Source organism: Nelumbo nucifera, chromosome 4, assembly GCF_055504915.1.
Source record: "Nelumbo nucifera cultivar China Antique chromosome 4, China Antique-T2T, whole genome shotgun sequence".
Classification (NCBI taxonomy): Eukaryota; Viridiplantae; Streptophyta; class Magnoliopsida; order Proteales; family Nelumbonaceae; genus Nelumbo; species Nelumbo nucifera.
The window spans coordinates 79,649,242-79,783,142 of record NC_142652.1 but is presented as its reverse complement, the minus strand read 5'-3'; the positions used below and the strand labels follow the sequence as shown (position 1 = coordinate 79,783,142).

Below are 133,901 nucleotides of genomic sequence, written 5' to 3'. Positions count from 1 at the left end.
AACAGAAAAGGCCAACAGCAGATTCCAGTTTCAAAGGTTTTTGTGTGAACAAAAGAGGCTTTTGTGGGGGTGGAGTTAGGGTTGGATCTTCCGTGTGTGTCGGATGTGGTTGTTCGGGTTGGGCTTTCATCCTAGGGTTGCTATCTTGGTTTTCGATGTTTTCCTTTTTCTGGTTTGTAAAGGGTCTGCACTGTAGTTTGGGTTGGCTTTTGTTGGGGTTTGGGGTTTTTTCAATGGGTTTTCCAGTGTTTGTTGCTTACTCTCATCACCTTTCTTGTATATTCTTTTTATTTTATTTTCAAAAAAAAAATTCCATTTCCCATTTAGTGAGCTTGAATTGGACATAGAACGTGAAGACTGGTGCTATGGCATGAACAAACTGTACAGGTTCATACCCCAATTGTCATGGATTTTACTCATCTGTATAAAGAAAAGAGATGAGAGCAGGGAAGTTTTCCATATGAAGAGTTGTGGAAAGACAGCTTGACAAACAAGGCAAGCAAAAGAAGCAACTGTAACTATGATGCCTCCAAAAAATTGGCTTGAAACCTCACTCAAGGATGGAGTCACCACTCACCATGAACCTAAGGTGGTGAGCCCCAAAGGTTTCCTTTTGAATATCTTTCTTCGATAGTGGCCCCATTTAGCGCCCTAGACTGGAAAGAAAATAAATAAATGATATCAAAGAGGCATGAACGTGCCTGAAACAGAACCATTTACAATAGACAAATCAACAAACATCTGTTAGGTAAACTTAAAACAAAATTGTATTGAATCAAATCCATACCAAATGCTAGCAGTCCAATGACGTCCCCTGAACCAAATTTTCAGATTGGGACCCAATAATTGTGTTACTGGGTCCCCACCCCACCTCTTTTTGGTCCAATCCCTACTGGATGCATGTCCATAGCAAATCCATAGAATAGAGCGGAACAGGAGAAAAACAGAGATATCGAACCCTATAGCTTACCTCCTTAGAACGACTCTAGGACTTCTTGGGGGTTTACAAATTGATTCTTTCACCCAGAAGTGATGTTCTAACAAGTGCAATGATACGAACTAGAATAAGGAGTCCGCAGAAACAAGGACGTCTTCTGGTTCTTTCAATGGCATCATCGAAAAGCAAGGGAAAAAAGGTATATGAATAAAAGAGAATGGGGAAGGAATAGTGTGATTCAGGTAGCCTTCTCGTAGTGATTTTGATTAGAGCTAAGCAGATACTGAGAGGGCCTCCTCAAGCTGGAAGTCAGTAACAATTTCAAATACTGAAATTTTGGGGTTTTAATACCATGAAGGAGGAAGTCAGGAAGGATAAATACCGCTAACATGGTATATTCTCATGAAGCAAATTACATCATTTGTGAAGCCTTAAAGGATATTTCTATAATTTCATTGGTACTAATTGACTGCACTTGTAGCCCTTGCACACAACTTTGATCTTACGAATTACAAAAGTCTCACTCACTAATCTCTTTCTCTTGGCTCTTCCTTTCTTCTCTTATAATCTCACCGGCATTTCGAAGAAGTAATAAAAGAGAGAACAGAAAGACAATACTGCCATCTCTCTTCTTCGCTTTTTCCGCCATTATCAAATCTTGAGTGTTTCCAAACCCTAGGGACCTAAATTCTAGAGGAAACTGTGTAGTCTTTGATCTTGAAAGTTATTCAATCGGAGTTGTTACCTCTGATTAGACCTGTTCATGGGCCGGGCCGGGTTCGGGCTGGGCTTTTATTCTTCATTAATGAAAATATGTTAGGCCCAAGCTCAAGCCCGAGCCCGAGCCCGAAGTCCGACCTAATAAAAAAAATTAGAATTTTTCCCTATTCAATAATCAATATAAATTAGAAATTATTTACATTAAAAAAAAGAATATAAATTCAAAATTTATTTACATTAAAAAAAGAATATAAAGAAGGGAAAAAGGAAAGAGGTGAAAAAAAGAGGGGTATTCGACTAGGGTTTTTAGGTTTATTTATAGGCCAGGCCGGGCCAGGCTCGGGCCGGGCTATTTTGGTAAATCCTGAGCCCGGCTCGAATTTATTGCGGGCCGGCCTTTTTGGCCCGAGGTTAAGCCCGCAGGCCCATATACCTATTCAAGCCCATCCGGGGGCCGGGCCAGGCCACCCGGCCCATGAACAGGTCTACCTCTAATCAGCTTTATGCCTGCCTTTCTTAAATCCTTTGAATATTTGTTGATTCTGTAGTTCCCAATGATAATGTCTGGTTCGGGAGGTTTTACCTTCGCTCGTAATCATGGAGGGGACCGGTTTTATAATCTACCTCTAATGCGAAGGCATCAACAGCAGTTGTCGTAGCAACAACAGCTTCAGAGGCCAACGAAGCCAAAGGCACAGGTTGAGATTGAGAACAGAATGGAGTCTGATGACATCGTCGAAATGCTCATTTTTTAATAAGAAGAATAAAAGATGCATTAACATTAGTTGAAAGGGGTCTTGTGGGGGGATCTCATTTGTTTATTTATTTTTAATAAAAATCTTTTATATTAAGAGGAATAAAGATGCATAACATTAGTTGGGCTGCATCGAAAAGGGGGCGGGGGGGTTGGGAGGCGAAGCCCCACAGCCGAAGGGGTAGGGGAAACCACTTTCTTTCCCCTTATTTTTTCTTCCCTTTCCTTTCATTTTCTTTTCTTTCCTTTTCTCTTTCTTTTTCTTTCCCTTCCCTTTCTTTCTCTTTCCTTTCCTTTCTTTTTTTTTCTTGTTTTTCTGTCTTTTTATATAAGATGCGCATGAGGTGCATGAGTCATACGCCTCTAGCACGCCTCATGAAAAAAATACACCTCATGAAAAAAACACAAGAGGCATATGCTTCAGAGGTGTCAGCGCCTCTGGCATACGTCTCAAGGCGTTTTGGGAGCACCTCACCTGGAGGCATGCCTCCAGCATACACCTCCCACACCTTTTAAAACACTGGTTAAGATAACACCTAACCACACAAACATTAGAGCAAATCGAACGTTACAACTCAAAAAAAAAAAAGACAGAAAGAATCCCCCAACCAGGACATAATTTAATCTTCAGGTTCGAAAGCTTCATCTTGCCCAAACCCCATCTTCATACCACACCTCTCCACCTTCATCGACGATAGGCTTCTTGAGGCTCTCTTACTTCTTTCAAAAACTTTGAAAACCCTTCTGGAAAACTCTTCTTCTCCTAAGATAAATAGGCCTAAACTCTTTCCGATCATCACATCCTTTTCTGCCAAATTTTCAATTTCCAACCTCTTTCCTTTCTCCTCCACTCTGATAGTCAAAGAATCATCTTGCTTTCTTGATCCCCCATACACCTTTTCTGACACCTCCACCTCCCCCTCTAATGTTTGAGACTTAGTGCCCTCATTCTCATCAAGCTTCTTTTTTGAGCCTATGATCCTAGGCCATCGTTTCCTATAAACTTTCTTAAACTTGTTTGTAGGACCAGCGCCAATCAAATGTCCTTTAGTCTTGAAAAAAAAAATTGAAACATGAACAATTTGGAACTTGCCTGAATGTTTGCCCTTTTTTCCTCAATGCCAACCCCTCTTCATCCCTGTCCTTGTCCACCAGTCTCTTCCGACCTAGGTCCACTCCAAGTTTGCCAACTTGGATATCAATTCTTAGCAAATTATTGATAACATCAATAATGTCGCTCTCTTCTTCTTTACCCTTCTCCCCTGAATTGCAGGCCTTTTTTATCCTAACCTCACTTCCATCCCCTTCCTCCTTCCTCCTTGCTACTTTTTCCCTCTTAATTTTCCTTTATTTCCTTCCCCCTAGATTATGTTCTTTCCATCCTTTTCTCCCTCACATTGTCCCAAACTTTGACCTTAAGCCTCCCCCCCCCCTCCCCGCAACTATATGGTGTCAGCTACATGAATCCTGCTCTGCCATTCCGTTTTGTTCAGTGTCATATCAATTGTTAAATTATAAACCATTGAATTGTTTCTTACTACTTCAACCCATGTCCTTTTGGATCTGCCCTTAGCCTTCTAGTCCCTTCAATTTGTAACAGATGACTTCTTCTTACTTGTGCCATGGATGGTCTTCTCTGCATGTGACCAAACATCTTAATCTTCTTTCTTCATTTTATCACTTATTGAAGGTACTCCCGGGTTCCACCAAGTAAGTTCACTTTTGACCCTGTCATTTCTAGTTTTCTCATTCATCCATCTCAACTTTTGTATTTCTGTCATGCTAATTTTTTAAACATATTTCTTGATTACTCAATACTATCCCATACAACATTGTTGCCCTTAGAATCATTTTATACAATTTTTGTTTCACATAAGGTTCCAGATGCACCCCTTTGTTTTGCCCATCTTGCCCAATTCTATGGGCAACACGCACCTTGCCTTGCACCACAATCTCTAGGAACTGTTTTGCTTTAGCTTTTCTTCACACTTTCAAAACTTTGGGTTCATTTAGTCTTATATTGAAGAGGTCAATATCAGAAAATTTAACATTTAAGGATTAAAATGAATAACCAAAACTCAATCATAAATGCTATATAAAATTTCTGAAATGTAATTCAAGAGTGCAATCAAGAAATTGTTGAATATTCTAGATTCAAGAACTCACAATTACGAACGAGAGTTAACTTTCAATATTTGATAAATAAACCAGAGAAGTAATTCAAGAGTTAGTTTACTGGAAGTGTAATTCCTCAAAAACCTCAAACATATCCACACCTACCTAGTCTTCCATGTCATTACTCAATTCAACTGAACAAAGCTTTATCCAAACTATTTGGGATCAGCATCAACTACATGGCTCCTATTTTCAATTTCCACTTTATCAAGAGCCATGTGCTGTTTCTTTTTAAATTATGAGTTATTATATCTTTTTTAGTGATCATCCCTTTTGGCCTCCTGTCTCTTTAGATCCACCAAGATGCAATAAGTCACTTTTTTCTTATTGATGCACTGGGTAGTCTTGTATGCTCATGACTAAATCATATTATCTACATTCCGACATTATGTTACCTATTTGGGCTACCACTATGTATTTAGTAATGCACTCATTTGTAATTAGGGATGTCAGTGTGTTGGGTTAAGTGGTAAACCTACACAGACCTGACCCTATTGGTTAGGGTTGGGTTAGCCTTAATCAAGTTGCGGGTTGGATTGAGTTCAATACTCCCTCTTCATTTAGTCAGGTTGGGTTCGGGTGGGTGCTGCTTTGGGTTAGGCCCTATTTCTAATCACTTCATTTATATATTTACTAACCATCCATCTCAATATTTTCATATCTGCCATGCCCATTTTATTGACATGTTGGTCTTTGATTGTTTAACACTTTGCTTAAGGTAGGAATATTGTTAAATGCTAATTAGACCTTCAAAAAGAGGTCTAAAATGTTGATTTTGTTATCAAGTAACACTTGATATGAAAAATGGCATTCATTTGGTTCATTTTCTATTCATTAGTATCAAATAAGGTAGGGGATAAAAAATGAAATGCCACATAGAAGTGTCCTTAAGAATCTGTGGAGTTATGGATTCCCATGTGTATCCAACACTAACATGCTATACATTTAGGAGAGCCCATGTATAGTTTTCAAGGCACCAAGGCAAGCTAAACTATAGGGGAGTGCCTTGTTGCCTAGGCAATGGATTTTTTTTTTACATAGAAACCTTGAACCCTAGGGGAATTCCCTAGGTTCCATAGCAACCAATGACCATCTTTCATTAATAGTTATCTATAGACTTCATAAAAAAGTACAAGCTTCATATTAAAACATAGAAAATGAACTTATTTGTCAGAAGAAAAATAAGAAAGAAAAGGGTGGAAGGAGAAGAAGATGATGATTGGACTGAATTTTAAGCTCTACCTTGCTTATTGATTCAGATTTAGAAGTCTTTAAGGGGTACAAAATAGGTAGGCAATTAAATGAAGCAATTAGGCAACCATCCGTGAGTGTCTTGTCACCTAGGCATTGCCTTGACAACTATGAGTCCATGCAACCCCACTTGGTATAGGCCACTTACACACTACACCGGGTGCATTTCCACTTTACTATTCACTCTAATTATATGAGCAGTATGCTTTTCTATCGATTACTTTCTATGTATTATCTTCGTTTGTGGACTAGATACTGACCTAACCTTTGTCACTTTTTGCACAAAGTGGACACTCATAGACACAAATTCACGCATGTCTTTCCAAGATTTTACCATTGCACCAAGCAATGGCCCTTTTTTTTTGAAGAGTAAAGAGAAAGATTTCGTTATAAGGAAAGAAGATAAAGTACTCATGTGAAGGTGTCAAGATGACAACCAAATAGACAAATCTACATAATAAAACTCAACAATACAAATTGAAGTTAAAAGAAGATCCCAGGACCTCACCCAGTTACACCTATCTTCCTAAAGACCCCCGTATTCCACAAAATGACCAGACCCTCTGACATTCCCTCTCGATTTAACTCCATCCACTCTCCACTGACCACCCCCCACATTTCATCCTTCTTTTGTAGATCAAAACTTTTCATTTTTGCTTCCTATGACAAAATCATCTCTGGTTTGTGTTTTCTTATTAGATTTCTTACTACAGCTCTTCTTCCTTCCTTCTTACCCCTCACATTCTAACTTCACTACTCCATTCCTTCCCCCACCCCAAAAGAATAGTCCAAGGGAATTGCCCATTGTCATTTCCCTTTCTACTAGCTTATTAATTACTGTTTCTCCATTTAGAGGAACTTCATTATTTTCTTGTTCTTCGACTCCCCTCACCTCCACCTCTTCCTCCCCACCCCCTAAAATCCCTTCACCTACGTCTCCATCCTTGGCACCAACTTCCCTAGAGGATAACCCTGAAAATCCTCTTTTCATGCTATAAGCAAAGTTCTGCCACTGCCTCCTAACCCAATGTAGTGTTTTCTCTTCCAGCCACCTCCCCTCTCCTCCTCTTCTCCTACCCTCTTCCTTACCTCCACTCCTCTCTGCTCTATCAAGTCACCAAAAGATAATGGATCAAAAGGACTCACCTCTTTGTTGCCCTCCATCATGTCTCTTGGTCTATAATCTTAATTGTGCATTGATTCTGGTCCATATTTTGATGAATAAGCACAGGCTATATCCTAAATTTGCATCTTATATAAGTGAAAGTTACAATTTACAAATAGAAGCAAGTGAAACATTACAACTTAAATATGTAATGAAATTTAATTTGTAACAGAACATAAACATGCTTAGCAATAGAGTAATAAATTATAAAAGAACAACATATCATTTTACCTAGGAATTACCATAGTTGTCTACCTTGCCCTAAGTTGTGTAGGCATTAAGGATCTAATATAGTTGTCTACCTTGCCCTAAGCTAACCTATCACATTGTGTAGGCATTAAGGGTCTAATTTACTTAGGCTATTGCCTAGGTGATGCCTTTGTTGATGTCATTGATTAGAAAATGGGAAATGGGTAAATGTTTTAACTTTTAAGGGTTGACAGGAATAACTTCATGTAGCCAACCCCATAGAGTTAGGACAAGGCTATGATGAAGATGATGACATGGTTGGTGTCTTGCTTGTATAGGATATAAACTCAGTTTGGCTTTAATCCATATCAATGTTGTCAATATCATTAATATGGATGAATAACAATATGCTGATATGGGTTTTTAAAAAAAGTCTAAGGGTGCAAGTGTTTAAGGTATCATATCAAATTTATTTTTCATATTAAGATGATAAGGTTTGTTCTAAATTTTTGGACATTGGTATGTGGAAAAGTAGTTAATAATTCAGGAACATTGTTAGTAATGTTCTATTACTGCATGTTTGGGTTTCTTTTTTTTTCATTTTATAGCACTTTTTTTACAAGATCTTGAATGCATGTGGATATTATTTAACCTTACCATCCAAGATCTATGGTTATGCCCTTGCGAGAATTGATTCATGCGGATATTGTTTTGATTGTAATCATAGTTGTCAAAGCAACGCCTAGGCGACAAGGCACCCTTGGAGGCTCACCTCGCCCAGTCGCGTAGCAGTTTTGTATACTGTCTTACAAAATACTTTTATATTGTTACTTTTTTGAGATTATAATTATAAAATAGACATTATTAAACAAAATTATAAAATAGACATTATTAAACAAAAATATTCATTTTTTGTGTTTATAAACTATTTCTTTTTATTATTTTCTTATTTGTTAGGGTTTAATCAACACAAACATTGCTAACTGCTGTATTGAACCCTCAAAGACTTCAGAATTTGGACCAATAAGTAAGGGAAAAACTTAAAGTTTTGTCTAATCAACACATTTCTTCCTCCACTTCTTTTTCTTCTTCTTCTTCTTCTTCCACCTTTTCTTTTCTTCTTTTCCTATAACAAAAATAGGGGTTCAGTCCCTATATTTATTGAATTTTCTTTTCTTTCTTATTTTTCTTCTCATAAATATATTGATTTTCTTATGAAAATTATCGATAGTTATTAAGGAAAGATGGTTATGGAACCTAGGGAACTACCTAGGATATGTGTTTTTCACTTAAAAAAATCCATCGCCTAGGCGACAAGGCGCCCCTGTCACCTACCCTTGCCTTGGCACCTTGAAAACTATGATTGTAATAACCTAAATGGCAAAGCTTTGACAGCCCCAAAAACAACCAACTGGCACTCATAATGGTCCACCTTGGGCCAAATTGTGGTCTATTAGGGCCAACAAAACCCCAACCCTGGGGACTGAATTGGGCAAAAATGTAATCCAGCTCAACCTACATATGTATAAGTGAGCACAATTATGAGAATAGACCGCTATCTATCATATCTTGAAGCAGTAATTGCATAACTAGATCAGATATGTCTTCTCTAAATTCTAAGTGAGCACAATTATGAGAATAGACCGCTATCTATCATATCTTGAAGCAGTAATTGCATAACTAGATCAGACATGTCTTCTCTAAATTCTTACATGCACTTCACATATCAAGTAAATTCTTGGGCTGACTAGTAAAAAAATGGGTTTAAATCTTAGAGCGACCACATTGTGCAAATGAATGCAAAATGTTAGATACACATCCATTCTATCCTCTCAAGACCTGAGATAGCTGGGACCAACATTGGGTAATGACCTTTTACCTCTCATAGTCACGTTATAAATAGATGGAGATGGTGAAAATTTTGAACTTTAAATCTTGAAAGAAAAACATTTGTCTCACCTTTGGATTGGTAACATAGTTTTCTTAACCAAGGCAGTTCATATTGCTTACCCCTGTGGATAGCCCTTCAAGTTTCAGTGTCATTTTGAATTTTTGATATGAATTTGGCAAAAGAATTAATATTCATTTCATGGCAGAGGGTTTCTGTCTGAAAACTGCCACATTGTTTTTTTCTTTTTTAATAATTGAAAATTAATTTCATTAATCAAGAAGAATAAAGGTTTATAAACATCCTTTGGAGAGGCACAAGCTGCAATTGTTTTTGGGCAAGTACCAGGATTGGGATAAAACGGAAATGGCCAATGAAGAGATGAAGCTTTACAAGCAACCCTTCGATACATTTGTGTTGAAGCCCAACAATATTTACTAGGAGGAAAATAGGGATGATCGTTTAATAGGTCAACCAGTTTGGCCTTCAGGGTTAATTTGGTTAACTTTGGCTGTTTCCCTTGTGATTTGATCCTTGATTTCTTATTAGTTTTCTTTTTCTTAACTGCATCTTGCATCTCCATCGGCTTCACAGATTTCAGTTCTTGCATCCCGATTTCCAGAACTTGGAACATACAAAAGTTGTGATCTACTTCCTGCAAGTTGGATTTCTGTGGCATGGTATATGTTTCTACTCTCTACTATGTTACTTTAATTGATGTTGTAATGGTGGGTTTGCGTTAATTTCTTATTCATAGTTCATGTGAAATTCATGATGAATTGGAATCCGGTTCAGGTATCCAATATATAGAATACCCACAGGGCCAACGCTGCGTGATCTGGATGCTTGCTTTTTAACATATCATTCACTGTCAACACCCTTCAAAGGTATTCTCTCTCTCTCATTAGCCAGAACTTCTGTGAATAAGCTCTCGATCAATACCAACATTTGCGCTTGCTTGCTACAAGTTTAAAGGTTCAGTTTGGACTCCAAATGGACTCAATGAACGTCAGCAAGCAATTTCATTGTTGCAAGCAGCTGACAACTGGCTCCATCTCTTACAAGTTGATCATCCCGATTTTAATTTCTTTGTTTCCCACAATACTTACCGGAGATGAGAAGCAAGGTGTCACACTTGAGTGCGTCTCATGTAAGGAATGGCGAAAGAACTAGTACAAGTCTTGGAAGGAAGCTTGTTCAAGATGCAAAATGCCTGCAACAACTCCCGTACAGATTGTTGGTTGAGTCTTGTGCCATGTTGCTTCAGCAATCTTTCTTTAGAGAAATTATGGTTTTGGCTTCAACTAGAGTGGGAAGGAAAAGTGATGATGCTGATGCAACGTGACCTGAATTTTTAGTCGGCCAGTGCACAAGATGTTCAAGGCAAACTGTACTCTGGATGCTTTTTTTTTTTTTTTTCTGGCAGGGGGTGAGGGGGCTAGAGCAATAGCTGGACTTGACAGTTAAGGTGTTGATTTTGTGGCTGTTAAAACTTGAAACAATGTTTCATAATTTTGGATGGATGGATGATGAAAACTAAACTCTATGACTAGATATATATATATATATATATATATGGTTTTACGGGTTTTCAAGGTCGGTAATTATCCTATCGTAATGGGTCATTGATTAAAGTTATAATTATTTTTTAATGTATAGTGTGCATTTTGCTAAAATATTAAATACTCCTTATAGTTTGCAACCTATTTATTTAATCGACTTTGTATTAAGAACTATTTGTTTTGTCATATGAAAATAGTAACATGGCTATAAAGTTGGTGTATTAATAATGTCTAGAACACCCCTTATGGTTTAAGAGATTTACTTAAACTAATCGTATATTTTGCATTTTGCTAAAATACCCCTTATAGTTTGTAACTTATTTACTTAATTGACCTTTCATTAAGAATTATTTGTTTTGCCTAATGAAAATAGTAACATGATCACCTAAACTTGGTGAAAATTGTTTAAGGGCATGGACCCATGGTTGTTTATTCCAAAAGTGCCCCTAATATTTTTTGTATAGAAAACAAAATTGACTAAATAGAGAAAAATGGAGTGGTTGTCCGTGTTTTGCTAAGGGCAAAAAATGGTATTCTTATTTTTAGTTTCTTTTGATTAAATTTATTTGAATGGATGTTAGTGTTAAAATTGGCATTTTCCACTTTCATATAATGGAACGTCAATTAAGTAAATTGATTGCAAACTATAAAGGACATTTTAGTAAAACACAAACTATAGGGTAGGTTTTAGTAAATTTATGACCAGAATTCGAGATTGCCTTCTGAAGAAACTTTTGTCTTTTACGAAGAGAAATTGGTGTTTCAAGTTCTCGTCATATTTGTTGTTTTTGGGTAATACTGGAAAGGTACTATCAAAAGAGTGTCAAAACAGCAATGTAAATTTTAATTAATTATGATTTATAAATACCACTTTATTGATTACCACATTTTTTTGATGAATTGGGATTAGCTGAACCCGATGGCTATTTAGCGAGTTGTGGAACCAAAATGATAGTGTTCCATGCCACTAATAAATTCATAGGCCCCATTACAAGGTTTTCGAATAGTCGTTGACCCGAACAGTCGGACCGTTCGACCCGGGAACCGTCTAGGCAATTGGTTCTGTTTTACCCCAAACCCAGTTTTTGGTCAAAAATCGTTGAAAAAGTCAACAACTCGTTCACCTAGGCAATCAAACCGTCGACCCGTTCAACAATTTTTTACCTTTCTTATTGTTATTTTTTTAAATTTGTTTGTCAGAACGGGCCGCCTGTTCAAACCAGACAGTCGAACTGTCGACTCGAAAACCGGTGACCAGAACGGTTCCATTTCCGAGTCATATTTTAAAACATTGCCCCATTATGAAAAGTACAACTTCCATGTATTTTACTGGTGTGGAACACTATCATTGGTTCCACAGCCCGCTGAACATCCATCGCATTCAGCTAATCTTTGCTCTTTTATGATACTAGTTGATGGTTGATTGGTTATAAGATTTTTATGTATGGTGTTTTCTTTCAGGTATCGTAGCACCTATTTTGTTTTTGGCAAGGTTTTTAAAACTGGACCGGACAGGGAACCGTTCTGGGGACCGGTTTTGGGTCAAACGGTCTGACCACTGGTTAGAACGAATGGTCCATTCTAACAAAAACATAAAATAATAAAAAGTAAAAATGAAAAACAACTAAAAACCATTGTCTAGGCCGATGGTTCAACCGCCTGCGCTAGTGGTTCACTGACCAAATCAACAGTTTTTTGTCAAAAAGCGGTTTTGGAGTGAAACAAAACCGATCAAGTGACTAGTTCCTAGTTTTTTTATCCAACCATCCAGTTTGGTCCAATTTTGAAAACCATAGTTTTTTATAAAATACTTAAAACCTATACTAACTTTTCATATACTTCAACTTTTTATAAGGTACTTAAATATACCTTGTGGGTTGATGACTTTATCTCCATAAATTTAGCCAATGGGTTGATAAGGTCTTTGTGGTAAGACTTGGGATGGAATCCCGCCTGCATCTAGTTGAGGATTATAGGTTGGGCTACCCCGTTGTGCGACCCTTCAAAAGAAATAAAAAGAAAACATACCTCCATAAATAAAGGGTTATAACTATGATATAAAAAAGATATGATATCCAAAAAACAACTGACCAATAAATTGGAATCATATGATGCTATGTAACCTATTCAAATTTTTGAAAAATCCTATTTTGCCCTTATATATCTTATTTGTTAACTCATAACATGTGTCAACTGATATGGGTTGGGAGAAAACCGACTGACCCCCACCTGTTCAACTAAAGATCAGAAGGAGGGTTCTAATCTCTTAAATCAAAGGCTCATATACACAATACCCAAAAGTTCATTGTTTAGTTTTCTTTCTTCCTTTTCAGATCTTTTAAAATCAAATACCAATATTTTAAAAATTGACCCAGAAGCAGAATGGCTTTCGCCACTGGCTTCTGGGTCAATGGTTTGACAGTTCACTTCGAACGGGCTACCCGTTCTAATTTTTTCTTTTTAAAAAAAACTAACAACAAAAAACTGTTGTCCAAATCGACAGCTTGACCATCCAGGCCAATGGGTTACTGACCAAGTCAATATTTTTTGGCAAAAGAACGGGTTAAGGTTGAAATAGAACTGATTGTCTAAATGGTTTCTAAGTCAAATGATCCGACCATCTGAATCAACGACAGTTCGAAAACCATATCAAATAAAACTATGATTCATTTCCTTCCACTTGGCCAACAATATTTTGCACCAGAACAATTTACGCAAGTTAATCTCTTCGACTACAACATTTCTGGCGTTTTCTTCCATAACTTCTCTATTTTGACGGAACTCACCAAACTTGACTGCTCCAAGAACACAATCAGTTGGCCTAATCCAACTTCATTTAAGTCATCGGTTACACATCTAAGCCTCTCTTGCAATATCCTTGAAGGAAAACTGAACCTGACTAGACTCACCAATTTAGAGGCACTCAGCAATCTATCTATGAATAGACTTTATGGTGGCATTTGTTTGAATTTCCTGGCCATCTGTGATAAATTAAATATTCTCAACATCTCAGCAAATAATTTCATCAATGGAAGCATTGATGGTTGTTGGAGTTTGTAGTATATTGATGTCAGTTTGAATTTTCAAAGTATTTCAATAGAGAGTTTTTGGTAAATGAGAATAACCTGGGCGAAGAAGTCTTGAACATCTAAGTAGGTGTTTGGCATTAAGGCCATTGCTTCAGAGATGTTTTCTACCATAACGGTGTTGTATGCATGAGGCACCCTATTATCAAACCTAGTCTAGTATAGACACCACCGAGCCTATCACTCTAAATAACTCAAAAAGTATGGTCAATTGTCGCTTGTTAGCCCTTTGAGCCTTACAATGTTAGCCTTTCTTTCATGAGCCTCATAAACTGTACCTAGGGATGGGAAAGGACTTTGCTTGGACGAAACTATCTAGGGAGCAACTAATCTTGAACCAATAAACCACCAATGCTTGGAAAAGGTTGAAACCATAATTAAAACTGCGAAGGAGGCCATCATTCTTAAACCATCATTAACCTAAGACATATGAATCAAAATGTACTCTCGTTAGTCCATTCAGCCGATTTAAGCCTTTTTTTTTTAATATCCACGCTGTTGATGCTTGGGATGGCTGAGGATAATAAAGTAATTTTGCTCCTAGATTTTGAAGGCTGGTCAAATGCTTTGAGGGTTTGGGGGAGTTTGTTGTCGAGGCCAAGGCAGAGAGGGCTTTGAGTATTGTAGAAGTCGAGGGCAGGCGGCAAAGGTGTTGTGAGGCAGAATGCGTCAGAGGCCCCGGGTGAGAACCTGAGGTAGAGTCTCCAACGGTCAAGTTAGTACGGGGTACAAAGAGGGAAATTGGAATATAGCTTTTAAGATCAGTTCCAACTCCAGATGTAGATTGTATTCGATTCCCCTTACCTGGAGGGGGGCACCCCTATTTATATTTGAGCTGCCTAGAGGTAGGTGGAGATGAACGCTTGAGATGGGAGTCGTATGAGGGCAGTTAGAGAGCTCTACGAGGACGTGTGGGTGCTCCACGATTAGCTTCGTACGATGGGAGCAGAGTAACGTCTACTGTAGCGGATCTTGTTCCCAGGTATAGCGCTCATGGGCTGGACCTCCTAGCCTCAAATGGACTGGGTTAGGTCACCCCACATCACTTGCCCCCCACTCCCGAGGCCGAGGAGAAAAATTCGGCTTCGGCTAATGGGAGTAGTAATGGTGAGCGCCAGTGGGCTGACAACCAAGGTGTACCCTACAGTGGCGTCCTCTTTCACGTCTCTGTCTGTTTCGTCTTCGTAAGTTGGGTTGAGGTTGTGAGCGGTCTACAGTACTACTGCTTCGAACAAGTGATCCGGGGGGCGCGCTCAGTGCGGATGCCCTAGTACTGCCATTTGGGTCGAGGACCTGTGAAGCCAAAGGTTGTTTAAGTCGAGGGCCTGCGAAGCCGAAGGCTGTTTAAGCTGAGGGCCTGTGAGGCCCGAGGATCCATGCATGGGACGGCTTTCCAGCCGGACCAGTGCGCGTATTCACGCGGCCGGGTCGCATAAGCTAGTGGTTCATAGTGGGCGGACACGTTGGTTCACCCAGAGCGCCATTTCGCCATCCGAGGACGAGCGTCGTTTCGCCTTCCAAGAGCGGGCATCGTTTTGCCTTCCGAGGATGGGCATTCGGGGGTGCAGTGCGGTTGGATCACAAGTGCGGAGGTATTTTGCATCCGTTGGATCAGGGATGAAATGTGTCATCGCTAGCGCGTCGTTTCGACTTCCGAGGGTGAGCGTTACACAGCACGCCATGATTGGGTTGCGGAGGTGGTGGCTTCTCAGCTATTGGATCTCGAGAAATCTGGGCCGTTCATTCCTCTTTAAATAGTGCCCTTAGCGGCAGCATTCTTGTCATTTGCCTCTAAGCGCCTTTTGCCTTCGAGTGAACTCAGTTTCCAGACTCTCCAACCTTCAACACTTCACTCTCACTCTTTCTTCCTCCACATTTCTTAGGTAACTTTAAACAATGTCCTTCTCATATTCTGGTCCTGAGTGCTATGATCTTCTGAATGAGTCAGAAGGGAGCTCTTCCCGTACCCCTTCTCCCCTTTCCCCTTTGAGTCCTTCTACTCTTGCCCCCTTTTGACAAGAGGTTGAGGTGCTTCAGGGGAGGGTAGCCCCCGAAGGTGCCGAAGGCAGCCATCGAGGCGAGGACCATCCCAATGAGAGTGCGGCTTCTATGACACCGAGGGAGGCTAAAGGGTCCTGCCCAGCCGAGGAGAGGGAACCTTAGACCATGTCCCCGGGACGAGGGCTGCCCAGGTAATAGCTGAGACTGATGTCCTCCGCCTGGGTTTGAGAACTCTCTAGATGGGGACCAGGTCAAAGCTCTAGCAAGGTAGTACTTCATTCCCTCGTCCTATGGTATGAGGATGCCCGATGTAGGCGAACGACCGTGGACTCCTAAGAAGGGGGAGATCTTTTTCTACCAACATTTTTTCCAGTTCAGTCTCTGACTTCCCCTTCACTCACTGATTTCCGAGCTATTGAGGGAGTATGGGATTACTCTTAGCCAGTTGGTGCCCAACGCCGTTAGGACCATAGTGGCCATGCTGGTGGTGGCTCGGTTCCACGGGGTGGAACTGATGCCAAGGCTCTTCCGAGCATTGTTTGTGCCAAGAGGCATTCTTTTGAGAACGACATGTACTACCTCCAACCCCGTAAGACCAAGCCGATAGACAACCCTTATTCCGAGGGTTGGTCCTTCAATTCGAGGTGGGGAGAGGTTAGCCAGGTTACGGAGAAGAGTGTCCCTATGCTCGAGTCGAGTGAGGATAACGATGATCTCACGCAATTGCTCGACCTGGGGATAGTCCAAGCCCAACCTTTGGTGGAGGAGGAGGTCCCACTAGTTTTTGCGGGGTTCAGCCCTGCTCCCATCAATAGGAGAGGCACTGCAGTTCCTTAACACGTCCTTTTTCCCCCTTTTTTTGTTGCACTACTGATGGCTTTACTTTGTTTGCAGGGGTGCCGATGGATGCCCACAAGGCTGTTCTAGGTCGTGCTCGCGCCATGCAGAAGGAGCGGGCTAAGACGCCTTAGAGGCCTTTTGACGAGCAGAAGGAGGACTCTACCCCTACAAAGGGGGCTCCTCTCATCAGGTCCCTAGTAAAGGAACTACTCCAGCGGCTCCCGCGAAGGGAGCAACTTTACAAGTCCCTACCAAGGGGAAGAAGCCCGCCAAGGCAGGAGCAGCCTGTGCCATCGAAGCCGACCACTGGGTCGCAAAAGCCCACCCAAAAGATAGAGATAGGGCAGAAGAGGCTGCCCGAGGATGCCGCGGGGGGTCAGCCCCCACAGAAGGTGGCCTGTTTCGGGAGCTCGACAGGGGACGCCTTGAGGGGGTCCCACAAAGAGCAAATGGGGCAATTTTCTACCCCCACACCTTTGGAGGAGCACGTCGAGCGGTCCAACCAAATCTTCCGTCCCCAATGAAATGTCCGCAAGGGGGACTCCATCCAGAAGGAGGGGGTTGGTCAGGCCCTGGTGAGTAGGGCCCTTCTCCCGAGGGACCGCTTTCAGATGATGGGGAGCACGCCCGAGAGGGTCTACACTCAAGGCCTGGGAAGCCTGGCCGAGGTAACGCTTCTTCATTCTTCTTCATGCCTTCTTGTTTTTCTGTGGAGCGCACCCTCTCTGACTGTTTCTCTGTTGTAGGTTTGCCTTCACTGCATTGGTCTTGGGTACTAGCTGAAGCTAACCTTGACCCAGATGGACAAGCTGGAGGAGGAGAAGTATAACAAATTCCGGTAGAGCCTCATCGATGAACAGAAGTTCCGTATGGAGGCTCAGATGCAGCTGAAGGAGACGCAGGAGAACCTCTCCAAGGAGCAAATGGAGAGGGGCCGCATCGCAAGCCTTCTCTCTAAGGCAAAGCGACGCCTCACCAAGGCCGAGGGAGATGCGTTCGAGGCAAAGAAGAGGGTGGCCGAGGTGGAGAAGAGGGCCAAGAGAGCAGCAGAGCATGCCGTAGAGGCCAAACAGAAGGCCACTGAGGCTGAGAAGTGGGCTGAGGAGCTGGCCGATCTTGCCTTCAGGGCTTACTTGGATGGGATCGAGGATACTAAGAAGGCGCTCACGGTGGCTCTGCCTGATTCTCCCATGGAGGCTGCCAATTTTGCCCTTCCCCCTCCTGCAGGAGGCAAGGCCTAAGTTGGGCTTTGTCTATTTTCTTCTTCTTTCTTTTTTTGACAACGTACATGTATTTGGCCTGAGGGGCCACGGAACAGGTTTGTAAAGCCAAAGGAATTTTTGTGCATAATGAAAATCAATGTCATTTTTTTATTTTTTTGCTTCAACAGTTGCACTTGTTCTTTGTCGTGTTGTTTTTTCTTGTACTTTTCGCACTTACGCTTTTGCTGACAAAGGGTCCTTGCCCCTCCAAAAGAAAAAAAACAGCATGGGACAAGCGTAGTTCTCTTCGGTTTAGTTTGTGCGTCACAGGCGTGGCGAAGGGGTGGCCGAGGCAAAGCTTCCGCGGTTAGTCCGGGGCTTGTCTGGCCTGACGCCCTTTTAAGTGTTCACTTAGGCAAGGCTGAAGAGGCCTGTGATGGAGGGAGGCCGAAGCAGAGTGTGGGTTTCGTCTGGTCCTCTCCCCCTTTGCTTATGCTTGGGTAAATAGCAAGAGAACCTATCAACATGAGTGGGGGGCGAGGCTGAGCTGAGGCTCACCTGCCTTCCATTCTTCTAAGTGTTGAATTCAGCGAGGCTGAAAAGGCCTGTCATGTTGAGGGACGGTTGAGACAAAGCAGAGGCCCATCTGGCTCCATAGGGCCTAGGCCGACCCGAGGCTAGCCTAGCTCCCATAACCCTGCACATTAGCTTTGGCAAGGCTGAAGTCGCCCTGTTGGGCCTAGGCCGACCCGAGGCTAGCCTGCCCTGTTGGGGGGGTGGCCGAGATAGGGCTGAGGCTCATCTGCTCCATGGGGCCTATGCAGAGTCAAGGCTTGCTTAGCTCCCATACCCCCTGCATACTTGTTTCGACGAGGTCAAGCACAACACTCCGAGGAGGCTGGCTTTGTTTTCTAGTAGCACTAAGTGTGAAAGTTCAGGAGGCTAACTACCGCCGAGGTGGGGCGCTAGGGAACATGGGGCCCTCGGTCGTCCTGTGTATTCTGATGTGTTAAGTCATAGCTAGGGTGTTCAATATTTATTCGTTAAGCCATGCGTCCCTGCCAATCGCGAGGCCGAAGAGTTATAAGAACTTAGTAGGTACATGTGCTGAGAAATAAACCGAAGAGGAACTTTACTTCATTCATTTCACAATTTCGAAGAGATGTTACAATCATTTGCAGTACATCCGAAGGTTCTCTAAATTCCATGTCCGAGGTATAGGTCTTCCATCTAGGTGTTCCAGGTGAAAAGTGTCGGGGCCGACGACTTGCTTAATTCTGTAGGGGCCTTCCCAGTTGGGGCCCAACTTCCCTACTCCAGGTTCGGGGACCATGACTTTTCTGAGGACAAGGTCTCCCTCTTGATAGTGTCTTTCTTTTACCCTGGAGTTGTAATAGCAGACCACTCTCTGTTGGTAAGCGGCTACCCTTATTTGTGTTTGCTCTCGGGCTTCTTCCAGCAGGTCTAATTTTGCTCTGAGGGCTTCATCATTCTTGGCTTCACTGTATGCCTCAACTCGGAGTGTCGGTTGGCCGATCTATGCTGGGAATACTACTTTTGTGCCGTACGTTAAGCCAAAGGGAGTTTCTCTCATGGTTGTCTCAGGCATAGTTCGGTAGGCCCAGAGTACACTGTTCAGTTCGTCAGCCCATAGGCCTTTTGCTCAGTCCAATCTGGTCTTTAGTCCATCCAGTATTGTCATGTTGGTGACCTCGACTAGGCCATTGGTTTGAGGATAGCCTACCGAGGTGCACTGTTGCCTGATGCCAAGAGAGGCACGCCACTCTTGGAACTTGGTGTCATCAAATTGTTTCCTATTGTCGGTGACCAGCATGTAAGGTAGGCCGAAGCTGCAGATGATGTTTTTCCAAAAAAAATTTTGGATGGTTCGCGCCATGATGGCGGCCAAGGGCTCAGCTTCCACCTACTTGGTGAAGTAGTCTACTACAACAACGAGGTACTTTCTGCCCCCCGTGGCTGGAGGAAAGGGGCCAAGGAAGTCCATGCCCCATTTGGCAAAGGGTCATGGGCTACTGAGGGCCGAGACAGTGGTGGCTGGTCTGTGGCATAAGTTGGCGTACCTCTGGCATGGATCACACTTCTGCACCAATCTAGTTGTGTCCTTGTGGAGGGTAGGCCAAAAGTAGCCATGCCTTAGGGCTTTTTGGGCTATGGCTCTCCCGCCAAGGTGGTTACCGCAGATGCCTTCATAAATTTCTTGTAGCACATAGTTACCCTCCTCCGGGCGAAGCATTGAAGGTAAAGCAAGGTGAAGGATCTTCGGTATATCTTCCCCTCCAGTAGGGTATAGTGGGCTATCTGTCGTCTGAGTCATTTTGCCTCATTTCTATATTTGGGCAATCATCCAATTGACAATGGGATCCATCCATGGAGGTTCGGCCCCTATGGGGAGTACTTGGACCTCTTCAATGGAGAGCCGAAGTAGCTTCTCGACGTGCACGGTCTGGGCGGGGAATCCGCTTGAGGTACTTGCCAGCATGGAAAGGGCGTCGGCTCATGTGTTCTCGCCATTCACCTGATTCACCACCAACTGAGAGTCGCTAAAGGCTTCGACGTGCGAGGAGCCGAGGTCCCTAGCAAGCTACAGACCAACGAGGAGGGCCTCGTACTCGGCTTCGTTATTTGATGCTAGGAAGTCGAACCTTAGCGCGTACTCCAGGGCAACATCATCTGGGGTGAGGAGGATGAGGCCAACTTTGCTTCCTTTAGCATTGGAGGAACCGTCAACAAAGATCTTCCATCAAGGTTGAGCCTCATCGTCCACATTATCCCCCTCAGTCAGTCGGGTGATAAGGGGAGGCGAAGTGAGGTATGCATTGAGCTCATCAAAGGCGTGTTGGCACTCCTCCGTCCATTGAAACTCTTTCAACTTCTTGATGGCACAGAAGAAGGGTAGGCAACGGTCGGCTAACTTTGACATGAAGTGATTGATTGCTGCTATTTGGCCTATGAGTTTTTGTGTCTCCTTCACCATCTGCGGGGGTGCCATGTCTAGTATGGCTTATATCTTCTCAGGATTAGCCTCAATGCCTCTCTGAGTGACGATGAAACCTAAGAACTTGCTTGATGTGATGTCGAAGGCACACTTGCTAGGGTTGAGTTTCATGTTATACTTTTGCAAGGTGCCGAAGGTCTTGGCTAGATCCGAGACGTAGGTCTCGCCTTTCAGGCTCTTCACTACCATGTCATCCACATAGGCTTCGACGTTCCTCCCCATCTGTTCTTTGAACACCTTGTTGACAAGGCGTTGGTAGGTGGCCCCCACATTCTTGAGTATGTGCCATGTTTGGTGATGAATGAGGTCTTCTCTTCATTATCTAGGTGCATCTTTACCTGATTGTATCCAGAGAAGGCATCCATGAAGCTAAGTAGCTCATACCCTGCAATGGCGTCAATGAGGTGGTCTATCCTCGACAAAGGAAAACTATCCTTGGGGTAGGCTCAATTAAGGTCTATTAAATCAATACAAATCCGCCATTTCCTGTTAGCTTTCTTTACCATAACAAGATTTGACAACCAGTCAGGGTAGTGTACCTCTCGGATGAAGCTGGCGTCGAGTAGCTTTTCAACTTCCTCCTCTATAGCCTTCCAACATTCTGGTGCAAAGTTCATCTTCTTCTACCGAACTGGTCTAGAGCTTGGGTCCACGCTTAGCCTGCATGTAATGACCAAGGGGTCAATTCCGGGCATGTCAGCGGCGGACTAAGCAAAGACGTTAGCATTAAGTTTGAGGAAACTTACTAGCTCGAATAGGCTCTCGGAAGGAAGGTTGGACCCAACGTAGATTGTTTTATTGGGCTCGTCCTTGTCTAGGGGGACCATGACAAGGTCCTCGGCCGGCTGGCCTCGGCTCACTGGCTTCTCCCTGAGATCGAGCCCTTCTAGTGGCAGAGCTTCTTTATCCTTGCCCTTTAGTGCTGCCACATAGCATTGGCGAGCAGCATGCTGGTCCCCACGAACAACTCTGACGCCATGTTCAGTGGGGAACTTCAAAGCAAGGTGATAGGAGGATATGGCTGCTTGGAGTGCGTGAAGGGTTGGTCTCCCCATGATGGTGTTGTAGGGTGAGCCAATCCTCACGAATAGGAACTCTGTCATCCTTGCCACCTGTTGGGGCTCCACCCCTACTATGACTGGTAGTGAGATCTTGCCCTCTAGTTTGACGATGCTGCTGGAGAAGCCAACTAGCGGGGCATCTACCAGTTGGAGGTGCTCCAGAGCTATCTTCATCTTTTCGAAAGATTCATAGAAAAGGATGTCGGCTAAGGAGCCACTATCAACAAGGATCCTTTTGACTACAAAGTTTGCAATGATGGCCGAGACCACCAATGTGTCACCTTGGGAGACAAATACCCCCTTCAAGTCCTTGTCCGTGAAGGAGAGGGGTTCTTGCTCCTACTTCTTAGGGGCCAGCCCCTGGATGTTCAGCTGCCTGGCATAGGCTTTGCGAGCTGAGGTTGAGGCTCCGCCCAAGGTCGTGCCTCCCGCTATGACGCCAATGATGCATGTTGCTTGTTGGTGTTGCTGGTGCTACTGATGAGAGGACAAAGCGTCGGCCTCACCTCCGACGTACTACTTGAGGTGGCCCCAACAAATGAGGGACTATCTCATTTTTGAGATCATAATAGTCCTCGGTGTCATGGCCGGTACCTCGGTGGAACTTGCGGTATTTTTTGGGGTTCCCCCTGTGGGGGTTCTTCATCAATTTCTCAGGCCACTTCATAAATTTCTCCTGCCCGATCTACATCAGAATCTGTGTGCGAGTGGAGTTGAGTGACGTGTACTGGTTGTAAGCTAAGGCTGAAGCCGGTGGCTTCCTGTTACTGTTGTTGCGGCCCTGGTCCCCGTTCTTCCGCTTCTTCTCAGGGGCTCCGTCCCGGTGTTTTGTGCCTCTCTCATGGGTGTCCGTAGCCTAAGCCTCTTCGACCACAATGTATTTTTGGGCCCTTTCTAGGAACTCCAGCTTTGTCTTTGGCTGGATTTTGGCAATGGAGCATTTGAGAGCCGAGTCGGGGAGGAGTCCACTGATGGCGGCATGCATGGAGGCCAGGAGGTCGAGGTCACAGACCTCGAGTTCTTCTTTTTTGAAGCAATCGATATGACCGCAAATTCTCTCCTCGCTTTTGCTTGACAGTCATCAGCAAGACAACACTTTTCTGGGGGTGCCGGCTGCTGATGAAGCGGGCAAGGAACGTGTTGGAAAACTGCTCCCATGAGGTGATGGATTGAGGAGGGAGGCTAGAAAACCACCGCCGAGCAACTCCCTTGAAGGTCGCCTGGAAAGTCCAGCACGTCAAGGCGTCGGAGTATCCGTATAGGATCATGAGTGCCCTGAAGCTCTCTAGGTGATCATCTAGGTTTGTATTCCCATCGTACATCTCCAAGGCGGGAGCCTTAAAGTTCGGGGGTAGAGGCTCGGTGACGATATCAGGGGAGAAGGCATCCATTCTCCCTGGGCAGTTGCTTTGTCCGACCGAGGTGTCAGTTCGACCTTCCTTAACCTGTCAAATTTCGGCTTTGATAGCTCCAAGCTCAGCTCGGAGTTTGGTGAACATGGGGTCGGGCATGGCCTGCGCGCCGTCCCAGTCTTCACGAACATGGTAGTGCTCGAAGTTGAGATCGCGTGCTTCGCGCTTGGAGCGATAGTCGTTCAAGACATCCCAGAGGTCTGAGACGTGAGAGGAAGAGGCTCGACACCGGCCCTCGGCCTTGGAATGGGCGTTGAGGCGATCGCGTCGTCCACCTTCATCCCTTGGATTGGCCCTTCGGCGTCAATGATGCTGCTCGGAGGGCTGATGGCTATCCTCCCTTCGGCTGCGAGGTCTAGAGTTGTCCTCCCTTCGATTGGGAGGTCTGGTGGTTCGGGAGAGCGGGTCAGCTGGACGACTGCTACCAGACTCTGAGGGCTCGATCCGTTGCGTGTGGCCAAGGCTGGGGACCAATTGGTTGGTGGACCCATGCCGGCCCGGCTATGTGGACTCCCCGGCGAGGCGTCCTCCTGCCTGGGGGTAGCTCTACTCGATTCGCTGTGTTAAGTATTCTAGGCGGTCGAGCACAGCCTGGAACTGTTCACTGGTGATGAGAATTTTGTGTGTTTCTTGTTCTTCGTACCATATTGGTTGGTTGGAGCTTGGGGACTTGTTAACTTGTTAAAGTTCTTTTAGGGAATGTCTTAGCGACGTTTCCCACAGACGGTGCCAATTGTTGATGCTCGGGATGGCTGAGGACAACAAAGTAATTTTGCCCCTAGACTCCGAAGGCTTCAAGGGTTTGGGGGAGCTTGTTGCCGAGGTCGAGGTATGCAGGCCGAGGCAGAAAGGGCTTCGAGTACTATAGAAGACGAGGGCAGACGGTAGAGGTGCTACAAGGCAGAATACGTCAAAGGCCCCGGGTGAGAACCCAAGGTAGAATCTCCGATGGTCAAGTTAGTACGGGGTACGAAGAGGGAAATTGGAATATAGCTTTCGAGATCAATTCCAAGTCCAAATGCATATTGTATTCGATTTCCCTTACCTGGAGGGGGGCACCCCTATTTATACTTGAGTTGCCTGGAGGTAAGTGGAGATGAACGCCTGAGATGGAAGTCGTACGAGGGCAGTCAGAGATCTCTGCGGGGACGCGTGGTGTTCTGCAATTGGCCCCGTACGAGGAGAGCAGAGTAACCTCTGCTATAACGGATCTCGTTCCCAGGTCTGGCACTCATGGACTGGGCCTCCTAGCCTCAAATGGGCTGGGTTAGGTCACCCCACATCACACCCTATTTTCCACCCGTGCCCTTGTTAGAGAAATGGTGAAATTCAATCTCCCAATTTCACAAGATAGCCCAAAACAAGATAAGAAGAAGTGATGCCTTAATCAAACAAAGGGCATCTGTGGACAAAAATACCCCAAAATATTGTTAAGGAAGGGGTAAGTGTTCAAAAGTAATAAGAAGAGCAAAGAAAAGGGAAGAAAAGAATGGAATAAAAAGCGAAAAGCAAATGTATGAAGCAAGGGGCAACAAACTTATTTGAGGAGATAATGAAGTGAATTCCCAACAACGACAGAGAAGCATATTCTTTTGAGTCAAATAACATTTTCTTCGGAACCTACAAACCTCAGACCCCACTACAACCTAGGAAAGTCCTCCTGAGGCCCAAACCTGGCTAAACACTCCTAGCATAAGTAGCAACAATTGAAAATGACTCTTGAAATGTTGGAACCCAAGTGTTGTGCATTAGAATTATGTAAGACATGATTCTTAGAAAATCTAAGAAAATTGATCAGGATACAAAGGCAACCTAACATGATTCAGGTGCGGTCAAATTATTTGGGTTTTCATGCCTTTTATCCACCCTTGATGAGACCTAACCTAAGCCACATTTCGTCCTACCTACTAAGACTTCCTGGAGGTGTGCACACTAAGGACATGAAAACATTTCCTTTCAAACTATGGGAAAGGGTGCCTAATTACCCTTTTTGGGTCGTGGAGGTTCAACCATGACTTGGGAAAACAAAAAATAACAAAAGATAAAATAGGAAAAGTGAGGGAGAAGAAGAGAGGAAAAGGGTTGATCTTGGCCTAGCTTGGAAATGCATGACAAGGGTGAAATTGAGAAAGTCATTGGCTAATTTTACTTTCCCTGGGGATGAATGAATCTTATCATCCTTTTGGATTGGGTCAGGGGTAATTAGCGAAGGGAGTTTCGTTTCTCTCGTGATGTAAGGGTACCGCTTTAGTGAAGGGTTATTAACCTCCAAAGGTAAAGGCATTTGGAGCTTTATCGCTTCACTTTGGAGTTGTTGTAATCTTCTTTAAAAACAAAACAAAACACAGATGAAAATAGAGAGCTTTTTGTTGTAACCCATCATGTGCGCCACATTTTTTCAGCTAAAGACAATAATGACTTGGGAATTTTCTCTTAACCTAACCTTGGGCCACTCAATCCATCTATATCGACTTAAGCTAGTTCCCTTTCTACTCTCACCAACATTTTGAACTAACCCCAATTACTAAATTGTCCCTGACCTTGTGCTTATGTTGCATCCCTTTAATCAAGACCTATTGGGCTAGTTGTCCTCTTTTCGACATTTCATTCCTATTTTTTAGCCAATTTAGAACTATGGTGCAAACCCTTTGGTTTAACCATCTCTTTGGCCCATGATGGGCCCACTCTTGGTTCAATCCTCCCTAGCCATAGGCCCATCCACAGAGTTGTTCAGTATGGCACTTCCACTTTTAGCCATTACTACGACCTGGGCTTATACCCTAACCCATCTACTTGCTTCCTTTTCTTGTCCACCGTCAAGCATTAATCCACATCCATATGATAAGTCCATCCATTTGGTTTCTTTCTAATTCTTTAACCCAAAGTCCATTTAAAATGACCCCATTGCCCATTATATGCTCATCCACGTGTTGTTTAGTATGACACTTCCACTTTTAGCCATTCCTATGACTGGGCTTATCCCCTAACCCATCTCTTGTCCATCCTCAAGCATCGGTCGACATCATTATGATAAGTCCTCTTGGTTTCCCTTCTAATGCTTTAACCCAAAGTCCATTTAAAATGATCCCATTGCCCATTATATGCCCTATATAACCATCATTCCTCTTCACACTTAGCGCATGATGGGCCCAGCTTGAAGTTATGCCCTAATCCTTGCTATAGCTTAGACTAAGGACCCTTTAGTCTAACCCCATAACCCATAAAAGGCATATATTGTTGTTCCTCCACTAGTCCATCCTAGAGCTTTGACCCATTGGTAGTGCCCTTCGACAATGGTAGGCCCAATTAATGTTTTTCCCTGTAGTTCATCCTGAAACATCAATTTGATGATCATTTAGTTTGACTCCTTAGTTGTTGCATCTTGTAAACATGACCCATGTCACTTTGGTTTCACTCTTAGCCCAAAAAAGGTAGACCTAGCGTAATTACATGTAATTTTTTATCACCTCAATTATATTGCAGATATCAAAATAAGGTCACAAGCATAAATCTAATATGTGGAATCTCCTAGAAACTGCAATGGACATAATAACGATCGCAGACTTACAATGAATTTAACAACCCTTGCAAACTAGCAATGAGCATAAAACACCTCTTGAAACCCACGATGAACAATGGGTGTTACTTGAGGCTTGCGATAACATCACTAGTCAGATCTTATCCTTTAACATGTGGTCACTAGGAAAGTCGTGAGAATCTTTAAGAGAAAAGAAACTTTGTCTTTGAAAGATTTTACTGCACACGTAACAAAATCCCAATAATACTCCCTTAATATATGACATAAAGATCTCATCTCCTAATAGGAAAGGTCCCTTTTAAATCCCTCTACTTATAGTCTTGGGGCAATTTCTATAAAAGGAAGAACAACTTAAAAGGAAGAACAACTATCCTTCCACATGAAACTATTATCGTAGCTCTTACCCTAGGGCTTCTTAGGAAGATCTCTCTCTTCTTCTCTTCTCTTCCAAGTTGCCCTCTCTCGACGTTCAGAGACTTGACCATCCGTCGATTAGAGTCCATGAATGTTTACGGTGAATCACAGTGTTGTTTCCTGCTGAGATGAATCGTTGGGTAATAATTTCCATTATGGCAGGGAGGTGGGACAAAATAGTGATCAAAGAAAAATCTTCACTCCGCCTTGATGTACACAAAAAGTGAAGACACAGAGACAAAGACCCAATCTTCGCCCCACTACTCACCACCGCCATCGAGAGTGTGAAATCATTTGTTGCTGGCCACCCTCGTGAGCAAAGCACTCCACTCACTCCATACTCTTCACCGAAGCACCACACCGACTCCAAGACCCAGCCTGCAATCACTCATTATGCTTGATCAACAAGAAAAGGGGCTTAAGAATGACCACATGTATAAGATCATTATTCAAGGCTTAATCGATGGGGATGCCACACCCAACAACTCAAACCCTAATCATAGCCCCAAATATGTGCCGTCCTACAGCCTCATGAATGGGTGATGAAGGGATATCAGTGAGAGCTATCTACGATTTGGCAGAAGGGGATCCTATAGTGCCAATACCCCAGAACGTTTGTCACACCATTAAGGCATTTACTACTCGGGAGATGATCAAAGACACAGGAGGTTTAATAAGTCCTCTAGGTCTTTTAGTTGCGCTAATGCATGAGAAAAGTTTAGGGGAAGCATCACCCCGGGCTGGACAGTTGCGACTCTTGCCTGAAAGAGTGTCTAACTATGGTCCAAACTTTGGATGAGGTCAATATGTATTTCCACTGAACTGAACTGCACAAGGAAGACTGTGAAAGAAGATAAATCTCACATTTCTGAGGATTGGAACGAGTGCATTCAACCACTTGTAGATTCTGGTATGTTAAAGTTGAACCCCAAAAGCTTTGAAGTTAGAACATTATTTTGCAGCAAAAAGTGGTTGAATGGAGTGAGTGGAGTGCTTCATTTTCAATCTCAAGAATTCGACGAGCTTCAGAATATGGCCATGTGTCCTTTGGTGTTGATCAATTTGGTCATATATTCACGCCTTGTTTTACGAACTACGATGATAGACTATGGTGGCTTCTTTCCTTCACAATCTTTATAGGCTGCATTTGGATGCAATGTAAATCAAGAATCAATGAAATTTTACATTGATTCGGTTTTTATATGTGATTGGAAAGAGGATGTAATTATTATTGATGTAAAACTATACTCTGGTTCAGTTTTGTATGTGTTTGAATGGAGTATAGTTTTACGTTGATAATCAATGTAAAACCTCATCAACTCTAAAGTTTTAGATCGATAATTGATGTAAAAATTACACAACGTAAAATTTTACTCTTCCACTCATAACTATTTTCAAAAAAATAAGTCACTTTCTGATTTACATTGATTCCAAACGCAGTGTAGGTACACACATTCAATTTGACTTTCCTGCATTGCTTTATTTCGATTTGTAGTGTATTACTTTGTCTTGGTAAGTTTCTTTTTTTTGGTCATATTGATACATGCAATAATTGGGTTTAAGCTTAGTTCGGGATCCTTTGTACTCTGCCTATTTGAAGATCGTTTATTTAGTATCCCCTGTTTCTGTGTATTCAGTAGGCATCAGTATTGAAGATAATTTCCTGAGTAATTAAATCTGGTTCCTGTTTTGGTTTGAGCCTACAATCAGATCACAGACAAATCCCAGATACTAATGCCTTTGCTTTGATAATTTTAACCTTCCCTAGAAAGTAATGGATAATTTTAACCTTCACATAATGCCATTTGCATCTCTAAACATTCCCACTATTACTGATGATCCTGGGTTATGAAAAGAGTTCCCATCAAAGTTCAATTTGGTCTTATTGTTATCCCTCCTTTTCAAAATAGAAGAACAATTTTACACCTCATACTAGATGTTGCCTATTTAACCCTTGTTACAATCTAATGTTGATGGTGATTCCCTGGTTCAAAGATTTAGTACCGTTAGTCATCTCTGCATGGTCAAATAGGGAAAATTCATAGAGTTTTCATAAATTTCGCTTAGGAATTTAAAAACTGAGAAAATTGGGAATGACATTTAAATATAAGAGAAAAGAAACATAGAATTTACTTATGAAACTTCGATAAATGTTAAAAGTGGTATAATTACACAATTAATTCCTAATACAGAATAACAGACCACTAGTCGACTATGTACAACAAATGATGTTAAAGATTTTAAACATACCCGGTATTTTATCATGAAGAGTTAATAACTTAATATCTTCAAAAGCCAACAACTAATATAACCCTTATAACCTTATTCCTTTCATTGAAGGTTCTCTAACATCATCTCTTTCTTGACCTCTATGGCAACAATATTAGATAAAAACGTTAATTATTAGTAATTATATTTCTGCATAATTATTATAAAGAGTTAATTATAAGATCCTTGATGTACATGGGCTGATGTAATTTTTATCTTATAGAATTGCAATACTAAATATTTCTCTCAAAAACAGAAAAGTAAATAAATAAGTAAAGCTAATTATTTGATTAAAATTTAAACAAAAAGTACTTTATGTCTTCAAAAACATAGTTAGAGTTGCCTAGAATAATTAAAAAAAAAGCCAAAAACCTTTTTCTTAACTTTATTCAAAAAGTCGTATGAGAATTCTCTTTACATCTTTCTCTTTTGATAATGGACATAATTTTGCTGATATCAAGGCCTTGTTCACTTTTCGGTAAGTTATTTACCCGGGTAAATGCAATTACTTGGGTGAGCTTTTCCTGAGAAACAGTTACCCGGGTAAGTGCATTTACCCATGTTCTTTTATTTCTCAGGTAAATAAGGTAATGACCATTCTAGTATTTCCGGTCAGCTTTAGTTCAATAATTTCTCAACCTGGCCAAGTTGGAACAATTTCGCTTTGGCCATTTGTAAATCAACTAGAACCAAATGACTTGGCCATAAATTATATATATATATATATATATAATTTTTTTAATACGAAAAAGTGAAAAATGTCTCATATTTCTTAGTCTAAAATATTTTATATCCTAAATTTAGTTTTTAAATTTTATTTTTTAATAATGTCACTGTAATTTTTTAAGTTTAAATCTTTTGAACCAGTCAACCAAATAAAAAAAATGACCCAAAGTGCTACAACCCAACTTGTCTAGTTTTCACTAATGGTCAGTTAGCTTCGAGTGACCAATTACCCAACCTGACCAGGTTGATTTGGTTGGCCAAACAGCCTACGACCAAACAAAACCAACGCATGAACACTCCTAATTTCAACTAAATTAATACTTTAATATGTCTCTAATAAACAATAATAGTTTAATCTCCAATAATTATTGAAAATTTATTGCAAAAATACACAATTATGGAAAATATATTAATAATGAAGATACAATAAAAATAAAATAAATACTAAAAGTATATTAAATTAGTCAATAAATAGTTTAATCTCTAATAAATATTAATCAATAAATTATAACAAAAATACACTGAGTACAATAAATTAAACTTAAAAAGTTAAACAACAGTAGTTTAATCTCCAATATTTATTGAAAAAAAAATCTGTTAAATAAAAAACAAAATAGATTTATACTTAATTATTGAAAATATATTTATCACAAAAAATAATGAATAATTAATTAAATACAATAAATATTAATTTGAGTATATATTAATATATAATAAATATATATTATGATTTTAAAATTATTATTAATAAATATTATTTTTTTGAAAGTTATTTTCTAGAATTGTTAATTAATATAAGTAAAATTATTTATTTACAATATTATTTAATTATTTAAATAATCTCATTATTTAAATTTGAAAGTATTAATTATTTATTGATTTTAATAATCCATAAAATTATAACACAATTTCGTTACTGATTTTTTTAAATATTAAATTATTATTAATTTGAATATTATGTTATAATCATTTTTCTAGTTTTAAGAAAATTTTTAAATTTATTACATATTTCATTATTTTAACTATTTAAAATACAATTATGTTATATTTCGTTAGTTAAAATATTTAAATAATATATATAATATTTAAATTTTTTTTGTTATTTGAATTTCATTTCTATTAAAGTTATTACATAATATTAAATATTTTGTTATATAATCATTTAGCTATTTTTAATATTTTGTTATTTAAGATATTTAGTTCTGAAAATATTTAAATAATATTTTATTTTTTTACTATTAAAATTCTATTATTTGAATAACATTTAAGTTGAATAATACGAAAAACCCTAATTTATATTGTTAGTACATAATTTCATGATGTATTTTGTAAAAATATAAAATTATTAATAATATGAATATTATTAATTCGATTATAATTATTTTTGTGTTTTTAATAAATATTTTGAAGTTATTATATAATTTTTAGAATATTTAAATAATTTTTAAATTTTTTAATTCAAACTTTCTTTAGATAGATATAGATAAAAGTGGGGAGAGGATAAATAAGTATTACTAATTAGAGACAATTTAGGAGAGTAGGGGATAATGGGGAAGGTAGTTTAGGACAAATTTTAGGAAATGATAGAACGTGTGCGTGTGTAGGAGAGAGATTTTAAATATTTTTATGGGGAAGGATAGCATCTCATTGGTTGTTCAAAAATAACATGAAATAAAAAAAAATCAAAGAACAAAAAAAAAGAGAAAATTTGTTAACTGTTGTGTTTGTGTGTATGTGTAATATATATAGATTATTTAGGTTATTGAGAATGTGTGTATGAGAGAGAGAGAGAGAGATTTTAAATATTTTTTTATGGGGAAGGAGAACATCTCATTGATTGTTTAAAAAATGATATAGAATAAAAAATTAAAAAAAAGAAAAAGAAAAAATTCTGAACTGTTGTGTTTTAGTATATATAGATAATCTTTTCATATATATCACGTTGATTAATATTTGGCCAAAAACCTAAACTTGGGGAAATTTCACCGACATCTAAAACAAAACTACTCTATTTGACAATAGCATGATGTCAGAAAACAGTGAAGCCAGAAGGGTTGAATCTTGAACACCTGAAGGCTAAAAGTCCTGTACTGGTGAACCAGTGGGTGTCTATTGGAGCACGGTGGATGGAACCAAGACCGTAAATGTGAGAACCAAAAGGTCAAATTAAGCTAATAAGAAATTAATCATCATCATATATGAACTTTAGCAAGCATAAAGTTTATCGTGTCTGTAATGGACTGACCTACACTCTTCCACTTGTAAAGTAAAATTACATCCCATTCTAATGCCCTCTCTTATCCTTATCCCTGTTTTAAAAATATTGGCACATCCATTGAATACAAACTTGTCAATGGCCTTGCGACAACGATTTGGCTTTTGTGCAGCAAAGACCTCTTTCACAAATTATCACCAAAAACCGTGGACAGCAACAGCCCCTGTACAAACTCGCATCTCCGAGACTTCTCCTCCTGGTCCTTATCCGATAAAGGAGGTGATGGTTGAGCACTTCTGTCAGCAAACATTAGTGTCAGATTCAAGTGGAGCATAAAGAATACCCCCGAGTCTCTGATAAGTGATAACGCATTCCACTATAACAGTCATATCGTAGCAAAATCAATTTCAATCGATGGCTCAAGGATAGGATAGAGCCAGATACAACAAAATATTGAAACAAATTTACATGCCCCTCGACACACACGCACACAACAACTACAACAAAGGAAAAAGAGAGTACAAAAATAAAGAACATGGAAAAGAGTTCATATGCAGGCAACACAGGATCGGATAGGATAAACTATTCACCGAATCCGGATCTGTAGTCTAACAACTGTAGACTACATTGTACACCCAAAAAGAGGCCACCACCTGTTCTCTACACAAGTGGTGGTTTCCTCATGATATAACTAAGGGATACCACAAAACATCCACTAGGGTTAACTTTCTCTTCCCCCTCTCAATAAGTTTAGGGTTTTAAGAGCAAGAGAAAGGATCCAACTAATGGTGGTTGTGGAACTAGTTCAGTGCTTTATGCACAATAAGGCTGTTGTATAGACCTGAGATTCTCCATTACAAGTATTGTAGATAGGGCTGTTAATCAAACCGATGAAACCAACCAACCCGACCCGAGTTGGTCGGTTTTCTAATTATTTTGGCCAATTCTGGTTTAATTTTTATGCTAACCCAAGAGGTGGGGTTGTTTTGGTTTTATCATTTATAAGCCGACCAAAACCAAACTGGCCTGACCATAGATACATTAATATTTTATACTTTACGTTTATATTTTTTAATATGGAAAAGTGAAAAAATTCCCATATTTTCCTAGTTTAAAATATTTTATATCTTTAATTTTTTATTAAATTTACTTTTTAATAATACAATTACAACTCTTCAAGTTTAAATCTAACTTCTAAATTTAATTTTTTAACTTTCAATTTTTGAACCGACCGACCAAACAAAAAACCAACCCAAACCAATACAACCCAAGCTGACTGGTTTTCATCATTGGTCAGTTTCAGTTGACTAACTTTCCAACCCGACCAGGTCGGTTCAGTTGGCCAAATAGCCTGGAATCGAACTGAACCGAACCGACCCATGAACACACCTAACTGTAGAGGCCTCATCGAGATCAATCGTTGCCTGATCAAACTTTTGAACCAGAGATTCTCGATTACAAGTTCTTAGGTCTATTAGAAACCTCTCACCTCTCGGCATTAATTGGTTGCTGTTTACTGGTTTTTGAAGAAGAGATCTAGATTTTTTTATATCTTTTATTTCATTCACCGATCAGATACAGGCTTATGATTTTTACTTTTTGGGAAGTTGTTTTTGCTTTGGATACACAGGCGATCTAGTCTGTGCACGGTTTTATGGCATGGAAGATGGGACAAAGTCCTTTGCTGACTTTTGAATCTTCTAACTGGGAATTATTGGGTAATAGGTTTCATGAATGAATGAACTCCAAAACGTCACCCTTTTCTCAATTGGAAATAGTATGTTTACTCTCTCCTGCTTTGGGTCTGTTAGTGGAGAAGTCAGCCAGTGTTTGGGGAAGGAGACTTAGGTCTGTTAGGAAGAAGAGGAGAAAAGGGAGGGTGAGATAACTGTAAGGATAGCACATTGGGTGAAAACCTTAAAGCTGTTTGCTGACTTTAAGGTAGAAGACTTCTTCAGTTCGTGGGGAACAATTGCTGACCCTTCATCTAGAAGACACTTGGTACATGAGGTTTGGTCTACTCCAGATGCTGGGCGGAAGAAATTAAGCTTTGATGGCAGTTGTTTGGACAATCCTAGTCTTTCTGGTATTGGTGGGGTAATAAGGAAAGAGGATGGAAATATTTTAGCCATGTACTCAGGTCCTGTTCAGCATGGTGATGTGGTGAGATCAGAACTGATGGCAGCAGTGTATGGAGTAGAAAAGGCTAAAGAATTGAGGATTGACAGGTTGATTATCGAAGGGGATTCAAAAATTGTTGTGAGTTGGCTGAAAAAGGGGGGAAGGAGTAATATGGAAGCCAAGGAATGAGTTCAGGCAATTCAAGCAGATATCTAAAGATATGTTGATCCAAATAAGGTGGATTAGGAGATCTGCAAACAGCTTGGCTGATGGTTTAGCTAAACATGGAATTCAGAGAAAACCTATGTTGTGGGCTGTTTTTTAAATAGTGGGATAGTTTCTTTTGGGCTTCTTGCTTTAGCCCACAACTTCTTGTCGTAATTGCCTTTTAATCTAATGAATTAAATTTTGTGTTGCTAATCAAAAAAAAGGGGGAAGATGAGAGAGGTTATGATGTTTAAAAAAACTGTAAGTCACACAATGGTTTATGGTGCTTGTTAGTCATTACACGAAAGGAGGCCACCACTCATGTAGATAACAGGTGGTGGCCTCATATTGGGCCTACAGCGCGGTCTACCACTGTTAGACTACAGAAGATCCGGACTCCTATTCAACATTTACATTATTTATTTGGTGGAATACCTGACATTATCTTATCAGACAACCCCCCTCATAATTCTTTCTATTCCAGACTAAAGCAACTTCCTTCGAAAATATCTCCAAATCACCTAACATTGTTTGAGTTTAATTGCAGTTTTCCCAGATCACAAAACCAAACCTCCAAGACGTCCTTACAGCTGAACTGAGCCTTAAATCCTCATATCATTTCTATACTTCTGTTTCCTAGGCTATTACAAAATACTCTCCAAGTTTTTGTTTCTTTCTGCATGCTCCAAAATGTCTTCACCTCTTTTCTCCCTTCCTCTTTTTAACCCCTAAAAATAGTTATGAATCCATAGAAACAAAACAAATGCAGTTTTAAAAATATAACAAATCTCCCAAACAGAACACCAAATGCATAATACACCAAGCAACTAGATTTCGCCAAGTACCCAAACAACCCGAAGTTACCTAATACTGATAATAAGTAAAAGATTATAATCCCTTGTATTATCTCTTGGAATCCACCACCATGATAGATGAATAACTCAAAACTCATTTCCAAGCTGTACTTGAAGAAAGGAGAGGCTAAAGCTGATGGAATTATGTATTCCTCAAGGGCAGTTCATTGTGTGGTACATGAAAAGACTTGGAAAGAGTGCAGTGGCTGATTTCTTTGATGATTTCTGCATAGTTTATGAGCTAGGGATTTCCAACTTGATAATACGAAGTGATTCAGCAACCACCATTCCCATGGTATTCATTATGTTGAGTGACAGTAAAATGTGGGACTCTTGCAGTAGACATATACGAAGGCACACACTCACAGACTATAGAGTTGAAACTTTCTTGCTAGGGGTTCATAGGATTTCATTTGGATAGGAATTCCTCCATCAGAAATAAGGCCACTCAGCTGCTCCTTTTTGGAGAAACCATAGGAAGAGCCTTGCATAGAGATAAATGGCCAGTACTCAAGATGTCAATGGATCAGGCTCAGTCCAGTTTTAACTCAACCCAAACCCGAGCCCAAGGCACCCCAACCCGAACTGGTATATTATGCATTTGGAGTATTACCCCTAGGAACCCACCACCTTAGTCCGAGGTCACCCCTTTCTTTGAAAAACTAATGATGTTGTACCATCAAGTATCAACTAGACAGGATGACTAGCTTATCAAAAAACCAGACAGGTTAACTAAAGTGATCACTCATCTTCGTATGAACTGTATCGGGTACAAGTTAAGCACCCAAGAAATAGCTATAGGAAGGCCTAAAGTTACATGGATTGAGGTGGTGAGGATCTAAAAACTTGCAATTTAATAATGAATATGGCCCTTGATTCAATCAACTGCCAAAATAGAATTTGCAAAGCTGTATATGGCTGGGATAAGTCTCTGTTGAGCTTGAGTACATATCAACATTTGAATTGCTTTTCAGGCACCTTATGAGGCATGCAACTTCAACAATTAAAAATCTCAAAGCTTGTCAGTTAATGGTAATTATCAAAATTTCAAATGGAATTGGGGCAGCAGACTACCTACTAAGAAACTGGTAAATTATCGATTCTTAGTTTCAGCTATAAACAAGAATTGTCAAGATTTAAGCTATAAACCAACAAACTTGGAGATAAGTCTTAAGGCATCATGGGGCATAAGCCTCAAAAAATCATCATTATAAATTTTATAAAGAAGATGGCTGGTATTTTTTTTCTGATCAGCAAGATGACTGGTATTATTTCATTTGAATATGTATTTTAGAGGCAAATAAAGACAGTTAGTGTGGGCTAACTAGGGATCAGATGTACTGGGCCCATTTGTAAATTTGCTATATTTCTTTGTTGAAGAGTGAGGCTGCACCTCAGACCTCCCTGGGATGCCTGTAACAGACCATTATACTTTGCTTCTAATGAAATTTAATGAATATTATTTATCAAAAAAATAAAGACAGTTAGTATGAGCCTACCACAGGGCAACTGAACCAATCAGATGTGTCCAAATGACAAGTCTACAGATCCGTTTTATCTAAGAAAAGGGGCTAGCCATGCGGATGAGAGTATCTATTTGAGATGAAATAATCATGGAACCAACTTTCAATCTTGTTTTAATTTTGAGAAGATTTATATTTGATAAATACATATGAAAATTTTAATCAATACCAAGAACTTTGTCTCAGGGACACGGTATGCAAAAGGAAGAAGCTTCGTTCAGTCCAAAAACATTGTGGATAGACTGACTGTGTTTAAACCTAATTGGAATAGTGATTATGTAATATTGTATTTTTATAATTTATGTAATTATATTTTATTAAGAATGTATATTTTAATTAGGGAGATTTTAATTAAGAATGTATATTCCATTATTTTTTGTCACTCTTAAACCTTAATATAGTTTGATGATATTTGGAGGAATTGGATAGTTGTGGCTAGTAACCGTACCAGGAAGAACAGGATACCAGCTGTGTGGGTGCCTCCTTCCAAAGGTTAGATAAAGTTGAATTTTGATGATAGCAGCCAACCCAGGTCCTTCAGGGATAGGAGGGGTGCTGATAGATAAAGACAGCAACATTTTAGCCTTGTTCTCAGGCCCCATGAGTATAGGAGATTCTAATAGAGCTGAGCTTCTAGCAGCTGTACAAGGTATTGAGATTGCAGATCAGTTAGAGTTCAGAGTCTGCTTATTGAAGGAGATTCCAAAGTTGTTGTGGAATGGCTGACAAATCCAGGTTCAGTTATTTGGTGCTACAGGGACCTTCTGAGGAAAGTTAATTGGTTTTCAAGGAACATGACTGTTACCTCACAGTGGGTGGGTAGAACAGCTAATACCATAGCGGATGGTCAGCTAAGCAAGTGGCCTCAAGGGAACAATTGTTTTGGGCAACTCTGTAACTTTTTTGTTTTTTAGTCTGATGTAATACTGTTTTGTTGTTTAGGAGAGGTACCAGCTCGTGCCTCTCCATGGGTAGCCTGTATTGACTTATCATCTTGATCTTTCTTAATAAAATCTTATTCATTTATCAAAAAAAAAAAAGAAAAACAGAGAGCATAGAAGGAGAGGGAGCACATTTTGAAGTAATCAGAGAAAAGGGAGGAGATTCAGAGAATGGGGAAGGAAGAAGATAGCACCAAAACTATATAATAGAACTAGAAGATTAAGAGCAAAGCCATTATAGGAAGAGGTTTCAGTTTTTTTCAGTTGAGGAGGTGGAGAATGTAGGGACTCTGACGACAAGAAAGCGATTATGGATAAGATTCATGCAATTGAAGGGACAAATGATATGGAGAAGGTGATAGAGATAGGAATGAAAGTAAAGCTTTAGGGCTTCATATTCTTGGAGGGGAGGTTTTTTGCTAGGAAAATGTTTAAAGATTTGGAAGAACAATTTATCAAAAAAAAAAAGATTTGGAAGAACAATATTCAATGTGTTTGCAGGATAAAGGGAACTCTAATTTGGGTCCTGAAGAGAATGTTGTTAATTCAAGGTCAGATTTAGATCAAAAAAAGCCAAGTCCATTTAAAGGAGATGGGATTCGGTGTTGAAGAGGAGTTCGGATCTGCTCCTCACAGTGACCTCACAGCATGTTTCAGCCGTGCATCTGGAATATCTCCCCATGAATAAAAAATTACAAGTTCCAGATGCACAGACAAAATGTGCAGTGAGGTCGGCGTGAAGCACACTCTGTGAGGAGCAGATCTGATCTCGTTGAAGAGAATGAGAGGTAGTGCTGGATCAGTTCTTGAGAGTATGTGGTCCTAGAGTTGGAAAGAATCAATGATGATCAAAAGGCATTGAAGGATCTGACGAAGAAGAAGCCAAATGCTGGAGAGTCTATTAAATTATGTAATTTGTTGTAGAGTTTTTCATGTCATGTTTTGATTAGAGAGCAATGGATGTTATTTGGTGTATGTTTCCTTTGTTTTGTGGCTGGTTTGTTTTCGTTCTTTATTCAAGGGGGTTGGGGCAGTTTGATAAAGAAAGATAGGGATGAGAATTCTGTGTGGGAATGTCTGCTGTTTAGGGCTATTAGCTGGGCTAAAGCTATGGACCTTTTTTCACTTTTCTCCTTTGATGGCATATGAAGAAATTGGGAATTAGTTGCTAAAGCTTCTCCGGTCAAGGACAAACCTGTTATAACCTGGAAGCCTCCGGAAGGAAGCTTCACAAAGATAAACTTTGATGGAAGCAGCCTTGGTAATCATGGGCCCTCTAGGATTAGGGGAGTAGTCAGGAATGCAGAGGGCCACATAGTGGCTTTATTCTCCAGTCCAATTGAAGTGGGAGATGTGGTTAGTGCAGAGGTCCAAGCTGTTTTACAGGGGGCTCAAATCACTAAAGAGATGAACCTCAGAAATCTGGTCATAGAAGGAGACTCCAAAATGGTAATAGGGTGGCTGAAAGAACCGGAGACAGCAGAAAATGGGCTGGCAGACCTACTAGTAAACAAGGGGTGAATAGGGGTCAATTATTCTGGTCTACACTGGAATTTATATTGTTTTTGAGGCTGCATCTCACAGCTCTTGGGAAAACTAAATGTTGTATCAGTTGTAAACCCATCTTAAAACTTTTTAATGAAATGCTTTATCATTCATCAGAAAAAGGGGGTTGGGGCAGTTTTTTGGATGTGAAGTTTGTTTCTTTCTTCTCTTGGGTGACTGTTGGTCACCTTCCTTTGTATTTTATTTTTCTTTCTCTTAATAAAACTTTTCTTTTTATTATCAAAACTCATTAAAGATGGGAAAAATGCAAGACAGTTGAGTAACAACACCAAATGCCTAATCAGTACTCTTAGATCCCTAAGATATCCCCCCTTTAACTAAGCTTTACAATCTCTCTTTTACTCCATTAAAATTTCCTTCCACATTTATTTATTTCTTACTCCCCCTATAATCTCTCTCAAATCTCAGAGAGCATATCTTCTAAGTTTCTACTCTCTTTCCATGCCCCACAGGCCCACGTCTCTCTCTCTCTCTCTGAATATTTTATCTAAGCAAGATTTTTCCTACTAAGTTTCATATCTAAAAATCAATATTTTTATGCTTCTTTCCTTCAAGGTTCCAGTAGAAAAAGCAAGGGATCATTTCTTTTTATAAGAAACATTTGCCTCTGCCTAATTGGGGTGAAAGGTGAGGGCGTATGCCTGTTAACATTTAGACTTGGGCCTCTTATTCTTAAAAATATTAAGATGCCATTATAAATAGTTTTGGCTTACACCTGCCATTGTCATAGCAGATATCTGGGCAAATAACAAAAGAAATTAAATTTTTTTTATCCATGTTATATGGTAAACTTTTCATGTCCAATCCATGTACTTCTCTCTGAGTGCAAAAATAAAAAATACACCAATCCAGCCCTCCAAACAAACACATCCAAAGAAAAGAAAACAATATTTAACTATTTTGTCAAGGGAAATGATCAGGCTGGCAGTGAAACTCAAGTTGTTAACTACTTGTTGTGAATCTATGCTTTAAACTTTTAGTGTATTAATTTGCAGTGAATATTGCCAGGAAAATCAAGTAGTGTATTGATCATATCTTGCACGAGTCCCAACTCCCAAGGATTACTAAATAAGAATAATCAAGCAAACAGAAAACATCATGAATCTCATGTACAAGATCAAATCATCAATGTAATAACTAGATTATTAGATATTAGATAAAAATTATAAAGCAGCTAAGCAGCATTTAAAATATCAACTATTAGTAATGCAGTTCAACTCCAAGTTGTGAGGTTCCAAGAAGAAACATGACAAAATCAAATTAGCAATAAAGCAAGAAAACCGCAATACCTTTCTGATACACTCTCATATGAAATTTTACTGACTGAGCTTGCCTCAGCAGAAGAATGAGATGGAACAATTGTCGGTTCATCAATCATGGGCATATTGTAGATAAATGAAGACAGTAAAGGATCAGGTGCAGTACTGGAGGAAGAAACTACATAGGAAGAGCCCCCAAGAAGTGATTGTAAATTTCCTTCACGCAGTTCCTTCCTCAATAAAGAAAATGTTGAATGAGATCCACCTTTGCGGAATTTCCTCCTACGTTGCATGTAACTTCCAGTTAAGGAATACTGAGTGTGCGTCATCTCAACATTATAGTTATATGATAAGAATGGTGAAATCTTAGAATTGTGGAATACAGATGAAATGGAGGAACATGAATTCACAAATAAGTTATATATGACTTATTAAACATGTGAGAGAGAGGGGGTATCCTGAGAGCAGGATGAAAAAAGAGTTAAAATTTGGGAAAAAAATGTTGAAGCAAGTGATTTGAATGAAAACAAAAAAAAAATGCACAGTGACCTAGAAGTTCCAAACTTCCACACTGGTTTTCTCCTGGAACAATTAGGGGAAACAAAAAGGGAAAAGAAAGAAAAAGATAAGGAAAAAACTGAAAAAAATGAGGAATTTTAACCAGCAGGAGCCATTGCTTGGTACCACGGTAAAAATCTCGGGCTAACAGGCAAGAGAATGAAGGTTTCAACTGAAAGAAACCACTTTGGGTAGGGAAAAATGCCAAGGATTCCCAGACCCCAGATAGTCTGGATGATCTTTGGTTAAAGGCCCTTTTGTTCTTATAATTTAAGTAAAAAGAATCAATGATTAGGATTTAGCTTATGAAGACAATCATTTCTAAAGGCAAATAACTAGAATGTGCATGATTTGTAGCTTCCAGTGTTCCAAACAAATAACAAGAAATAAAATGCATTCCAAAACTACTGTCGAGTGTCAACTTGAGTTAAAAGGATATCTTGAAGAAATTGCCATGTTGCATGGTAATGTGTCCAACCATGTCCATCCCCACCCTCATTGCACATACAGGGCATACCTGCAAATACAAACAAATAACTAGTGAGGTACTTCAGAAATTAAAAAAAAAAAGCAATTTCCAAATAAATCCCCAACGAATGGAGAATTTAATTCCAAATCAAACTGAATAATTTTATAAACCAACAGCATCTACCTATGAACTGTAATATATCAACCAACTTGTAATGGATGTACCTATAAATTAATCCTAGCTAAACCCAGTTTCCCACTTTCATTAAACTTGATCAATGTTGATTTAGTTCTAGATTCAACAACAAATCCGTTCCAAATGTTAGCCAAATACGTTCACCGTTCTCATCCTCATTCAAGACAAGCTAAAGTAATCTTGAGCTTCATTGCATTGATGTCTATAAAGAGTTCTTAGTTCAAATTTCTTTTTCCCCTCCTTACTCGGTTACTCCTTTAACAGCAAAAAGGTGCACTCTGTTATACCAGCAAGCAGTAAAGAAGAAATATGCAGTTCGGAATTCTTTTCTAAAACCGTGATGTGACTACAAAATGACCAAAAACAATCACGGAACTATTGGACCTTCCAATGAAAGGAAGGATAAAATTCCCTAGCTAATTCAATAACCCAAAGAGTACTCAGAAAAAACGTCACTAAAAGAACAACAGAACTAAAAGGGGCATCCAATCGAAGGAAGAAGACGTTTCTCTAGCTAATTCTATGACCCAGAAAGTACTCAGATTTAAAATAAAAAAAAAAAAAAACACTGCTAGCTTTATACAAAAAAAGCCCCAAATCAAAAAGCAAACTAATTACTGAAAAACAAAGTTAAAGGGAAAAGAATAAGAAAAAGAGTAAGACGACATTTAGAGAATAGGTCTAAAAAAAAGTTAAAATGAACGGAAGGAAGTAAATACCCCATTTTTAGCCTCAACAGGATGCTCGTCGTCGATGTGGCAGCACAGTCCAACAATATCGAAATCCTCCGAACAAAACGGACACAGAAATTCCGCCCTTGTATCATCCTCGCCATCAATTTCTTCAAACCCGAGGTAAAGATCTGATCAATGTAATTCCAATTCAAATAAAACAAAATATATGATCAGAACCTACTCCATGCACCAGTACGAAACACTGGAGAGATCATCTTATTTAAGAGAAAAATACAATTTTTACACTTGCCTGCGCGCGATTGAAGAGCTGATTGGTAGCGTTTTGAGGAAGTAGAAAGACGACCACTCCATAAATCATCCATGGATTTTATTATAGAAATTTAAAGATTTCTACAAACCCTAATTCTGAACTCTTTTTATCACTGAGAAGGGAGTACAGAAGCTTTGTTAAGTCCCAAAATCTCTACCCGGTTAATAGGGTAAGCAGAAGAAACCCTAGAAAATATAGATGAAAAAAAAAGGAAAGAAAACTAGAAAAGGAATGGAAGGAGAGAGCTTATTAGTTTTCTAACTTTTGGCACTTTTTATTCTCCTTGAATGAAAAAGGAGTAAGAAAGAACACAGAAATCGCTGTGAAAGAAAGCTCCACCGACCTTTGTCCTTTTACAGGCTCTCTCTTTTTTATCAACGAGATGAGACGGTAAATGACCAAGGTCTCCCGCGGAATATCAGAAACGCCCCTAACTACCAGACTGCAACGCATATGACTTTAAATTACTAAAATTTCCTTGATGTTGATTATAATTACGGTTGAGCCATTACCTTGGTTTCTGTGAATCTGTTCTACCGACCGCGTTAGGTGTCCTTTGTTTTTTTAAGTTGTTAAGTTGTTAAACTTGTTATTTTATATTTTCTGTATATATATAAACTCGCAATTATATATGACGAAGAAAACTGAATAATAAAATATAAGTTCATTAAATGATACTGATCGTTGGATTGTAATCTATTTATGCAGCGTGAAACCCATATCTCATCTTTAACCAATTCATGGATCATCGTAGCTCAGTTGATAAGTTGTTTAGCCAGTTGTTCTTTAACCAATTTATGGTGATTCATCATGATAATCGGGTCTGACCTTATTAGACCCGATTCCACTATATCTATAACTATTTATGTTCATAACTTAAATTTTTTATTTTTCATAATGTATAATTTTAAAAATGAGTAAAATAATAAATTATTTATATTTTAATAAATTCTATCCAATTATTACTTATTAATCAGCACAAGATCATCACAAAACAAAAAAAAACGATATAATTATTGTCGGTTCGCTTTAATCGAATATAACAGACCCATTAACAGCCCTATTTGTTTGCTTTACGGGGAAAAAAGTGAAGAAGTTCATGTTGACTAGTAGGGGTGTAAATGGATCGAATTCGAATCGGATTCAGCAATATCTGAATTTGAATCCGATTAGAAAATCAGATATCCGAATTTGAACCTGATTAGAAAATCAGATATCCGAATTCGATTTGATATCCGATGGATACTGAAAATTAATATTTGAATTTAAATCTGATTAAATATTTGAATTCTTATTCGATTTGAATTCAATTAATTAATTATTTTAAATAATTAATAAATATATAAAATAAATATTGTATTGATAAAAAGTATATAAATATATAAATTATTTATATAACTTAATTATCATATATAAATTATATAAAATATATATAAGAATTAAATAATCGGTCGAATTAGGATATTTATTGAATCGAATCAGGTCATATCCAAATTTGAATCCGATTAACTATTCGGTAAGAATATGATATCCGAATTCGACCAATTAAATATTCGAATTATTTGAATTCGATTCGATTATGTCAAATATCGAATTCGAAATTGGATTTTCAAATACTGTTGACACCCCTATTAACCACATAAAAGAAAATCTGATATATGTAAATAGGAAGGAAGTTGTGACACCACATAACCTAGCTCAAAAAGGTAAATCTAGCAAGTCTTTTGTTTCTTTTGCTTTGAACCCCCCTTTAGCTCAACAATCTCTATCTTGAATAAGGGGCTCACAATGTATCATTGGTGTTTTGAGTGTTATGTTTTGCCAAAAAAGAAACTTCTTTTAAAATATTAAAAAAAAAACAATTCTTCACTTACTTTCTAATAAACCTAACACAGCCTTAATGTTGGCATCAATCCCAATTAACACCAGTGCAGGTGGATAATCCCCGTTTGGTTTATGGGAATAGAGGTCTGGAATTAGGGGTGTAAACTGATCGAATTCGAATCAAATTAGGCAATATATGAATTTGAATCCAATTGATATCTGATGGATATTGTAATATCTGAATTCAAATTCGATTAAATATTTGAATATTCTATTCAAATTCGAAATCGATTAATTAATTATTTTAGATAATTAATAAATATTTGATTGATATAAAGTATATAAATATATAAATTATTTATATAATTTAATTCTTATATATATATTATATAAAATATTTTATATTATATATAAGAATTAAATAATTGATTGAATATCGAATCGAATCAAGTCATATCCAAATTCGACCAATTAGATATTCGAATTATCCGAATTTGATTCAATTATGTTAAATATCGAATTCAAATTTAGATTTTCAGTTTGGTTGGATGGATCAGAATCGCATTTTCATTCCTATTGGAATAGCATTCCCTCATTTAAGGGAATAGTCATTCAGTGCCCCTCTCTTGGGAATGAAATCCCATTTCTATTGATTTCAATTTCCATTCTCATTCTTGTCTAAACCAAATAGATTATGGGAATGGAATATTCTATTTCCAATTTCGGAGGATTTCGATTCCGATTCTAACTGCAAACCAAAACGTTGATTCAGAATAAATTAAAAGAAAATAATCAAATTGTCCGTTTTATTGAAGGTTAAAGAGGAATGTTGGAGTGGCTCTTTTGTTGCCCTGACTCGATGGTGTTTTTAAGACGAACTTTTGAATTTTCAGATTAACCATCTCACAAATTTCAAATTTGTATATATTTGTACTGTTGGGAATAGTGACAAATGGGGGAATATATACAATACAAAGGGGTGATATTATTTCATAGGTGGGGGTTTTGGAAAATAATATCAAAAAAATAAATAAAAGTTTAAAAGCCCTTGATTCTAGGCTGCTTGTCGCATTCACCTCATTGTAGTCTAACTATGATAACAAAAAAGCATGATAATTGATACTTAGGCAGTGTTTGGGAGTGCTTAGTGTCTAAATGGGTTTATGAGAAAAGCCACTTTAGAAAATGGATTTTTGAAAAAGTAGTTTTTTAGTGTTTGGCTGCTCACTAGGGTTGTAATCAAATAGAGCTCGGATACCTCCACCCTAAGTTTGATTTGAATAAATATATTTAGCATCCAAATTAAATATAAACTTTGAATTGCCATAATTTTTAAAACCTTAATATCCAATAATTCCATTTCTAAAATATCCCCAAATTACCATAAGTTAATTCCTAAAATACTCCCAAAGACCCATAATCCTACCCCAAATTATATGTATTTTTAGGTAGTTGCCTCGAATAGAGAAATTTTGAGGAAATCCAACAATTAGATAAGAAACTCTATTAATATTGGAATCTGGATGCCTTTGGGGGAAAGCGTAAAGCTCACAAGGATAGGGGCCCATGGATCCCCCCAAGGATCAATGTTCCTCCCATTTCCAACACACCATGAAAGGCCCCTCTTAAGAAGATTCATGCCATATTAAATGTTGCACCAACCCCATAATTGACCATTCCTTACCGAAGTTTGTGTATATTAACTATTCAGAAAATGTATTGCTTTAAGCACCTAAGCCCAAAGGAAATGGGATGTGATGAAGGGTGATTTGGCGTGACCTAGCGAGAAGGGGACACGTGGACACGACCTGACTAAGGGATGACAGTTCAGCCTGGCAAGCCTAGTTCGCAGCATTTGAGCTCGGGTGTTCGGTCGCCTTGGTGTAGACTCACCTCGGCATTCAATCTAGTTCAGAGCTAAAGAACTGAAGTATCAGCTTGGGGCTAGCAACCCGAATCGCCACGTAACGACTCCGGAAGTTTCTCCAATAGACTCCGAACCTCACGGGATCACACCGCGTAATGGCAGGCCTTATCCTCTCCTCACCCGGATCGAGCGGAAACGATAGACTTCATTAACTGATACGTTACTCCCCGACTAAAGCGGAAACAGATCTCCTCCACTAAGGCCGAAGATCCGGAAACCGTTTCGTGAAACCCGCGGCAGCTCAGCTATATAAGAGCAACAACCCCTCCAGGGCCCAGGTACGTGTGATCACTCTACTCTCTAGCTCTCAAATTCTCAAAACATTCAGCTCGCACATACTAACTTAAGCATTGGAGCGACCTCGCCGAGTTAGCCACCCCAGGTTCTCTGATCCATCGTCTTGCAGATTGATCCAGCTTGCTGCTCGATTGGAAGCCAAATCACCCTCCAGTTGGGAGTAGTCAGATCGCGCTACATAAGGATGTAAGTGTTATTTGTTGACCAATAAGGTTGTCAATGTATGAGGCTCTGACCTGATTTGACATTCAATCCAATTATCTTGGATTCAAATGCAATGTTACATGTTAATGGACTGGATTTGTATGGGGTAAATGGTATCTATATTTTTAGGTGGTTGTCTTGGGTGGGAAAAATTTAGGGATTCCACGTCCCCAAGGGAGTGGGTGCCACACCCTTAATGGTAGTGTAGCATTCAATACGACATGGATCTTCTTAACATGGGCTTATTATGGTGTGTTGGAGATGGGAGGAATATTGATCCTTGGGAGGACCCATGGGTCCCTATCCTTGTGAGCTTCAAGGTTTCCCCCAAAGCATCTAGAGTCTAGGTTCCAATATTAATAGAATTTCTTATCTAATTGTTGGATTCCCTCAAAGGTAAGACCAGTCCCAATTATACAACATCCTTTCAATAAAAGAGGTAGCAACTATAGATAGGAATTCCCTCAATATTGACTCTTGTCTAGATTGTTTAATTTGGGGTTCCTCTAAGTTAAGAGCTTATTCAGTGAAAGAAAGTTACATCACAGCTTAGAGGGAAGATGTTAGTCCAACTAATGGTCATTTCAAAAGACTCTCCATTGATAATAGGGAGTGTCTCTAGAAGTTGAATATCCCACAACTAATGGTTCACTAGATCACCCCTCACTTCATATTTCAAAAGTCACCATGGACATCTGCTTCTTCGCAACACTATCTAGCCTTTGTCGACCTTGTATAGATTTGTGTCCCCGATTTACAACACACATACCAAAGTATATGTTGCCATTGTTGATGATTAAATGATTCTCGATATCTAGCACTCAATGGAAAAGATCGAATTTGGTACTCTATTATGCGGTGATGAAGGGTGTTCTACTGCAACAACTTATTCAAAAATTCTTTGAGTTTAGCCTTTAACTTTGGCACGTGAGTAGCACCACTATGGGTCACTATTGAAAATATCAAAGCAATAGAGATTTTGAAAGGCGATGGTCTTTGCAACAACCTCCCCTATTTCATGGTGCGACTCCAGTTCTGCCTCATGTAAGCATATTTCATTTCTAGCAACTATTTTGGGAAGATACTTCACTCAACAACAAAGCAAAACCCCTTATTTCAAGTGGTGGTCAATTACCTCCATATGAGGAGGTTGTATTGTCTACTTAAAGGTAGGAACATGTTTAAGATTTGTTGGTGTTGGCATTGTCACACTATAAGAGGCGAGTGATCTGAGACACAACAGAGTCATTGGGGATGTCTTCTCTAGTTTTCCTATCTTCCTAATCTCAATTCAATGGCAAATAGAAGCCGAGGAAATTGTTGTTAAAGTTATTATGTATTTGGTATAGCTTTCATTTATTAAATAAACAACTGTACTTAATTTGTCTTCAAAACAGACAATGTACTTGATAAACCGTTTATTGACAATTAGGCACCACATCATCAGAAAAGTGAATAAATGCTTAATTGTTGGAGGAAGTGTTAAAATGAAGACCAACTTTTATCAATATCTATGCGTAGGAATCAACATTATGGGATAAATGCTGATTTGGCAATGACATGGCACCATTTATCAAATAAACAAAGGCCATACCAAACACCTCCTTATTCTAGTTTTATGCCTTTTGCTTTGCCTTCTCTATTCAAACTTTAGAATTCTTGCTCCAATTAATCCCCTTCGTTACTTTCACTCTTTTTAAAATGCAGGTTCTCCTCTCTTTGTCCAATGAAATGAAGGAGTCAAATGTAAGTTGATACATCCATGTGGGATTAAGATTTCAATTGAAGTATTGAACTCAAATGATTTGTGTCTACTAAATTCGATGGTCGTGTTGGAGATGATGAAGTTTTGTTATCATTCAAACTTGAAAATGAAGCTACGGAGGTATGGTTTAGGGGGTATTTTGTAGGGTGGTTGTTGTTCATTTTGATTGGTTTCAAAACGCACCACAAAGAATGGTGTTCTTTTACATTGTGGTGTGTTTTGGGTTGAGCTATGGTGTGTTATGGAACTGAATATATCATGGTGTTTGCACCACACCAAAAACTAGTGTTCCATAACCCATCACTCATTGGAACACTCGTTAAACAAAGACTTGGAATGTTTTAATAATTTCTATTTTCCAAATCTAAATGCACACCACATAACCACAATATAGTACACTTGTTCTGGCATGGTGTGTTCCAAAATGTACCATTTCAAATTGACCATAGTGAAGCCCAATGACATGGAACATGCTACTCTTTTTTGGACCCGATATGGAACACCCCCTTAGAACTTAGGGTTTCATACACTCAAAGAAGGAGAGGGCAAAATAGTCTCAAAAGCATAAGAATGTAGTTCTAAGATTTTGGAATGTTTCAAGTCACACGTGATTTCACGTGTTGTAGATAACTGACAGAATACCAACAGTTGGACTGGGGTGTCTATTTCTGAAAGTTTAGGGTACATAAATGTTCTATTTGAAAGTTTAGTTCCCTAAGTGTCACTACCCCCGAAGTACAGGTACCTATATGTAATTTATCCCATATTTAAATTAAAAAAAGATTAAATCCGCAACCCTAACTATCATCAATTGAAATTATTTTTATGTATTCTTTTGTGTGTGTGCTGAAGTATCCCCTATATTTGTTGAAATTTTTATTTTTTTAATTATATTTTTCATTTTACTTACGACATTTTATGTGGGAAATGCATGCTTTAAGGCTGCATTTGTTTCTTTATAAAAATATATGCAATTATTTTTATTGAAATACTTCACCTATCACTTTTGCACAATGAAGAAATTTGTTTTCTATACATATAAAATTCTGAGGCAAATCATAAATGGTAAGGGAAACATTGATTTCATTCTAAAGGGAAGAAAATATGATTAAAACATTTCACTTTCAACAAATTGTGTCATGGTTTTCGAATTGTCGTTGATTCAGATGGTCAGACCATTTAGCCCAGGAAACCATCTAGGTAATCAGTTCCGTTTTACCCCAAACCTGGTCCCTAGCCTAAAACCATTGAATCGGTCAATGACCCGCTGACCCGGGTGGTCGAATCATTGACCCGTTCAACGGTTTTTGGCCTTTTATTTTAATTTTTTTTTGTCAGAATGGGCCGTTTGTTCGAATCTGATGGTCGAACTATTGACCTAAAAATTGTTATATATGTATGTATGTATGTATATATATATATATATAACAAACATTATTAGATACAAACAATGAAAAAATGTTTATGGTGCAATGCCCAAAGTTCTCTTTGGTCTAATTGGAAGGCATTCTTTAGTCCTTGCAAAAGGACCAAAGAGAGGAAGCTGGTAGGTCAAAGACAAAATCATACACTAGGTTGGCCAACATATCATGAGTGAACACACCAATGTTCCGAACATAGGACCCACACCTTATGTGTACGAAACATTGGTGTGTTCACTCACGAGAGGTTGCTTAGCCCCTTGTGTAAGATTTTTTTTTTGTTAAAGTGGCAAACACATTTACTTATTTTTTAGTCACCTTTTAAAAATTTTATGCTTAGAGTTCCATTATATTTATTCTCTTTTCACGCATTTAAGTGAGGTGGGTTGAACTTAACTTGATTAAATAATAATCAAATGATGTAGGATATAACAGATTTAATGTATTTGGAATGGGACATGTTTGTAAAATTGGGGAAAAGATTAAATAGACAATCAAAGGCATGGGGTTCAGGAAATAATAATAGACAAAATTTGTATGTGTCCTACCATTAACCTTTCAATTAACATATACTAAAAAAGTTAAAATGTAAATTAGATTAGTTGAATATGATCGACATGTAACCTGTTGTGAAACCAATAATAACACTGACATCAATGATAAAATACACGATAACTTGATAGATTGTAGAATATCTCCACGGATCAGGAATATCTCCCATACATAATGTAATTATATATTAGATGGGAAATATATATCAAGCAAGGTTGTCCACGTCACATGGGCCTTTCTCCAAACCCCCTTCCTGCATACTCTATTCTTTCTTTTCCTTCTCCATTACCCCTTTCCAGCCCTCTCATTAAGCCACATCAACAAGGCTCTCCTTGCTCCTATTAATCCCCACTTTCTAATTACCTAAAAATATTTCTAAAATATTTTTGTCTCTCTCTCTCTATCTATCTAAAACTCCTCCTAAATTTTCCTAAAATATGCATCTCTCTCTAATTGACTCATATTTTCTCCTAAAATACTATATTAATTACTCTCTATTCATTTACATGGATCAATTAGAGAGACACAACTTTAACTATTTATTGTTATAACATATAATATGGGTCCCATGTATTGACTACTCTATGTTAAACTAAATTAATAATAATAGCCTATAAAATCAATTAGTTAGTTAACTAATGTTATTAATTCATAAAATTATTCATATAGTTTCCATTTAAAAATGATTAACATAATAGAAAATTCAAAATAAATTACTCTTTTTTTTAATTTAACAATTATTATTGTTAAAATTAATTACAATAATATTATACTTAATTTATAATAACTAATTATAACATTATTGAAAATTTTAAACAATAATAAACTTAACATAATATCATAACTTAAATTACACATCAATGACAATTTACTAAATAATTAAAATTTAATAAAAGTAAAAATTATTAATTTAAATATGATTTAAATCCATTTTTTAAATAATGAAAAACAAGCTAAGTTTAGTATGAGTTTGCCTTTACCATAACTTGACAAGGAGATGTTCCCAATGTATGACTGGAGTAGCTGGTCGGCCCAATGTTGGTAGCAGATCCCTACCCCACAAAATTGTCCTCGCAAGAATTTGAATTTAATCATCACATGACGTCCTCACACCCACTTGTAATCATGTTGTAATCATCATGGACTCTCGTTCGTGGATGGTTTAGTCTCCGAAGGTCCCAAGGGGATGGCCATGGAGAGAAAAGAAGGGAGAGAAGGACGACTGCTGAGGATGGTGGGAAAAGAGCAGAGGAGAAATAGACAGAGTTAGAGAGTCTCTCTAAGAAGCCCTAGGTTAGGGCTATATGGTAGTCTGTCGTGGGATAGAGTTATTCCCCTTTTTATAGAAAGGACCCTAGGGCTATAAGGAGGAGGATCTAAAAGAAGACATTTCCTACTAGGAAAGAGGATCTTTATCTTTTTGTTGGCTGTTAAGGGAGCACCATTGGGGTTTCGCCACGTGTCCAGCGAGATCCTTTGAAGACAAAGTTTCCTTTCTCTTACGGATTCTCTCGTGGCACGTGTAGGTGGTGTTTCCGGAAGCATGTCATTAAACACTCCGGAACACCGGTTTAAACATTTATAATTTTTACCATTTCTCAAACAACTACTAACGTAGTAAATGGGTGAGAACGGGCCGTATCCACAGGGAAGCAAGTGAAAAATTAATATATACTTAGATTCGGAAAAGAGAACACAAGAGGGAAGTGTAGAAATATAAAAATTAATTAATTAAATTAAGAAAAATATAGAATTGGAATAGTACTGAAAGTTAAAAGTGCAAAAGCATAAATAAATTAACAAAAGAAATGAAATAAAAATCAATAATCCAATCAGAGGTAGCAGTCTCCGGATCTCTCCTTTGACCCTTGAACTTCTCGAGCTAGGCCTTTCGTCTTACCTGGACGAATTGTAGATCTGCAAAAAATAAAACAAAGATCAAATGGAATGAAAATAAATTACAAAAAGTAAATAACGAAACTGGAATTAAAAGAACAAAAATTCAACCTAAAACTAAAGAGACTGGTTGGGATCCAATTCCAGAGGTGGTAGTAGTGGTGTTGGCGAACTACAAGTAGGAACCCCTCCTCTTGCCTAGGCATCCTCCTCTTCCTCTACCCTTGGACTTCTCAAGATCAACCTTTCATCTTACTTGGGGGCAGAATCCAACCCTTTCTCAGGAGCCCTAGGGTCCTTTTTATAGAGAAGGGAGGATAGAATTGGGATTAGAGAGAAAGAGGGGGGCAGCAGATGGGTTTTAGCAGAAATATGGGTGCCCTATGGTTTAGAATGAAGGCTTAGGATGGTTCTAGGGTGATCCTAATACTAAGAAGAAAAGGAGAAGGCATCCCATATTATGTAAGGCCGAGATTTAATGGCTAAAGGCTGAATGGTGAAGATTAGAAGTTCGGTGGCTCCTAGGGTTAGAATGCTAAAAAGAGAGTGCCCTAGAATGGATGGTGGAGATTAGAAGGGATGGAATGTGAGGATTTAGTACTTAGGGGTGGCTAGGGTTTGTTAAGAGTGAAAAGAATGGGTTCAAAGTAAACCTATTCATGGGCCGGGTGGCCCGACGGACCAGCCCGGCCCCTGGACGGGCTTGAACACGCAAATGAGCCCGCAGGCTTAACCCCAGGCCAAAAAGCCTGGCCCGCAATAAATTTGAGCCGGGCTCGGGATTTGCCAAAATAGCCCGGCCCGGCCCGACCTATAGATTAAAGTTAAAAAACCCTAGTCGAACCCCTCTTTCTTTCACCTTTTTCCACCTGAACCTCTCTTCTCTTCAGTCTTCACATCCTCCTCAGTCCTCAGTCCTCACACTCTCAAGTAGCCACACAACCGGCGTGGCGGCGAACGTTCACTGGTGCAACAACTCCAACGGTGAGTCGTATCCTTCTCTCTCTCTCTCTCTCTCTTTCTCATACGTGAACTGATCACTGTTAAAATCACAGCTCACAGTCACCGCGAACTCAGCTCCGACGAACACAGTCACTGGTGGTGAATAGGGAAAAACTCCAATTTTTTTATTAGGTCAGGCTTCGGACTTTTTATCAGAGCCGGGCTCAGGCCCAAGTTGTAGGCCCGTTGGTTGGGTCGGGCTCGGGCTCGGGCCTAACAAATTTCTATTCATGAAGAGTAAAAGCCCGGCCCGAGCCTGGCCCCCGACCCATGAACAAGTCTAGTTAAAAGGCGCCCTAAGGTTTGCTAAGGCGTGGGGAGCATGCTAATACAGTAGGAGTGGTGCCAAAGTGGGTTTAGCAGATAGGAGGCGCCCTCCTGATTTCAGTTTTTCACAAAAACACCCCCTCTCTTAGCTGGATTTCACACCGGCTTCCCAAAATTTGCATTTCAGCCATGAAAACTTCCTAGTTTTCCCTAGAATTTGCACAGAGATCCTTAAAGGCCACAACATTGTATTTAACTGGAAAAATGGCACATCTTGACTATTCTAAGGCCGAAAATACCCCTAAATTGATGCCCTTAAGGCACCAAAATGCAGGGTTATCAGTAGGCTACGTCCCTTTACGGGTTTTCGAGTGGCCACATGTTAAAGGACAAGATCAATGATGCTATCGCAAAGTCTGATGCCCCTTGTTCACCTTGGGTCCTGAGTGGTGTTTTATGCTCATCGCACGTCTCTACGTTTGTGATGGTTACTAAGCTCATTGCAAATCTGTGATGGTTTGTCCAACAAGATCCTTTGAAGACAAATCTTCCTTTCTATTACGGATTCTCTCATGGTACATATAGGCTATGTCCCTTTACGGGTTTCCCAGTGGCCACGTGTTAAAGGACAAGATCGACGATGCTATTGCAAGTTTGACGCCCCTTGTTCATCATGGGTCCCGAGTGGTGCTTTATGCTCATCGCATGTCTGTGATGGTTACTACGCTCATTGCAAGCCTGCGATGGTTTGTTAAGCTCATCGCAAATCTGTGTGTATCTAAAGTTCATTGTAGGTTTATGCGGACCAAAGTTCATCGCGACCCATTTCAGATACGCGTTTATTGCCATCATGCGATGAGATATGGACTCATTATTGGCATCTGTGGGGTATTAATTCAATGCCCTCTGTGCTCTGATGGTCTGAGTGATCACTATGTACCTACACATGCATTTAAAAGATCCCAATACTTGCATGGTTTTATTTACTAGTGATGAAGGGCGATTTGACTCTCCAATGACATCGCAACACGTAGCGCCCCGGAACCGTCATACGACACCTCATAACCACGTAAACATTGACTTCGAAAGCACTTTGGACACATCATACGTGTCTCAACCTCCTCAACCCCACCTCAACAAGCTGACTTCGAGATGCCTCAAAAGATGTTAGGTCGGCGTAAGAGGCGGCTTGCACAACATGATGGACGACCTCCTTCACAAGTGGGGTATCAATTTTGAATACTTTGGGATCACATTGCCACGACGATTGAACTAACTCCCATCCCGCCTGCTTTAAAGGCAACCGAATAAGCGTTATCGCTTTACATGGAGTCTGTCTCTAGGCGTAAAATCACCTCCGAACCAGACAAGATGGTGATATCAGATGCACTATGTGAAGCCTACAACAAGTTATTACTATATAAAGGCATCCCATTCCTCATAAAAGGTACGTGCGATATAACACTCACATCTCTCTTGCATTCTAGCTTCCTAACATTCTAAACTTTTCGTTGACTTAAGCATCAGAGTGCTCACCTCAAGTAAAACAACCAAGGACTTTGATACTCTTCTCTTCCAACGCGACCAGGCGACCTCGCCCGGTGTCCGAGTTTTCATCCAATAGGGAGCGACCCGATCGCACACCATTAACTAGTAAGCGTGCACATAGGAGGTTGTCATGATAATGATTAAAGTATGACAAATTAAAATGAAGTTCTAATTAATGGAGGTTTAACTGATCAAGTAAGAGAAAAATCTTGAATAATGCTTTGTGATAAAGAAGGACAAATTTTCAAATTAATGAATCTTGAATAACCGTTTAAGATTTATTCCTAAAATTGCAAATAAGAGTGAGTCACCTTGGCCATAATTCACCAACAAGTAATAAGATTCAGATCTTCCTCTACGGGAATCACAACCACCAAATGTAAGGGTTAAAATTGTTATAATGGAGGCATAACAAAGCGCCTCTAAATGTATATATTCTAGTAGTGCTTGAGCTAGAAACCTAATGTTAGATGATAGTAAAGAATTTTATGCAATTGAAGAAAACCAATGAAGAAATTTATGCGATGGGACAAAGCCAAGACATCAAATCCAGAGATATCAAAATCCATGTCTTTAATTATTCTTTTACTTCCTAAATAAGAATTATATGGCATATTCGACTAATATTTATCAACACAATGATTGAACTAATAAGGTATATGACACCATCAAGGGTAGTTCTCTATTCTCGTTCAATGACAATAGCATCAGATGGCTTCAATGGTCAATAATAATAAGTACTAATACCATGTATTTATTGGCTTCAAAGGCATCATATGGGCTTTAATCATTTTTTGTCCTTGTTAGTAATCGATCCCTACCCCACAAAACCATCCTCACTAGGGGTGAGCACTATTCGGTTAAAACCGAATAAATGAACTAAAAAATTCAATTTTGGTTTTCAGAATTAGAAATTCGATTAATCGAACATTCTACTATTATATGTAATATATAATATATAATATGTAATATGTAACATATAATATATAATATATTTATATATAATATAATAAATTTTGATTTTATAAAATACATTATATGTTATAATATATATAATAAAGTATATATTATTAAAATTTGGTTTTAAGTGAAAACCGAACAAAAAATTTCAGTTTTGGTTATTTCAAGTTTTCTATAATTTGGTTTTGCTTCAATTTTAATTTTTTTAGTTTAGTTTTTAAATTTTTAGTTTATTTGGTTTGGTTTTTAACCGTATGCTCACCCCTAATCCTCACAAGAATTTGAATTTAGGGAAAATTCCACTTTAATACCCTGAACTTTGGGGGTAGTGTCAAGTTAGTACCCGAATTTTCAAATGTGTCAGTGTAGCACCCAAACTTTCAAAAAGTGTCAAGCTTGTCTAAAACCGCTAGCAAACGTTAGGTATCATGTAAAAGGATAAAAATGTCCTTGACCTATCACCTGATTTTCTTATGATTGTATCCGATCTCTAACCAATAACCACCTCCGATATTCAATCTCTAACTAGTATTCACATCAATGATGGAAATACAAAAATGAACAAATAATTTTTATTAGCAACCATGAAGATAGAAAAAATAAATATTCCAAGTCATCGACATTTGCATTTTGACGATCAATTCAATTAGTTCAAGGGAAAAGAAAATGAGTCAAACCCAGTATTTCCTAAGTCCTAATCATGATAAAATGTAAAAGAGGAGGCATGCTTGAATTGAAACAAAATTGATGAAAATTGCTTCAAATATTGAAAATAAACAGGTACTGAGTTATTCCCATTACCCCCAAAAAGCAAACAAATAAACATATCTTCATTCAGAAATATGGTCAAACACAAACTTACCATGTTGAATTCATTGGAGAAATACAAAGAATTAAACACAAGGCAGAAAGGAAATGTGATTGTATGAAGAGTACCAATTTGAAGCATCATGTACATAGATCATATTTTGCAGAACTTTGTCAACCTAGAAAAGTGATTATGACCCTCATCTCCTCTTGAGCCTTGATCTTGAATTATACTAGGGTATGGAAGTTCATTATGTCGAATCTTCCGTCGTATTTGAAGTAAAGTCAAGACAGATGAAGGAAGGAAACTAGGAAAAGTTGTTGAGTTCACACATGACACAACCACCTCAAGACCTCATCAATTGATGAACATTGTTGACCTCATCGTCAATGATGTCCCACCTAACAAAGGAATTTATTTATTTGGTTGATTTTGAATCATTTTGAATTTATATCTTTAATTGATAGATTTTCTTCTTGAATGATTTTGTAATAATTTAGGTTTTGTAAAGGAATTGAGAGAGACGCCATCAAAACGACATTAGAGGTTCGTGGAATTTTTTGATGTTAGAGATGCAGTTAGAGCTCTTTCAGAATTAAACGAAAGGGAAATCGACGACAAGAATTTAGTAATTGAATTTAATCATCCTGGTAGTCATGGAAGAAGGTTATTGAACGTTGATACTACCAACGCCACCAGCAACATCAACAAAACCATCACCGCTTCTGATATTAACAGAAGAAGCAGTTTAAATTCTTCCGGTACTAGGGGTGCACTACATTTGTCGTTGATTCCAAATGGATACTGGGGTGCCACCCTTTTACCCTCCCTCCTTCCCGTTCTAGTTAGAGGTGGGCCTACCATCTAAAGGTAGAAGACAATGAACAATGTCTTCATTAGTCTAAGATCTCAAACATCTTAACTAGATAAGTTTCAAGGTAGAAGACAATGAACAATGTCTTCTTTTGAAAGGTATTTTCGACATTTTCAAAAAATTTAAGTTGCACGTATCATCACATGATCAGGTAACTAACGATCGGTTAATGCCGGGGACCAACTTGATACTTATTGAAAATTTGGGTACTGCAATGACATGTTTAAAAGTTTGGGTATTAACTTAACACTGCTCCAAAAGTTTAGAGTACTAAAATGGAATTTCCCATTGAATTTAATCATCACATGACCTCTTCACACCCACCTGTAATCATGCATTGGGAACAACTCCATACTTGCATGTTTTTATTTATAGGATAGGAATATATTACCAATGCACCCACTTGTGATGATAATTTTGTGAGTACTGAATTGGAATTCTTTACGTCCGTGCATTTAGAATATCTCATTAATTGTATATCGATGCAGGGCTGTTATTTGCGAATTCGACTTCTGTCAGGGGAAGTTGGTTCTTGCACCGTTCAAGCAGCCCTTGCAACCTTGCATTAGGAATATCTCCCATGAAATAAATCACATAAGTATAGAGATATTCCCAATGTAAGGTTGTAAAGGCTATTGGAACGGGCTTTGCCCTAACTGAAGCCGGACTTGTTATTTGCATGTTTTTTTTATTTAAGGAACTAATAATTAAGCACATGTGTTGCATGTGAAAATTTTTTCTTCACATTAATTATAGAAATTGAAAATTAACAAAAGTAACAATATGATTAAAAATAAAATTAAACGTTTATAGCAAATAATAATAATAATAATAATAATAATAATAATAATAATAATAATTATTATTATTATTATTATTATTATTATTATTATTAAATTTTGTATTCCATTTTTATCATATTTAAAAATAGCTTTTATTTTAACAATTATTTTTATTTAATATGATGAATATATAACATTAGAAATGATCTCAAATGTTTTCGACAAAATTTTGTACATTTTTCATTTTTGGTGCTTTATCTTTTTTTAAATGTTTATTGTTCAATTATGACATTATGAGTTTCTTTGAAAAGTTGGATCATTGACCCACCATCTAGATAAGAAAATAGCTTGACTATAAAAGTGGTATAAGTGTGTAAGAAAAATAAAAAAAGGGATGATTAGTTTTGATTATAATTTTCCTTTTAAACTATATATTTCATGTATATTATATAAATAATTTTTACTTATTACACTTAATTTTTGTTTGTCTATGATATCATTTTTACCCAAACCACTAGACCTGGCAATTGGGTTGGGTGGGTCGGGTTCGGGTTGGGTCAATGTACTTTGGGTTGATTTTGGGTCAGGTTGAATTTCGGGTTGGGTTGTCAAGTGCTAGACCCTAACCCTAAATGTTTGGGTTAGGTTTGACCCATGGGTCAATTTGGGTCATCCCAAAAAATAGTTGGAATTTAAATAGACTAAAAAAAATACATGAAAGTGTTAAAATTAAAAGAATTAACCATAAAATTCTAAATATAAAATAAAAAACTTGAACATTTAACAATTTAAAGAGTAAACAGTAAAGAGTAAAGACTAAATAGAAAAAATTAGAGAGTGGAAACTTTTAATAATGCATAAATAATCTCAATTAGACTTGACAATCAGGTTAGTGGGTTGATCCATGACCCAACCCAACCCAACCCAGTTTTTCGGGTTGGGTCGGATCAGATCATTTTCACATTTGGGTATCTGAATATGAGACCCTAACCTTGTTTTTACGGGTTGGGTTGGGTCGGGTTTGCGGGTTGGGTCAACTTTTTGCTAGGTCTACAAAGCACTAACCACCACCTAAAAAGAAAAATAGTTTGATTTCTTAAACTATCCTTTTGGTTTAGCTAATTAACTAAATGTACCCTTAATGTTTGAAAATTGATGAAATCTACCCTTATTGTTTATGACAATTGACTAACTCTACCATTCCCGTTAACATCAATTAATATTTCGCCAAAACCCATAAATACGTGACACCACATAACGTTTAAAAATTTTTAAAACCCAATTATACCCTTATCCTTCCTCTCGACCCATCACACCCTTCCTCCTCCGACCTATCTCTCTTCCCTCTATCTTCCTCCCATAGTCACCATCAACACCAGATCACCTTCCTCTTCGACCTCTCTCTCTCTCTTCCCTCTGTCTTCCTCCCACAGTCTCCATCAACACCTGATCATTGGAGATAACTACACAGTATCAACTAAAAAAACCAAAAAAATAGTAAAGCATCTGTCGATCTTTCAATAGTCAAGAACAAATAAGAATAAAAGAAAATTAAAGCAGAGAACGATTGAGTGAACCAACACACCCCTCATCCTCTTTCTTATTCAATAGTGGGGTGCTCTGTTGAAGAAGTAGAGAACGATGAATTGAATAGGGGCAGCGATAGTAGTGGCAACTGAAGTGGTATAAGCGAACTGAACAAGGGCGACGACAGCGGCAACCCTTTGAACTCCCATCTCTCTTTCTCTCTCTTCTTCCTCTGAGCAACGGCAACGGCGGCGGAAACCCCCTATGAACTCCCATATGTCTTTCTCTCTCTCCTTCCTCTCAGCGTTGACGACAACGACGATAACCCCCTTTAAATAAGAGATGAAATAAAGGAAAAAAAAGGAGTTACGCCAAGCTTGTAAGCTAAGAGTCGACAAAGGGTCCCCTTGTAAGCGGAGAGTCGACAACACCATTGCTCGACGTCAATGTTAGTCCAACAGTAGGGTCCGATAGCGACTTCCTGTCAGGATTTGCAGACGAGAGGAATCACTCGAAGAGTTGTTTTTTTGCCAAAGACATTGTGACATTTCTTTTGGTGGTGAAGATTAAGCCCAAGTCCTTCAAATAATCTCCAACCTATCGACGATCTTGCCATGAAGGTGTCGGTGCTGGAGGGGGTCGATGTAGACGACGACGACGGAGCTGAACCCGGCCCCAAGTCCTTCAACTTGACTTGCATCGGCGAGATAGCAGGCATGGATCTATTCTTGGTGAAAAAAAAACTCACCGACCTTCGCCGTTCGGTATTTGTAGCGACTGCCGCCATTGGTGGTGGCCGCATCGAAGGATGGCACTCCTCCCTCTTCCCTTTCGACAGGTGGGGTGAGTGTCGAGAGGGACTATGAGTTAAGTTAAAATCAAGGACAAAAATGTAATTTCACATAGGGGTCAAATGGGCATTTGACCTTTTCCGTCCATGTTTAACGACTAAGGGTACACTTAGTCAATTGTTAAAAATAGTAAGGGTAGCATTAGTCAATATTCAAATAGTAAGGGTACACTTAGTCAATTTGCTAAACCATAAGGGTAGTTTAAGAAATTTACCCTTGATAAAATTATTTATTATGTATAATACTTATTTTTGTTCAATATAATGAATGCATAATATTAGACATGTACCCAATATTTTATTTTTTATAAATATATAGCATTAGATATGCACCCAATTTTTTTCCTTTTTCTTATTTTTGTGATTCTTTGTATTTTCTATTTTTAAAAATTTTATTATTTGACTATGACATCATTTCATTTCTAGGTAGATTTTAAATTTGGCATTCCATTTTCATCATTAATAAAAATACTTCTTATATTTCATACTTATTTATTTTAATTTTTATTATTTAATTATGACATTATTTATTAATTCATTTGACTCCAAATGGTCGAATAAAATGTTTTCCCACCACTGGAAGGGAAGAAAATGTTTTTGTTTTCAAATTACTTTTCAAAATATTTATTTTTACACTATTAAAATTAATATTGTGAATTTAATTACAAGAATTTAATGATGAGAAAAATATATCTTAAATGTATGATTTAATGAGAAAGAATAGGAAAATATTTTTATTTCTAATTGGTTTTAAATTTTACATTCCATTTCCATCATTAATAAAAACATTTAGTATTTCTCATACTTATTATTGTTTAATATGTATATTAAAAATTTTTTCAAATTTTTTAATCGTGGCAATATGGATTGTCCCATTTGACTTTAAATGATTTAACTTCTTACCACCACCTAGATGAAAACACTTTTTTCAAGGGACAAAATTACCTATTTTCAACTTATTTAATATCAAGGGAAAATTCCTGATAGGTACCCTGTACTTTAGGCCAAGTGTCAATTTAGTACTCGAACTTTAAAATGCGACAATCTAGTATCCGAACTTTCATTTTGCGACATTTTAGTACCTGATGTTAACTCACCGTCAATTAGAAGACAAAAAGACCTAAATACCCCTTAACTATTTGGAGTAATGCATGAATTCTTGATTGAAATTACAAAAATGACCCCATCAACTATTTCGACCATTGCAAGTTGGAACCACTATTCACACTTGCGATTACTGAGATTATGAAAAACAACTCCCTCACGTTGGTGATGTCAAGCGAATGCGTCAATTAAGCACGCTGAAGAGCTTAGCAAAACTAGAGTTTGAATGCATCGATGATCAACCTGTGATATCTTGAATAATTAGGTATATAACTTAACCTCTCAGAACCAAAAAAATGGAATAACGCTCCCAACGTAATCAAAGTCTTCCACAATTCAAGTTACTTGACATAAAGTCAGTTTTAGGTTTGAAAAACATTAACAAAAGGGACTGTACATTGGAATGGAGAAAGAAAGGTCAGCAGGCAAACACCCAAAGTACCAACAAATTGTAACAACCTGGCTGAAACCATCCGGAAACTTATCCAACTCCGGCACCTGGTTGGCAACATCGTAGGGCTCCAATTTGACATCAGCCAAACTACCAATGTCTTTCCAACCAGATCCTTCCAATGCACATGATTTCTCTAGGAAACACGAAAGCCATGGTGATGCTTGAGACAAAGAAATCGAACATGGGATTCAGTTTTCAAATGAGAGTAGGCAGTCTTCCGAGAAGTCATACGAACACTGGAATTCTTGCGAGTCTGCAAGGATGAGAGGTCGGGAGCAGACGAGAGGAGAAAGGCTCCCGCGTTCATGGCGTAGAGCGTCAAACGTTTTGGTACTCTGATGAGAGTGAGAATAAAAGATATGGAACACATTTTTTTGATGAAGAAAATTTCGAACGGAGAAGAAAAGATGCGGAACACATTCGGATTGAGTTATGTAATCCCCTAACCTCCCCGAGGAGGTATCGAAGATTCGACGCACGTACCTTTGACACAACGTATTGGAGATTGTTGGACAGGAAGAGATATGATAGAGAGACATTCTTGTACAACTCGGCCTTACCATCGAGTTTGCAAAGGACGACCAGTATGATCCATACCAATCGGACGGAAATTGCTGATGACTCGGGTTATCCACCCAGCTTGGGCTCGAGTAGTAAGAGGGTGTAGTCCACCACCAGTAATATGATAGCATTGTTCTCACCGAGTCACTGAGTCTGATGAGTGAGGAGAGGGCTTGTGATCTTACTGCGCTTGGGTTTTCATCTTGAAATGATGGTTTGGACGGTTGAGAATTTGAGCTCTGTTTTTCAAATGCCTTAAATCGGACATGAGGTCACATGATATACATAATTGATGGTCTATTAACTTTAGATACCAAATTGTTGCATTTTGAAAGTTTCGGGTACTAGATTTTTATATTGTAAAGTTCGGATTTTAAATTGGCACTTGAGCCAAAGTAAGGGTACTTATCAGGAATTTTTCTTAATTTCCATAACTAATTATCCTATTTCCTATTTGTCCTTTCTTTTTATCAAAAAATTTAAATACAAAAGAATAAATTTTATGTTAAAAAATTCCAGATAATATTATTGACGGTTTTTTTAGTACTGAATTCGAATGCTTGGCATCCGTGCATTTGGGACATCTCGGCAATTAATTGTATATCGATGTAGAGTTGCGAGTCTGAGTACAGTTTTCGTGAAGAAGAAATCCGAATTTTCTCTGAATTACGAATTATCGTTGAGAAAATTTATTATTTCCATTTTCCACGTAAGTCTGAGTTTAGCGCAGTTTAAGCGTTTCAACCTCATTGGCGCATTTTAATATTGCTTTTCCTGGCTGCTTGGCAACGCGAGGGCCATAACACTGTCGGAAGAAGTAGAAAGTTCAAAGGAGGCGGTGTAGTACGAGGATGTATGTGCAAAGAAGCACTCAACGTCGGATCTCCACCACCACCACCACCACCACCTCCTCCTCGTCTCTCATCCTTCTCGAGACCTTCATTTCACATATCTCTCGATCTTCCTATTTAAGCCTATCGCTTCTCTTCTTTTTCCATCACTCGCTTCTGTCACTCCGTCGAATATGATAAAGCCGAATTCACAGTCTCCGTTTTCGATCCTTAATATAGTGATGCGAATTCTCTCTTAGGATTATTAGCTTCTCATGGCGACAAGAAATCGAACTCTTCTGTTTAAAAAGCATAGAGATGCCCTGAAGAGCGTCCGTGCTTCTTCGATCTCTTCTTCTTCTTCTTCGGGTGGTCCTGTGATTGAATTAGTCAGCACCTCGCTTCTGCATCCTAATCGGTCTTATACTCCACTCAGTACCGAGGATCCAGGAAGTTCCAGGTACGACTTGCCCTGCTTTTGTCTCTAATATTTAGAAACCCTAATTTCGATTTTTTCTCTAGTCAACGTAACTCTAATTTGGAAATCTTCAGATTGCAACACTGTTATACGCTTTTTTTTTTCTCGAACTTCTCTGCTAATTCTGGTATTGGACCCTCAAATGGTTAATGACGTTTATGTTGGTGGTGGTATTGGTTGGAATATTTACCCTCGGAGTGTCATTTTCGAGAAATTGTTTATTGATTTTTGGGTAGTTTGGTGTTAGGGAACGGTTGCTGTAGTATTACCAGGTGCTTTTGCTTGATGTGGACATCAGAATCCCTGCGAAAAAAAAAACTTAGCTCTGTTGTTTGCTATATAGTCATCCGTGGCAAAGACTTGAACGTTTCATTTTACAAGTTTGCAAGAAGAGATGTTTATGGGAAAATTAAATGGACAAAAGAATCCAACCTTTTCCCCTAATTGTTTTTGCATATACTAATACAGCGCTTTCAAAAGAACATAACTTGTTACGTGTAAGATGTATTGGCTTAATGTCTGAACCCTGTTATTGTGGTGGAGAAATTTCATGTACTTAATCGCTTCAGCCTCCTCACCTTAGTTCCAAAATCAAAGTAAAATTTTGAGATTCTTGGGAATTTAATTCAGGATGAGCTATAGGTGCAGGTTGGCTTTCCATAAACCTGGTATAAACGTGATGGTGCTCTCCAGAACATTTAAGTCATGGTTATTTAATAAGGTTCTGACCTTTGTATCAATTCCTCAAATAGAATATAAAATTTACTTTTGATTGATAAAAAAAATATAAAATTTACTTTTTTGGCCATTTCATTTTCATACATTTGGAAGGATGGAATGCACATGATTTACAACTAATATGATTGATGAGATAAAGAAGACACAAATTTAATGTATCTGGCGGATGTCCTGACTATCACTTGTGTAACCCCTGACAAAAATGAGACGAATTTATTAGGAAGACTTGGATAAGAAACCTTATGCTTGGCATACAGTACCCATTTACAACCAAAAAGGTTCATACGGCACCACCATATTTTGTAGGAATATGGACAATGGAAGAGAAGATGAGTAGATGACCCATGGACTCCTCTTGAGTGTGAGAAATGGTGCATTCATTTTGATAATCTCCCCCTCAAGGTCAGATGGTCAATGGTGAATATTTTGTCTAGGTACACTTTTCACATGAAGAAGCATATCTTAATGGATATGTTGGGAGCCTGGATCCATTAACATGAGAATGGTGTTGCTTCCCTAGATATGAGAGTATGATAGCAAGACTTAACTGTAAAGACTTCACTGGTATTAGATTCCATTACTCTTCTTTCTGCCCAAGATGGGTCAATATTGATCTGCTGAATGCAATTCAGAAGTTCCAGTAACCTGTAAGCCTCCAATCATTGAGATGACAATGAAGTTGAAGTGATAAAATGGCTTCACTGCCAATCACTTATTAGCTTTCCAAAATCAAGGTTGCCTTAGATACTGCCAGATTATACAAGAGAGGGAATGCCATTGTTAGAGGATAACTACACCATTTTTCCTCCAAAAAGAGGACTTAATCTCCTTACCAACCTTATAGGATATATTCCTTGAAAGCTTCCTATCTTCTGTGACCCTTTAGATTCATTAGAGCATTTGTATGACAATTAGAAAGGCCATTACCCAATGTTGGTCCCAACACTTGTATGACAACTATGAACCAGAAATCCCCTTTTTAAAGGTATTTAAAGGTGTATATTTCGAAGAGAGGAGCTACTCGGGTTGGCAAAATCAATTGGAGAACTAGGTATGTAGGAGTCAAGGGAATGGGGAGTCAAAATGAAGGGTCCTTCTCACCAGTCGCAAGATGGAGAGTTGAACTGAAGATTGAAGCCACGATTTTTTTGCTCGAAGAAGGTAAGAGTAAAGCACAAACCACTCTAAAACTCAGAGAGGAAGGGAAAGCAACTGTTTTCTTGATAGTAGAAGCCACACGTTGGCTGAAAGGCTTCTTGGATGGGGTTCTCTTTTTAGTCAAGAAAGAAGGATGTCTTTGGAAAGGTCAAGAAGAAGTTATCAAGTGGAATTAAAGTGCAACCAGAATGGATGGTTCTTTGTGGTGGTGAGATTCTTCGGGCAAAACAAAAAACAGATGGTGTATTCCTGAAGGAAAACAAGGTATGGGGTGAAAGAGGTTCACAGTTCACACAGAGTCTTCAAGGTCTCCTTGTGAACAAAGAATCAGAAGCTAACAAAGAAATAAAAGGTAATTAGGTGGTGCCCCATGTCGTTTTGAATGAGAAAGGTGAATTTGAATTAGAAACAGAAATTGCAATGTGTCAAGATAAGCAAAATGAGGTCGTGGAAGAGGTGCTTTGTCGGGATGAGCAACAAGAGGTTACAATATGTAGTTCGGTTACGCTGCAAAGATTACTATTGGATAGTGATTCAATTGGGGAAGCGTCGGATTATTAAGGTGGCAAAGGAAGTTACAATTGGGTGACCATCTTGAACAAGATCAAATCCAAAATGACAGTGACCGATGGAGTTTTCATTTTCCCTTTTGATTTAAAAAAAACTTTACTGGACACTGGGGATAGGGAGATTGATTTCTATATGGTGGAGATTGACTCAGACATAGTTCTGATTGAAGATTGGTTCCCATCTTGTAATAGGAAGGATTTAGGTGATGGAGCTTTTGAAATCACCCTTCATGGTTTACCAATTAATCTCTGAAAATTGTCTTTCCTTGAAAAGATTGCCAGATCCTTGGGTGCGGTTCTACTAGAAACAGATGTGCAGAACCTTCGAGTGGTGAAGTTATCGATTGCAGGGGTGAGACCTGAGCTCGTTCCAAGAATGATCGAAGTTGCTGCTCATGGTGCTTGGTTTCAGGTGTGGATTATAACAGGACCTGAAGCATTGTTGTGGAGCATATGATGAGAGGTTGAAGACGATGCCAACCTGGCAAGTGCTGGTATGCATGGCATTGGCATTGATAGAGTGGCTGGTGAGAAGGCCTTGTTATGTGAAGGATTGGGGGGGGGAGGCGAACAGTCAGGTGATGGGGGGAAGAAAAGAACAAGGGTCGCAGGGGAGAATTAACGTCAAACAAACCTGATGGTTTAAGGTTGGAGGTGGGGCATTTCTCTTATGTGGAAATTGCAAGGATTGGAGCCACGTCAAACCCGATTAAGGGTTTGGATCGAATGAAGGAGATTAAGGGACTGGACTGCGGACAAGATGGGTGTTAACTCGGAGCTAGGTGGGAGGGGCCAAGTGAGTATTAGCAACTCGCTGAAAAATTCGAATGAGTTGGCTAATAAGGCACTTTCATATGAGGTTCGTTTGGAGTCCAAAAACAAATAGACTAAGGATGATAAGTTGGGCCTATCATCATCCCAAATCATGGCCATCGGTGTACCGAAGCTAGGTAACTGCGAGAAGAACAACATGCAATGGGTTACAAGAGCAGAAGCTTCACAAGGACGCTCCGACCAGTTGGTAGTGGATCGCTCCAACCCTCGTTACTCAAGATGTAGGGTGGAGGATGCTGACGACGTTGACAATGGCTGGGAGAAATTCGCACAGTCGGAGGATGAGGGTGACCCAGAAACTGAGATTCTATCTCTGGAAGACAGTGGAGGGGAGAGGAGCAACACGAGATTGTTGATGGTTCTCTAAATACTAATATTCTTTTCATTGGGGAAATTAACAGTCCCAAGAAGACCTCAGCTTTGGATCCAGCGGTAGTGAGTGGAGATGGTTTCAGCTTTGGATCCATTTGTTGATGCAGGGTGCTTGTAAGGGAACAATTGAGGATTACCAAAGACTAAATAGGGGGGATCGAGATGGGGATAGATGACAGAGTCTTGGAAGTATTCAGAGTAACAACTCTAGTTGGAAACCTTCCAGTGGGAACCCAAGCTAGGGTGGATGGTGTGGTTGAAATTCCGGAACTTGGAAAGTCAGACCATTTCTCTTGTGAAGCTGTTTCCTCCCCTCACAAGGTGCCAGGTGTTGGTGTCACTTCCATTGTTAATACTAACTATTTTTCTGTGACTGCTTTTGATGTTCCAGGTTCCAGTTCAGCCCATGTTCCGCTAGCCGTAATGGGGAAGTGGAAGGTAGAGTTGGTGAGAGATGAGGTAGAGGAAGTGAGGGGTAGGAAAATTTGGGAAATGATTAAGACTTTTTTTGAGGACTTAAAGAGGAAAGAATTGGAGAATGTGTGAGTACTATGAGGAGGGTGAGAGTGGAAGAAAGGATGAGATCTTTAGTTTGAATTCTGGGGGAGAACTTGAGGAGATGGAAAGGAAAAAGAAAGGATATGGGTTGGGTGAGTCGGTGGCCGATTTTGTAGAAGAGTTGGGGTGTACAATACTAGAACCAATAGATATGAACGTTTACTTAAGAAAGATTAAGGAAGGTGTCAAAGCAAAGAAAAGGAAGCTGAGTGAAGCGGAAAGGTTGAAAAGAGATATTGAAGGGGACAAGGAATTCAGTGGGAGAAAAGGGAGAGCTAGAGGTTTTAAGTAGGACCAGGAAGAAGGGTTTGTTTGGTGGTTGAAGGAATGAAAAATTGTAAGCTGGAATGTTAGAGGTTTAAGGAGGGCAAGGAAAAGATCCATCATAAGAGAGGTCCTTAAGAAGGAGAAGCTTGATATCGTTTTAATTCAGGAATCAAAGCTGGTGGATTTTGATAAGAGATGGGCCAGGAGTGTTTGGAGAGCTCAAGGGATTAAGTGGGCAATGTCCTCTTCATGGGGAGCCTTAGGCGGTATTGTGACATTCATAGTTTTCAAGGCGTCAAGGTGAGGCTAGGCGACAAGGGGGCGCCTTGTCACCTAGTCGCCTAGGCGATGAATTTTTTCAAGTAAAAATATGTATCCTAGGGTAGTTCCCTAGGTTCCATAATCATATTTCCTTAATAATTATCCATAATTTTCATGAGAAAAGTATAAACTTCATGTTAAGGTATAGAAAATCAACACATTCCAACATATTCATGAGAAAAGAAGAAGAAAGAAAAGAAGTTTCAAAAAATATAAGGGCTTAACCCTTATTTCTGTTATAGGAAAAGAAAAAAAGAAAAGGTGGAAGAAGAAAATTGGTATATAGTATAGACACACAAAATTAGTAAAGAAAAGGAAGTAAATGTGTTGGTTAGACAACATTTTAAGTTCTTTCTTATTTATTGGTTCAGGTTTTGAAGTCTTTCAGGGTTCAATACAGCATTTAGCAATGTTTGTGTTGATTAAACCCTAACAAATAATAAGATAATAAAAAGAAATTAATATATAAACACACAAAATGAATATTTTAGTTTAAAAATGTCTATTTTATAATTATAACCTCAAAAAATTAAGAATATAAAAGTTTTGTCTAACACACTATAGAAAACTGCTTGGCAATTAGGCGAGGCGAGCCTCCAACGGCACCTTGTTGCCTAGGCGTCGCCTTGACAACTATGGTGACATTATGGAATGGTGACTCCTTAATTGGAATTGAAGAGCTGGTGGGTAAATTCACAGTTTTTATCAAATTTAGGCAAGTATTAGATGGTTTTGAATGGGTTTTGACAAATGTGCATGGACCTAATGGGTATCGAGAAAGAAGTAAGCTGTGGGAAGAATTGTGGGATGGACCTTAGTGCCTGGGAGGGGACTTTAATGTAATAAGATTTTTGGAAGAGACCAATAATCTGAGAAGGAGAATTAATTTGAGTATGAGGAGGTTCAATTCTTTCATTGACGCTTTTGGGCTTAAGGAACTTCCTCTTGCTTATAGCAATTTCACTTGGTCTAACATGCAGGCTGATCCAATCTGTTCCAAGCTAGATAGGTTCTTGTTCACAGTTGATTGGGAGAATCACTAGAGTGGTCTTGTTTCTATATCTTTTTTTTTTTTTTTTTTTTTTATCAGTCTTGTTTCTATATCTTTGCCAAGAGTGACATTGGACCATTGGCCAATTTCTTTATCGGAGGAGGACTTAGGGGGTAGAACTCCAGCTCCCTTTAGGCTTGAAAATATGTGGCTTTGCTCCAGTGGCTTTATTGACAAGATCAAGGTGTGGTGGGAGGAAAGCAATCCAAAGGTGAAGTGGGAAGGGATTAAGTTTCATTGGAAGCTGAAGGAGCTGAAAGGTAAAATCAAAGAGTGGAACATTCACGAATTTGGAAGATTAGAAGAGAGAAAAAGCAACACATAATAGACAAAATTGAGAGATGATAGGAATGAGAGATTGATGCTGAGGAAGGAATTGGAGGATATTTTATTCAAAAAGGAAATTAGTTGGAGGCAAAAATCAAGGAACAAGTGGCTGAAAGAGGGATAGAAATACTAGTTGTTTTCATGCCTTGGCAAATGGAAGGAGAAGAAAGAATTTTGTGTCAAAATTGGTGATTGATGGGGTTATTATCATTCAACAAAATGAGAGCCTAGGCTTTTGTGGGCCATTTTAAATCCATATTTAGAAAGCCTTTGGAGGATATAATTTGGATTGGCCTAAGTTGGAGGAGTCAAAGGGGTGGTTGGAAAGAAGATTTGATATGGATGAAATTAAGGAATCTTCTCTATGGATAGAGCTAAGGCCCCTCGTCCAGATGGTTTACTATGGCATTTTACCAAGATTGTTGGGAATTTTTAAAACATGACATTACAAAGATGTTTGATGAATTCTTTGAGAGGGGAGGTGATAAATTCAAGCCTCAATTCTATTATCATTGCTCTGGTTCCTAAGAAAGAGGAGGCCTTGCACCCCAAGGACTTTAGGCCAATCAACTTGGTAAATAGCCTGTACAAGATCATTGCTAAAGTGCTTTCTTGAAGGATTAAGGTAGTGCTACCTTCCATAATTTCACAGTCTCAAGGAGCCTTTGTTAAGGATAGACAAATAATTGCTCAAATTCTAATTGCCAATAAAAGTGTGGAGGAAATGAAGATGGTTGGGAAGAAAGGTTTGTTTGTAAGTTGGATCTAGAAAAGGCATATGATTTAGTTGATTGGGGCTTCTTGTTGGAGGTAATGAAAGGTTTTGGCTTTGGCAATGGATGGTGCAAATGGATATTGGGATGTGTTAGGACTTGTCATTATTCAATATTGGTCAATGGAACAATGGTGGATCATTTCCCAACCATCAGAGGGATTTGGCAAGGGGACCCACTCTCCCCGTTTCTCTTTACTTTGGTTGTAGATGTCTTTGGGAGACTCGTAGAAAGGGCTGATTCTAGAAGACTAATGAGGGGTTGGTGGGTGGGAAGAGATGAGGTTCCTATTACTCACCTACAATTTGCTGATGACACCATCCTTTTTTGCGAAAAGGATGACATTAGATGGGTGAGAAATTTGAAGATGGTTGTGTTACTATATGAAAGATTGTCCAACATGAAAATTAACTTTGAGAAGAGCTGCATTGTGGGATTGAATATGGAGGATGGGGAGATTACTGGATTTGTAGGAGTCCTCGGTTGTTTTGTTGGTTAATGGCCTATGCCTTATTTGGGGTTACCATCGGGGGATAATCCTAGGAGTGGCAACCTTTGGAACCCTGTAATTGACCGCTTCACTTAGAGATTGACCTCGTGGAAGAGCAATTATTTGTCCCATGATGGTAGAATCACTTTGATTGAATCCACACTTGCCAATTTGCCAATGTTTTTTCTGTTCGTTTTTAGGATTTCAGATGGGGTTTATAGGAGGCTAGAGAAGATGATGAAGGATTTTTTATGGGAGCCTGGGGAGGAGAAGAAGGATCATAGAGTGAGTTGGGAAGTGGTGTGTAGAAGCAAGAAGTATGGAGGATTAGGTCTCAGAAGTATACAAGAGAGGAATACGACATTGTTAGGAAAATGGTTGTGGAGATTCCCTCGTGATAGAGACAAGTTATGGGCAAAGGTGATCATTATACATGGGCTTGCGGCTAACGGATGGAACTCTGGCACTTCAGTTATGGCTAGAAGAGCTTCTCCTTGGAAGTCCATTTGTGATTTCCTCCCTTCTTTCCTTTGTCATTATTAGATATAGCCCTGGATCTGGAACTTTGATAAAGCTTTGGGATCATGTTTGGGTGGGCAATTTACTTTTAAAGTCATTTCCCCTCACTTTATGCCTTATCAAATCGTAGGGAGGAACCCCTTTCTTCTTTTGTGGTCCCTTCTACTTCTAGTTATGGTGTTGTTTGGGACTTGGGATTTAGAAGGGGTGTACGTGAGTATGAAATTACAAGTTTTATTGGCTTGCTTCAAAACCTTGAAGGGGTATGCTTGGATGTTTCAAGAAAGAATAAGAGGATATGGACTTTGTCCCCTTCCAGCTCTTTCTCTTGTGCCTCTTTTTTCCTTCCCTTATACAACCAAGAGATAGTGAAGGTTTGTTCTTTCTAGTGAAGGAGGATTGGAGCAAACCCATTCTGCATGGGGTGGGTTGTTTTTGCTGGGAAGTTTATTTAGAGAGAATTGATACTTGTGAATTAATGCAAAGGAAAAGACCTAATTGGTGTTCTCTTTGTAAGGTTAATGGTGAGCATTGCTTTCACTTGCTAATCTCTTGCCTTCTTTCTTCTTCAATTTGGGAATGGTCCCTTTCTTTGTTTCGGTGCAGGTGGAACCCTCCATCAAATGTACATAGTTTGTTCGCCTCTACTTTCTTCAGTTGGCCAAAGAGGAGGGGTAGAAGATTATTGAAATGCACGAGAGCAGCGGTTTGTTGGACAATTTGGAAAGAAAGGAATCCTAGAGTCTTTCTTGACAAAGTAAGAAGCAGAGACACTATTGTTGAAGCCATTCTTATTAGAATTGTCCATTGGGTGAAGACATTGGATCTCTTCAAGAATATTGTTGCGGATGATTTATTAGAAAATGGAGGGAGGTGGTTGGTTCTTCTCCTCTTAGGGTCCCCCCCATCCTGAGGTTTTGTCAAGCTTAATTTTGACGGTAGCAATGAAGGTAATCTGGGTCCATTCGGAATTGGAGATGCCTTTAGAGATGAGGAAGGAAAGATCATTACTATTTATTCTGGACCGATTGGAATTGGTGGTTCTTTGAGAGCGGAGATTATGGTGGTGGTGGAAGGTGTCCAAAGGGCTAGAGAGCAGAATATTAGGAAGCTTATCATTGAGGGTGATTTGAAGCTTGTGGTTGAGTGGCTCCAAGGTGAAGAGGAGGAAGGATGGTGGTTCTATATTTTTGAAAAATGAAATGTTTTGAGATTGCTTATCATTGGGTGAAGTCACTCTTGCTAAACAAGGGGTGGGAAGGGATAGTTTGTTTTGGGCTGTTTAGTAATAGTTTCTTTCTTTGGGGAGGGCTAAGAGAGTTTATCTCTCCCCTTGTTGTTCTTGTACCCATTTTTCCCCTTCTCAATTAATGAAAATGGTTCTGTTATTGATAAAAAAAAGGCAACTATGAATCAGAAAATTGTAGAGATATTGGGTTGGATGGGCCTTGGTCATTCTTTTTTATTAGGGAAAAGTCCCGATTAGTACCCTGTACTTTGGGCCTAGTGCCACTTTGGTCCTGAACCTTAAAACGTAGAGGTGTAAATCAGGCTGTGCTGCTCGCGACCCGGCACAACCCGGCACGAACTTGGTCCGTGGGCCGTGCTAGGTCTGACACGATCATGTGGGCCATGCTGGGCTTGGGGTTTTAGGTCTACAGGCCGGCACATCATGGCACGACTGAGTGGGCTGTGCCGCCCGTGGCCCGTGGGTCGGCACGACCCAGCCCGCAGCCCGGCCCAGTCCGGCCCTCAACACGGCCCAACACGAACCATATATATTATTTATATATATTATATAAATTATAATTATATAATAATATATAGTATATAATATATTAATAAAATAAATAATTTTTTTAATTTTATTATACTAATTTATTTAATTATTGTATATATAAGCAATTGTATACACAAAATTCATATAAAATTAAAATTTTAAGTTTTTTGTCAATTTTTTTTAAATAAATGGCTTTGGCCTGATGCACGGCCCGACTTGGTCCAAGATTCGGCCCACGGCACGACACGGGCACGGCATGGACCTGGGCCGTGGGCCGTGTCGGGCCAACCCCCAAATTGCACAGGCCGCCCATGGGCCCGGTATGACCCACTTTACACCTCTATTAAAACGTGACAATTTAGTACCCGAACTTTCAAAACATGTCAATTTAGTACCTACCGTTAACCAGTCCGTTTTCCAGCCATTAAGTGGCACTTGAAAAGACACAAATGCCCTTTGAGTGTCATCGGTTTTTCTTTATCAACCATCCAAACGCTGATAAAAAATGAACAGTCCCAAATCCTTGCCTCTTCAATTCAGGAAAGTTGGGGTCACTAGAATGCCCACTGAGACGTCAACTTTCTTGAATAGAAGAGGCAAAGATTTGGGACTGTTCAGTTTTTGTCAATGTTTGGATGGTTGGTAAATAGAATTAGATGACATTCCAAGGGCATTTGTGTCTTTTCAAATGCCACTTAATGGCTGGTTAACAGGTTGATTAATGGCAGGTATTGGATTGACAAGTTTTGAAAGTTCAGGTACTGAATTGTCGCATTTTAAAGTTCGGGGACCAAAGTGGCAAACTTCTATGAACTATGAAGTAATGTATATCTCTTTAGTAAACATACAACATTCAGACTAACTTTGTCACAGACAAGCTATGGGGGAAGTTTGATGGTTAGCAAGGGAGGTTGGGGTCAGCTTTAGATGAGCTAGAAGATCTGCAAATGGTTTGGTTAAAAGGGAGCAATTGAGGATGGGGCCAGCTCTATGGAGCTGGTAATTGTATCTATTAAATTATCCTCTTTTAATATAATAAAATGTTTTGTTACTAATCTAAAAAATGTTACTATATTGGGTCTTCATCTCTTTGTTTGGAGTGCTTGGCATACTGTAAATACCTGATTTCTTTTTTCTTGTTTTAACCCAAGTTACCTTTTTGATAAAAAAATTCAGACCAACTTTACTGAGAGATACATATTAATTTTATGTAGGTATATATAAATCTTATTGGGTCAGGTTGTGTTGGGGTGAATCCATATTCAATCCAATTATAAATAGATTGAATTCATATCTCCTTTAATTGGTTCGGATTTGAATTCGGATTGTATGAATGAATACCATTTTAGCCCTCCCTATTTAGATCCAAGAATGTTGTGTTCATAATACAGGATGCAGATGAGATGGTAGGAACATAAGGGCTAAACATGTTCCAACACCACAGCCCACTTCTGGCAGTAAGCTTTAGACTACGGAAAGAGGGGTCCTCTTTCTTGCCTTTATCTTGCTTAGAAGGATTTAATTAAATGCTTACCATGCACAAAAGATTCAATAAGTGCACAATATATGGGGCTGAAGGATCTTTTAATTCATAATTCATAATTTTTTCATATCTCTATTCATTTTTATGAATGTTTTTTGTCAGTATTCATCATGCTACAACCCTAAAAACCAAGTTTTCTTTACTTACTGCAGTAGGGATGCACTTACAATTGGTCTACCTCCAGCTTGGGTGGATGTTTCTGAAGAAATAACTGCAAATATGCAATGTGCAAGGACAAAAATGGCCGAGTTATTCAAGGCCCATGCAAAAGCTTTAATGCCATCCTTTGGAGATGGAAAAGAAGATCAACAAATGATTGAAGTTCTTACACAAGAGATAACAGATTTATTGAAGCGGTCTGAGAAGAGATTGCTTAAACTTTCTGCAAGTGGTCCTTCTGAGGATTCAAATGTTAGAAAAAATGTACAGGTATACTATTAGAGTGATGGTCATTGCATTTTGTGCTGGGAATTTTTGATCTAGCACTTTCATGTTTTTCTGTGATTACTGTAATGGATTGTTCCTTTTATTGGGATCATTACTTGGTCAGAAATTTGCTAATAAATGGAAAACATGTTACCATTCTGATAAAAAAATGGAAAACATATCAAGAAGGAATTGTTCCTTGAAGAGTTTTTTAGTACCTTTTCCATGATGTTGTCCTTTTTTTTAATTATTTACTCTATGTTTTTTAATTATATACTCTGTTTGTTTAACTTAACTAACATTTGTGATTTCTCCTGGGTAAATAAATTAAATTCATTAAAGAAAGAAATAGCATCCTTTTGGAGTTAACTTGTTTTTTATCTGGTTTTCTCTGGTGGATAGTGATCACAAGTTAATGTTTTTCCTACAGCGTTTTCTTGCAACTGACCTCCAGAACCTCTCAGTGGAGCTTCGGAAGAAACAATCAGCTTATTTGAAACACCTTCGGCAGCAAAAAGAGGTGAGGTTGGGTCTCTTATTTTATATTAAGAAATAATTTTCTTTTTGACAGGCAAACAGGTCAGTGGTTAGTTTGGAGCTATAGACAGGTTAACCCAAGTCTGTGGTACTAACCCATATGTACTTTTTGTCTTTTTGAACTCTGAAATCTGGGTTGTGCAAATGGATTGGTTTGAATGAGCTTTTTCTTTAATCAGATCTAGGTTTTGGTCCTGGCATCTGTAGGTTATGGGGTCCATCATGCTTCAACTATACAACTCTGAATATAGAAGTTCTCAAGTAAAGAAGGAAAATGAAAACTTATTGATCGAAAAAAAAACAAAAAAAGGAAAATGAAAACATTTCAGGTTAGAGGACTGATATTCTGCATTATGTTCTTAAAATATATAGTCCTGCTATGATACAAAAAAGTATGGTATCTAACAGTTCGGTAACCAATCAACTAGTATCAACCAGTGTTCATCCAAATTCATATGGGGTTCTGATTGGTTAAAACTTCTTTTGGTACCTATTAATTATGAACTACTAATTAGGCATTTGCTGAAATATATATCACACAGTTCGCCTCATGGTTTTCTTCAGAATTCCACTTCATTCTCTTTGCGCTTGACTAGCTTGCTTTTGTTTATGAAAAGCATGGATGGGCTTTATCACATGTCTTAATTTTACCAGCAACCAGACATTTGCTGTTTATTTGAGATGTTGCACACTTTCTGGATTTTCTGTGTCTATGAGATTTTATGAACTATTAATAATTAATAATTATTATTTACCTTTCTGGTGTAGGGTCAAAATGGGGTTGATTTGGAGATGAATTTGAATGATAAGTCTAAAGTAGAGGATGATGACTTTATTGATATGGTACTCTCTTTCTCTTTGTAATTCTCTAGTAATACCCGTAGTTCACAAGATTTTAGCCTATAACAATAGCAGTGTGAATAAGAATTCTTTGTGTGAGAAAGGTTAGTTATTCAAAGATCTAAGTGGATGCTTTTTCTATTCAGGGTTTTAATGATTACCAAATGGCCAAGCTAAAAAAGAGAGAGGCATTCACACTGGAAAGGGAGAGAGAGATCAGACAGGTAGAAGGAAACACTGCACTAGCTCTGGCCTGGTTGGTCTGTGAAATTTTGTGCTATTCTTTTAGTTAACTAAAGTTTATTCACAGGTTGTGGAATCAGTGAATGAGCTTGCTCAAATTATGAAGGATCTCTCAGTCCTTGTGATAGACCAGGTTAGATGCTCCGTCTCTCTTTATCAAGTCAATAAACTTTCCCATGGGGTGGCTAATCCAAATTATTTCTCTAAGCAGGGTACCATTGTTGACCGGATAGACTATAACATTCAGAATGTTGCAGCTACAGTTGAAGAGGGGTATAAACAACTTCAGAAGGTGCTTATTTGTTGTCAATCAGTCTAGTTATTATGTATTTACTGCTGGTTACAGCATTACAACAGTGCTATGTGCCCTGTATTTGCAGGCAGAGAGAACACAGAGAAAAGGAGGAATGGTGATGTGTGCCACGGTGCTTGTAATTATGTGCTTCATCATGCTTGTCCTCTTGATTCTCAAGGAGATATTTTTGTGATCAGTGGATATGCTACTCTTGAATCGAATATTTTTCTTGGCATCATCGCCTGCAACTTTACACAGATGCATAAATGTTGCGAGACTTGATATGTTGGAGTGCGAGAGAGTTGTGAAGGAGATGACAGCCGTGGGAACAATGTGTGAAGCGTGCATTTTATATGCCCCATTAGTTAGGTTGTTAATTAAATCAAGGGATGGGCTTTTTCGATTTAAATTTCCTAGGGTTTTGGAGATTTACTTACCCAGCTCTCATATGCCAGGAAGATGAGATTCTTTATGTTTGTATTAATTCTTTCATGCCAATTCTTTTAATAAAACGAGTGCACCCCACATCGAAACCCAGTGTATGGAGTATCGACCAAGGAACAGCAGTATATATAGATATATTTTGTGAAATGCGTCTCTTTGTAGCCGTATGTCCCTCTTTCCTTTTAATTCTGTCATTCAAGGTTCTATGGCAATGGGATAGTTGAAATTTTGCGTTCTTGCTAAGTTGCTGGTCCATACCATACCTAATACGTGATACCTAGAAAATTTTAATGCCAAAAATGTGTCCCACCAAGCAACTCTGGTCATTGGCAATCCAGTGCATAGCCCCCAATTTCAATCCTATTGGTATTAAGTGCCAGTGGCACTAGAATCCTTTTCGTTTTGAAAGTGGTTGAGAATTCAACGGTCATTCAGTGTGAAGAACGAACGGAAGAAAATAAAACATAAGAACAAATTCTACAACGGTCCTACAGATGCATAATCATTTGTGGAAATAATTTAGGATGATAGAATAGTTATAAATAATCAGAACCCAATAGCACTTCCGATTTACCTCGTGTCAGTGTCTCATTGGTTGTATGCTTCTTTACAGCTACACTTGCTTCTCCTCTTTCATTTTTTCATCTCCGCCCCAAGTATGGTTAGACGATACTGATACTTGGTTTTAGAAATTTGATATACCAATTGACATAATAATAATCAAATCCTTTGACACGTGGCTTTCGTAGTTCAGTTGGTTAGAGCACCCGTTTAGTAAGCGCGAGGTCTTGAGTTCGACTCTCAACGAAAGCAAAAGTTTTTAAATCTTTTACAATGACGCGCCCGGCCGCCGGGGTAGTGCCATAGAATTCATTACTCCGTTTAATTAAAGAGAACCATGAACGGACACAAGAAACTCCTAGGAAAATAGGAAAAATACGCAGTTCTATGAATTTTAATGATGGTAAAGCTTCTACCAAATTCATTACTCCATTTAATTAAAGAGAAACTTCTGCGTTTCAAAATATCTTTTGGGACACATGCATCATCATTATTATTAATGGCTCGAAATGGATTATATAGAACATTTCCATCGACTCAATTTCACTATTATCCAAAAATCTGGTTCGATGAATTAAAAAAAAAGTATGGTGAGTAAATGGGTTGGTTTTACTTGAAATTGAATGAAATCCATCTTGAATTGGGGTTGGACCGATTCTATCCAGCCTTGATGGTTCCAATGTCTAGGGGTTTATTTTACTTGAACCAATCCGTCGAACCAGCCTTGATGGAACCAACGTAAAATACTCATTGTTACAAAGGTCACGATTCACTTGACCATTAAGTGATTTGGTCATTAGTTTTCATTTTAATATTTGAATGTGTATAATAAGTAATGTAAAAGTTAATATTTATAAAATTTAAATTATAATGATAAATTTTAAACTATATATTAATATATTATGATAATCTACATATTAAATTACTCAATTTAATAAACATGATAATATAAGTTTTAAACTATATATTATAGTTATTGAAAATCAAGTTTTTAAAAAACATATTTCATTTTTTTTAAGGGAGAGAATAAAGAACAGATTCCACTGGTAAACCCTGAAATCGACCCTCAGAACCTACCTTCCCAGGGGAGATTCTGGTTCCAGAAACCTGAAACTAACCCCTACAAAGTAGGTTCCAAGTTCTGCCATGGAACCAAACTGAACCACCCATATTCACCCCTAGTTTGTAGGATGAAAATGTTACTTGTACATCATAGGATAGGACATTAAAATGGCTGGTGCACTTTCTTGATATCTGAACAATCGGAAATTGAACTTCAGATCTTCCGAAGAGGTTCTAACTTACGGTAGACTGCCATGTGAACTTCTGAAGAGATTCTGATTTAAGCAGACAGTCCAGTTTCATCCATCTATATTATCGTTTAGTCATAATTCACATTGGCAGCCTCACAAATCCGCCTCAATTGGGTTCCGAAAGTCGATAATGTACAGGATGTGTGACATTGGAATGGAACAAACTGTGTACAACGACCCGTTTAACTGGAGCAAATAATTTCAAATTATTGTCAAATCGGTCAATGTGGTGGTTATCTGGCCTTTATTATCTGGCACAGTAAGCGGTTCCCAAGTCAGGAGTACAAAAAACCCCTAAACAAAAACCGTGTCACAGTCAATGACTTGGTCCTGGCACTGTCAAACACAAACATACAGACGTATATAACATACCGTCAGGCGTCAGTGACCAGGTATTTGAACACAAACTTCCTGTCTTGGTAGGTCCCAAGCCCCAGGAATTCAAGCAACAACACAAAGCAAGATCGTATTTTTTCTCTATAAGTTAATGACTTTTGAAAGAATGGAAGTTACAAATAACAATAAATACTCAGAGGAGCGACCAAAAGGGGTACATATTCCTCCCCGTGTAGAGGAGGAGCAAACACATGAGAATGGATTATGCTAGCTAACATTCTTCTTTTTCTTCGAGTTTATCAAGTCAGAAGGCTTGAAACATCTTTCAAGAAGGCTGGGTACTGGCATCTTCAGGTCAAAAGTCATCTTCTGTAGTATTTGCGATAATGTGTTGACATCAGACATGGCTCTATGAGCTGAACCCACTAATGGGATACCATAGTACTCACGAAGTGATTGCTGCGATGTTGAATCAAGTTTTGATCCTGTTAACAAGATCAAAATAACAAACTTAATAAGCATTTAGTAAGAATCCTTATTTCAGGTCTACATCTCCAATCCTAGGTGGAACCGACTAAACTTTCAGTGTATATCCCACATGTAATCCTGAATCTCATTGAATTATGAGCGAGAGAGAGAGAGAGAGAGAGAGAGAGAGAGGCTAACCATCTGGCTTCATCAACTGACGAGCAAGAGGAAGTGTATCTAGAAATACCCAATCTGGAGGGATCTCTATGGAGCAGCGGCTAAATTCCTTGATCAGAAAAGGTACATCAAAACAGCGTGCATTGTGTGCAGCCCAGACAACGAGACCCCCAGGTTTTTGGCGGCTTCTGACATATTGCCTTAAGATTGGAATCAAATCCCGCATCCTACACAAGTTCTCGCATGTAAGGCTAGCAGTATGGATCATCCGCACATGCACTACATTTTACCAGATAAAACTAGCATAATAATTCCATTCAGTGATGCTACGATGCTTATGATGTAAAATTAAACTTAGATAAGAGAGAAAATGTCCCCTTTTCAGAATGATATCTTGTGAAGATATTGGCTTTGCTAACTGCTAAGTTGGTAAAGTCAGAGTAGGTTCATAATGCAGAGACCTGGATCCAAAACCTGACCTCACCACTAACAATTAAGCGCTAACCTGTTTACCATAACACCCTCCACCAGAAAAATAAACAAATAAGATGTATTTACACCTTTTTGATTGATAACTTGAAGCTTTTATTGATTAAGATGATTAAAAAAACGTGTACAACCACAAGCAGTCATCTAAAGATCTGACTAGCGTATTTGCACACATTCTTTTTCACAGTAAATGGATCTGCATCCATTACAAATACACTGCATTTGTTCCACTAAAACAAATTATCACTGGTATTCAATTATACAGGCCTTGAGATTAGCAATCAGAGAAACATGTCCCAAAAGTGAGTGGTGGAAATGTGAATAGCTCCAATTGGTAAAAAATGAGGAAAAGTAGACTAAGATGGTTTGGGAACGTATGGAGAAGACCATCTAGACCAAATACCACCAGTAAGTGGTCTATTACAAGCTCAAGGGGCTAGAAAAGCTAGGGTCAGGCCAAAAAGGACATTGTCTGAAGTAGTTGGAAATGATTTAAGGCCCCACAATTTAACAATGGATATGGTACTGATGGAACAGGATTCATTTAACTAATTCTATATAATTTGGACAAGGTTTAGATGATGAAGATTCAATTGTGTAAGAATATCAATGGACCTCTAGGTTATTCAGATCCATTATGTTGGAGAAATTTTCTTGCAAATAACACCTTTAACATCACAAATATCTTTTCAAATACTCAATGGACTGCATTTTTTGCAGAAGATAGCAAATTATTTAACCTATAAAATACTGAAAGCCTTGTTGACTTGGTACAAGAAAGATTTAGCAAAATTTGTAGTAAGACTGATTTTATCTCCAGATTACCTCCATTAATTATTCCATGGCTCAACCAAATTGCTAAGAAAAAGGCTTTGCCACTGTGGTGGACACCATTCTAGCCAGTGCACCCAAATGAATTTTGAAGGATTCCAGAGGGAGCTATGTATAAATTCTAATGTAGTATAAAACCAAATAGAGTAAAATAGATAATTCCTAATGGGTCCATAGTCCATATCCAGTTGAGAAACCACAGGCATTACTCAAAGAAAAGAAAAATCATATCATTGCGCACTTGAATTTTCATTTCATTACAAGAAGTAAGATCCAAAAGGGAAGATCTGCCAATATGACCATAAGCTCCCCATTATTTTGTTACCTAATATGGTCTGAAAATTTATTATGTCCAAAAGAATTTTGTACGATCAGATAGCAATGACATTCTATCAGTATCAGATAACCGGTTACCACATGATATATCTTAGATTGGACCCACCAAAGTTTGGTAGGGTTCCTTCAATTAAGGTTATTTACAACAAATGATTGCTAGAATTTATTAGATTATCTGAAAAGACTTCTTATTTTCCTTTGAAATCCACAAAATAAGATGCTTGAAAAGTGTAATGAATCTATTTGAATGGAAATGCAGCTACTTTCTTTAGGCTTTCTCTCATGGGGGTGGAGTATGGTTCTCTATTTTTTTTTGGATAAATTATGGTTCTCTAATTATTATTTGATAGATGAGAGAGGATGAGAATAGCTGCTTCAACAATGCATCAAAGTGGTATAATTTATCATAAAAAAGTATCAAAGTGCTATATCTTTGGGAGCTTGAATGAACATCATGTTCAGATGGGTCCAAAGTTCAGCTTATTCACTGGAAGATAATGTGGCAATGTGGCTAGGGTAGGGGTGGAGAGATATAACCTGTATTGGGGTTCACTCCTCCCCGAGTGGCTCCTTTTGTATTTTAATTTTTGAGATAGTGCATGCTTTTCTGCCTTCTATTTTTAATTTGCCTTATTAGTGCAAAGATGTTGAGGTGGTATCAGGTGATTGTGGCCTGGTCTCTCATGTAAAAAGCTGTCAATTGTATATTTATTTCTTTCTTCTCCTAATAAAGTTTAATTTCCAACAAGAGAAGGGTTGCGTGACCTGTTTCAAGCTGTAAGTCCAACCAGTTTAACAATAGATAATAGGTTTGATAACAACACTAACAAAAATTTGCAGGGAATAGCCAATAAAATACTAGGCTTGCTACATAAATAGATTATGTGTCTATCCTACAAATTACAACAACAACATGATTATTACTTGATATACTTGGTAATCAGTCAATGACAGAAGCATGAAAATGCAGTATTATGAAATACTATACCTTGGAACATCAGGTCTGTTAACCATACTTGTTGTGATGCCATGGACATGGGAATTGAGGATAACACGTTCTGGGTTGACTACAGTTTGGAATGTACTGTTCTCACCTCCCAGGAGATCCTGAATTGCAATCTCAATGATTCGTTCATTCTCTCTGCTCAATCCAGTGGTTTCAATATCAAAAACAAAAAATGTGACAAGTTGCTCTAGTACTTTGCTATCCACAATCTTCTCTTGAATGTCACAGTATTGAACTCTTTCAAATTCTATCAGCTTTGGCTTATTTATTTTTAACTTAGTTGTTGCAGTAACTTTTCTGTCCAACACTTTGTGCCTGATTTCATATGGTTTACTGCTCTGGGTGTTTTCACTTCCTACTTTTATATGTCGTTGCTTCCATCTTCCCCTATATTGTTCCTTTGCAGAAGGTTCACGGGTGCTAGATCCATGCACATAAAAACAACTGTTTTCAAGTGTGTAAGTTTGGTACTTCTCTGACCAAAAACGGGCCAAGATCCTTGGTTGAAGGAAAGGACTTCCCTTCAATAAAGATGAGACTCTGTACATAGGGTGTTGTAAAACTGAAAAACACATATGACCTGCTTTCATCTGGACTCAAATTTAAACAGAGTAAGCTTGCAACCAATGACACGTCCTAACTCACACAAGCACTTTATCTTGACCTGAAGAAGCAGATAGAAACCATTTTGGTCAGGTACATTACAAGGAAATATATATTATGTGCATGTATAGCACAGACAACAAATTTAGCTCCACCTCAAGAGAAAACAAACTTCACAATGAATTCAGAAAAGAAACCTGAACTTCTGCATTAACTGTTCAAATGGGAATATCCATTAGGTTATCGTAACCATGACTTAAGAACTCATAAGTTGGCGATAAAGCTGGTTATGAACCTTCAGAATAGAATATCTGCCAGATGTGTACAGGCACCTGCCTACTCATTTTATAGGAGCAACTAAGGTTTAGCATCCTTTGCCATTAGGTGGCAAACTAATCAATGGGTACTTATGCATCATATCTGATGTGAGAGCAAAGTATCCCATTGTTGAATCCATGGGCTATATAATTACATTTTGAATCTTATCCAAAATTGAAACATACCAAGTTTGTGGCCTCAATTTTATATGTGAAAGCATGTTATTATGGTACAGATAGAAACCTTAGTCAATTTATTCTAATGAGTTCAAGATCACACTACCTGGGCAGGATCTAAGAGGTATATTTTTTATGGAGAGAGATAGTATTATATTGAATGGAAACAAATAAGAGATACACCCAAGGATTGAGCTGTCACTATAGTGAGAGGCTGTATGAAGGACTCAAGGTCAATTACTGTAGAGAAGATGGGCCGAATGGCCCATAGGCTGTTTATCCTTTCTTACTGTTTATGTTCCTTTCTGTAATGGGCCTTATTCTGGGCCCATCCTTTCTATGTTATGTTCTTTGTAATTTCTTGCCCAACTAAGGGCCTCCTTGTAATTATTCAAATTTAACTTAATAAAATAGTATTAGGGTGTTAGAGAGAGAGTAAGGTTCGAAACTCTCATACTCTAAACCCTTATTGCCACCATCTCCTTCTTCACCTTCTACTCCATAGAAGAAGTATTTTCTGCTGTTCTTTTCGATTTCTTTTGATTTCTGCACCTATTCTAAACAGTCCCACTCTCAAGGACTGTTTTTCTTCTTGGTATCAGAGCAGGCCTGAACTTGGCTTGGGCTCTCATGTGGGTGTAGTCCAGCCGACTACATGAGAGTGTTCTAGGGCTGGAAGCTTCAGCTTGTGTCGCCTGATTCTTGGAGGTCATTGGAGGGTGCCCAAGACTCAAATCTCATGGAGAGTGGTTTGGTGACCAGGAAGAATCAGAGAAAAAGAACAGTTCGGTTTCTGATTTGGAGCTTAAGTCAGAGATTGTAAGTTGTGCTCAGCTATTTCTGGGTTATTTTTTTGTTTTTGGACTGTTGAAGTGTCCGAAGTTTCCTTGAAAACTATACAGCTATTTGGTTGTTTTTAATCTGGTTTAACCCAGAGATTCTGGGTTGTTTTCATTCATTTTCTGGACTGTCAAACTGCCGAAACATCTTTGGATTCAGTGCTGCGAGTTGTTGCTTCTATTTGGTTGTTTTTTGGGCCCTGTACGGACTGTTCCTGAGGTGTGTCTCACCTTTGACAGTGGGGTCTTCTCTGCTGTCCACACTGTATTTGTAAAAAGGCCTCTTCATCAATACGGACTGGTCTTTGCTCTTTTTGGGGTACTTTTTGGTGAGTACCTAGAATTTCTGATTAGAAAAGGAGCTTCGACTGGGTGCACAGTGCTTGGAGGTTTTCTGATTACTTCTTGAAGGCTGAACCAAGCTGTTTAGTGTCTCGTGTAGACAACAAGGTGCTGCTTCAGACTTGGTTCTCATAGCTACCGGGTGTGGTTTGGCTTTGTGTATTGCTGTTTTGAGGCTGGTTTAACACAGTCCTTACTCCATCCTCATTCAGTACACTTGTAGAAGTCGGCTGAAATCCTATTTGAAGTGTTTACATGATGGACTCCTCAGAGATTGAAAACAAGAATGTTGCTGAATTTGGACAAGTTCAGGGGACTCCAGTTGATTCTTTATTGATTGTGACCACAGTCAAACTGGATGGAACTTGTAGAGAACATTGATGTGGGCCCCACAGCTGTGGTCCTACTCTGTTCATAGGGTAGAATGTATCTAGTCACAGCTGTGGTTATTTTGCTATTCTATTATTTCTAGTTTCAGTTTTATATTGTTTGTTATTTGTTAGCAGTTATGATGTAAACACCAAGGGCAGATATGTCCTTTCATGTAACTAGCATAACCTATATATATTAACTTAAAGTGGCGGTGGCAGAATATTGACATTCTGTTCTTCTCCTCAAAATCTGTGTTCTATTGCTCTTCCATCACTCTTTTTTCTACATCTTCTTCACTTTCTCGTCTCATCGAACCTGAAATCTCTTAGTGATCAAGACTGAATAGCAGTCTTGAAAACCTACATGGTATCAGAGCCAAGTTAGGGTTTTTCATGTGAGTCTAATACCAGCCGACCACATGAGAATCTCCTAGGACTGAAAGCTAAAAAGGAGGAGTTCGCAGACTGATTCTTGGAGATCGCTAGAGGTGCTAGCAGCTGTTGGAATTGCAGAGTGTTGGCGGTCAGGAAGGATCAGAGAAGACTAGGGTTCAGGTAACCCTAGAAGGCAGCGAACTATTTTTTCCTTGTAAGTTGTTTACCTTTTAAGAGAAGTTCTTTTAGAGAAGATAGGTTGGACCTATCTAGAGGGGAAGGCCGAACCATTCTAGCTCTTTCTCTCTTCGATTTCCTAGGGTTTTACAGCAAACCCTGGACCGAACTGTGTTTCTCTCTACTCTAGGGTTTGAAAGTGATCTGCGGCAAGCCCTAGTGTTTGACTGAACCCTGTGATCTACCTAGAGCTACTCTTAAGTTGATTGGTAGGTCCGATCAGATTCTAGGGTTTCTTATTAACCCTACTGCAAGCTCATCTATATAGTTTGGACTGTGCAACTGAATTGCTTCCTTTCAGGACTGATTAAAACCCTAACTTTCCCTAGCATATCATTTTTATTTTAAAGCTATTCTCAGAGTTCTAAGGGGGTTAGAGATCTACGGACAGCTACTGCTGTGTTGACTAGTTGGTTTCAGATCAGAATTACCTCGGTTTTGTGCACATACACTGAGAATACAGATCAGGCCTATACTGTTTTGATTGTGATTGGTGATTCAAGTGCTGTTTTGAGACTTGACAGAAATGGAGTCTAAAATTCAGGCAGAAGGCAGTCTTGGGAACATCAGTTATGGTGGCATTTCTGAGATGGGTGGTCAGATTACGACCGTAAAGTTTGATGGATCAAACTATTTGGAATGGGCCCAATCAGCCATGATGGCTATTGGTGGAAGAGGTAAATTAGGGTACCTCCTGGGAGAAATGAAAGAACCTTCCAAGGGAGACCCGACATATACCAAGTGGATGCAAGAAAACTACTTGGTTATGACATGGCTGTATAATTCTATGCAACCTCATATTAGCCGGAATTATTTGTGGGCAAAGACAGCTAAGGAGATATGGGATGTTATGAAAGAAACTTACTCCCAACCCCTTAATGTTGCCAGAGCATATGAATTGAAATGTGAAGTGAACACCCTTAAACAAGGAGAGAAACCGGTGTCGGTCTACTTCTCTACCTTGAAGTCCCTATGGCATGAGATTGATCACTTAGAGACTCTCGAGTGGGAGAGTCCCAAAGATGCTCAGACCCACAGAAAGCACATCGAGACAAACAGAGTGTTTGAGTTCCTGGCGGGACTGAACTCAGAATATGATATTGTGAGGCAGCAGATTTTGACTAGAGACAGTGTGACTCTCTCTCAGGCTTACTCATTTGTACACAGTGAAGAGACCAGAAGGAAGGTTATGATGCAACCCACACCAGCCTTTGTAGCGGCTACACCCAAATCAGGGGGTGATTCAGAGAAGGACAGGAGGAATGAAGACAAGAAGGATGTAGTATGTGAACATTGTAAGAAACCCAAACATACAAAAGAGACATGTTGGAAACTGCGTCCCCACTTGGTTCCTGCGAAGTTAAGAAACAAGAAGGGCACTGCTCATGTAGCCATGAACACTGATTCGGCATCCTCATCTGGTACAAAAGGAACATCTTTGGAGACCTTAGTTGCAGTTCGGGCTGCCCTAATACAACTAGAAAAGGAGGTTGGATATTCAGCTTAGCCACCGCAACCGCAGCCTCCATCAGCCCCTGTCACATCTGCCTTCGCCCATTCAGGTACTCGAGCTTCAGCCTATCATGCATTAGCTCCAGGTACTACTGAACCTTGTTGGGTAATAGACTCAGGTGCATCTGATCACATGACTAGGTTGCCTTCATTGTTTACTACTTACCATTTGTCTTCTGGTAGGGATAAGGTATCTATTGCTGATGGCTCCCTGGTTCCTATTTCTGGGAAGGGTGACATCAAGCTTTCAGATACTATCTCCCTATCATCTGTTTTGCATGTTCCTAAGCTTGATACTAACCTTCTTTCAGTCAGTAGTATTACCAAGCATATGAACTGCTCAGTAACCTTCTTCCCTGACCAATGTGTTTTTCAGGACTTGGAGACGCAGAAGGTGATTGGGACTGGCCGTGAGACGAATGGGATCTATCTGCTCGGGGAGCGGTTCCGTCAGGGAGAGTCAGTAGAGAAGTTGTCTTTTGTTTCTCAGAGTGTGAATCCGGTTATGCTTTGGCATAACCGATTAGGTCATTTGTCTTTTCGATCTTTACAGAGTCTGTTTCCTACTTTATTTGAGTCAATTGAATTGTCTCAGCTACAGTGTGAAAGTTGTGAGTTTGCTAAGTGATGAAGGGAAATTTGGCCCGACCTCGCGATCGCCCGACGCGTGGCAAAGGCAAGCAGCTCGGGACAGTAGAGCACCCAAAGCAAACATCGGAAGCAAGTCCAAACTCACTACCGAGCCCCAACTCCAGATCGCCGTGTTTAGTCCGAGCTCCTTGTTAAGAGCGAACTCCCTGTTAAAGGTCTGAGCTCCCTAAGTCCTAGCTCGGTACTAGGAGCCCGAGCTCCCTAAAACCCGAGCTCCCTAAAGAACCCGAGCTCCCTAAAGAACTTGAGCTTCCTAAGTCCAAGCTCCCTACTAGGAGCCCGAGCTCCCTGATAAGAGCGAGCTCCCTCCTGAGAACCCGAGCTCCCTGCGAGGAGCACGAACTGTACTGGGCCCCAAGCCTCACGAAGCTGACCCGAGCTGACCCGTGGCAGCTCGAAACACTCCAAACCGAACTCAAGGCACCTCGCTCGCCACTCCAACACTTCACTTCCAAAACACCAGGCCCGCCAGACGTACCCGATGCCAAGGACGTCCCTGTCCAAGGGCGGCGTACCTGACTGATTTGGGATCTGACGCCTGACAGCCGCATTTCAAACGGCTTCCTGCCACCGCCACCTGCAACCGTCGTCACTAGCCGCAGAGACGGCTCCAATAGAAGGAACAGTGGCGGTTTTGTCCGACCAGAGGAAGTGACGCCCGAACTGGCAGGAGTTCAGAAGTAATCATGTCCGACCTGACGGAGGCCTGGAAGTGAGTGCGCGAAGTGGTTATAAAAGGCTTATGCCCCCCCAGGGACGAGGTATGCTAACTTCCGCGCTATCTGGTTATTCTTGCCTTTGAAGGATTCTAACTTGAGCTTCGGAGCCCTTACGCCGGGTTCTCCCCGGAGCTTCTCTTCTCCTCCCGTTTCAGGTCCCTGTTACCCATTTCAGAGGCAAGATCATCAACAGCTAAGACCGGCCAGATCGTGCATCATCAATTGGCGCCGTCTGTGGGAAACGCTTCAAAAAGCCTCCCTCCAAAATTTTCATACCCTTTCCTTCTTCTCTAAAGAACTCATTACTTATGGCCTCATCCAGCAACGCCGGACGCGGCACAGAGACAAACACCACCGGGGAACAGCCCCAAGTCCCCGTAGTGTGTGTGGGGCAGTTCACCATCCCCCTCACGGTGGATGGAATCCCCAACCTGACTACGCCACAAACAGTGGCACCTATAAGCCTGCCCTTCGCAAACATCTCCTTCCCTCTTCCCATCGAGACTACCTTCTCCGAACCGACCGCCGTCCCCCTGGCAGCTAGCCAGAATCGGTTGGACGACTTAATGCAATGCATGCGGGCAATGCAAGCCCAGATGCAGCAGTTCCAGCAACACCAGCTTCACCAACACCAAGTGTTGCACAACCTCTCCCAATACCACTATCAGCAGCAGTTTCCCCAACTGACACCAAACCAACCACCGCTTCCACCTCGCCACCCTGCCCCGAAGCCAGTAAAGGCCTCTCCGCAGGATGGGCGCCTTCACCAAGGAAAGGCCTCTAGGCCCCAGAATCCCCCAAACAGCCAGGCCTCGTCCCCAGGCCGGAGAGAAAGAAAAGTCATCCCCGCCTCGCGGCTCGCAGGCGGATCAGGAACCTCGCCCGCGAGGTCAGCACCTCGGGTCTCGAAACCGGAGTCCCCACTGGTGGGAAACCGATTCGGCGCACTGACGGTAGCGGACTACCAGAACTCCAAGCCCTTCGAGCTCGGCAACACGGAGGCCAGCAGCGCCAGCACAAGGCCCACTCAGCAGCGGAGACGCCGTCGAAGTCGACGAACCGCCACCCGCGTCTTATCCGAGCTCAGAGGCAAAGGCGAGGCGAGCTCGGACGAGGTAGGAATCGCCCCGATTCTCTCAGTTCCTTCCCCCCTCGCCTCAGAACTCCTGACAGTCCCCTTGCCTAAAGATTTCAAGCTCCCGCCCCTAGACAAGTACGACGGATCCTTCAACCCCAACGACCACGTGGACGCTTTCCAGTCCCAAATGCACCTCGCCAGGGCCAGCGAATCATGCATGTGCGTGGCCTTCACCACCACCCTCAAGGGGGTAGCCCGCACTTGGTACAGGAACCTGGCCCCCGGATCGATAAAGTGTTGGGCTCAGTTCGTGCAGGTCTTCACTGCACACTTTGTTACCAGCAAACGGTGCCCCAGAGCAGAGGAGAGCATCTTCGGAGTAGTCCAAAGGGAAGAAGAACCCATACGGGGCTACATCAAACGATTCAACGAGGCATGCTTACAGATACCTCGGTTAGACCCCGCGGTACAGCTTGCCGCAGCAAAAAGAGGGGTGACGCACAAGGAATTCAAGTGGCACATGGTAGCTAACCAGCCTGCAACCGTGGCCGAGTTCCTCAAGCTCGCGGACAAGTTCATGAGGACGGAGGAAGAAATCAACCAAAGAACCGAGGGCGGAAACGAGAAAAGAAAGAGGGACGGCGAGCCCTCTAGCTCGGCAAACCGGAAAAACCCGGCCCGGACCCGAAACCGAACCAGTCATTCCGAACTCCCCTCCCAGTTCGGACGGATTACACGCCACTGAACACTAGGCGGACCGAGATCCTAATGACGATCAAGGACGCCCCCTTCGTGAAGTGGCCACCTCGCCTAAAGGGGAATCCGAACGAAAGAAACAAGAATTTGTATTGTAGTTTCCATAGGGACCACGGTCACAGTACCGAGCTATGTAATAACCTCCGAGACGAGATAGAGGGGCTCATCCGTCGCAGATACTTAAGAAACTTTGTACAGCACAACAATAATAGCAATAAAGCGGATCAGCCGGGCGAACACTTAAAAGACGCCCCGGAGACTAGCAGCAGGCCTGCCGAACCAATGCAGCGACAGCCTCCGGCAGAAAGGCCAGTTCGGGGAACCATCCATGTAATTGTGGGAGGTTCAGTGGTGGCGGGGTGCACATCAGCGGCAGCTCGGACCTCAGTTCGCGAAGTGGTCCTCGAGGAGCGGAACCCCCCGAAGAGGCCGAAGACCGAGGAGCCGATCCTCTTCACAGAAGGCGACGCGCGGGGAGTTCGCTACCCTCACGACGACACACTCGTCATTAAACTCACGATCAGCGACTTCAAAGTTAGGCGCGTGCTCGTGGATTCAGGCAGCTCGGCGGACATCCTATTCAAGTCAGCGTTTGATCGGCTACAGCTGCCAAGGAGCGAACTAAAACCTGCAAGCACTCCCCTGGTGGGCTTCAGCGGGGAGGAAGTCAGGCCCCTTGGAAAAATAACGGTGCCCGTGGAAGTCGGCACGTGGCCTTGTGCGGTCAGACTCAACCACGATTTTCTGGTAGTCGCGACCCCCTCCCCATACAACGCCATAATAGGACGGCCAATCACGCATATCCTGCGAGCGGTGGTCTCTACCTATTATTTGGCAATGAAGTTCCCTACGGACTTCGGTGTGGGGGTAGTGCGGGGCGACCAGCTCGAGTCCCGCAAGTGCTACGTCGCCGCCCTAAAGGGCAAGTCCAAGCCGGCCGGCGACCTCGACCTGGAGCGGCCTACGGAGCAAGGCGAAGAACGAGCCTCGCCGACAGAAGAGACAGTCGCGATCCCGACCTTACCTACGGACCCATCTCGCGCACTCCAGATTGGTGCTTCTGTCAAGGAACCCCTACGGGCCGAACTGGTAAGTTTTTTACTCCAAAATTTAGATATTTTTGCATGGTCCGTGGCCGAAATGCCCGGTATTGACCCTAGTCTTATAACTCACAAACTTAACACTGACCCTTTAGTCAGACCCGTTAGACAGAAGAAACGGAACTTAGCCCCGGAGTGCTGGAAAGCGGTCGACGAGGAAGTCGAAAAGCTCCTTGCGGCAGACTTCATAAGGGAAGTCCATTACCCGAGCTGGGTGGCCAACCCTGTGCTGGTGAAAAAGGCGAACGGCAAGTGGCGCATGTGCGTCGACTACACCAACCTGAACCGAGCTTGCCCGAAAGACTGCTTCCCCCTTCCCAGGATCGACCATCTAGTGGACGCGACCTCGGGACACGAATTGCTAAGTTTCCTGGATGCCTACTTAGGCTACAACCAAATCCGGATGGACCGGTCCGACGAGGAAAAAACCAGCTTCATAACCGAATTCGGTATATACTGTTACAAGGTCATGCCCTTCGGATTAAAAAACGCCGGGGCGACCTTCCAAAGACTTGTAAATAGGCTGTTTCGGCCCCTGATCGGCACAAAGATAGAGTGCTATGTAGACGACATGGTCGTCAAAACACAGTTTTCGCAAGAATTAATACAAGACTTAGATTCTGTCTTCCAAATCCTGCGTCAGTATAACATGAAGTTAAACCCCAACAAATGCGTCTTCGGCGTCACCTCGGGCAAGTTCCTGGGCTACGTTGTCAATCGACGTGGCATCGAGGCCAACCCAGACAAAATACAAGCCATCCTGGATATGAGACCACCTCGGAAAATAAAAGAAGTCCAAAGGCTGAACGGCCGCATAGCCGCCCTAAGCCGCTTCATGTCCAAATCGGCAGACCGCTACCTACCCTTCTTCAAAGCGATCAAAGGCAAAGGGTTCGAATGGACCCAAGACTGTCAGCTCGCGTTTGACGAGCTAAAAGGCTACCTCGCCAAAGTACCGACCTTAGCTCGGCCCGAGGAAGGCGAAGTCTTGGAACTATACCTCTCGGCCAGCGACGAGGTGGTCAGTTCGGTACTAGTAAAGGAGGCAGACCGGGTCCAACGACCCATATATTATATTAGTAAAATCTTGCAGGGAGCAGAGACAAGGTACCCGCAGATAGAAAAGCTGGCGTATGCTCTGGTGGTAGCAGCACGGAAACTTCGCCCGTACTTCCAGGCCCACACCGTCATCGTCCTGACCGACAAACCTCTGAGGCAAGTCTTACTCAAACCCGAGGTTTCCGACCGGCTGACGAAGTGGTCCATCGAGCTCAGCGAGTACGATCTCCAGTACAAGCCAAGAACTGCCATCAAGGCCCAAGCCTTGGCAGATTTTATCGCAGAATGCACATTTAGCCTCGAAGCCCCTGAGCCGGTCGAGCCCGAGATCCCCAGTTCGGGCGAACTCGGAGCTCCCAAGCCAAACGAGTCCGAACCCCGTGAAGTAGCAGCCAGTGTGGCATCCCTCCTGGTTAGACCAAGCGCGAACCGGGAGGAGGAGCCCTGGATCCTTCACGTAGATGGCTCCTCGAACCAACAAGGCAGCGGGGCTGGAATAGTGCTACGCGGCCGGGCGGAACAAAACTGGAATACGCACTACGCTTTGAGTTCGCGGCATCCAACAACGAGGCAGAGTACGAGGCACTGATAGCCGGGCTAAACCTAGCGCGCGAGGTCGGGGCAAAGCACGTGGTTATCTGCAGTGATTCCCAGCTCGTGGTCAACCAAGTTACAGGCGAGTACGAAGCACGCGAACTCACTATGATTGCGTACTTGGCAAAAGTAAAGGAAGCTCTGCTCAACTTCCAATCACACTTCATCAAGCAAATCCCGAGGTCAGAGAACGCTGAGGCCGACGCCCTGTCCCGACTGGCTAGCACGAGCCGCAATGCCAGGAGAACCGTGTACGTAGAAGACTTGCCTCGGCCCAGCATTCTCGGTGGGGCAAGAGAGGTCGCTCCCGTCACCGAAGCGGAGCCGAGCTGGATCGACCCACTCGCGAGCTTCCTGTTAGACGGAACCCTCCCCGCGGACCGCAACACAACCAAGAGGGTGCAGCGCCAAGCAGCCAAATACGTTATGATAGACGAATGGTTGTATCGACGATCCTACACGCTCCCCTATCTGCGATGCTTGCGCCCAGCCGAAGCCGAGCTGGTATTCCGCGACATCCACGAAGGCTTGTGTGGCGGACACCTGGGGGGCAGAGCCCTCGCCCAAAAGGCACTTCGACAAGGATACTACTGGCCAACGATGAAGACAGAGGCAATCGAGCTCGTCAGAAAATGCGACAAATGTCAGAAGCATGCCAATATCCACCATTAGCCCGCTGCCGACCTCAAATACCTCACCAGTCCATGGCCCTTCGCCCAATGGGGCATTGACCTCCTGGGGCCATTCCCACCAGCGACAGGCGGGAGAAAATTCCTAGTGGTGGCAGTAGATTATTTCACGAAGTGGATAGAAGCCGAACCCCTGGCAATAGTTACGGTCCGAAACATACAAAACTTCTTTTGGAAAAACATCGTATGTCGCTTCGGGCTACCTCGGGTACTGATCTCCGACAATGGCAAACAGTTCGAAGACGTCAAGTTCCAAGAATGGTGCCGAAATATGGGAATTAGTCAGAACTTCACATCGGTCGCACACCCGCAGGCAAATGGCCAAACAGAAGTAATGAACAGAGCCATCCTCCGCGGGCTAAAAGCGCGATTGGACCGAGCCAAAGGTTTGTGGGCAGACGAACTACCAAGTGTTTTATGGGCACACCGAACCACGGAAAAGACCGCCACGGGTGAGACCCCCTTTAACCTCACCTATGGCACCGAAGCAGTGATCCCGGCGGAAATCGAAGTGCCTACGTTACGACTAGAAGCGTACGACGAACGGACAAACGAGGGCGAGTTGCGCAGCAACCTCGACCTACTGGACAAAGTGAGAGACCTCGCACACATCCGAACTGCGGCTTACCAACAAAAGGTAGTTCGGTACTACAACGCGCGAGTAAAAAAGAGGGACTTCCGCGTCGGCGACCTGGTTCTCCGTAAGGTCATGGTGCCCGAACCCGGCGTAGGGAAACTTGGGCCGAACTGGGAAAGACCCTACAGAGTAATGAAAACACTCGGGGGGGGAGCGTACGAGCTCGGAACCCTAGAGGGTAAACAAGTACCCCGAGCATGGAACGTTGTCAACTTGAGAAGGTACTATCTGTAGGCCACCAAAGCAAGTACGCCGAAGTCATTTCATAAAACGAACTGAGGGACCGAAATGGTCAGTTCGGCAAAAAACATAGCTCGAAGACACCAGTACATGAACAAAAAGACTTTTCATTTCAAAACAGATGTGTACATTTCATTTCATTTCATTTCACAAGCCCGGGGCTACTTCATCGTTATCAGAAGCCTCTCCGACAACGCCCGAAGGACCTGCCTCCCCCTCGGAGTCTGGTTCGGCATCCGCGGCATTTGCCATCTCCGGAGTGATGCGCGAAGTGGATATGGCGCTGGTATCGAGATCAGGGTACGTATTCCGGATCATCCACCGACTCAGCTTGAAACCCCGCCTGTAGGAGTCTACCATCAGGTCATCGAAATCCGGCGAAGCGATGTAATCGCTGACAGCCTTCTTCCTCGCGTCTTCGATGCCTTAAGAGAAGATCTGAGTCCTCTCCCTGATATCCTCCTGAAGATATTCGACCTGGTGCTCCAGGTCCAGCTTCATTTCCGCCATACGCTGCACCACCACCCCCATGGCCTCGGCGTCCCTCTGAGACCTCACCTGCCTAGACCGCGCACGGCGAGCAGCAGCATCAGCAGCACGAGCATTTTCCTCGGCAGCCCGAGCGGCCTCCTCGGCAGCTCGCGCCTGCCGCGAGCATTTCTCCACCTGGTTCGCCAAGGCGTGAATGGAGGAGTTCACCTATCAAAGGAAAACGAGGTCAGAGAAACGAATGTAAAAATAGAAGCCAAGCTCTGAAGAAGGGATCACTTACCACCATGGCATGAGTAACGGCACGGCAAGCCACTTGGTGCAGAGGGAGTTCAGTCCACGCCGCAACTTCCTCGGGAAACATCGCCTCCTTACTCCGTTGAAGAGCATGCACAGGCGACAGCACGCTCCTGAAATCCCCCGGGGCCTCCGACCCGACGGCCCAGCTCGCATATGAGCGGACTCGGAATAGGCGGGAGCCCCCGTGTGTGTGGTTTCTGCATAAGGACCCCCCGTGTGTGTGGTTTCAGCATAAGGAGCCCCCGCCAGCCCCTGCATAGGAGGAACCATCTCAGGCCCCTCTGCCGGACAGTCCGGCACCTCAGGCTCCGCAGCTCGGGATGGCTCGGCGCGAGCTCGCTTGGCCACCCGCTTTCTCCTCTTCATCCCCTCGAACAAGTGCGCACCTCGTGACCCTCGAGAATCCATTGTACCTGCGAAAAGGAGTTCGGCATCAGTAAGACAAGCGAAGAACAAGACAAGATCACTAGGAAAAGAACCTACCCGAACTCAGGCCCGTAGCAATAAGCTTGGCCTCCGTCAGATACCATTGACAATCCAGCCCAAGCCGCGCCCATTGCCGGAGGCCCTTCGCCGTCTCCTCATCAAGTGTGATGCCGGAATCAGGAGCGGCCACTCCCCAGCCGGTCTGAAACGGCCACCCCATCGCACTTCGCACCCCGAAATAGTCCCGCTTCCACGCCGGGACCTTATTGGGGAGTCCGTGTAAGAGCTTGAAGCCCGGGCGAGGGGACAGGTAGTATGCCCGCCTACGCCCAGGAAGGGGACCCACTTGCTTTTTCAGCATTAAGATAGAAGAAAAAATCTCCAGATCTAGAGGGAAGTTCTCGTCGCAAAATAAAGAGATCGTTCCCACTAAGTTCCTAATAGAGTTCGGGTGAAGCTGGCCAACTGTCACACCGAAGTGGTTTAGGACCTCGACAAGAAGAGGGTGGAAGGGCAGTCGCAGCCCCGCGGCGAGCTGTTCCCGGAAAATCACCATCTCATCAGGGCCATGTTCCCAAGGAAAGCTCCCCGTAGGGATAAAATAACCGTACTCACTGGGCAAATTATAGTAGTCTACGAGGGTTTGAAGTTCCTCAAGCGTCATGGTCGAAGGGCCGAACTGATCTACAACCCGGCCACGGCGGGAGGTGGATGCCGACCTACCCGAAGCACCTCGGGTGGTAGGCCCGACCCCTCCCTCAGGACCTACATCGGGCTCGCTTGAACTACCGTGGGACGCAAACTGGTTCGTAGAACCCACATCAGACCCGCTTGAACAGTCTGAACCCTCCAAACCAGACATCGCGAAACGGAACGGGATTCCAAAAAATACTCACCCGGGAAGAAGACTGAAACAGACCGCGAGAACTCGAACAAGCAAGACCTGGGACGTGAGCTGAAAAGCCTGGACGCGAGCTGAAACTTAAGGCACGAGCTCAAGATATACGACAATAGCAAGGACGGGCCCCCCCCCGCGCACTATTTATATCCACAGCGTACGGAAAGCGACGACCCAGATCGAAGCCAATCCAACGGCCAACAACCGCGCTAAGACGCACGTCTTCCAAAACCAATCGGCGCACGTCTAAGAGACTGACGGAACGTCGCGCACATCTTGTCAGAGGACAGGTGTCGGCACGCGTCTTCCCGAAACTGACGAAGCAACGGCACACATCCCCTCGCAATAAAAGCGTCTGCAGCGCAACTCCCAAATAACTAACGTCACGACTTCCGAACGCGCGCCCCCTTTTGAAAATCAAATTGGAGCGAGCGCGCTCAGCACGGACCAAAACCCTCCCACTACCTTGCAAACTCCCCGCGCCAAGACGGAACCGTTGTCACAGGGAGTGGGGGGCAATTGATGAAGGGAAATTTGGCCCGACCTCGCGATCGCCCGACGCGTGGCAAAGGCAAGCAGCTCGGGACAGTAGAGCACCCAAAGCGAACATCGGAAGCAAGTCCAAACTCACTACCGAGCCCCAACTCCAGATCGCCGTGTTTAGTCCGAGCTCCTTGTTAAGAGCAAACTCCCTGTTAAAGGTCCGAGCTCCCTAAAACCCGAGCTCCCTAAGTCCTAGCTCGGTACTAGGAGCCCGAGCTCCCTAAAACCCGAGCTCCCTAAAGAACCCGAGCTCCCTAAAGAACCCGAGCTCCCTAAAGAACCTGAGCTTCCTAAGTCCAAGCTCCCTACTAGGAGCCCGAGCTCCCTGATAAGAGCGAGCTCCCTCCTGAGAACCCGAGCTCCCTGCGAGGAGCACGAACTGTACTGGGCCCCAAGCCTCACGAAGCTGACCCGTGGCAGCTCGAAACACTCCAAACCGAACTCAAGGCACCTCGCTCGCCACTCCAACACTTCACTTCCAAAACACCAGGCCCGCCAGACGTACCCGATGCCAAGGACGTCCCTGTCCAAGGGCGGCGTACCTGACTGATTTGGGATCTGACGCCTGACAGCCGCATTTCAAACGGCTTCCTGCCACCGCCACCTGCAACCGTCGTCACTAGCCGCAGAGACGGCTCCGACAGAAGGAACAGTGGCGGTTTTGTCCGACCAGAGGAAGTGACGCCCGAACTGGCAGGAGTTCAGAAGTAATCATGTCCGACCTGACGGAGGCCTGGAAGTGAGTGCGCGAAGTGGTTATAAAAGGCTTCTGCCCCCCCAGGGACGAGGTATGCTAACTTCCGCGCTATCTGGTTATTCTTGCCTTTGAAGGATTCTAACTTGAGCTTCGGAGCCCTTACGCCGGGTTCTCCCCGGAGCTTCTCTTCTCCTCCCGTTTCAGGTCCCTGTTACCCATTTCAGAGGCAAGATCATCAACAACTAAGACCGGCCAGATCGTGCATCATCACTAAGCATTGTAGAAAGACTTATTTATTGAGTAATAAAAGGAGTGATAATTCTTTTGATATTGTGCATACTGACGTTTGGGGGCCTTATCATATCCCTTCCATGGGTGGGTACAAATACTTTTTATTATTTGTTGATGACCATACCCGCTTTTCTTGGATTTATCTCATGCGTTCACGAGATGAGGTACCTTCCCTAACCCAAAATTTTCACCAAATGATCCTAACCCAGTTTGATGCCAAGATCAAAGTTCTCCGATCTGATAACGCAAAGGAATACTTCGCTAAATCATTGACATCTTATCTTCTTCATCATGGGGTTATCCACCAGAGCTCTTGCCCTCATACACCTCAGCAGAATGGAGTTGCCGAGAGGAAGAATAGGCACATTTTGGAAGTGGCTAGAAGCCTCATGTTTACTTCCAATGTCCCTATTCGCTTCTGGGGGGATGCTATCCTCATGGCGGTATACCTTATTAATCGGGTCCCTTCCAGGGTCTTTGATATGCGATCTCCTTTTTCGCTTCTACACCCACGTGAGGACTTGTTTTTTATTCCCCTTAAGACATTCGGTTGCACTTGCTTTGTTCAGCTTCTCGGACCCCATCCCTCCAAGTTCGAACCCAAAGCCTCCAAATGCATCTTCCTTGGTTATGCACAAACTCAAAAGGGTTATTGCTGTTATGATCCTGTCTCCGGGAGGAAGTTTGTCTCCATGGATGTCACTTTCTTTGAGGGGACACCCTATTATCCTCGGGTTGCCCCTCAGGGGGAAAGTAGTGAGAGTGGGGGTTTGAGCTCTTGTCTTCAGGGGGAGAGCAGTGAGAGTGGGGCAGTTCCTTTACCTATTCCATTGGGTGATGAGAACTGCAATGGTGAGGGTGGTCAGAGGGATCAGGAGTTAAGGGAAAGCTACAATGGTGAGGGTGGTCAGAGGGATCAGGAGTTGAGGGTTTATCACAGGCGATGCAGGCAGGTTGATCCTGATCATCAGCAGTCCAGACCAGCTCCAATCTCATCTGCAGCTCCAGGTCCAGATACTTAAGTCCCAGAGCCCACAGAGACTTCTCCTACAGATGATCTTGACCTTCCAATTGCAGTCCGTAAAGGGAAACGACATTGTACCACATCCACAACTCACTGTATTTCCCATTTTTTATCCTATGATCGCCTATTTCCTACCTACAGGTCCTACCTTAGCTCCATTTCCAATGTCCCTATTCCAAGAACAGTCCCTGAATGGAAAGATGCAATGCAAGTTGAGATGGATGCCCTGTTGAAAAACAACACCTGGGAGGTAGTTGATTTGCCAAAAGGAAAGAAACCAGTTGGATGCAGATGGGTATTTACGGTGAAGCATAATGCAGATGGACCTATTGAGAGGGATAAAGCTCGGTTAGTTGCAAGAGGGTTTACACAGACTTATGGCATAGATTACTAGGAGACATTTGCACCGGTAGCCAAGATGACTACTATTCGAGTTCTCTTGTCCCTTGCAGCAAGTCACACTTGGCCTTTATACCAAATGGACGTGAAAAATGCCTTTCTGAATGGAGATCTGCAGGAAGAAGTTTACATGTGTTTGCCTCCTGGATTCTATGATGCAGAAGTAGGTAAGAAGGTCTGCCGGCTCAACAAGGCTTTGTATGGTTTGAAACAGTCACCTAGGGCTTGGTTCGATAGATTCAGACTAGCACTTGTGAAGTTTGGATATGTACAGGCCCAATCAGATCATACCCTATTCATCAAGAGGGTGGAATCCTCTTTGACACTATTGGCAGTATATGTTGATGATATTGTGGTCATAGGGAATGATAGCCATGAGATTGAGTCTCTTAAACAGCTTCTTCACCAAGAATTTGAGGTGAAAGACCTTGGTGTACTCCGGTATTTTTTGGGTATTGAGGTTGCTAGATCCAAACGGGGGATCTTTATATCTTAGAGGAAATATGTCCTAGACCTGTTGGCAGAAACTGGAAAGTTAAGTGTCAAGCCTGCAGATACACCAATTGAACAGAATCACAGGATTAGTGCCGAGAGTGGGGAGCTTCTTGAAGACAAAGTTATGTTCCAGCAACTGGTAGGAAAGCTCCTATATCTTTGCCTCACTCGGCCAGATATTACTTATGCTGTTAGTGTTGTCAGCCAGTACATGCATTCTCGTAGAACCACACATCTTCTTGTGGCAGAAAGAATCTTAGCCTACTTGAAGAGATGCCCAGGTAGGGGTATACTTTTCAAGAACAACAATCACATGAAGGTGGAGGTCTATACTGATGCAGATTGGGCTGGGAGTGTTGATGACAGAAGGTCTACCTCGGGATATTGTGCCCTTGTGGGAGGAAACCTTGTCTCCTGGAGAAGTAAGAAACAAAGTGTTGTCTCCCGATCAAGTGCTGAAGCAGAATATAGGTCCATGGCCAATGGAGTAGCTGAAATCCTATGGCTAAGATCTCTACTTGAGGAGTTGGGTATTGAGTATGAGAAGCCCTTGATGCTGTACTGTGATAATCAAGCCGCCATTAATATAGCACATAATCCAGTACAGCATGACAGAACCAAACACATTGAAGTTGACCGCCATTTTGTGCGAGAGAGGGTCTCATCTCAAGAAGTATGCCTCCCTTACATCACATCCAGTATGCAACTAGCAGACATTCTCACTAAAGCCGTATCAAGAAAGAAGCTAGAGGCGGATCTATCCAAGTTGGGAATGATGAACATATACTCCCAACTTGAGGGGGAGTGTAGAGAATATTGATGTGGGCCCCACAGCTGTGGTCCTACTCTGTCCATAGGGTAGAATGTATCTAGTCACAGCTGTGGTTATTTTGCTATTCTGTTATTTCTAGTTTCAGTTTTATATTGTTTGTTATTTGTTAGCAGTTATGATGTAAACACCAAGGGCAGATATGTCCTTTCATGTAACTAGCATAACCTATATATATTAACTTAAAGTGGCGGCGGCAGAATATTGACATTCTGTTCTTCTCCTCAAAATTTGTGTTCTATTGCTCTTCCATCACTCTTTCTTCTACATCTTCTTCACTTTCTCTTCTCATCGAACCTGAAATCTCTTAGTGATCAAGACTGAATAGCAGTCTTGAAAACCTACAGAACTAATTATCTGGCATGGTCACAATCGGTAAAGATTTATATATGTAGTAGAGGAAAGTGGGGATTTATCTCTGGGAGCAAGAAAGCTCCTCCAGAGGATGATCCATCCTATGAGAAGTGGATGCAAGAGAATTACACTGTTATTGGGTGGTTTGTGAACTCAATGCAGCCACAGATTAACCAACACTATCTATGGATGAATTCAGCAAAGGAAATCTGGGATAGTGTTGCAGAAACCTATTCCCAAAAACTAAATGTGGCTAGAGCCTATAAATTAAGAAGTGATGTGAAGAATTTAAGGCAGGGGGAGAAACCTTTAGCTGTATACTTCTCAACCCTGCAGTCTCTGTGGCAAGAAATAGGCCTAATAGAAGCTGTAACTTGGGACACCACCAATGATGACCTACAGGAAACTGGTTTAAAGAAACAGGGTGTTTGAGTTCTTAACCGGACTAAACCCAGAATATGATATCACAAAACATAATATTTTATCCAAGGAAAGTGTCTCATTGTCACTAGCATATGCATTGGGGAGCAGTGAAGAGAGCAGAAGGATTGTCCAGGTTCAAGGGGCTGGTATTAGTGATCACTTTGCGAATATGGGGGTTAAACCCAAAGGAGTTGCAAGGACTTCTAGTGGCTCTAGGAAGAAAGAGGTTGTATGTGAGTACTGCAAGAAGCCAAAGCACACCAAAGACAAGTGTTGGAAATTACATCCTAATCTTGTTCCCATTCGGTTTCAGAAAAAGCATGATAGTAAAAGAACAGGGAGTGCAAATGTGGCTACTGGTCTAGATAGTGACAAGTACTATACTGAAGAGATGTCTGCTTGTGCACAGCTGGCAGCCATGAAAGCGGAATATGAAAAGTTTGGGAAGATGATCAGTCATCTAGAGGGTGTGACTTCTTCTTCCAACCCTTCAGAAAATTCAGCTTCTTCTGCATTTGCTCATTCATGTATAAGGGCTTCTGCCAATCATGCAACCACTTCAGGTAATCTTAAGATCCCTTGGATTATTGATTCAGATGCTTCTGATCATATGACCAACCTTTCTACCTTGTTTGTTTCATATGATTTGCTTCCTGGACGTGATAAAATCACCTTAGCCGATGGTTCTCTTGCCCCTATTTCTGGCAAGGGAACCATCAAGGCTACAAATTCCTTGTTCCTACCTTCTGCCCTTCATGTACCTAGACTAAATACAAATTTGTTATCTGTAAGTAGTCTAACTAAGTCATTAAACTGTTGTGTAACATTCTTTTCTTCCTACTGTGTTTTTCAGGATCTGAAGTCTCTGAAGGTGATTGGGAGTGGCCATGAGGCGAACGGAATATACCTGCTTGATACTCCGGGACAATGCCCTGATCATCTTGGGAATGTTGCTTTTGGGTCTGTTTCTTCAAAGTCTATTAGTCGAATTATGTTGTGTCATCTTCGTTTGGGTCATCTTTCTTTTTCTGCTTTGAGTCATTTATTCCCTGAACTGTTCAAGGGAATTAGTTTGTCCAGTCTTCATTGTGAATCTTGTGAGTTGTCAAAGCATTGTAGAAACAATTTTCCTTTGAGCAATAAAAGATCTTCTTTTCCTTTTAATATTGTGCACTCTGATGTGTGGGGGCCTTACCACTTATCCACTTATCCTCTATGGGTGGCTACAAATATTTTATCTTGTTTATTGATGACTTTTCTCGGTTCACTTGGATATTCCTAATGAAATCCCGTGATGAAGTTCCAAGACTTGTAAGGCAATTCCATGAATTTGTTCTAACCTAGTTTGATACCAGGATTACAATTTTCAGATCTGACAATGCAAAAGAATATTTTGAGAAGAACTTATCCTGCTATCTCTCTGACATGGGGGTTATTCATCAAAGTTCCTGTGTTAGGACCCTAGAATAGAATGGAGTTGCTGAAAGAAAAAATAAGCATATTGTTGAAGTTGCAGAAAGTATTTTGTTTGCCTCACATGTTCCTACAAGGTTTTGGGGTGATGTTGTTCTCACTGCTACCTACCTTATAAACCGTACGCCATCCAGGGTTTTAGGGTTTAAGTCTCCCTTCAATCTCCTTCATCCGGACAAGGACCTTTTTCCTATTCCTCTTCGTGTCTTTGGCATGTTCCAAGTGTTCCAAGTGTCTAAAGGCATAAATTTGAACCAAAAGCCCATAAGTGTATCTTCCTTGGTTACTCCCCCACATAGAAGGGTTACTGTTGTTTTGATCCAAAGACTGGCACTTGGTATGTCTCAATGGATGTCACCTTTGATGAGCTTTCTCCCTTTTATGGTTCCTCTCTAGAAGGACATTGTCCACAGGGGGAAGATTTGTCACAGGTGTTTGCTCTTCCTCTTCCTGTCCCAGTTGAGTTTTTTGATGAGTTTGCTTCTCCTTCAAATGAATCAAGGAAGGATCAGTCGTTCCATTCTCCCTGTCCTAGTGTTCTTCCTCCTTTACCTCCTCATCCTATCCTCAATCCCAAGGTGTATCAAAGGCAAAGATCCAGAAATGAGCAAGTTGTTTCCCTTACAACACATGAGCCTCATGCACTTCTAGTCATAGATGAGACAACAGGTATTGTTTCAGCCCCCTTGGAGCCATCTTTCCTTGACCTTGATATTCCCACTACTGTTAGGAAAGGAAAACGGAAGTGTACTGCACATTGCATTTCCAAACACCTTTCTTACAGTCTGCTTTCCCCTTCATACTTTGCCTATCTCTCTTCTGTTGCCTCTAACCCTATTCCCAGGTCTGTGTCAGAAGCTCTTAATATTCCAGAATGGAGGGATGCTATGAGATATGAAATTGATGCCCTAGACAAGAATGACACTTGGGAAGTGGTTGATTTGCCTGAAGGAAAGGATTCAGTTGGTTGCAAGTGGGTCTTTACCATCAAATATCAGGTTGATGGCACCATTGAGAGGTACAAGGCTAGGTTGGTTGCAAAAGGCTACACACAGACATACGGGATTGATTATCTGGAGACCTTTGCACCTGTTGCCAAGATGACATCTGTGAGGGTTCTTCTATCTCTAGCTGCTCACTCTGACTGGCCCCTTTATATGTCTCTTCCTCCAGGGATGTATGGAACATATATGAAAGGAAAGGTATGCAGGCTGAAGAAATCTCTTTATGGACTAAAACAGTCCCCTAGAGCATGGTTTGAGAGATTTAGAACAACACTTGTTAACTTTGGCTATGTACAGACACAGTCTGATCATACTCTTTTTGAGAAGAATGGACCTTTGGCAGTATACCTCATTGTGTATGTAGATGATATTGTTGACTGGTAATGATGTTTCAGGAATTCATGATCTCAAATCTTTCCTCCATACAGAGTTTGAGATTAAAGATTTGGGGGAATTGAGATACTTCCTTGGCATAGAAGTTGCTAGATCCAATGATGGGATTCTTATCTCCCAAAGGAAGTATGTTCTTGACTTGCTCTCTAAAACTGGGAAGATGGGTGCTAGACCAGTTGCTACTCCTATTGATATGAGTCATAAACTCTCTGCTTCAGATGGAACATTGTTAGAGGACAAAGGAGTCTTCCAGAGACTTCTTGGGAAACTTCTGTACCTATGCATGACTCGGCCAAATATTGCATATGTTGTCAGTTGCATTAGCCAATTCATGCATGCTCCCCGAGACACTCATATGGTAGCAGCAGAGCGAATCTTGTGTTATTTGAAGGGCTCCCCAGGAAAGGGAATTCTGTTTGCCAAGCATGGTCATATGAAACTTGAAACCTATACTGATGCTGACTGGGCTGGAAACATTGATGACAGAAGATCTACTTTTGAGTATTGCAGCTTGGTGGCTGGTAATGTTGTTTCTTGGAGAAGCAAGAAACAATCGGTTGTTGCTCGATATTCAACAGAAGCAGAATACAGGGCCATGGCACATGGAGTTTCTGAACTATTGTGGCTAAAATCATTGATGGAGGAACTAGGGGTTGAGCATGACAAGCCAATGATGTTGTATTGTGATAATCAGGCTGCCATCAACATTGCTCACAACCCAGTGCAACATGATAGAACTAAGCATATTGAAGTCGATAGACACTTTATTCGAGAAAGGGTCTCTTCGGGTGAAGTATGTCTTCCTTTCATCACATCTGAAGGACAGTTAGCAGATTTTCTCACCAAGGGCATTCCCAAGGCAAAACTTCAGCATGATACTGGCAAGTTTGGCATGATTGACATCTATGCTCAGCTTGAGGAGGAGTGTAGAGAAGATGGGCCGAATGGCCCATAGGCTGTTTATCCTTTCTTACTGTTTATGTTCCTTTCTGTAATGGGCCTTATTCTGGGCCCATCCTTTCTATGTTATGTTCTTTGTAATTTCTTGCCCAACTAAGGGCCTCCTTGTAATTATTCAAATTTAACTTAATAAAATAGTGTTAGGGTGTTAGAGAGAGAGAATAAGGTTCGAAACTCTCATACTCTAAACCCTCATTGCCACCATCTCCTTCTTCACCTTCTACTCCATAGAAGAAGTATTTTCTGCTGTTCTTTTCGATTTCTTTTGATTTCTGCACCTATTCGAAACAGTCCCACACTCTCAAGGACTGTTTTTCTTCTATTACATAAGCACTCTCAAGATGAGGCTATCCAATAATCCCCTTATACCCATGTTCCATACAGAAAAGGCCATGTCTCACAACACCCCTGAACTCCAGCACAGATAAGCAGGAACAAGTTACAACTTCATTTCTCTTCACCTCATCTTTTTGAGCAGACTTATTGCTGAAAATCCCAGAGTTTCTCTCCATCCAAATGATCATAGTATGGCTGCTGGCATGACTGCACATGCTCTTTACTTAAATAAGCTCTATAGCAATTCCATCACTGTTACTGGAAAGCACTAGCTAGTGTTGATGCCTCTCAAGAAATGACACCAAATTTTCCATGTTATGATCACAGAAGCAGCAGCCTGTTTTTTGAATGCCCATTCCTCAATTTTCTGTCCAAAATAGGAATGCAACTTTTGACACAACTGGTGTATGACACACCACTTTATGGGGAAATTATGTATTTTAACATAATTTGGGGAAACTTGATGTTTCAACACAATTTGTGTTCAACTAGGATTTTTTGGTTAGATTACTTTGTCTTTTGTTTTGCAGCTGCTTTGTAGTTTAGTTCACTTTCAAATGCCAGGGGTTAGGTCCATATACAGTCCATCCCTCCCAAGATCCTGGATAGCTGGAACCAGTTATATTTTTTGTTGTCTTGGTTACTATCTCCTTTTACTCAATTTTTGTACCCAATTGTGTTCTATCTCCAGTCCACTTCCTATTTCAGTCATCAGCATCATCTAAGCCTTGTTCCAATTATATGGGGTTGACTACATTAATCCTGTTTTGCCACCTCCTATTCCAGTGGTAGTTGAAAAAAGAAGACAACTGCACCAACCCCATTGCTCCATAAAGGGATAAAACTCTCAAAGTAACACCTGTCAGGAATTATAAAATATCATTTCTCAGCTTATGCTTCCTGTGGTTGTGATACTTTTTTGTTTGCCTTTTGATAATTAAAATTAAGGTGCACGTCAGGTACCTTTGAAGATTTTACACTGCATCACTACTGGATTTCCACGCCAGGCCCATTCGAATATTGACATAATTCCCAACCCAAGCTTACCCAAGTTGCACCCCTAGTGAGAATCCATGAGAGCCTTGTTCTAGGATTCACTCAAGTAGAGACAGGAGGCTTCTTAAAATATATTTTTCCTTTGCCTTCATTCACTTTATCTTCGCTGGTCATTCTCCATTTATTTCTCAATTCTAAACCCAATAACTTTACATCCTTTTTTAATCTAGTTTTCTTTTGTTATTTTAAGTTTATTGGTTTCATCTTCTCCTAGCCGATTCAACCACTCCAAGGTCGTAGGTTTAGTTGCTTACCGAGAAAACATTTGCTATTAAGTCTGTTCAGAACCTACTACATTTTATTTGATTTTCTTTCCATGACATCCGTTTCTGGAAAAAAAAAAAAAGAGCTTTTGAATCGTACAAATTCCTTTTTGGGGTGAGAGAGGACTGGAATGACAGAAACCTATTCATCTCTAAAGAAAAAAAGGTAGTTCAATACAAATAAACACCAAACCGGAGTTAAGATCCAAGCTGATTGCTGAAGAATAGAATGAATTAAAGATCGGAGAATAATGAATGTCCATTCATTTCAATTGGGGATGAAAATTATTAGATAAACATAAAAAGTTCATTCCTAATTCGGTTACTAAGCTCCGATGAAGAACCCCACCCCCCAACACGACAAACTATAAGAAGCTCAGACACGTTTGAAGGCTGAACTAAAATTAAACATTAAAAACTCTTGTTCATGTAAGCCAGAATAAGAAATACAACATAAGAAAATGAGATTGAAGCCAGAAAATGGAGAATAACTAAGCAAATACAGATGGGATCCTTAGGGTATAACAGAGATGACCACTCAACACTGTTTCAAAATACGGTTAACTAATCGATTACAATAAATTGGATCTTATTTTGTTCTGCAATGATAACATCGCTTATTCTGCCCTTTCGAAAAAAAGAACAAGGATTTAAACAAATAGTGAATAGAAGAAGATTCAACAGCGTGGAGGTGGAGGTGAACATATACATACCATACCAGGTCGTTCATCAAGATCAGACACCCGCATTCGAGGAGGAAATGTTACTACATATAATACACAAGTCGTTATTCAACGGAAAATCACACAACTTCGGAGGTAATGGCGAAAATGATGGGTGGAGCGAGCCAGCACAAGAGAGAGGGAGAGACCCGCGGGTTGTGCATCCGCTCCAAGCCTCCAACCCAACCCAACTCGCTTCAAAATACTATGTGACGGTCGCGCGACGCGCGCACATATTGCGTACGGCGGACAATATCTCCCTCTCGCCTCTAGGATGGCAATTTTCCCGACAAAACCGGGTCTTCAATCCGTCGCTCGGGGCGGATTTTATCCGACCTTAAACGGGGACGGATCGGGCTCGGGGATTTTCTTTTGCCCCGAACGGAGACGGGGCGGATGGATTTGCATATAAATCTCCGAATCCGACCCGACGCCGGTTGTAAATTACAATAATACTCCTTTTTTTATATATAGACTATGTGAGTTAGGTTTTGTATTTTGGATTTCTCACTTCGAACTTTTCTTCACTTCGTGTTTACTCTTATTCATTTCTCCTCATCTTTTTCGTAGAGTTAGGGGTGTCAACGATATTTGAAAACCTAATTTTGAATACGATATTTGACATAATCGAAATAAATTCAGATAATTCGAATATCTAAACGGTCGAATTCGGATATCCTATTATACCAAATAGCCAACCAGGTTCGAATTTAGATATGACTTGATTCAATTCTATAAATATTCGAATTCGGTCGATTATTTAATTCTTATATATAATATATAAAATATTTTATATAGTTTATATATAATTAATTAATTGAATTTGAAGTGAAGCGAATCGAATCGAATATTTGAGTATTTAATCGGATTTGAAATCGATATTACTTTTCAATATTCATCAGATATCGAATCAAATTTGAATATCATATTTTCTAATCGAATTCGAATTCAAATATTGCCTGATCCGATTCGAATTCGATCTATTTATAGCCCCACGTAGAGTGCAATCGGAAGTTCAACTTCCCCCAATTGAATCCCTACCAAAAACTAGATCACAGTCCCATGAATCAACCAACGAGAAGAATACTGGCGGTGGAGTGTGGACTGGTGGCTCCATTCCCCTTTTCAGAAAATGCCACATGTCTAGCTTTCCAAAAAAAAAAATGAGAAAGCCACATGTCTAAAAGGTGGACGGGGGGTGTAGCTTGGTAGTGGACTGTGGGATTTAGTAGGAATTTCTCAAAAAATACCACATGTCTAGCTTTCCAGAAAATGAGAAGGCCACTTGTTTGAATGGTGGTAGTGGGTTGATCTTATTGGTAAACAATAACCCACTTTATTTGGTATTTACTATTTATCTAATAATTTTATTTTGAGTTGTTTATTTTTAAAAGTTAAATTAGGTTGTTTCCTAAAAGTTAAATCAAGTTTGTAATTAATAAAGTATTTTCTTTTTGAAAAAAAAATCATTTAAAAACAAAAGTGGGTTTATGGTAAACTTTTAATGGGTCCCACCATTTGTATTTAATAGATTGTGGATAAACATGTGTCAAGCTAATAAATAACCATCTATTGAGAATGTTTAGGAGTGAAACTACAAACTTTTTGAATTAATAGGATGCCACATGTTTGAATGGTGGCAGTGGGTTGTGAGTTTTAGTAACAACTTCTCAGAAAATGCCACGTGTCTAGCTTTTTAGAAAAAAATGCCACGTGTCTAGATTTTTAGTAAAATGATAGGCCAACGTATCTGAATGGTGGAGGGTTGTAGCCTAAAGACCTTCCTTTAATATACTAGTAAAAGTGCACGCACGTTGCACGTGGCAATATCAAATGACGATGATGATAATAGTCAATAAGCAAACAACATTATTGGTTGAATCATTAACCTATTTAACCAAAAAATGGACTATGATTAAGACATTAATTCATTTTTTCTTTGTATTTTAGCCATTTCTATCTTTACTAACAATAATTCTTATTTTTCAAACATATTTTTGTTTAATATGAAGAATATATAATACTAATGCATGTTCAAAATTTTCTATAAAAATTATAAAAAATTCTATATTTTTATTTTTATTATTTAATTTATGAGATAATAAAAATTACTTATTTACCAAGAGGAAATGCAATTCCAATATATTGTTTGAATATTGGTTTTCAATATTGTGGTCAAATCAAATGTTTATATATATATATATATATATATATATATATCACTTATATATAATATATGTTTTTATTATTTATTTATAAATATGCTATTTATATTGAATTTTTATAAACTTCTTATATGATGAAAATAGATGAAAAATAATTATATTTGTTTTTTTTTCTTTATTTCAACTATTATATTTTCTTTTCCTTTTAATAATTTATGATTTTTTTAAATAAATCAAATTGTATCAGATTTAGATATCCAACATCTTAATCGGATTCATATTCGAATCAATATTTATGAGATCCGATAAGATCTTTGGATCTAATCGAATCCGAATATACCCTAATTCAAATTCGATTCGATCTATTTGCATCCCTACCAAACCACTTGCCTACAATGACCTAACTAATTAAATAATTGATCCATTTGACATGGTTAGTGGGGTAATGTGTTAGACATTAATGCTCTTTATTTTTCATCACATGGTTAGTGATGGTTAGTGGGGTAGACATGGTTAGTGGGGTAACCCACCACTTGGATGGAAAAACCATTTTTTCTTTTTGGATTGATTTTAAATCATGTATTACATTTTCATCATCAATAAAAGTAATTCTTATTTTCACATTTATTTTTGCATGTGGCAATATCAAATGATGACGATGATAATAATCAACAACCAAATGACCTTATTGGTTGAACCGTTAACCTATTTAACTAGGAAAATGGATTATGATTAAGACATTAATTCATTTTTCTTTGTATTTTAGCCATTTCTATTTTTACTAACAATAATTCTTATTTTTTTAAACATTTTTTTGTTTAATATGAAAAATATAATATAAATGTATGTTCAAATATTTTTATAAAATATAAATATATATATATATATTTTTATTATTTAATTTATGAGATAATAAAAATTATTTATTTACCAAGAGGAAATGCAATTCCAATATATCGTTTTAACATTGGTTTTTAATATTGTGGTGAAATCAATCATTTATATATAATATATATATGTTATATATATAGAGACTCACATTTGGAGACTTGGGAGAGTAGTCTAGACTCTAGACGGGGAATCTATGTGAGAGAGAGTAAGGTCTAAGACTAAGAAATCTCACCATCATTGTTGCCGCTATAAGTCACCATCGTCGTCGGCGTTGTAGCCTACAAGTGACCTTTTCCTCCTCTTCCTTCTTTCCTTCCTTCCTTCCTTCCTTCTTCTTCTTCTTCTTCTTCTAAACTCTTTTAGCCGATGGCTTCTCAAATCTCTCTCATTCAAACCTTATTTCTCTTATATTTATATGCATCTTATCCTAATATTCCAATCTAATGGGTAAGATGACATATCACCTGTTAAAATATTCAAACCGTTTGAACCATTTGACCCGAACGGTCAAATCACTGACCCAAAAACCGGTGGCTAGAACGGTTCCGTTTTTGTGTCGGTTTGTAAAACCTTCAATGCTTTATACAAAGCTTATATTAATCTTTGAGTGTATGTATGTATGCATGATGTATGCATGTATGTATGTATGTATGTATGTATGTATGTATGTATGTATGTATGTATGTATGTATGTATGTATGTATGTATGTATGTATGTATGTATGTATGTATGTATGTATGTATGTATGTATGTATGTATGTATGTATGTATGTATGTATGTGTGTGTGTGTGTGTATGTATGTATGTGTGTGCGCGTATGCATGTATGTATGTATGTATGTATTTAATATTCGTAACTTAGTTATGACATCATTGAGTAACCCATTTGACCCGGAATGTTAGATCATTGACCTGCCTACCATCTAGATATGGAAATGGTTTTATTTTCAAGTTGGTTTTAAATTTTGCATTTCATTTATATCATTGACAAAATAATTATTAATTAGAATACTTAATTTGTTTATATTATTAGTATATAATATTATAGGTGTGCCCAAAATTGTTTTATATATTTTTTATACTATTCTATTTTAAAAAAATTATTTTTAATTATAAATCATGAATTAAACCTATTTGACCTTAAAGGTTAACACTAACCCACCCTAGATAGGAAGATGATTTAATTTCCCATTGGTTTTAAGTTGTATATTTAATGTCCATCAATAATAAAATTATATTTAGTTTTGTGTATGAAACAATAGATAATTATTGTGTATGAATTTATTAGTGAAATTTAATGATGATAAGTAAAAGTATAAATGTTGGATTTAATGAGAGAAAGCGTGATTTATTTAATTGAACGTAATTAATAGTATTCATTTAATTACATTTTTTGCCCATGAACTAAATTCAAGAGGAGAGATATTTTAGCAAATAAAAATTTCAGAAGCCAATACATCATCATTCACACTCTTATAAGTATAGATAGATATATTAGATTAGATATTAGATTTCTTTCTTGCATACAAAGTCGCGACCCAAGCTGCGTTTTCTTTGTAATTCCTAGCTTTTCTTCTTCCCCATCCTTTTATAGAGCCGAAACTCACGATCCATCACTTAACGTCATTCTCTTGCTCGTTACAAGCATGGACATCACTCCCTTTAATTCCACATCTGGATTGCCCAAACTACCATATAACAGATTTCTTTCCTTTTCCTTTTGGCAGGACTGATCGCCATCACCAACACTACAAGAACCTCTAACTCGAAACCATTGCAAGTACTTCAGGTTCTTTACTTCAGTAAAGAAGTTATATATTTTTTTTCTCTATCATATTCTTGCTTTATTTTAATTATTTTCTTGTTTGTTCGTAGGTTAGGATAGAGTAGTAGAGATTCTTGGCCTACCGGCAGCAACTGGTTTATTTCTTCTGTTAAATCTCCAATTGAGATTATAAGATGGATGCCCTGCAACGAGGCTTTTATTTTAGTTTGAAGGGAATTGTCGATCAAATTAGGCCTCATAAGGGAAGAGAAGGAAAAGTATGACTGGATGCTCATTATCAGTCAAGTTCCTAATAAATACTCCCTGCATTCTCGGTGGCTCTGAGTTCACTACGGAGCAACCATCACAATCTAGCATTCGGATGGGTTAGAAACATCAATCGTCTCTCTTAAACTGAAATAGTGTGTGATTATTTAAGGAACCCTACAGGCTACCACTCCAAGCTTAGTAAGAGAAATATTAGAGGGAGAATGACTGATCAATCCAGGTCAGAATTTTGTAGTCCTACCGTACAGGAGATGAATCCTGACTGTGAATTAATGCCACATTTATGGGCAAGATGCGGTATATAAGGGGGGCTACTAATAGACTGTGGGGGCGGTCATTCAGAATTCGGCATTGGGTTGCAGAGTACTTAACCCAAGATTAGATGCAAAATTTTCAAGAATAACAATGATGATTTCTCACGCTTATTAGATTGATTTTCCAGTTCAGTTAGTATTGATTCTAGTTTTGATGTTTTTGATCTAGAGTGATCTTGCTGTTAACGATGATGATGATAGAGAATACTTACCAAGCAAGGGTTCGATTGCTGTATAAACTGAAGTTCATTACTTGGTTTATTTGGAAAGTGACAAGAAAGAAGATGGTACAGAGATCAACAATAAAAATTTTCATGTTATGAATCCTAAATCTTTTGATGCAAATAGACAAACTTGAGGGATAGTTCCGTCCAAGTAGGGGTATTGATGCAAATACAACTCACAGGATTACTCCCAAGTCAACTGAAGTGTCACTAAAAGAAAGAGACAGCTTGACTGGTTTTCAACAGTATCTAGTTTTTTTATTTTGGGGTCTATTTGGGATTTTGTATCTTATCATCCAACTGCTAGGTTGCCTTTGGATGTGTTCTGGTTCTAAGTATCTCCTTCTTGTTCAAGGTTCCAATTGAGTGCATTAATTGTCAGGATGGCTGTTTGGAAGCAACACAATTTTTTGTAATTCAGTGTATAAAGCAATTTCTTTATGTGAGTTGTTTTTTTTTTTTTTTATGATATAAAGCATGAACCAATAAGTTGTATTTTATCTAAAACTTTTGACTTTATAAGTGAAACTATTATCCAAAAGTGTTTGATTTATTGGGAATTGGGGTCACTGAAACTTGGAGAAGTTCTGAGGTGTGTCTGAAGATATTGTCTTTAGAACATTATTTGCTCCCACTCAGTTCCACTGAGTTTGCTGTTAGTTTATAGGCAAATTCATTCGTAGGATGCAACAGAGCCTTGGGTGAGAATCCGCAATAGTAAAATTGAAGAGTCTCTGAAGAAACCTTCTATAAGATAGTAGTAGATCGGATTGAGAGAGACAAAAATGATTTTTGAAACTTGTGTGTGCAATCGATTGATTCACACTCCTTAACTGATTTCCGAAGAATCATGGAGAAGAGGAAGGTGCTGGTTCAGGAAATACTCATGAATAGTCGTTAGAAAGGTAGTTAACAATTAACTTTGAATAGTGCCTTTTGATCACACCTAACCGAATCGTGGCCATAAATAAGTTACTATTTAAGAAGTGTAAATAAGCTACTATTTAAAAACTCTCATATTTATTTCTAAGGAGTATAAATAAGTTACTATTTAAAATTCAAAACAAGTTTTATAATTTTTCAATATGGGACAAGTTAAAAACTAATTTTAATAAGGGAAGAAACTATTTTTCAAGACGTGTACAATGTACAGGTGTGTTTTTCATGTAATTGATCAATCAAACCCCATTGAATCTAATCTCTAATAAGATCAAAATCCAACATGACCTGCATGTCCAAACCTTATGGCTGCATGTTATAGAGTTCCTGATCATTTTTGTATTATTAGATCTTAGGATCTTGTACTTTTAGAAGTTAGTGTAACAGGTGATTTGTGATACAATTTATTTTAAATCTAGGATGGTATATGATGGCTTTGGTGTTCTCAATTTATTTAATTCCATTATTAATAAATGGTTAGTAGATTTGTTATTGAATCCACCATGAATTGATATGGTTTTGTCTATCAAACGGTCATAGAATTGATTCAAAAATTGGTTGCTGCCACACATGACTCTGTTTTTGAGAAACAAGAATCAAATAATTGTGTCAAATAGGACTGGTAATTCTTAAGATGAAAATTTTTAGAATCTATTCTTTCCGGAAAGGATTCTGAGAATGAAAATCCCCAATATTGGTGCCAAACGGGGCTAAGCTTTTAGTGAATAGGCTTATTGCTTTGTCCTTAAAAACATTTTTTTCTATAACATTTGAAATTTGTTTAGATTACTGTTTTTGAGAATTATACCAATAGAAACCTCATGCAATTCATGTGTGAGAAAACGTAAGAAGAGGTGCTTGAACTCATTACCTCCAGCATATAAGTAGAAGGAAATATGAAACAAGTTGTAAATGAAAAGTAAAAAACATGGTTTTCTGTAATTTGTGTTTTGTATTAATTATTAAGGGCCTGTTTGGTTTGTGGGAATAGGGGTCTGGAATTAGAATTGAAATGGGCCATTTCGATCCCAACTGTTTGGTTGGGCAGAATCGGAATCCCATTGCCATTCATGGTGGAATGACATCCCCCCATTTAAGGGAATGGCCATTCCCTCCCCCTCCCTTGGGAATGAAATTCCATTCCAGCTGATTTCAATTCCCATTTCGGTTCTTGTCTGAACTAAATAGGCAATGAGAATAGACCATTCCGATTCCAACGGATTTCAATTTTGGTTTCAATTCAATTTTGACCATAAACCAAACAGACCCTAAATCATTTCTGATCTCATACACATAAATTCTTCTCACATCCTTACCCACAGGATGCTACAAACATGCATCGGGAATATCTCCCTTGTGGGCTAAAATAAAAAGTAATAATATTGAATATATTGATGTAATTGATTTATAATTACTAGTATAAGAGCATATATTATACATGTGCAAAAAAAATATTAACCATATAAATTGATGAATTCCATATGTGTGGCTGGATGAGCGTAGCCAGCAATATGTCGTGGTCACAGATTCGGACTCTAAATTGACATGACACGTATGTCTTTATATAGCATAGATGAAGGAAACTGAATAAACAGAAAAATCAAAATCAAAAGCCCAAACAAGAGCACTCCCTTTTCTACCCAAAAAAATTTAAAAAAGAGATTGAACAATTACCTCAGAGACGCTTTGATTTATGTGAAAAAGAGAATGAGCGATACTATTATTTACAAATTACAGCTTTTATGGAACAAACAAATATTCCTCACTGTTAAACATAAACCGTAATAAACAGACAGTTAGCGAAATATATGGGGCTAATGGGCTAAGCTATTTAGAGCCCAAGCTCGGAGACCACATTTCCACATCACAACGTCCCGCCCCACAATTCCTCACAGCACATCTTCGCCGTGTATTAGGTACATCTCTCGATAATGTACTAGAATTAATGATGTCATCATCGGAAGATACTCTCAATACACGGAGGGAATATACTGTGGGGCGAGACATTGTGGGGTGGAGATGAGAACTTCCAAGCTCGAATTCACTGGGCTAAAGTTTTGTCCAAGTCAAATAAAGAATTGGCTAAGCCAGATCAGCCCATTGAACAGGTCTACCTAGAAGTTAGAAGATATGAAAGTTTTTTCGTAGATGACCCAAATCCTAAGTCTAAGGAGTGTCCTAATTAATAGATGCGATTTTATGTTTCTCAAAACAAAAATAATTGCCACGTCAGGGAAAAAAAATAAAAAATTTTGGATGATGTGGTAATAACAAAATCATACAAATTGGCAAAACAAACACCACATAATTTGGTCATTCCTTAATCGGTTTCTTACAAAATGAATTCTTATTTGGATGATGGATGAAGTTTTTAAAGAAGAAAATTTTATTGAAAAATCTAGATAATTAAGGAGGTGTTGGCTAGTATGTATGCATGATTTTATTTTAAAAATAAAAAACAAAAATAACTGCAACCTCAACAAAAATAAGAAATCCCTCAATTTGTGACTTGAATCAAAATAAATGATTTAATTCCAAGTTTTATTTTATTTTTTCTAAATTACAATTCAATAAAAGGTCATGTTGAAAATGAATTGCATGATCACATTCAACAAATAAAAAGTCATTATTGACTGGGTTAGCACCATAGGCATAAATAGATTCTATACATCATAACTCCATCCCAAACGTGATAATCCATACTTAAATGAGTTTTTGTCCAGCCAAGCAGAACAGGGAAGTAGTAATTAGTCCTCCAGAACTCGCAGGGAGTTTCTTTTTACTCTTTTTAGAATGACTGTATTAATTAATTCATACTTAATGAATATAGAAAATTTAGAGAAAATTCCAGATTAGTACCCTTTATGCCTAGTGTCACTTTGGCCCGTGAACTTTAAAATGTGATAATTCAGTATTTAAATTTTGAAAACATGTCAATCTAGTACCTAGCGTCAACGAACCGTCAATTATATGTATCATATGACATCATGTGCGACTTAACTTAAGACTTTTGAAAATGTCAAAATTACCTTTAGAAATAAAACACTATTGGCCTTCTTCTTCCTCAAAAAAATGAAACAGATCCCAAGTTCTTTGTCCAACGTTCTATGAATCTCTCTTTCTCACACACTCTTTTATGGTTGTTGCTACCAAGCCCTTAGAGAACCAATCGACGGTGCCGAAAACTGACCAAGTTTCGACGACAGCTAAAACCGCTAGTGCTAGGGTAACCACCTCTTCAGGTTTGGGGCATAACAAATCATCTAATAAACTCCAGAGACAGTGGCTACAACAGCATCTCCAGATTCTACTATGGTCCCGGAGGCAACGCCCGTAGAGAAGAAGTGGCCGGGGTGGTATCAAGAATGTTCTTCAGAGTTCAGACTTCAGACTAAGATCATCGGCCAGAAGATTTTAGACCCAAGATACCTTCTAGTTAGTTGGGTCTTACAAAAAATTTGGGTTGGCCATTGGCATTATTGTATCTAATAATAATACGTGTATCTAATAATACACGTATCTAATACGTGTATTAAATCATTTATTCAAAGCTAGTTAGTGAGCTATGGGTGGCATACCTTTACAGAAAGTGGTGGTATTTCTTTTGATGATAGAAGCACAAGAAACTCTATGACCGAGTATCAAATCCAGAATACCCACCTCCCTTGAGTTATCTTGACATTGAACTATTGAAGGCAATGGGTGGTCACTAGTGCTGGGAATAATTCCTATATTTTTTCTTGTGAAAAATCACAAAGATTTTAACTACAAATATCAAGTATGCAATAGTAATAAAATAAATAATCAAAAACAGAGCAAGCAACAATAGTAGACACCAAGTTTTTATGTGGAAAACCCCTCAATAAGAGAGTAAAAATCATAGGATCAAAATCTAAACATTCACTATCAGCAATAGTAATGGGGTACAATGTTTTTTTATCTAGTTACAACTAAATGATTAACATCAAGAAAGCTCTTGTATACCAATAACAGAAAACATCATTAAGATGGATAATAAACATGAAATCTCTCACCAAAGGTGGAAGCACAACAATGGAAGTAAGAGATGTTGAAAATGGATTTGTCTTCTTCATTTAAGCCTTTGTAACTCTTCTTCTTCCCAAAAACCTTATTCTCTAAACCCCTTTCTTGTTCCCTGATATTTTCTAGAGAGTTGTTAGAGTTGAGAGAGTAGAGAATAGAAGTGAGCTCTCTCCAATTCGTTGGTTAGCCAAGGACAATACAAAAAAAGTCTCTTGACTTTTTATTCTTTTTGTCTTTTTTTTCTTTTCTTTTCTCTACCTTTATTAGTGGGTCCCACCTCATAAGGAAGGAACCCCAAAAATCTCCCATTCCCGATTTATGAGGGCTGCACCGTGCCCAAACCTGCAATGTTTCTACAATATTCAAACTTTTCTTTTGGTAAAGCCTTATTCATCATGTCCAACCCATTTTTGTCAGTGTGAATTTTCTCAAGTTGCACTTCTTTTTCTTCAAGAACATTCCAAACCCAGTGATACCTTACACCAATATTTTTGGACTTAGAATGAGAGCTTGGATTCTTACACATGTGAATGGCACTCTGACTATCACAATGAAGTGTAAATCTTTCTTACTTCAAACCAAGTTCATTTAAGAACATCTTCATCCATAATATTTCCTTGCAAGCTTCTGTGACAGCTATATATTCAGCCTCTGTAGTTGACAAGGCTACACATTTTTGTAACTTAGACTGCCATGATATTGCACCCCTAGCAAAAATGAACAAGAAACCTGATGTAGACTTTCTAGAGTTAATGTCACTTGCTATATCAACATCTGTAAACCCTTTAAGCATAGGTTTACGACCTCCAAAACACATACTTTGGATGTACCTTTCAAATACTTAAGGATCCATTTCACTGCAAGCCAATGCTCTTTGCCTAGATTTGCAGGAAATCTACTAACCACACCAATCGCATGTGCTATGTCCGGCCTAGTACAAACCATAGCATACATGAGACTTCCTATGGCAAAGGCATAGAGAATGTTCTTCATTTCTCCTATTTCTTTCTCATTCTTTGGGCTTTAATCACCAGACAATCTGAAATGATTTGCCAATGGAGTACTAATCGGTTTTGCTTTATCCATGCAAAATCTCACAAGCACTTTTTCTATGTAGCTTTCTTGTGATAACCACAGTCTCTTTGATTTCCTATCACATGAGATTTTCATACACATGGAGAAAGACTTGCTTAACTGTTTCTTTAACCTGTCAATTCTTGTCTTATCTTGTCCAACAATCAACATGTTATCAACATATAGCAAAAGAATGACAAAATCATCACTAAAAAAATATTTAGTGAAAACACAATGATCTAAAGCTGTTTTACCATACCCATGCTCTATCATGAATATTCAAACTTTCAATACCGTTGTCTTGGAGCTTGTTTGAAACCATACAAACTCTTCCTTAGCTTGCAAATCATATGTTCTTTTCCTTTGACTTCAAATCCTTCTGGTTGTTCCATGTAGATGTCTTCTTCCAAGTCACAATGAATAAAAGTTGTTTTGACATCTACTTGTTCAACCTCCAAATCCATACTTGCAACCAAGTTCAATGGAATACGTATTGATGACACTTTTAGCATTGGAGAGAAAATTTCACCAAAATCGATGTTTTTTTTTGTCCAAATCCTTTCACAACCAATTTTGCCTTGTACCTTTGTTGCGAGCTCCTATCTTCATGCTTCAACCCATATACCCATTTGTTCTTGAATGCCTTCTTACCCTCGGGTAGTTCCACCAAATCATAGGTATGATTCTTATGCAAAGAGTCCATCTCCTCTTGCATAGCTTTGAATCATTCTTTCTTGTGCTCATTTTCTTGAGCCTCATGATAGCTTTCTGGTTCATCTGCATCTGAAAGCATTATATACTCATTTGGTGGACATTTTTTCGATGGTTGATGTTCCCTAGTTGATCTTCTTAATTTAGTTGGTGGCTCTTGAGGGGGTTGCTTCCCTGTTCATCATCACCATCAATATCTCCATTGGGAACATTCTCATTATTTTATGAGTTCACATTTTCTTGTTGTACATCTCCCCCATCATTTTTGTGCACCAAGGGAGGAGATACAAAGTCCAAGTCTACAAGTTCACCATCATCTGCTCGAGGCTTCTCAATCTTTTCAAAATCTTCACAGTTTGGTTTTCAAGAAAGACCACATTTCTACTTCTAATGATTTTCTTACCCATTGAATCCCATAACCTGTAACCAAACTTTTCATCTGCATATTCCAAGAAAACACACCACTTGGTTTTGTCATCAATCTTAGACCGCTCATCCTTGGGCATATGTGCAAAGGCCCAGCAATAACCAAATACTTTGAGATGATCATAGGAAATATCTTTTCCTGTCCATACCCTTTTAGCAACATCACCATTCAAAGGAACTGCAAGAGACAAATTACTCAAGTACATAGTTGTACGCATTACTTCTCCCCAATAACATCTTGGCAACTTTGCTTGTGACAGCATGCATCTAACATTCTTTAGAATGGTGCGGTTCATTCTCTCAGCTACACCATTTTGCTGTGGGGTCTTAGGGACTGATTGCTCATATTGAATACCATGGTTTTTACAGTAATTCTGAAATGGACCTTCATACTCACCACCATTGTCAGTATGAATACACTGAAAGGTCTATCTGTCTCTCTTTCAACCATAGCATGAAAAACTTTAAAGACATCTAGTACTTGGTTTTTAGATTTCAAAGCATAAGCTCATACTTTTTTACTAGCACCATCTATGAAAGTAACAAAGTAAGATGCACCACCAAGAGTTTTGACTTTCATAAGCCCACAAACATCAAAATGAATTATTTCTAAAACATGCTTTCTTCTATGAGGAGGAGAGCTTTGAAATGAAACTCTATTTTGTTTACCAACTAAGCAATGAATGCAAGTATTAAAGTGTGTGCCTTTCATGTCGGTTAATAGATTTTTCTTGGCAAGAATTTGCATTTCCTTCTCGTTCATGTGACCCAATCATCTATGCAACAATTCAGTAGAGACTTCCTTCTCCATGATGTTCATTTCACCTTTGCAAACACGTCCCTGTGTACGATAGAGAATGCAACACCTGTTGCCTTTTGCTTCAACTAGAGACCCCTTGGATAGTTTCCATTTTCCATTGCCGAATTGATTATTATAGCCTTCTTCATCTAGCTTCCCAGCTGAAATCAGATTTAAGCAAAAATTTGGAACATGTCTGACATCCTTGAGAATTACTTTGCAACATACATCAGTCTCAAGATAAATATCATTCATCCCCACAATTTTGGAAGTTTCACTGTTTCCCATTATCACAACACCAAAATCACCTGTACTGTAAGAGATGAAATATTCCTTGTGAGAAGTAGCATGATAGGAAGACTTGTATCAACAATCCAATATGTGTCATGACATGCTAAATTAATGCACGACTCTTCACAACCTATGAAAACAATAATATCTCCACTTGTAACTATAGTGGTGTCCTTTTCTTCATTTCTTTCACTTTTTTTCCTATCATTCTTGTTGTCTCTCTTGAGTTTCCGACACTCACTCTTGTAATGACCTTGTTTCTTGCAATGGAAACATGTGATGTCTTTCCTTGACTTGAGCTTGTCATGACTATGTGGACCTCTGCTTTGGCTTCTACCCTGGATTTTTGTAAGGAGAGCATCTAGTTTTGATTTTCTCCTAATTTCTTCATTGAACAAACTACTTCTTACCATGCTTATTATCACTGTTCCATCGGGTGCAGAGTTACTAAGAGATACTGCAAGTCTTTCCTAGATTTTTGGCAATGAACTAAGTAACAATAGAGTTTAAAGTTCATCATCCAACACCATCTTCATTGAAGCTAATTGATTTACAATATCTTACATTTGATTCAAGTGTTCGGTGATGGACACACCTTCCTTGTACTTCAAATTTACAAGCTTTCTAATTAATAAAGCCTTATTGCCGATGGTTTTCTTCTCATACAATTCTTCCAACTTGTTCCAAAATGGAATAGTTGAGGTTTCATTTGCTACAAGATGATAGACACTATCTTCCAACCATTGTCTAATAAAAGCAATTGCTTTTAAGTCAAGGAGTTCTCAATCCTCATTGGACATATCTTTTGGCTTGCCATTATCACCTCTCATAGGTGCATACAAATCTCTAGAGAGCAACAAATCCTTCATTTTTGGTTTCCAAAGAGACAAGTTTCTTCCATTTAATAAAATCATTCTAATTGAACCTCCTTCCATGATTTACACAAGAACCAAGTGTTCTGATACCAATTTGTTGGGAGTAACCCTTATATTTTTCTTTGTGAAAAACCACAGAGATCTTAACCACAAATATCAAGCATGCAACAATAATAAAACAAATAACCAAAAACAGAGCAAGCAATAATAGTAGACACCAAGTTTTTACGTGGAAAACCCCTTAATGTGAGGGTAAAAACCACAAGACCGAAATCCAAACATCCACTATCAGCAATAGTAATGGGGTACATTGTTTTTATATCTAGTTACAAATAGATGATTAACATTAAGAAAGCTCTTGGATACCAATAACAAAAAACATTATTAAGATGGATAACAAACATGAAATCTCTCACCATAGGTGGAAGCACAACAATGGAAGCAAGAGGAGATGCTGAAAATGGATTTTTCTTCTTCTTTTTAGCCCTTGTAACTCTTCTTCTTCTTCCCAAAAACCTTCTTCTCTAAACCCCTTTCTTGTTCTCTGATATTTTCTAAAGAGTTGTTAAAGTTTAGAGAGTAGAGAGTAAAAGTGAGCTCTCTCCAATTCATTGGATAGCTAAGGATGTGTTGGCTTGCAAAAATGTCTCTTGACTTCCCATTCTTTTTGTCTTTTTCTTCTTTTCTTTTCTCTACCTTTATTAGTGGGTCCCACCTCATAAGGAAGGAACCCCAACAACTGGAACATCAAAATCTACTCGAATTCCATACTCGGGGACTTGATCATACAGTGGAGCTACACCGCTGGTTTTTCAGTGAACACTTGTGTAAGATGCGCTATACTACAACATCAACCTTAGAGACTCCATTGCCTTGGGGTGGTAACTAGTAAGAGCAGCATGAACTTCTCCCACCCAATCGGGTAGATGCCGGCAGAGATAGCTAGCCTTGTCACACGATGAGTCGTAGTGTTCTAGGAACTGCTCGCAGATGCTGGGCTTGGGCTCGATGAGCACATCATCCTCCCTACAATTGAAGAAAAGGTATTCATTTTAGGAGGAGAGGGAGAGCTAGTGTCGAGATTGAATGGCCCTAGTTGGATAGAAGTTGTCGCCATCATTGTAGTTTCACATGAATGGATCAAAGGTTTTTGTGTCTGATTTGAGCATATAGTTGATAAAGAAAATTAGATGATGCTCAAAGGGTATATGTGTCTTTTTGCATACCACTTGATGGTCGATTTAACGATAGGTACTAAATTGGCATGTTTAGAAAGTTTAGATACTCAATATGGCACTAGACCCAAAGTACATGGTACTAATGGGAAATTTTCCCTAAAATCTATACTAGTATCTTTTGCAACCCTCCCAATCAACTGCGAACAATTGGACAAAATACTAAGGATTGAGGAAGAATCCAACATCAAACATTTGGAGATCCGATTCCATAGGAGAGTGCATAAGAGGGATGAAGATGGTGATTGGGATGTTTTATCTTCTTCTTCCTCCCGATCACACTCTACTTTTTGGAAGAAATGGAACTGGTGGCGAGAGTTTCAGGAGATAATGGGTCAAACTAAAATTCAGAGTGCTTAAAAATAGGTGTTTATTCGAATAAGAACTTAATTCAAAAAACCCAAATTTCAGGTTTATTTTTAAGGTGGCGTTTGATAAATCTGAAATCTGAAAAGTTAAAAAGATATTAAAAGTGTCTAAAATCTGAAAAGAGGCATAGATGCTTTTCTACTTTTTAGAGGCTCTGAATAGATAAGGTTGTTTGTGTTGGATCAACCCTTCAACATTTGAAATTCCTTGATTTTACTATTTTACCCCTAAAATAGACTATTTGGTAATTTTGAGTTCAATTTGCATTATTTCATAAAAAATAATTTATTAAATTCAAAATAATATTGAAAAATATGAGTAAATTATAAAAAATAAAAATAATTTATTAAAATAAGAATACAATTGAAAAATACATATAAATCTATAAATTAAAATAAATTATTAAGGGTTAAAATAATAATAAAAATAGTAAAAAAGTCCATCAAGCAATGAAAAGTATTAATAATTATCAAATTATTAAATTAAAACTATTAAAATATTTAATAATTAATACAAATAAAAATTATAAAAAATAATATATATATTATATCCTAAAACACAACAGTGAAGAAATTTTCTTCTATTTTGATTTTTTTTTAATCTATGTCATTTTTGAAACAACCAATGAGATGCTCTTCCTTCCCATAAAAAAAATTCTCTCTCTCTCTCTCTCCCCCACACATTCCCAATAACCTAAATAATATCATCTCCTAAAATTTCTCTTAAACTATCTCCCTCACTATCCTTTACTTTCTCCTAAACTTTCTCTAATTCTTATTTATCCTCTCTCCCACTTTTTATCTATATATATCTAAAGGAAGTTTAAACTAAAAAAATTATTTAAATGCTCTGACAAAATTATATGCTAACATTAAAATATTTATTGAAAACACAAAAATAATTATAATAGATTTCAAAATTTTCATATTATTAATAATTTTATATTTTTACTTTTTATCTATATCTATCCAAAGAAAGTTTGAATTAAAAAAATAAAAAATTGTTTAAACATTGTAACAAAATAATATAATAACCTTAAAATATTTATTAAAAACACAAAAAATAATTATAATAGATTTAATAATAGTCAAATTATTAATAATTTTGTATTTTATAAAATTCATCAAGAAATTTTGTACTAACAATATAAATTATTATTTTCCAGATTATTCAATTTAAATGGTATTCAGACAATAAAAATTTAACATTAAAAAACTAAAATATTATTTAAATATTTCAATAACTAAATATCTTAAGTAACAAAACAATAAAAATAGATAAATAATTATAAAACAAAATATTTAATATTCTATAATATCTTAAATAAATAAAAATCAAATAAAAAACATTTTAAATATTTTATATATTTTTAAATATTTAAATACATAAACGTTTTAAATAACGAAGTATTTAACATAACGATATTTTAAATAGTTAAAATAACGAAGTTATTTAATAAATTTTAAAAATTTCTTAAAAGTAGAAAAATAATTATAACATAATATTCAGATTGAAAATAATTTTATATTTTACAAACTTAATAACGAAATTATTTATTAACAGTATAAATTATAATTTTATGTATTGTTAAATTCAATAAATAGTTAATATTTTAAAATTTAAATAACTAAATAATTTTGTAAATAACTAATTTAACTTATATCAATTAATAATTCTAGAAAATAACTATCTAAAATTAATATTTATTAATAATAATTTTAAAATCTTAATCTATATTTATTATATTTTTTAGTAATTATTTATTGTTTTTGTGATAATTATATTTGCAATAATTATGTATAAATCTATTTTTGTTTTGTTATTTAATAGAAAATTTTCAATAATTATTGGATTTGAAACTATTGTTATTTATTAGAGATTAGAGTATTAATTTAGCTAAAATTAGGAGTGCTCACGGGTTAGTTCGGTTTGGTTGTAGGCTATGTGGCCGACCAAATTGACTTGGTGAGGTTAGGGATTTGATCACCCAAAACGAACTTACCATTAGTGAAAACGGGCTAACTTAGGTTGTATTGGCTTATGTTGATTTTCGATTTGGTCGATTGGTTCAAAAGATTTAAACTTAAAAATTTATATTTAAAAATTAAAGTTATGATATAAAATATTTTAGACTAATAAATATGAGAATTTTCCACTTTCCCATATTAAAAGTATAAAATATTAGTATATATCTATGGTTGGGTCATCCGATTTTGGTTGATTTACAAATGTTCAAAGTGAAGCTGATCCAACCTGATCAGGTTGGGAAATTGTTGAACCAACGCCGACTGGAAATACTAGAAAACTGACCAACTCGGTTTGTGTTGGTTGGGTTGGTCGATTTCATTAGTTTGATGAACAACCATAGTTGAAATTAATTAAGGTTATTTTGTATTGTAAAAAAATTATTAAAAATAGTATATAGAATATAAATAATTATTAATTATTTAAAATTAAAAAATTATATACTCTTATGTGTTTTTATTGTTTAACTTTCTCTTAATAAATATTGTGCACCGCACGGGTCCCGCTAGTAATTTATTAAAATAAGAATAAAATTAGAAATACATATAAATTTATAAATTAATAATAAATTATTAAGAATAAAAATATTAATAAAGTCTATGAAGTAATTAAACACCGTTGTTGAGAGAGAGAGAGAACGAAACATAGATCGTCAGACGGTTATTGATTACTAGAATATAGATCACCGGGAGACTTGTCCGTTGTGTCACCGATGGTTAGGCGTTCATCGATAGGGCAGTGCAGTGGTTGGACAATGTGAAAGTCTTTGTCGTTCAAGAACTCGAATGAGAAGAAATTTGGGTTTAAAAAGGGACATGCATTGTTTATTCGAATATGAGTGTGTTCAGTGATGGCCTATGGTTTAATCGTTTTAGATGTGAAATTGCATTTCAGATAAACTTTCATACACTTACCCAACACTTTTGGAGTTTGAAAAGCAATGTTTTTTAGATGGAATCCACTATAATATGAAAAAGATATGATATTGAAAAAACAACTTAACAATAAATCAGAATCATAAAAATGGTATTATTTACCAAAATTCATGGGTGAATTTTGATTGGTCAAAACTCTTTCTATACCATATCTTTTATGCATCATAGATTTTCCCGGAAGAAATTCATTCATTAACTGTAATCTGGCATCTTTCAACGGTAGGTTCTATTAAGTTCGTGTTCTGTGCATCAGTGGTGGGTTCACTGGACATATGCATGAGCCCACCAACCACAATTGACCACGTCGTCCAGGACCGGGATTCATAACGTTAACGGACCTCGCATCGTTAACATGGGGTAGTCGGTTCAACCGGCCACAAAAAGACAAAAATAAAATCAAAACCCCCAGTCCACGTTCCTTCCCTCATTCTCCCTCCCATTTTGCAGAGTTTCTTTGCTTTTCCTCCACCGAACCCTACCACACCACACACCGGCAACCATACAGCAGTGGACGGTGACCCGAACCAGCAGCCGTCGGCAACGAGACTGAGTCGATTCTGTGGATTTTCAGAGGAGCTGTTTCAGTAGAATGTTTCTTGCACTTCCATGAAATGAGAGGTTACCTACTAGAAAAAGAGAAACGAGAGAGAATTAGAGATGGAATGGGCTGCACTGAGTTCAGATCCGTCATTGCAACCGGTCACAACAGCAAGCCCGCCAGTGTTGACCCACTTTCGTTCACCTGAAGAATCCTGCCGCTGTAAGGCTTCAATCTGTTGAAAAGAGAAAACAAGAAGCCCTTATAAGGAGGAGGAGGAGGAGGAGGAGGAGGAGGCCAGAAAACGTATCGTCGGAGCTCTCGTTGCCGATGGCTGCTGGTTCGGGTCACCGTTCATTGCTGTATGGTCGCCGGTGTGTGGATAGGGTTCGGTGGAGGAAAAGCAAAGAAACTCTGTAAAATGGGACGGAGAAAGAGGGGAGGAACGTTGACTGGGTTTTGATTTGATTTTATTTTAATCTTTTTGTAGCCGGTTGAACCGGCTATCCCATGTTAGCGGTGCAAGGCCCGTTAACATTATGAATCTCAGTCTTAGACATGTGGTGGATTGTGATTGGTGGATTCACAAGACGCGGACTCGGTTCCGTTTTAGAGTCGTCCCTGCTGGCATTATATCAATCGATTCAATCCTAGTGGTTCTCTATGCATTAATTAATAGGATAAGAATTCTATTAGCTCACTAATCGATGCCTAAAACAATAACCTTGTCTTTGTTTTGAGACAACAAATTAACCAAAACATCTGGAATCTTGGAGCATTTGGGTGGATTTAATTTTGACAATTAGCCAAAGAAAACTATTGGTGTGGTGACAGCTGAGGGTTCAGCATTGTAAGCAGATTCATGTTGGCTTTATAGTTATGCTTTATATTGTGATTTATGAGTACCATGAGCTCAGAAAACTGATGGGAGTTATGTGAATGAAATGAAATCCTGTTCTTCCATATGTTAGCAAGTTAAGTCATTTTCAATCAGAGAGTTTGGCAAAAAATTTTAGTGACTGCTGCCAACTAATTGACGTGATCTTTCTCCATTATCCAGACTTGGGGTGGTGTAAGACAAGCTCATACCGGTAGAATTATCAATTCTATTTTCAACGACACTTTCAACAATAATAATTCACACAATATTTGATGCATAATGATACATTTACTGGTGCTGTGGTGGGTTTTTTTCCATACCTATAAATCTCTAACCTCCCAACTAGCTTTGGTGGGGAGGGGATTTGGTCCCAAGTCCCCACTACAACTAGCTAGAAAACTTATGGACTGAACTGTCATCATCATTTGGTTTTAAGGAGTTCAAATCAGCCCCCCACAAGATTGCCTCCCACAACGTCTCACAGTACATCCTGCCGTATATTGGGAACATCTCCCGATTATGGCATTATCATTTCTGATATTATCATTGAGAGATGTTCCCAATATATAATGGGGATGTGCTGTGGAACGTTGTGGGGGGCTGATTTGATCTCAGTTTTAAGGATGGGTTTGAACAAGGTTGTGTTTGGTTTGGTAAAAAATAAGAGAGAAATTGAAAATCAAGAGAAAAATCTTAACAAATTTTATAAAATTATTTAAGAACTTTCCTTAATTTTTCTTTGTCTTATTCTATCTATTCAAACATAGCCTAAGTTTTAAAAAGTTGTTGACATCGTAATACTATGGTCGACTCAGATAGTCAAACCACTAAAAATTTAGAACCGTTAATTTATGGTGATGGTTCAAACTGATTATTTTCTGTTTTAACATATTAGTCTGTTATCCCACATTACCAAAAAAAAAAAAAGTTTAAGTAGACATCAAACACAAACACTTTTTTTTGGTAATGATTCCAATGAGCAATAAAGACAAAAAGTATTAAATATAGTTTAGAAAAAAAAATTAAATGGCTCATTTGGTTCATAGTCAAAACCAGAATCAAAATCCATTCGAATTGGAATGGTCTATTGACTATATTCTTCCTTGGTTGGTTCAAATGGGAATTAAAATTAGAATCATAATCAGAATCAGCTGGAATGGATTCTCGTTCCCAAACGAGGGGGAGGGAATGGTCATTCCCTCATATGAGGGAATGTTATCCCACCATGAATGAAAATCGGATTCGGATTCCAATCAACCAAACTGTTGGAACTGGATCATCCCAATTCCAATTCCAAACTTTATTCCATTAACCAAACAGACCCTAAGTCATCTTCTCACTTTCTTAATTGATCACGAGAGAATCCATTTTCTCCATCTTTTTCTTCTTTACAATTTTAGGTACATAAGTTGAGATGCTATTATTAATGCCACTAGTGCTTTTATTGCTGATGCCATTGCTACCAATGATACTCCATTGTTTGGTTTCACTTTAGCTAGTTGAGTGATGCTAGCAAATGTTCATGCAATAGGGGAGATAGGGGGAGGGAGAATAAATGTAGAAAATGTTGTAAATCTAGAAGCAAAGGGAGAATGGAACTTATAGTTTTGGTCATGGTTTTCAAAACTGGACTGGACCGAATGATTGGACTAGAAAAACCGGGAACCGGTCAAGTGGTCAGTTTCGATTTTCTCCAAAATTAGAAATTTGTCCAAAACGGTTGATTTTGGTCAGCAAATCGTTGACCCAGGCGGTTAGCCGTTCAAACTGTTTTGACCATTTTTTTATTTTTTTGTCAGAACGGGCCGACTGTTCAACCTGATAACCAGACTCTTGACTGGTTATCACTTTAGCTACCAATGATACTCCATTGTTTGGTTTCACTTTAGCTAGTTGAGTGATGCTAGCAAATGTTCATGCAATAGGGGAGATAGGGGGAGGGAGAATAAATGTAGAAAATGTTGTAAATCTAGAAGCAAAGGGAGAATGGAACTTATAGTTTTGGTCATGGTTTTCAAAACTGGACTGGACCGAATGATTGGACTAGAAAAACCGGGAACCGGTCAAGTGGTCAGTTTCGATTTTCTCCAAAATTAGAAATTTGTCCAAAACGGTTGATTTTGGTCAGCAAATCGTTGACCCAGGCGGTTAGCCGTTCAAACTGTTTTGACCATTTTTTTATTTTTTTGTCAGAACGGGCCGACTGTTCAACCTGATAACCAGACTCTTGACTGGTTCAATTTTTTTCTATTTATTTTTTTAAAACCGTGGTTTTGGTGCAAACTGAATCATATTGTAATTTGTGAAGCACACTTGCGAACTACATAACAAACATTCAAGGTGTAAAATAGTGTAAAATGAGCTGAGTTGTGCCACCTAGTTTCTCTTCTTAGAACTGCATTTATCTCCCATTTATCGGCTTTCTTTGAATTACATTAGAAGATGCTCAGATTAGGAAGATATTATTGGGAGCCAAGCAATGATAACTCTATATACCACCGAGTTGTCTAATTGTCTATCTATAGAAATTTTATAAACAATCAAATGAACACAAAAATAAGGTTAGATCTGCTCGTCCCAACTAAGGTTCAAAGTATTGGGAACGCAAGATGTATTGAAAAGTTAATTTTAAGAGATGCATTGAGATATACTTTGGATACACACGAATATAGATGAAAAATCAAGATATGCATGAATACATTACTCAAATAAATCTTAAAACATATGTTAATAACAATAAATATAAATTAAATTTTATATGATTATAAATAAATTATTTACACACAAAAGA

General features: G+C 39.4%; 3 protein-coding genes, 1 long non-coding RNA gene and 1 other non-coding gene across 7 annotated transcripts; 2 read left to right on the top strand and 3 right to left on the bottom strand.

Annotated features, from left to right (window-relative positions):
* Positions 1-32,371: 32,371 nt before the first annotated feature.
* LOC104588982 (protein DEHYDRATION-INDUCED 19 homolog 3-like) lies at positions 32,372-43,485 on the bottom strand. 2 transcript variants are annotated; one of them, XM_010247131.3, is made up of 5 exons: positions 43,098-43,485; positions 42,833-42,975; positions 41,889-41,966; positions 40,922-41,184; positions 32,372-32,716 (listed from the first exon to the last, which is right to left on the bottom strand). In XM_010247131.3, the coding sequence occupies exons 1-5, from the start codon at positions 43,168-43,170 to the stop codon at positions 32,605-32,607; spliced, it is 669 nt and encodes a 222-aa protein (XP_010245433.1). In that variant the 5' UTR covers positions 43,171-43,485; the 3' UTR covers positions 32,372-32,604. The 2 variants fall into 2 exon arrangements, with proteins under 2 accessions (XP_010245433.1, XP_010245434.1); XM_010247132.2 differs by having other exon boundaries at positions 32,372-32,713; positions 43,098-43,463.
* Positions 43,486-64,533: 21,048 nt separating this feature from the next.
* Positions 64,534-79,281, top strand: LOC104588981 (syntaxin-43-like). The gene is made up of 8 exons (XM_010247130.3): positions 64,534-65,031; positions 76,502-76,778; positions 77,206-77,295; positions 78,081-78,155; positions 78,299-78,376; positions 78,463-78,528; positions 78,607-78,687; positions 78,776-79,281. Exons 1-8 carry the CDS (start codon positions 64,847-64,849, stop codon positions 78,881-78,883), a joined length of 960 nt encoding a protein of 319 aa, XP_010245432.1. The 5' UTR covers positions 64,534-64,846; the 3' UTR covers positions 78,884-79,281.
* Positions 79,282-79,873: 592 nt separating this feature from the next.
* On the top strand, positions 79,874-79,947 carry TRNAT-AGU (transfer RNA threonine (anticodon AGU)). Its single transcript has one exon. It is a non-coding gene; the product is annotated as a tRNA-Thr (tRNA).
* A 1,250-nt stretch (positions 79,948-81,197) lies between these two features.
* On the bottom strand, positions 81,198-110,505 carry LOC104588980 (exonuclease DPD1, chloroplastic/mitochondrial-like). Of its 2 annotated transcripts, none has more exons than XM_088904550.1 (4): positions 110,319-110,505; positions 84,634-85,315; positions 82,011-82,216; positions 81,198-81,829 (listed from the first exon to the last, which is right to left on the bottom strand). In XM_088904550.1, the coding sequence occupies exons 2-4, from the start codon at positions 85,239-85,241 to the stop codon at positions 81,612-81,614; spliced, it is 1,032 nt and encodes a 343-aa protein (XP_088760676.1). In that variant the 5' UTR covers positions 85,242-85,315; positions 110,319-110,505; the 3' UTR covers positions 81,198-81,611. The 2 variants fall into 2 exon arrangements, with proteins under 2 accessions (XP_088760676.1, XP_088760675.1); XM_088904549.1 differs by having other exon boundaries at positions 110,314-110,504.
* Positions 110,506-129,881: 19,376 nt separating this feature from the next.
* On the bottom strand, positions 129,882-131,166 carry LOC148800764 (uncharacterized). Its single transcript, XR_016068569.1, has 2 exons — positions 130,320-131,166; positions 129,882-130,249 (listed from the first exon to the last, which is right to left on the bottom strand). It is a non-coding gene; the product is annotated as an uncharacterized LOC148800764 (long non-coding RNA).
* Positions 131,167-133,901: the final 2,735 nt, after the last annotated feature.

What these genes read in the sequence shown, in the direction of transcription:
- LOC104588982 (XM_010247131.3), bottom strand. Translation starts at nt 43,170, where the DNA reads ATGGATGATTTATGGAGTGGTCGTCTTTCTACTTCCTCAAAACGCTAC. An exon ending in AGCTCTTCAATCGCGCGCAG is followed by an intron (nt 42,976 to 43,097) that starts GCAAGTGTAAAA and finishes TACATTGATCAG; the next exon opens with ATCTTTACCTCGGGTTTGAA. An exon ending in TATGAGAGTGTATCAGAAAG is followed by an intron (nt 32,717 to 40,921) that starts GTATTGCGGTTT and finishes GTTTGCTGACAG; the next exon opens with AAGTGCTCAACCATCACCTC.
- LOC104588981 (XM_010247130.3), top strand. Translation starts at nt 64,847, where the DNA reads ATGGCGACAAGAAATCGAACTCTTCTGTTTAAAAAGCATAGAGATGCC. An exon ending in ATGTTAGAAAAAATGTACAG is followed by an intron (nt 76,779 to 77,205) that starts GTATACTATTAG and finishes TTTTTCCTACAG; the next exon opens with CGTTTTCTTGCAACTGACCT. An exon ending in ACCTTCGGCAGCAAAAAGAG is followed by an intron (nt 77,296 to 78,080) that starts GTGAGGTTGGGT and finishes TTTCTGGTGTAG; the next exon opens with GGTCAAAATGGGGTTGATTT.
- LOC104588980 (XM_088904550.1), bottom strand. Translation starts at nt 85,241, where the DNA reads ATGAAAGCAGGTCATATGTGTTTTTCAGTTTTACAACACCCTATGTAC. An exon ending in AACAGACCTGATGTTCCAAG is followed by an intron (nt 82,217 to 84,633) that starts GTATAGTATTTC and finishes GAACTTGTGTAG; the next exon opens with GATGCGGGATTTGATTCCAA. An exon ending in TCAGTTGATGAAGCCAGATG is followed by an intron (nt 81,830 to 82,010) that starts GTTAGCCTCTCT and finishes TCTTGTTAACAG; the next exon opens with GATCAAAACTTGATTCAACA.